The sequence below is a fragment of the Onychostruthus taczanowskii genome, unplaced genomic scaffold (genome assembly GCF_017590055.1).
Source record: "Onychostruthus taczanowskii isolate IOZ18803 unplaced genomic scaffold, ASM1759005v1 scaffold26, whole genome shotgun sequence".
NCBI classification, from domain to species: Eukaryota; Metazoa; Chordata; class Aves; order Passeriformes; family Passeridae; genus Onychostruthus; species Onychostruthus taczanowskii.
Genome location: NW_024499906.1, coordinates 8,537,476 through 8,681,654, shown reverse-complemented (window position 1 = coordinate 8,681,654; position 144,179 = coordinate 8,537,476). Strand labels below are relative to the sequence as shown.

Genomic DNA, 144,179 nt, shown 5'->3' with positions numbered 1-144,179 from the left:
AAAGCCAACCAAGCTAACCAAGTACCAGCGACTTTCCTGCTCTAAGCAGGCAGCTGGACTGGATGAGATGAAGAGGTCCCTTCCAACCAGCATTTCTGTGGGAGGCTGAAAGTGTCACAGAAAAATTCTCCACTTGAGAGTGCTGTGTGTGCTCCCTTCCTGTTCTTTCCTTCTGCGCTCCACATACGTCAAGCAGCAGCTCCCAGAGGTCATACAGGAAGGATTATTTCCTCAGTATGCCTTCCTCTTCCTCATACTCTTTCTTCTGACCTCAGCAGAGCTGCACACATTTGCCTACAGAAAGAATGTGACCTTTTGACAATAGAGCCATCCAGCAATTTGTTCTAGTTTTAAGCTATTTCCCCCCATTATCTCTTGGGTTTTTTCTCAGCCTCTTTGCCACCAATGGAAAGATTTGTTATGCCTGGAATGCGAAATTTTGGTTACCACTCACTTCACTGTAGTGCCCAGTTCAAGAATATGTACCAGAAACTTGGTTTCAGCCAGGAGCATTTCTCTTCAATGGAACTTGACAAACATTTTTTGAGAGTTTTTGAAGCAGAAATGGTAGAGAAAGGTAATTTTGTTAAAAATTATGCCCTGCATCATGGAAAAGCAAGTAAGCTAGGCTAAAGCAATAGCGATGCCATAGGTAAACATATTACCAGTTATGGAGTTCATAATTCAATTCATATTATAGATATGAATTGTGCACATTTATAAATAGGTACATATGCATACATCTCCAATTATAGGGAGATATACATGTTTACATGTGTATATATATATATATATAAATATATATATATATGTACATAAAAATTAAACACAAATATTTGTGCTGATTAATTGATTTCTGAGCATGTTTTGTGGTTACAGAGGAAAAAGGCCGATACTGCATAATAATGCAACATGAAGTAAGCCACTTGATTCTGACTGCCTCACCTGCTCTTTCTACAATAATTGACTAACACAGCATTAATACCTAAATTTAATCTTGACAGCCATACAAATACAGAGCAAATTAACTACCTGACAAGATTTTCTTTTTCCCATTTCAGTGTCTCACCGTGCCACAGAGGCCAGGCAATACAGAATATCCAGTAATCCACCACGCACAAGCTGAAAATTGGCACTTAGAATTAGAATTTACTCAGAGCTGAGATCAGACATCAGTGAAAGATGCAAATTCTTTACTGCCCATTTCCCTTCTAGAAATTCCCAAAATACAATGAACATACTTTAAATTAATTACAAGTCGAATTTAATCAGAAGCAATCTCTCAGAAACAAGAAATGTCTTTAAGAATGGAAGACACTTTTCCAGGTAACAGATCTAGTGACTTTAAAACCATAATCTTGTTATATACATATAAAGTTTTGATGGATATTTTCAGCTAACATTTTTACTGGCCATAAACTATTATTCCCTGCCAGACTGAGACAGCTAGCCTGAGGGGAGAAAAAAATTCAGTCTTAGAAAGTAAGGCACATAAAAAAAAAAAAGTGGGAAAATGTTGTTTTTAAACAGACTAGGATCATTTTTCTAATAGGTTTTAGTGTAAAATATAAAATATATTGTGGTCACTGAGTACATGGTGTGTCAGAAAGCTTGGACTGGTGTCCTTTTGGGATGTCTTGCACAATTTGTTCTTGGTTTTTTTTCCAATAGAGTTCACCAAGGCTTCCCAGAAAAGCAAATTACCTCTGTTAAAAAAATGAGAGGGGGATTTGCTGCTAAGTTTTCTTTTTTTGCTACAGCAAACATCAATGGTATAAGTGGTTATAATGGATGGTCAATTCCATCGAGTTTCATTCACCAGAAAACCCAGAGCACACAGAATCACAGAATAAGCTGGGCTAGAAGAGGCCCTCACACCAGGGGTTGTTGCTAACACCTTTTCTGGTTTTTAGCTATAGGCTTTCCTTGTACCTGACATGGCATCAAGGAGCTGCACACTGTCAGAAATTGGCCTGTCCAGCCACACCCAGCATGAAGTGAAGATATCAGACATCCAGCACTACATGGATTGGGATCCCTTCCTAGCCCTCCCTCACCTCCCTTAACACATAACGTGGGTATTGCTGCACAGCTGCACCATTCTCCTTGTTCAGCTTGCAGTGTCCTTCCCTGAAAGGTGACAGGGAGAAGATGAGCCACCAGCTCCAGTGCAGCCCTGTGCCACTGGTCACTGTACCTCTGTAGCAGCCCCAAGTCTGTGGAAACCTCTTGTGCTCTCTCAGCAGAGGCTAATACATTCATACTGACTGAGCAGAAGCACCAAAATCCACATTCTGGTCTCCAGCCCTTTGTCTTTTTGCTATACTGCACCCTTCTAGGGCATTTTTATGGGAACAAAGAGCACATGGCTTCATCAGTCTTTGAAGGCAGAAGAAGGATGAAACAGGTACATACATAACACACATCTTCTAGGACCTAGACGCTAAGGTTGCTCCCCCTCTCTGCTACCTGCAGAGTTAAGGGGTAGGTGCCTGTGAGAGGCCATGCAGGGTCCTCACAAGGAACAACTGTGTGCTGCTTTCAACATTGTCCCTGCTTTGCCTGGTGAAGTGAGCTTGCTGTGACACAAAAATTACTCTGGACAGAGGCAGACACAAATACCACCCACCTTCAAAGTCAGAGCCCTAACCAGTTAAGAAAACAACTCCAGAGTCCAGTTGTCATCAGCTGCTTATAATTAAGCTGCATTTCTAAAACATTGCCTTTCCCACCCACAGAATGGCTTGAAACACACAAGCTGTCATAAGAAAAGCATAAAGGAAGAGTGGGACATTGATGATCTGTTCTCTCTTGAGAAACCCATGGTACAGAAAATGGGAACAAACCCTCCAGAAATATCAGCTAGGGCTGGATTATGGTCCACAGGCATCCCAAAATCAAATCATTTGTTGACTACTGTTAATTGTTGAAAGGATTTTCCTACACAGAAGCATGATGTCAAAAGGAAACCCTCCCAGGGGAGAGGACCTTCCCTTATTTGAGAGCTTGTGAATTTCTGCAGGCCAGTGACTTCAACGATGTTCACTGGTGAAAACAGTCGGAAGCCAGCAGCGGTTTAGGAACCTTTCAGGAGACAGTTTGATCCCCAAGGGTGTCTGGGTTCCCTCAACAGTAATTTTGACATTTTAGCTGAACATCAGTGTTCTGTGCACACAGTGACACAGACAACCCAGGGCTTAGCTTGACTAGAGGCACCAACAAGAGACTGAAAGGAAGAATATGCAATCAGCTGTCTGGTTACTGATGTAGCCTCTTGATGCATAATCTCCACCCATTTCTCCACTTCATCAGCATGAGACAATGCCCTATTGTATTAGTTCAAAACAGACAGTTCCTCCAAGACAGACATCTCTCTCTTGAAGCACAGGGATCCGCAGTTCTGTGCACAGGCAATTGGTCAAGTTCCCATCTTATCCCATTCCAGTTTTCTTTAGTTCATTTGGCAACAGATCAGCAAGTGAATCCAAACAGTGGTATTTAAACCTCTCAGAACCTCTCATTTCCTAATCTTCTAGATAATTCAATTCTGTGCACATTTTCAGCATTTAACATTGAAACAGATCTTTCCTCCTTCTTGTGCATTTTTAAACATGTTTTCCAATATCCTGAAGAAAGCTGAACTACAAGCCTCAAGTAAGTGTATATTACAATATACTCAAAACAGATTAGAAACAAAATGTTTTCCATATAGCAGCTTCTTCCTTGTGACAGAGGCAAAGGCAGTTGCATGAAAATCTTTTTACAGCACCCACCATCATTTGCCACCTAATGCCACAGTGCCCCAAGGCAAGGCATGTCTTCTACTGCTGGCAGTGAACTACTGGGGCCTCTGTCCTCCACCACACCTTGCAAGCCAGGCAGGCTGACAGAGCCAAAGGACATGTCCCATCAGGACCTGCAGTCAAAAAGGTGCCTATTGGAGGGTCACATTCCATTGCCATGGGCTGCTGAGGGTCTTCTGCACTCCCACATAAAGTGTGCCAGGCATGCCATGGCAGCACCAAAGCTCAGGACACAGGCTGCTGGCTTTGCTCACCTACTTTAAAGTGTCCTTTGACTGTTTTGCAGCAGTTCAGTTATTGTCCCAAATGGCATCAGACTGGATTTGGCTCCTAATTAATATCTATTATCTAGGAGGTGAATTTGCTGGGTCAGAGTATGGCAGCAGTTTTGCTCCTGTCTGCTCCAGAGGGCAGCCCTGAGAGATCTCAAAAGCACCAGCAACTTTGCTGGTCTTCCTTGCATTATTATAATGCAAGCCAGATGTTGCTTGAGGACTCTGCCAGGGTTATGAACTGCGGGAACACCTTATTCTTTGGGCTTAATGAGTAAAACAAGACCAGAGATTACTGCAGAGTATAAAATACTGAGTTTAGGCTTGGGTAACATGACAGTGTGTCCTGGGTTTCCAACAAAGAACTTAGACAACCTAAATGACCTAATCTTTTGCAGTAAACATTGAGGATTTGTTAGAGGTAAGAGCACACAACAAGGAGAAAAAAAATCACTTTGCACCTTACATCACAGCCAGAATGATGTGTGCACAAATTACACCAAGATTCTTATACCTTCTTGTGCAGATGACTCAGAAACATACCTTACAAAATAAGAATAATTTTTCTCTCTTTCCACAGGTCATTATAGAAACAGGCCATACTTGACTTTCGTGGCTGGATTACCTTTGTTAGGGACTAACAAGGCTGGGGGTACTTTGAGGCAGCAGCACTCAAAGATCTGAAGCCAGAGCAGCTGCCTTCTCTTGGGGGGACCTTGTGTGAGTGCCACAATTTTGTCCCTGACTTCCTTTACAAACACTCACCACACCTTGAAACAAGTTGACTTGTATTAGTTCTGTCAGATTTCAGGCTTTGCTTTTTTTGAGGTTAATTTCTCCTTTTCTCTTCCCACTGAATCACAGAATCATAGAATATCCTGAATCATAAGTGACCCACAGGATCACCAAGTCCAACTCCTGGTCCTGTGCAGGACACCTCAAGAATCACATTATATGTCTGAGAGCATTGGCCAAATGCTTCTTGACCTCTCTTGGCTTGGTGCTGTGGTCACTTCCCTGGGGAGCCTGTTCCAGTGCCCAGTCACCCTCTGGGTGAATCACCTTTATTAAATATTCAGCCTAAACCTCCGTGACACAACCTCAGGCCTTTCTCTCTGTTCCTGTCACTGGACACCACAGGGAAGAGATCAGTGCCTGCTCCTCCTCTTCCCCTAACAAGGAGGTTGCAGACTGCAATGAGGTCTCCCCTCAGTCTCCTTCTCTTCAGGCTGAACAGACGAAGTGACCTCAGCCACCCCTTGTGTGACCTCCTCAAGGCCCTTCACTACTTTAGTAGCCTGCAGGTGAGACATGTGGTAGGTAGAGCAACACTCTGGGCAGGGTCTGCTCTGCAGATACACAGCAACCTGCTGATAACCAGGTGCTGCTGGGGAAGGTACAGGGAGCCTGGCAATCACCTATTAGGTGTTTATTAGACAGGTGCTGCTCTGGCCAAGCAGAGGAAGGTTATATTCAAGCTCAAGACAAGCTTATTGAAGCACAAGGCAAGCAGCATACAGTTTAATGCAAAAATTTCAATCAAAGAACAGTTTCCAAGTAAAAATTGCTTCTTTTGTTGTTTTTGTAACTTTTCGTCTCACAGGCATTTGACTGCTGGTCTCCTCTAGAACTAACCACTGAGCTTCATGCTGGATCATGAAGCTGTGAGGCAAGTCACTTAAATGCACTTGTAATTAAGAAAACAGCCAAAATCATCTCTAGCAGAAAATCTCTAGGCTCACCCAAGAGCTGTATTCTGTCCAGAATTGTGATTTACCTGTACCCATAATTGCACAGGGAAGACTTCCAAAGAGCATGTCAGAGGAAGCTACTCTGGCCTAAAATGCACTGTCCAAACTTTCTTCACATACTTTCTGGCAACAGGTAGCCATCTCTGGTAAACCTTCTTATGACATGTCTCAATTTACAGCCTGGCTTTTCTTCCTTTCCAAGTGCCAAGGCTCCAGGTGAACTCCTACATAGGCAAAGAAGACGCTGCCACATTCAAGGAGGACAAAGAGACTTCACCGGCCCTTCACTTTAGCAAGATTTCCAGAGAAGGGGGCAAGACCAAGTTACAGCATTCCTGGTCCTGGTGAGGAGACCACAGCCTGACTACAACCCATGGGAAGCCAGACAAGTGTCTGCTCCCCTTCTGAGAAGAAGCCAGAGTATAAGAACATGAAAATTCCTGGGCCTGGTCATGCCAATCATGCTCCATGTACTGAAGCATGGTTCCACCAGTGACCATTTTGGTCATCTGGGAAGGTTTAGGTTAGATAAAAGGAAAAAGGTTTTCCCTGAAAGGGTGGCCAGGCATTGGAATAGGCTGCCCAAGGAAGTGGCAGAATCGCCATCCTAGAAGCGTTCAAAAGATGTGTGGATGTGGCATTTAGTGCTGTGGTTTACTGGTGAACACAGCCATGCTGTGCTAAAGGTTGGACCTGATGATCTCAGAGGTCTTGTCCAATGTTAATAATTCTATGATTAGCAAAGCCAAGTCCCGCCCTGATCACAACCATGAACATTGTCCAACTGTCCCCTGTCATTGGAGTAGCTGGTCTGCTCCAGACAGGTAAAGGAAATGGAAGAGGCATTAGCAGATAGAGAGAGCGCCTCTTGTTGCACTTCAAACTTTGCTTTAGGTAAGATCCAAACCAACATTTGTTGTGTTGCTCTTTTCCTAGTGGGGAGCAAGACCAGCATTTGCTGGGTCTAGTTTCAAAGCAGCAATCTAGTATCCTTACTGAGACCTATCCTGAACTAAATCCTTCCACATGGTTGATCCTTGATAAGAATCTTGATAAGATCTAAAATTAAATAACACGACCATGCTCCTGCTCTCATCCAAAGTAGCTATGGAGCTTTGCTGGAATGTCTTGTCCCATCTGGCCCTGTAAACACAGCACCAGCACGGGCCATCTTCATCTGCATGGTCACAACCACTAGAAGGAAGGACTTGTGATATAAAGGTAGCAACTCCTACCCTGGCTCAGGGAAGTATCTGGTGATTCCTCAAGCCCTCCAGGAAAAGGGTGGGGAACTGGGCTTGTACAAGTTCAACACTTTTAGGTGTATCACAGTGTGGGAATCCTTTTTTCATGGCACTTAGTGAGTCAGCTCCCTTTTGCAAGCTTATCAGGTTAAATCACTATTTTTTCTGCATCTCAGCAGGATTTGCTCAATATGAAAACAGACTACACAGGGCATTAACTCGTCTGTCCTGGACCTGCTCCAGCAAAATACAGAATTCCCAGCATGTAAGAAAAATTTCCACCAGGAGCATTGCTCTTTGTGAAATGACTATATCAAGTGTGGGTCTCTTGGGGATTTTTGCAGTGAATGTATTTGAGTTCAATAGCAACTTGTTGGCAGTGCATTTTTGCAAGATCAGATCCTTTGGGAAAATATTTCAGGATACATTGAATTTTACAACTCATTCTGCAACTTCCATGAAGGAACAGTTCTTGGTCTATCCTTATGAACTCAAAACTCAGAAGCAAGTTTTCCCTTGGGCAGGTTTGCACAAAAAATAAAAGAAGCACTGAATTTTCCACATAATATTAGAGAATGAAAGCTGTGAGCTCAGGCCCAAGTTCAAGTCACCTCTAGTGTGTTATCACTTAAATTGGCCCCATTGGCCAATGGCACATGCAAAGTCATCTGACGGAATTCTATTTCATAGTGAGATAAAGTTAGATAATAAAAATACATTGTATTTGTCAAATGCTGAAAGTGCACTCATGGACCTTCAATGGCTTGCAGTAACTTGTTATGGCACTGTTGAGTGGGTTTTCAGCCGAGCCTTGAGATTTCTTTGAGATTTTCAAAGCTTTCAGCTGCTTGTAATGAAACAATTCACATACCACAAAAAGAGAAAAACATTTAGACATTCAACCAATAAAGAGGCCCATATGGGCCCATGTACTCATCAGTGCATTTGAAGCTGTGCTGTTTCACAGACTAACAACAATTAGTTAACATTTCAGCACCTTGTATTTGAAGTTTCAATGCATTATTGTTGATTGCATTAACCAAGAAAAACTCTTTTGGGTAATAGTTGCATGTTCTGGTTGTAGGTCCACTTGGGAGCCATCCCCAGTCCCTGACCAGGAAGCGACACCCTGTTGCACCAGAGCTGCTCCAAGCAGCACACAACACGCCGCTTGGATGCAGACAAGCAGCCGTGCTGCCATCCCGGTCACAGCAGGGCTGTCTCCAGCCTCATGTACTGCACTGCTCCCAACAAGGGACAGGAACCCCAAGTCCCATGCCTCGCTGCAGCCTTTGCAACACAACCTTTATTCCAGAAGTGTTTCCCTCTTCAGCCTGCTTTGCAGTGATGTGTGGTCACCCCACAAGCACTGATCTGCTCCTGGTCGTGTCACCACACTGCCATTAAAGTTTTCTCCTCTCAGGCCACAGCACTCGGCCAGCCAAAGCAGGGGTGCTGGCAGTCTGAATAGCACAGGGACCATCTGTGGAGGGAAATGTATGCTGGCAGCATTGGCAGCTACTGTGGGGTGAGCTAGCCGTGCCCAGCTCTACCCTCACAGACAGAGAGGGACAAGGCACCTTGGCCCATGGGTCTCACTGACATCAGATCCCAGGCTCACCTGTGCATCTTTCATCTCTCACACACTTTTTTTCCCCTCTCCAACTTCCAACACAAATGTGGACAAATGTGCCCTGGGCAGCAAGTTTCTGGGAGCTTTCTTTCCTACTCAGATGGTGGAAAGCACGCAAGTTTTGGCACCTTGCCCCATTTTCCCCAAGACAGCCAGACCTCTTGTCTCTTATTGTCTTTCTCCGCCCCCTCCCCAGGCATTTCAAAATAAATAAAGACAGGTGCCAAAGTCTATTTGCTCTTGCTTCCTAATCTTTTTGCATTTATCATAACACAGACCAGTGCTTTATTACATGAGTTGCCTATTTCCTCACATAGGCATCCCATATCTGAACCTCAAACTCACTGCCTAGAAGAACAACTCCATGGCAAAAGCAGAAAAGGTTTCCCTTTGCTATTTCAAATCCATTGAACAAACACCAACAGCTTCACTTGTCCCAAAGGGACCAAATGAATTTAATATTTCTGAGGATAAAAGGCCTTTGTTCAAGCAGTTCTCCTTCCTTCAAGCCCTGAGCCAGTAAAACCTAGCCTGGCCCAAGTACTCTCTAAAGCAGCATAAGAGAAAGATCTTTGGCCAACTAGGAGAAGAAAGAGCTCAGAAAAAAAAAGTTGTCTCCCATTCAGGGGGAAGACCCAGGCTGAAGATCCTCCTTTCAAAAAGATGGGAGTCTCCCACAGATCGAGGTTTACTTCCCAAATATGTACAGCTGCTCTTCAGGATGGCTCTGCATAGCACTTGCTGTGCCTTATTCTGGGCTCTTCTTGTAAGTGTTGCTATTGCACTGGTCAGAAGAGCATCTCTCAGACTCTGTCATTCATTGTGTAATCACTCAACAAGGCCACCAAGACAACCTGCTGGTGTCTGCTGGTAGTGGCACTCCTTTGCAGGTGCCCCAGCCCTGTGCAAGCAGTGCAGTCTCATCTGTAGCCACTGCCACTGCCTTGGCAAATCAGGAATCCCATGGACCCCATACAGATGTCCTTGACCTGGAATTCCCCTGCCCTTTCTCGGGCTACTTCCACTTCATTATCTGTAAGTAGTGTCTCTGGTTAATTCCTTGCTGGAGGAGAAAGAGAATTCCCCACATTTCAATCTGCTTGATCCAAGACCATACCTAGGGGCATCTACTAGGATGTGTGATTAATGTATTTCCAAGAAACAAGGTATCTCCAGGCAGAGAGAGTAGCTCTTCTGTGCTGTGACTACAAGCACCAGAATTTCATGTGTAATATGGAAAAACTCACACTGTCATGTAAGGGACCAATCCTGCCTCTTCCATGGCCTCTTATATCTTCTTCTTTCATGGAATCATAAAATCATTCGGGGTTGGAAAGGATCTTAGAAATAATTAATTCCAACATCCTGCCATGGACAGGGACACACTTTCCATCTGAATAGGTTGCTCAAAACCTTCTTTGCACTGAAGGCCTTCAGTATAAAACACTTGTGGACCCTCACTTCATTGGACCATTTGTCTGATGAGTGTCAGCCTGACCACTAGAACAACTTGCTGCTTCAAGGCTGGGAGCTAGATTGATTTGCCTAAGTACAGGTGAACAAGCCATTGCCAGCCGCCAACAGCATCTGAGGCATTGGCACAGTGACAACCATACCCTACTAAGTGACAGCCAGAGGCCATACCAAGCACCCAAGGATGCCTCAAATGGCACTACATGTTTGGGTTTAGGCAACTGAATCAGGTCCACAGCATGTACAAAGCACACTTCTCACCTTGGGCAAAATTGCCAGCCTTGTACTCAACCAACTACAAGTCCAGTAAACCAAACCAGACATGTCCACATGCTTGGAAAGGAACATTTTGGGGTATACAAGCCATGCCAGTGTGGCAGAAAGAGCTGCATGCCCCAAAGCCTTCATTTGAGGGGACACAGTCTGAAATCTTGTCATGCATAGAGCACCAAAAGCTACAGGGGCAAGATGCTTAGCTTGGAACTGTAGGCTGGTGCAGCAGCCTCCGCTTTGGTTTCTCTCAGTAGTAAGTTTGCTTCAATGGTTGATGCCATTTTAGAATGTTGCCTTATGTTTATTTCTCTTTTTTATCTGTGCAATAAGTTAAAAAATGCCATATGCCTGTTTTTATATTCCTCAGGCTTCATCCCCACACACACACCATACACACGCAGTTTCCAGTTGAGTAAGGAAAGCGACGCATTTATCTGTGGCTCAGCACAGACACTGGTATACCAATGCATACATCCAGTGTGGGTGTAGGAGAGATATAGATGCCATATGGAAATCACATCTGACACATACAGCTTGGGACAAATGGGAGAAAAATCTGTGCCGCTCACGTGCACCATGGAAAGAGCTTTTTCTGAAAATTGTTGTTAGCTTTGGCTTTATAACTCTCTGATACACCAAAGCACAGATGCCAGCTTGTTATCAGAAAGGAGTTGGAGGGAGAGATGGGACTGAGGCACAGAAGGAGAATTGGTCACCCTCAGCTTCCTCCCCTCACCCAGACTTGCAAACAGGCTGGACCCAGCCTTAGGAGGCAGCTGTGCTACGCCCACCCACCGACTGGCAGCTCCACATCGGCATTCCCATGACTGCCAGGAAAGAGCTGGCTGCCATCCTGCCTCCCAGAGCTCCCTCCCTTCAGGGGACAATAAACACTTCACCTTCTAAAAACTGGATTGCCAGATACTTTATACAGCCAAATGATAACTGATAGGCAAAGGAGAGAAATCAAGCACAGCAAGGAGTTTAAGGTGGGTTGAGAAAAAGATAAGTTAGAAATAGGATTTAATTATACAGATGTTATGGTGATTAGGGTCATCCAAGTAGGTAGAGGGATTTGCAAATCCAGGAAGTTTTGCTCTGGCGACAACAATTTCTTCCCCTCCATCTTGCCTCCTAGGCAGCACAGCCCTCAGAGTGCCTAGAGGGAGATGACCTTGGTAGTATCCCTGCTCCTAATGACAAGAGAGGTTGTCCCAGCACTGATGCAACTTGCTTGGATGCTCAGGGCAGGTTCAGCCTCCAGCAGCACTCAGGCAGTCTGAAGGGAGGTTGCTTTTCCAGGGGTGGGGAGTGGGGAGGAGGAAGACGTGATTTATGGAGGAGGCTGGCACCAATCCACCGATCCAGAGGTTTGCAAGTAGAAAGTTCTATCACCCACTCTCTATGCAAAGAGACTCATACCACCATCAGTGAAAGTCTGAACAACGACCCAGGGGCTGGGCTGGTGGAGGGAACATGTTGTTCCCTAGTGTGAAATGAATGTGGAGTTGAAAAAGTTGGGCGTTGGGTGGAGCTGGGGTGGTCATGTTTCCCGGCGGCTGTGGGTGATGCAGGCAGAGCCCTTCCCTCAAGCCCCACAAAACCAAAACTGCAACAACGGGAGCTGAACTGGGCAAATTCATTTGTTTAACCCTTAGAATGCAGCTTCCAACTGGCTGCAGTTGCTCGTAATTGTCTCAGCTGAAGTAAATAATGACAAAAATGACCCAGGTTTTTTCTCCCCAGCACCAAACCTGTTTTTACTACTTACAAAGTGCTTTGGGGAATGGTGGTATCAGTTGTTGGCATTTCCCATACAAACATTTCCCTCAGCAGCCATTATTCTCAGTCAACCCAATCCAACCTGAAATCCTAGCACTAACACAGTTCTAGAGAGGGGACTAATTCTCATCGGTCCAACAGCGATGGAGGAGGAAAAGGTCAGAAGACAGATGCAGGCCAGGTTACTAAAACAGAAGGGACCCAAAAGAGTCTCACAAAACAAGGGCCAAGGAACGTGCCTGTTCTCCTTCTCCTTCAAGCAACTGCACAGCAAGGTACTGACTGTAAAAACAAACACAGCATTACAATGCAGAGGCAGGAAAAACCAAATCCCAATCACACAGAGGGCAGAGAAGAAAAAGATTAATCAACTTATGCCAAACCTAATAATAACATAGTCCTCACCATTAGCCTCCCCAAAAGAGAGGAAAGGAAAACAAAGGCACTGAAACATTAAACACAGGAATTAATGGAAAATATCAGGCAAATGTAAGAATAACAAGGAGTGCAAGACTGCACACTGGCTTCCATTTCCCTTTCCCCTATTATGCATACAGAGACAGAATGAAAAAGCAAGCACCATTCCCAGCCATGCTAATCCTGGAGTTTGTAATTAGGAAAATTATTTGTAAGCCAATTGAACTAAGATCGCTAAATTTTGTTCTTCCAAATGCTCTTGACTTGGTAGAATCATTCTACTGAATGAGGTATGAAGACAATGTGATTGCATTTGAATCCTGATCTGAACTCTTGCAGAGGGACACCTGCATTGTTGGAGATCAGGAGCTCTCAGGGAAAAGCCTGAAGTGGAGCATGTTCGTCCTTGAATGACTTCCTCCAGCCACGCATGAGAACAGGCTTCTGCAAAGCCAGGCTGTCGGGTCTGCTGTGTTTTATCCCACCCAGCACAGTGCCCAGGCTCTGGGCGACATTTTGCCATGTCTTTGGCAGCTGTCCTGACTGAGGGATAGTATCCATTTCACCCAGCTATGAATCTCTACAGAGGAGACATTTCCAGATGAAATTGTCACCCGAGGGATGTTCTTGGCAGACAGTGCAGAGAAACAAGCCTTTCTAAGGTGAGATTCACCTCACCTTCAACAAGGTGTCTAAAGTAAATCAGGTGAGTCAGTCTCAACAAGTGCCAATTGCCCTCCATTGCATATTAAGGGACTGTGGGTGTCTAGTTCAGGTGAAGGTATATAGTTGTACGAGAATAATTTCATCTCTACTTTATTTCCTATGCACATATTCAGGGAATGCATTTATTTATATTTAATTTATTTTCTTGCATAAGAGCAAGAGAATGGAAGTAAGCACATTCTCCTCAAGCAATGAGAACCACAACTCACATTTGCTTTCCCTTCTAGCTCCCAAGCCTCTTTCTATTATGTTTTTTCCAACCTCAACCCTGCCCCCAGCCCCATCATCCTTTTAGTCATGCAGTAATTCCTCCTAAATCATCCCTTTCCCCTTCAATCCTTCTCACTGGCTATCCAGCCCACCCAGCCCAAGTTTCTCCAGCCAGCCCTCTCACTCAGTAAATCCAAAGCTTGTCATTGTTCCTCCTTTGAAAGAGCATTGAGACTGCAAGAGAAGTCCAGTCCCAATGTCCGTGTTCAGACATGGATGTGACAGAGAAACCAGCAGTCAGGCTGGGGGAAAATTCCTGTTCACTCAGTTGCTCCCCTCAGCTGCTCCTGCCATGCAGGAAGGAGCAAAGCTTTTATGGATGTAAGTCACAAAGCCAGTAATTTATAAACGGATGAAAGTTTTGCAAGAACTGGCAGATTTCCACACAGATACTAAGGTACATCCCTGATGCAAGACCACCATCCTGCCAGATTTTGAATCCATGTCACAGTGTGGGGGATGCAAAAATCCTCAGAGAAAATGCCAACAGAGCTTTTAAATACTGATATTTATTTCCCTCACTGTTCCTCTTGGAAATGGATACATCTGGCTGGGTTTTTTTTTCCTTTCTCACATTTCTCCACATCAGTGTAAAACACTTGAGACAGGTGAGGAAATTCTGACATGGTTATGAAGACTGTCTCCAGCAACTTCTGTAAGAGTGAGGCTGTTCCCACTGGCTGTTCCCAACTAATAAAACACAGCATAGCATCATTTACTCACAAACTTCATTCAGCTCTGAAGCTCATATGACTGCTTCTAATACTTTCCATGCCTGCTTTCCAATAGACAAATTCAGCTCTCACAAAGAGATGGACTTTACTGACAACCATGCCAAATCTTACATAAACAAGGTAAAAAAATTTACCCACACCGGATCTTCATGTGGTTTATTCCTGGTCCTGATTCAGTAGATGTAAGTATGCTAAAACACTGAGTCTATAGAGTCCATACCTTAAGGAAGTTCAGCTCAGTACCCACACATGGTGGTTTGTAACATGCCTTTCTCAAAGAAACCACAGCAATGTTCCTAAAACTTGTTCAGAGTTCAAGGATGACCTGTAGAAAAATGCTTTGAAAAGCTAGGGGGATATCCTCATATACTTTTAAGGAGTACTTTTTGAATGTGAGCATGTGAATGGGCTCCCTTGGTTCTGATCCTCACACTCTTGTTCACTTCCTACACCTATAAAATCCTACACTCAGTGTCACATCAGCTATTGTTCTCACATAGAATCATTAAGTTTCTCCAAAGCAAGGTCAGCCCTATCTGCACACTTCTGAACTTACACTAGAAGTTGGGGATTCTGCTTCCACACACAATTTCCTGCAGTATTTCACTCTCACCACCACTGATCTAACCCTGACTTTCCTTGCTGCTCTTTCAACTAAACATGTTTCCCCACCATAGAGTGGGAAAGCAGAAGGTTTCCTTCCATTATACAACAATCTTGTATAATGAAGGCCGAAGGCTGTTACCACACTAATTCCCAGCCCTCTTTTCTTTCCATTAAATCAGGCACGTCATGCAGATTTTCTTCAGAGCACAGGACTTTCAGATCAATCGAGCACTGGCATGAATCTCTTCTGAACACCGTCCACAGGCTGACTTTTGTCACGAAGCCCAGTCTCCACAACCAGCTAAGTCATAGCTGAGGATCCACTAAAAGTGGGCAGGATGGGCGACTGAGGGAGCATGTCAGGCAAGACTTCTCCACGCACACAGAATCATAGACTGGTTCTGCAGGGAGGGGATATTAAAGATTGTCTAGTTCTAAACCCCTGCCATGGGCAGGGACACCTTCCACCAGGTTGCTCAGAGATCCATCTTACCTGGCCTTGAACAGTCTCTGGGATGAAGCACCCACAATTTTCTGGACAATTTGTTCCAGTGTCTTACCACCCTCACAGTAAAGAATTTCCTCCTAATATCTAATCTAAACCTACCCTCTTTCCTGAAACCATTCTCCCTTGATGTGTCACTATGTACCCTTATAAATCATCTCTCCAAACTTGTTTCTTGTAGGCTCCCTTCAGGGACTGGGAGGCCACACTTGGGTCACAGAGTGTAGTTCATAGCAGGGGCCATGTGACGAAGTCTGCGTTGTTACCATGGTCTTTCCAGCTCTCTCAAAGCTGTATGGCATAAATAGAGTTAGAATATTGACGGAGGCTCTTAAATTAGGCTGCCCAGGTGGAAAAAGAAATAAGACATACCATTCAGGAGGGAATGAATAAGGAAAGGCAGAGTGCACCCTGGAACAATGTGAGAAAGAGCTGACAAAGAGGCCCAAAGGTGTAACTCATGATTGAATAGTTGGAAGACATTCGTTTTTGGTTCATGGCATGTGGAATGAGTGCCCAGCAGACAGGATACCCACCAGACCTCTCCTGGGAGCTGGTAATCCCCACCCAACGGCACCAGTCAGGCTCCTGCATCAGTACCACAAACCGTAGAAGGGCACCTTGCCAAGTGTTTTTTTCAGGGTGTCCATATACTTGGCATGGCTACACTCACCAATTTTCAGCAGGCTTCGAGCCTTTCCTCGCATCATCCTCTCAAACCACAGAGCCTGGAATATCTCTACTTTGGCTTATATAATACTCCCAAATTGGCTTTCACATTCTCTGTGAACCACACACAAAACCTTTGCCTTAAAGCAAAACACCCTTCTCGAGCAACAAGGAACCATAACAGGCACTGGGATTACAGGACCGAATTCCCACTGCAGCCCCACGCCACATCATCCCCCGTGTGCAGGGCTTGGAGAGGTGTGTGAGAGGAAGCAGCTTTTCCCCAAACACCTGCTGCTCCCCCAAACTCCCCTGCCTCAACCTCAGCATGCATATAAATTGCTGCAACTGTGTCAGAAGACCAGGAATGCATCACGGAAACCCTGCCCCTGTAACCATAGCTGGATGTAACATTTGCAAGTGTAAAGCGCTTATGTTTGTGCAACAGCATTTCCGTACACTGTGTTCCACCTGGAGCACGGGAAGAGGAGCTCACTGTGACCCTGTTACAGCATCATATTTAGGCACAATCACACTCTGCTGCCGTGAAGGAGGTGAGGGAGGGAGCGGGGAGCTGAAAACTCTCGTTTAGTGCCAGCTGAAGCAGTAAGTGACAAAATTCAGGTTTCCACCCACTTCCTTCTAAATTTGACATTTTGCAGCTATCATTTTCCACAAATCTGAGGAAAATGTACTTTTAGGAATAGCAGCACAACTCTAGTCCATAAAACTCTTAGAATTCATGTCACTTTATTGATAAATGTGCCAAACAGCAATGCAGGCAGTCAAGAGAGAACATCAGTAAGAGTACAGTAAAGGTCAATGCAACAGGACTGCAGGAGGGACAACACAGTGACAGCCATGTCAACAAAAATAGTCTTTGTTCAAGGGTGAATCTGTTATCATTCCAAAAAATATGTGATGAACTCCATTTCAGTAAGGGATGTAAGCAGAGATAAAGAACGCTTTTATTAGCTCGACTGTCTCTTTAGTGCAACTACTACCTGGCACATGGCAAAGCAAAAGGAGGAGAGAACAGACAGCAGACAAGGCTGGGAACTTACCTGCTGTTTATAAATTATGTCATGGATGGTTTTTGGATAGATAAAATCCAGTGCCAGAAAGGCAGGTAGCTAATGAAACTAATGAAAATGCTGCACAGATGGAGTGACCTGCAGTCAGGTGGGGCTTGAGACTAAGACATGCTCCACAGCCCAAGGGTCCTTGGAGAGCTATGAGGAGCTGTCCCCCAGTCTCCCACTGAACTGTGGAACAGCTCAGTGCTCCATGGAAGGAAATAAGGCCCAGGGACTGACCACACAGCAGATCATTAAAGCTGGGGCAGAGGGATGCAGACAACATTTCACTGTTTTAGTTAATCATTCTGTGCAAAGTGCAACAACTAATCAAGAGAAATGGGGAAGAAGCCATCTCAAAGTGTTCAACAACCTGGCAATTGAAGGAACATTCAGGACCCATAAGAAAGCAAAGAAACATATCCAAATCTACTAGATGAAGAGTTGCATATTTCTCCCCCATTATTTTGTCTATCTTTCAAGGGAAAGTTTTCAATCACATCTGTTCCACCAATTTAAGTTAAATTTAAAGAATATTGGAGTCAGGTCAAAACTGCATTTCTTAATTATAAAATTATGCTTCAAAAAACATAATACAAACAAGAAGGCGAAGGGAGAGGAAATGTGCAATCCCAAAGTGCAGCTCCTGGAAACAGACGGAGCTGAAGATGACTTCAAGGAGAAGAATCAGACTCTTCTGCACCTGGGGAGCTCAGCAGAGTAGAGGCATTGTAGCAGTGCCCTACCACTGCTGCTTCATGTGGCAACAAGAGTTTGTGGTCCCTCTGTTCTGCTGCAGCTCCACCTGCAAGGGTGGATGATACTGCCATACACATCTGTCAGGGCTCCATCAGTGCTAACACACCTAATGAAACACTTCCCATTCTTGCCGGAAGCAATTTTCCAAAGGTGTAGATTGGAGTTTTGTCCTCCACTTTGCATTTATCCTGACTCAAATGGAGTAAGGTGTTTTTTAAAGGCAAATATGTTTCCTCAGTTGAAAAAACTCTGACCATAGTCAGAGTTTTGTACAAGCTTATAGATGTTGCCAAACAAAGCCTTACCAAGATCACAAGATTTGTGTAGCAGAACTCAGAATTTGCTGTTTGGCTACATATTACCCTACGTTGCAAGGTCCCAATATATCTGGGGCCTCCAGATGCTCTGAAAATAAAATAGCATACTTAAAATAGCAATATGCTTCAATAAAGTTACCAGTGTTACTAATTATATTGCTGTTCTATCAATACTCCAACTGATTATTTGTATGATTAATTATGAAAATAAAGTAATAATAGGCCAAACTGAACTAAAACTGAATTTTTTAAATGGAGATTCCTTACATCTTTTGCATTTTAAACAGTTTGCTGAACAAATAGATGCTAGTCTGTGAAGAAGCAGCTCATTTGCTAACAAGTCATCAGAAAAGCTGACAAAAGTCAGTACACAGATCATTATTGTATTTGTAATAGTTCCAAAGGACAGTATCTGGATAAGCTGTAAGCCTATCCCTACCATACCTTTTTCTGAAAAATAGAACAAAACTGTCTCATTTGGTAGCTAAAAGTAGGAGCTTTCCAGGGTTTAAAAAATGTAGTATTGACCTAGACAGTCCAAATGTAAGTTAAAGTTAACACTGAGAGGGGCCCAAGGCAAAACCTCGGACCTAAATAACTCCAATTTTAAGGAGTTCTAAGTCTGGTTCATATATACGCTTCACAGAAGAGGGAGGTGCTCTCTGAGCTTCCTTTGTCCTGAGGACTTCCATAGCCCTGCCCATGGTGACATGCAGGTTGCACCTATGTAACAGGCAATCCTCCCCATCGCCTACACCACCAGGATGCTTTCTGGCTTGCTTTTGGCTCTCAGCCACCAGCCCTCAGGCTGGCTCAAGAGCTGTCTGTGTTGTGGAGGCCCCTGAAAAGGACAGTGCTGCTCTCAGGTGTGACCTTACATGGCATGGCATGTCCCCTGTGTCCCCCACCTCTCTGTCACTGCAGAAATGAGCTCCATGATGTGAAGACCTGCTCAGACCTTCCCATCACTTGCAGCCCCAATGGTCACTTCAGCTTCCATCAGTCTCCTGTTTTGGTTGTTGCTGCTGCTTCTTTGGAGGAATGTGGGAGAACACAACAGTCATGTATGAAAACAGAACTCACTTTATGTTACATCAGTAGCCTATCGACATGGAACAGCACAGTAAGCTTTCTTGCTGATAAATAAAAATGATTAGTTTAACTGATGGTTGTATATTCATGATTCTTGATACCCAGCAAACATTCTGGTTGTCAAGCAGGTAATATCTGACACATCTGCCCTGTTGTTTATCTCTCAGGCTATACTAACTCAAGCACCTTAACCTTATCTTCATTCTTGGCCCACCCCTCAAAAGGTCTGACTGATAGTACAGCTATATTTGCATATGTGTATTGTTGGTTGTTTTTTTAATTCCAACAGTACTAGTCTAATTGTGGACTTCTGAAGACTTCTAAAACCCGCAGCTTACACTTAGTACCATTGTTAATTCCAACCATTTCCTACCTGCTAACATAATAAACACATGCTTAGGGTTATATTCAGACTACCTAAAATAGCCTTAACACTCCAGCTTTGGAGCCAAAACTCAGGGAGACAGAAGCAGTTTGGCTTGGTTCCCTGCAGAGCCTTTGGAGACAAATAGTCACAGTGTCCACATTAGGCACTGTATAAGTACGGATTAGAGAACACAGCCCCTATATCTCTGTTGGCTGGACAAAAAGCCGCCTCTGTAGCCCTGCAGAACCAGTGGCTTTTTCAGCTCTCCATTCCCTTGAATTTAGGATTTGTATGTAAGTGCAACTCACGTGAGGCTCTCTAAAAAGCAGACAGGGTACTGCTTGAAGGGTCTCATTCAGAGAGAGTAGAATTTTAGCTAAGTTTGTATCTAGAGTCATTAAAATCTGTCATGTACTTATAAAACCTTTTCAGAGCAATTTGGAGAATTTACTCAAGCTACTGAGTGCCATCTTGCTACATTATTGGCATAGATTCAGAAGTCAAACAGTTCTTATGTGATCATGACAATTTCTGATTAATTAAACTATGTTCTTTACATCCAAAAGTACATGAAACCTTACTCCAACCCCAGCTTTCACAATCAACAAGTACAAAGCTGTGGTTCTTCACTGTTCCACCAAGATTTAATGAACTTCCTTTTGGAACTGTTAAATACAGCAACTGAAATATCAACCTTATAATAAGATTGGTTTATACACTCATTGCTTTAGCAAAAACTGGAAGGAACACAGGCAAAAATAGAGAAGATCTTCAGTGCTGGGTCTCACTCCCAAAACTGATGCAATGCCACATGCTTTGTCCTGGAATCATTCTTTTTCCCAGTTTTCCCCTCAAAATTGCCACAAGGCGTAACATTACCGCAACCTAAACATGGTAAGGAAGAGATAGAGGAGAACACTGACACTTTTGGGTGATGAGTGGACAACCAGTAACATCAGTTCAGAAGCAGCAGGGCTGCAGGGTAAACAGGAATAAAGAAGGTTGTAGAGCTAAGATAGATGGTCCCCACTTCTCCCTGCAGAGGGGAGGCTTTGAAGAGCAGTGCAGGAAGAAGAGCATTGTAATTGGGTGAGATTTTTCATTTCATAAGTAGCAACTCTTATGCTATGTGATGCTTCACTGACCACTTGGCCCTGCCTCTGACATGGGTGATTTCTGCAAGTAGAAAATATACAGGTGTGCACCCCTTTGGCTGAGCTCAGGTCAGGCAGCTGCTCTGCACAAACTCCATACTGCATTAGGACCCTGGGCCCTTGCTTACAGCTTACCCAGATGAGTTCAGATCCCAAGGAAATCAGGGCATCTGAGTAGCATTGGAACCCACACGTGCTGGGAAACTTACCCTCTCAAGAAAAGGGGAGGATGGATTTATTTTTTTAATTCACCTCTTGTTTTCTCCACTACAAACAGTCCTGCTATTCCCTTTCCAAGATTCTATCAAAAGTTCCCATGTCTTGATAGCTGGACAAGATCAAGAGACAGTAATTGAAAGTGTGTAGGAAAATAGGAAGGACAACTGGGAATGAGAGAATTAAAAAAAGCTTGAGCCTGAAGAAAGAGATGGGGAAAGTTCCTCACATTCCTCACGTGACTGACTATGAGAGAGATTGCTGAGGGAAGGGCAATGGACAACCTGACAAAGAGCTGTGTTGTACGTGAGAAGTGGGTAGATTTATACTGTGCAAAACTTTGACATTAGACAAGCTGCCCCAGAAGGAGTTTGGCCCATGGAGCTAATCTGGAGAGATAACCAGGAGCACAAGAGAAGATGGGGAATGGCAAAAGGGAAGAACTCCTCAGCAAAGAGAAACAGATGACAAAATGAGAGTGGTGCAATGCCAGGTGGGAATCATACAATCATAGAATGGTTTGGGTTGGAAGGGACTTCAAAAACAATCTAGTTCCAATCCCTCTGCCATGAACAGGGATACCTTCCATAGACCAGTTCCAGTCAAAACCAACTGGGGAATTTGCATTGGGAGGTCATTAGAGCACCTGCTGAGTGAGGAAGCAGGAATTTGACACAGGAGAACTTACAATGAGGAAAGGAAGGTCATGGAGAGAAAGATTGGAACAAGCAGCCAGATTTGGCACAGGATGAGGCAGAAGGATATGTTGATCCTGTACACTGAAGTAAGCACTGCTTCTGAGCCCTTCTTCAGGAAGTTAAAGGCTGTGCCAGGAAATAGACATAGAAAATTATTATTAAATTAAAAACCCAGAAGGAGCCTTCACACTTGGCCTAATTTGGAAGAGCTGGATTTTGCAGCCTTGGAGTTCTTGTAACATGCTTGGTGCATGTATATGTTTGTACTTTGGAGCACAGGAGGGGTTCAGTCTATTCCATGCCAGAAGCCAAGAGTGCGAAACCAGGGCTTTCCTTCTTCTCAGAAGCTGTGATTTACGGCTTCTGAGTCTTCAGCTGAAAAATTCATTGGCCTGTCTTGTTTGTGCTCCACATTACAGTACCTAATCTCACATCTGATCAGTTGTCAGACAAGGTTCATCAGAGTTGTCTCATCTCCATTACCTGCCCCCATCCCAGTTTTTCAAGCTTACTAATCCACCGGTTTCTTATTTCTGTGGGAGGAGACCTTGCATCACCTCTACAGGACTGGCTTATTTTTACCTACATTGAATTTCACTGTGCTGTGTTTTCCACATATTTTGAACACTGATTTGTCTCTTACTTACTGTTTTTCTTTACTCAGTGAGACTCGGATAATCACTTTACCTTCCTCGGGACATGTCGCCATCATTCATGAGTCACCATTCAACAGAGTCCTTAGCAGGCCACTCCTTGGGGGTGCAGCTCTGGGAGGCCACCAGATAGCCAGGTGCTGCTGAAGTGGCAGGAGAATAGACCTGACAGCAGTACAAAGAGGAGGGCAACAGCACATACAGCCCCAGCTTTCGGTCCTGCTTCACAAGCGAGACCAAGCTTCTTGTACAGCACCCAGTGGTGTGCATACACATCCCAGCCTGAGCAGAGCACTTTCCCTAGGGCTCCAAAAAATTCCACACAGATTAGGAATAGCCAAGAAGACTCATTGTTAACACCAAAAAGGTCATGGCATAAGAGACTTTTCCTCTCTCTTGCCTGTTCTGATGGAAGACCTCTTCTTACCCTTCTTCAAAACCCAGCTCCCCAAGAAAAGACCCCCAGCCATATGTAACAGGATTTCTGATTCTCTTATTTCTCAAACCCCATGCTGCTCCACACGCAGCCTTGGTGCCTAAATGTCTGTTTTCCAGCTCTTCCTACAATTACTTCACAGATGAAGCACTCCCTGCTGACCTCTTTCACAGCCCCTTTCCCTTACTTTCTGAGCCCATCCCTCTCTACATCTTCATCTGAAAACATTAACCCCAGCATTCTCTAAATTCCTCACTGATGTGCTCCAGGGATGGCCATAGAACAGATATCAGAGCCAAACTCGCCATGTTACACAAGACCAAGTTAGCACCTCTGAGCTGATCCTTGCTCAGCCATAACAGCTCCTTTGCTCACCCACATCATTGCTGCACAGGAATTTCTTCTCTATCACTACCTTAGTGTTCCTTAAGTCCATGCAGTCCTAAGAGACTAGGCAGGAGCAGCTGATATCTTCCAGCCACCTCAAAACTAAGACATATGGAGAGAACTGCTGATGAATTTTGAGATGTATTATGTGGCAGGTGCTTTTGGCTCTGGTTATCTGAAATGAGGGGGAAGAGGTGGAAAGGGTTTCAGATGGAGAGTTTTCTAGTGGAGGTTTAAATATGCCTAGCCATGAATCATTCTTGTCTATGCTGACCACAGAGCATCACATCTGTTGTTTTTATGGTCAAGAAAAATAAAAAAAGAAAATGACTAATACCTCCTTATATAGACAAGCCACTTGAGTCAAGCCTAAAGCAGAGTCTGCTAATTGGACAAAACCATGGCTCATAATAGCATTTTAACATTTCTCCTACTTGCTGTTTGTCTTTCGGTTAGTTACTGAAGGGTGTTAACCCAGAAGTGGTCACCATGAGGGTTTGAAGTTACAGTAACACCCCATTAAGCAGTACATGGCAAATTTACTTCACACCTGGCTTGTCAGTGGTAGCATTTCACACTCTGAAGGCTGCCAGCCAAGCCAAACAGCAGCACAGGCATCCATGCAGTGACTGGCAGTTTTACAGCCAGGAAAGCAGGCAACATTGTTCCATCTCTTGAAAAAAGCATTGGGGGTTTGAGGCACAGACTGTGAATTGATCACATTTATATCTGAAGCTCAGATGTGTCTTCTCTGTCAGCGCTCATTGTACAGAAATATGTACACATGTGCTCCACGGTGGGCAAAACCACCCAGTGCATGTGACAGGAACAGCATCCGCATTGTTGGGAGCTCAGCACATGGAATCATATCCCAGCAGGGATAAAAACACATGATAAAAGCACACACAATACTGGAGCCATGGAAATAGATCAAATGTTGGCTTGTAGAAGTGAATCCCACCTTCCTTTGCTGTCACTAAGCTGGAGCCTCTGAGGTTTCAGTTGTGCTCTGGGTGATACTTTTGTGCACTCCAGAGCAATCTTCATGGCTGGCTCCGTAGCTTTCAGTCCTCTTTGCCCTTATTCCCTACTGATATACTTAACAGATTACACCACTGCGGCCTCAAATCTCCTCTAAATAAAAACATAGCAGGGCAAAAAAAATATTTCTTTATTCCTGTAGTTCCCCAGTCTCAGTTCCCAAACATCTTCTGAATTTATGCCAGCTGCTTTACATAGGTGCTATTCATGTTTTTATTTATGTATGAAAATGTATTTAACCTACAGGGTGGGGTTTGCTTCTTGTCCACCAAACAGTGCTGTCTTCAAACATGCAAATTTGATCTGTTTGCAGCATCCAAAATAGAAACATTGCACTAACAGTAATTACATCAGTGTTTAAAAGGATCAGATCCTCATTAAGGCTTTTCCTCAAAGACTTTACAAGCTTAGAGCTTGAATCTAATCTTCAGTGTCAGCTGAAAGGGAAGCCAGGGGAGTTGATAGAGGGGAACAACTATATCTGGCATTGGTTGCTATTGGTGAAAAGAAACAAGAGGTTAGTGCTGCAAATAGTTAAATCCATAAGATCTTTGAGAAACAGCCACATCCTGGAGGCTCTCCTAAGAATCCCTGCTTTCAACAAGACTTTGGTGTACTGTAAAGAAAAAAGCTGAAGTCTTGAGTGCCCTGACTTTCTCACCGTTCCTCTCCCTCCAAAGCAGATGTTGCTGCAGGCAGCCACATTGAGTATGTGGAACATCTTTGGAGAAAAATTTAAAAATTAGAATGTCAAACCAGCCAGATTTACTCTGGCCTGTCTTAATTCAGTTATCCCAGAGCTTCATTCTGTCCTTTTTTTCCTCTCTGTTTCATCTTGCTTGTTTCTTCCCTTCTTCCTGCAATACTGCGCCCCTTACACATCCTGTTTCTAAATAGCCCAAAAAAGTCACAAAAACCCCTGGTGAATTTGCAAAGGTTTTATCATCCATGTTTTACAGATAGAAAAGTGAGGGACAGAAATATTAGGTACCTGACCAAATCCATTCTAAGTGTGTGTGTCAGGGCATGAGCCCAAGCTACAAAACCTGTCCTTATCCATTAATTCACACACAAGGTGTTTCTTGTTTACTGTCCTTGCAACCAGCTTTCTTTTCTTGCCTCCTGTTGAAATCTTCAGTTTCATTACCCCTCTGCTCTTTAATGTTCTTATTTACTTCTTGATCTTTTGCTACTGTCCTCACTTCCATAGGTCTTTACTGGTACCCTAAACATCCCCTTATCAGGGTTGAGTAGATGGTATCAAAGCTTTGCACACCCCAGAAAAGCTTTGCATTTAAAAAGTATGAAAGGCAGCAAGAACTTAATAGACAAAGGTAGATTTATTTCAAACTATAGGGGTGGGTTTAAGATACAACTGATTCTTAGAACCTGGGATTTAATATGGAAGATGAGGTGGAAGAAGTAATCCGATTGATCTAAATCTTAAATATGGCCCAGATCTGTTTGTAAATTAAAAGTAATAATTATGCATTACCTGTAAAAGCATTTGATTTCATTTTAATGGCCTTTGCAAATTGCATTACTAGATCATTTGTGTACAAAAGTAACACACATATTGACTGCAACAAGTACTACAGGACATAAAACTGAGTGGAAATACATCCACACGTTTGACAATGATGAACTTCAAATTTCCGTCACATAAGAATACATTTCCTCTTTTAAAACCCAAGATCTTTCTGTTCTAAATCTTACAGTTTTAAGAACTGTATTAGTACCAGATGAATGATAAAAGAATGCTGGTACACAAATGAATGGATTATAATTATTCATGAGGCAAACTGCAGTCTATAGCCAGAGGAAGCTAGTCTGCTATGAAGTCAGGATCATAACACCACGCTCATGAGCCACCAGTACATGTGATATTACCCATTGTCTCACCTCTGAATACTCCTCAAATAAGAAGGAAGAATCTAAAATATTTTTTCACTGTTGCAATAGTGCTTCTTCTGCATTACATTTCACTTCCATTTATTAAGATGGATTATCCACTTCATGCTAAACCCTGACATCCTTTTAGTCACTAATTAGCTAAATTCCCATCGGACCTGCTGCTACACATTTCTGAGATTTGTGTAATCAGTTAGGCCTGGCCTAATCAGAGTGGTTTCATTGTACAATCAGACCTCAGAGGTACTAAAAGTACATGAACGGATAAGAAAGAAAAAAACAGTGTTACCTCATATTGATTTCAGTGAGTAAATGGGAGGTCTGAATAAAGACTGAGTAAGAGCCAAGGAAATAACCTGATAAAATATTTCTCCTAAGTGTTGGTGGCCCCCTTTTTATTTACTGGAATATCATTTTTATAAGCTGACAATATTATCTGTATTGTGCTAATTTAAGTCCCTCCAACTTTAAGAGAAGCAACAAATAAAAAGATTAAGTATTCTGTACAGAAGACCAAGGATCTTAAATGTCAAAGCAAAAAAACAGAGTGAAGGATTCTGTTGCTCTGTGGTTTTCATAATGGAAAAGGAGGGAAAAAAGAGCAGACTATCAAGACTTCACCCCTCACTCCTTTTTCTCCTTTCTCTAACAGCCCCCTGAGGATCATTCATGGAATCAGAGGATATCATGAGCTGGAAGAAACCCACAAGGATCATTGAAGTCCATCTCCTGGCTCTGCACAAGACCATCCCCAAGAGTCACACTGTGTGCCAGAGAGTATTGTCCAAACACTTCCTGAACCCTTTTAGGGTTGGTGCTGGGACCACTTCTGTGTGGAATCTGTTCCAGTGCCTGACAACTCTCTGGGTGAAAAACCTTTTCCTGAGATCCAACTTGAGCTTCCCTTGACACAATTCCAGACCATTGCTGAAGGCCCTGTCACTGGGCGCCACACAGAAGAGATCGGTGCCTGCACCTCCTCTTCCCTTCACAAGGAAGTTGCAGACTGGGATGAGCTCTCCCCTCACTCTCCTCATCTCCAGGCTGAACAAAGTGACCTCAACTGCTCCTCATACAGCTTCCTCACCATCCTCATTGCCCTTCTTTGGACACTCTCTAATAGCTTAATATCTTACACTGTGGCGCACAAAACAGCGCTCAAGGTGAGGCAGCCCCAGCTCAGAGCACAGCAGGACAATCCCCTCCCTGCCTGGCTGGCCAGGCTGTGCCTGGTGCACCCCAGGACAGGGCTGGCCCTCCTGGCTGCCAGGGCTCTGATGGCTCCTGTTCAGCTCGTCATCAAGCAGGACTGCCAGGTCCCTTTCCTCAGGGCTGCTCTCCAGCCTCTCAATCCCCATTCTTTCTGTGCATCCAGCTGTGCCCATCCTAGATACAGTATCTAGCCATTTTCCTGTTAAAATTGATATGGCTGGTGACTGCCCAGCCCTCTAAATGGTCAGGGTCTCTCTGCAGGGCCTTTCTTTGAGAGAGTCAACAGCTCCTCCCAGTTTATTACCATTAGGATTAGCTGAGCCTTGGGGAGCCAGAGGCAAGCACAGTGTGGATGCTGCATCCAGACCATGTACAAGTTCAACCTCCCACCTTTCTGTGGGATCTGGGGCCAGACCCATATAGGAATTTGCCAGGATCACTGCAGCAGGAGAAGGCAGTGTGTATAGACACTGCTGACTGCTGTACTCAGAGAAAGGTAGAAAATCTGGAGGAGGGGTTAGTGAGGCAGAGAAGAGGTTATGTCTCCAAGAAGATGGGGTCTGGAGGCAGGTAAGAGAAAGGAAGACAAATTATTGAAATGGAAATAATCCAGTTAAACTATTAGTGAATTTAAATAAACTTGTGGTTGTTTCTTTTTTACAACTGAAAGCTATGGAGAGGAAAAAAGAAAACCTGACTGAGAATTGCTGTCCTGCTTTACAGATGTGCCATTATACCTGCTGAGTGAAACCAAAAGTAATAGGACCACCATGTTATTCAAGACTAAAAATTCACCTGCTAAGTGAAACAGATGTCCTGTTCACACAGGCTAGCCAGGGCTCTGGGCCCAGATCCAACCAATAACAGAAATAATAACTTCATTTTTGCTTGTACTTCTTATTTCACTTTTAAATTACAAAATAAACAAAGTTTTACACCTTTAGTTTGGTAATTAATCAGACCCCTTAAAATTAGGCCTTTTAGATTAAAAAAAAAATCTGATCTGATATTTATACCAAAAAATGAAAGCAGTGATATGAAAACAAATAAAGAATCTAGGCAGTGAGACACTATAATCTCAGTAATGCTTAAAGAGAGAATTTTGTCCATGGCAATGAGACCATGCTCCTATCAGAACTAGGATCAAGTACTTTGTTCAAAGCTTTTCTGCTTGTCAAAAAAAAACAAACCAAAAAAACCCAAACAACTCAACAGCAGTAAGGATGAAAGAGGTAGAGAAGTCTCACAGGCCAATAGCTGCTGTCTAAAACAAGCAATGGCTCATCTGGACTTCCATCAGACTCCTGAGGGATGTCTTAGCTCAGGCTGTGGCAGCAAGTGAGTGTTGTACTCAACATAAATATATCCTACAGTCAGAATGAGAAAGAAACTTTTCTGCATGTCAAAACATATTTAGCAACTGAACAGAAACATACAGCTATCATGGTCTACCCTGCATTAACCATGCAGATCCCCTCAGTGAGCATGTGAAGATATTTGAAAGAAGTCAGATTTTGCCTTTCTCTCCTCATGAAGTTTTGCCATCTTACCTTTTCAGCCACAGACATTGAATTTCTTCCCTATTCTGCATTGCTTGGGTGCAGCCACCCTGCCACCCATACATTTGTTCAGCATTCTACTGCTGTGTCCTTCACACAAAACAAGAAACAACAGTAGCTACCTAAGTTTAAAAACCAAACAAAATCCCTTCCTGAACTGTAAAGACACATGTATTACACACATAACACAAACTGTGGTATTTACTAAATGACTGTCCTTCACTTTGTTTATCTTTACATTTTTTACCCATTTCTCCCAACCCTGATGCCAGATTACTTCAATTGCCACATAAACAGTCTCTGCTCTATTATTCAAGATCACACTTTTGTGCCCTTAAGTTGTCAGAGCCTGCTGTGATGCAATAAAATGTTTTCTTTCTGTCACATATTTTGAATAAGGGGCTCCTATATAGGAAGCTGTGAGATAAACTTCTGTCTCCATCATGCTCTTTCTTAAATTATGGGTCTAAGGCTCTGGAACACAAACCCTTCTATATCTGTAGGGTCTTGGTAAGAGGTGAAGGGCAGATGTAATTTAAATATACTTCAACAAGCTATCTCAAAACACCTTCTCCAATTATACATCTCTCCCTTAAGCCCTATAAGTGAAATCTCTTGACAGTAACTGGGTTTTCTCTAGTTGGTTTTTTTTTATTGCTTTTTCTGGAATGAGGATCCTCCACATTCACACCTAACTTCCTAGGTCTGTATCTTTGTAGATGTCTCTCTAATGATTCAGATTTTTTTTTTAAATGAAGCATCATATACAAAGTGTGCTTCTTTATTCTATTCATTCTTTTAATCCTTACACAAACAAAATATTGGTTCCAATTCCCTGGTTGTAATTTCTTGTTGATTGATTCATTGTTCAGCTATAAGCTCAGTGATCAAAATATTTAGAAGGCTTTCAGGAGGTCATCTAGTAGTGCCCAAAGGCAGAATTGACTATACATCAACAGTTCTTGGCAGCTGCTCGTCTAACCGGTTTTTAAAAACCTCCAGTGATGGAGATTTCATCATTTCCCTAGGCAACTTGTGCCAGAGCATAGCTACCCTTATCATTAGAAAGTTTTTCTTCCCAGAAAGTAGGATTGTCTACTGGAAGACATATCAGTCGCTGAGAAATGCTTTGAGATAAAGACTGTGCTGTCATCCAAATCCACCAGGTGCTTACTCAGGCTTAACATTTGGTAGGGAATATGCCATCCTTGAAAGACACAGAAATGTTTTTGAGCCACTCCCAAGACAATAACTGATAGCAACCGATTCAGATTCAATTAGCCATTGGCTCCTCAGTGGCAATAAATATCTCAGTGGCTGCTCCTGGATATCTTCCACACAATGAATAAGAATGAACTGGGAACTACACTTCTCCTAAATATTTAATTCTTAAAGAATANGGGGGGGCGGGAATTGCCTGGATCAAATACTGAAAGCATCCATCTTGTGATGAGATCCAGATGGCATTGTGAAAGATCAGATTAGTCTGGATTAGGCCAAATATATATTCCAAGTAGTTTTGCCAATGAGCAAAAATGAGAAGCTTCCAAGAAGGCCTACTGAGTTTGCAATTTAAACTGGCACTCCCTGCAACATAATCAAACCACTTTAGTGACAGACAGCCTCGTGAATGTGTGCTTATTTCATACACGGCTGTTATAAAGCAAAAAAAAAAAAAAAAAAAAAAAAAAAAGACAGCAGTTATTTAATGACACAAGAGAAAGGGCATTTTCAATGGTGTTATGGCGAGCAGCTCTTATTTACTCTCCACATTTCAAGAAGGAAAATGGAGGCCAGGAGAAACCAATCCATTTTGGCTAGTTCAACTTTCCATGCCTGAGATTCTTGACTTTAAAAAGAAAGAAACAGAGATCAATCTTATTTCTTCATTAATTTTTTTAAGAAAAATATTGAAGCTGTTCTCCTGCTCTATTTAAAAAGCTTTCCATGGTAACCAGATAATGAGAGTTAAAAAAGAAAAAGAAATTTTAAAAAAGCCAAGCAGAAACTCCAAGTTGCAATCACAAACCCTCCATTAAAATTTTATTCTATTCAGTTCCTATCATTCACTTGGTCCCCATCCAAATGATGGCTGAGCCACCTCCTTTTTTTACTTCCATTATCTGGCAAGAATATCTGCAAGTTCTATGCTTGTGTGGAGGCTCAAACACGTGCAGAGGCTATGATGTAAAAGAAAATCCTACAACCCCTAGAATGAACCAGATGGCAGATGAAACACTACAGATGTGAGAGCAGATGAACATTGGAGTGGTTTTCAGTGGTCCCATTGTGGACTTCCAGGGGATGTGTCCATGAATTCACCCCCTCTGACTCAGGCACATAATTGAAGAGCCTCTTCAGCCTTGGTCACCTCATTAGTCAATGGAAGGAGACAAATATTTCCAGTCTACTCAGGCCCTGTGTTGCTCTCAGAGAACCGATTCTTCCACCATTGCAGAAATTTAGAGCATCCAGATTCCTATATTAGATATTTCCTTTAACAGGCAAAAATTAGATAAGGATGTAATCAGAGTTTGCATTTTGGTGGAATGCCAACAGGGCATCTTACCTTGGCAACTTCATGCCTTGTGCAATGTGTGCGGGCCTCTCAGGGGCACGTGAACCTATGAAAGAGCAGGGAGGCCTGTAAGTTTTTCTAAGAAATAACTTCTGAGAAAATTTAGACCCCAGAGTGCAGAAAGGGGTTTTCATCCCTTTTAGATTCTCCATGGCATGGACAACACAGGAATTCTGTCTCCTCTAGACTCAGTTGAAAAAAGGCAGTGCAAGAAACCAGAGTACTCCCTGCGGACACCAGAACCCCATGGCAAGCCCTCCTCCAGTCTGAGGGCATTTCAGACCACTTCCTCTACAGGACAGCTGTAATCACAAAGGCTTGGAGCATCCAGAGGAACTCTGTCTGATTCTTGTCATATAGCTCCCATCTTGGCAGGCCAAATGATCAGTTCATTTCTGTATCTGTGATTAGAACATGTCAACAAGGTAGCTCCTAGAGCAAAACTGAATATACCAAGCTGAATATCTATTTTCTGGCTCTCTTTGTGCACATGGGCATGTTTGCATGTGACTTTCCCTCTGTATTCCTCACCAAGAACCAAGGGCCTAAAAAGCTAAAATCAAGACCAAAAATAATGCATCCCAGGTTTTAAATCAAACCCCTCATTTTCTGGCAGTAGGAACTTAGTCAGTATATTGTTAGTGTTCACACATTGCAGACATGATCATTTAAAAAGGCTTAGGGTTTCTTGCACCCCAGATTCCCTGTCATTTTGCAGCACTGAGGCTTGTGTCCTGGAAAGGCTGTGGCAGCACCCCTAATCCTTTAAACTCAACCCTTCCAGACTACCAACAGCAAGCAGGGTCAATTATGGTTCAGCCTGTGGCTTTACAGTTGCATGTTAGGCTACCTCTTTTTCACTGTCCCCAGCCTGAGGCTGATATTTTCAGCTGCAGCATCTCTGGTGTTTACCTCTCAGAGGGGCTGCCAGAAGGACAGCTGCCCTCCTGCCCTGGGGCAGTGTAGGCTGGGACAAAGCAGGAGATCCACTCCATCCTGCAGCCCTGAAGGAGCTGCCCCTGCCTGGCTGGGGGGCAAACACCTGACTGAGCCAAAGGGCCCTGCTCAGGCTCCTAGGTCTGGGAGCACCTTACCTGGCATCTCCAGCCATTATCCCACAACAGTCACCTCTCCAAAGCATTAAAAGGAGTAGAAACAAGATGTGAATATAGGGAAAGCAGAGTGTCCTCACCTCACCACAGATATATTTGCCCAAAAAATTAAGTCTGTAAGAAGAAAAAAATATTATAAGAATTCTTTAATCTTAGTTTGGGCACAACTAGTAATTAACCTAAGTGTTATATTACCAATACGTACAGTGTCATGAGATTCAGTTTCTCAGTGATGAACAGAACTAGAAATTGTGCTCTGACAGACATATTTAATTTTATTGATTGAAAAATATAGCTAAATGTAATATAACTAATATATGCCTGTTTTCCATGTAACAGCAAAAATTGCCCTAGTACTGCCTGGCAAAAGAAGAAAAAGAAATTACACAAGTTGTCTGTCTCTCTTTTCCCTTCCCACCATGAGGTCATGCAGAGACATGCATTATCCTAATATGGGCCAGTTAATAACTCAATTCAGAAAGAGTAAAAGTGTGCACACTTTCATGTTGTGCCATGATTACTTGCAAATGATAAAAATAAGTCTGATCAGGCAGGAACTTTGGAGGGTTCAAAGCAGACAAAAAAAAGTCATAATTTCCCAAAAGGCTATGTTGAACAATTACCATTAAGTTATTTTCTTAAATTCTTGGTGAAAACCAGCCCAACTGCAGGTCTGAGACCTTGAGGTGGGTCAGAGCTCTATGGTCCCTTATGGGTTAAGATAAATCCAAATTATAAAAGGTACATCCAAAGGGAAGCCAGACAAGTGGGAACTCAAAGATAAATTCATGGGTCTGGTAACTCTCAGCCTCCAGATTCCTCTCCTGCAGATACCAAATCTGTACAAAGCAAAAATCCACTTCAGTATTCCCTTCTCCCTTTGCTTCTCAAAGAAGACAGGTCAGATAAGCTTGTTCCATGTGAGACTGCTTTGCTGTTTGATGTAAGAGGCTTGTTCTGGTACCCCTGAATCAGGGATTCGTATTAAACATTCATTGCCATCGCAATCTTGACTCAACCAAAACTGCAGGGGTAGTTTATCCTTACCGTTGCAATTACAAATAGAGGTGGCTTTATCCTTCTGAAAAGGATCTATCAGCAATGAAAGACAAAAATTCCCAAACCTTTGATGTGTCAGGATCTTTCACCATTCCCTGCTGAGAAGCAGTAGGTTCCTGGCAAAATGATATTCAAGCTAAGATTGGCTTTCAGGTAATATAAAAATTTTTATTCCTCAGTGATCAAACTGTTGTTTTGATTGGCTGGAATTTGTGTGTGTTCCCAAAATAAATGACTGACTGCAGGGGATGGTCTAATGGGTGGAGGCTGGTATCCAGTCACAAAGGCGTATCCATTTTTAAATAAAATTATATACTTGTAATTGCACTTTGGCTCTTATTCACAATGGACCAAACCACAATAATTCTCAATAAGACAGTCAACCATCAACTACTGAGCCCCAAACAACTCAGACTGAGTTTGCCCTGAAGGATTAAGGTCAGGAAATCGCTTCTGCTAAGATGTGATGTTATAAAAATGTTTCAAAATATGAGTATTGGGACATAAGGTCAGCTTTGGGGCAATCTGCCAAGCAGGCCTTGCTTTCAAAGCCTTGCTTCCCACTCACCAAGCCAGGGAGGGTCTCACTGGGTGTAGATGTCACAGTTTATGCAATATCACCCAGCAGAAAACCAAAATGCACGTGTCCCACACTGACTCAGCAGAACGGAGCTACAGGGATGTGGTCCGATGAGGAGGGATCACGCAAAAGCTCAGGTCACTTCTTCCCCTTTCATGGCCTTTCTCCTCCTAGGCAAACAAACAGTCCACAAGCTGGCAGCCACTCAGGATGTTCTGTAGCCCACAGACAGGGCAGCGCAGCAGATTTGGGAGCACCCAGTCACTACTGACCCCAAAGTGCAGCTGTGGATATGGGACCAACAGCCCAGACACCAGAGACCTCTTTCTGAGCTCAGGGAGGCTGATGCATGGGAATCATATCATCCTCCTTCCCTCTTTCTGGGTTACATCTTCCCTCCCCCAAACCCACTGTCCCTCTGCCTTTCCCCTGTACCCTGCTCCCACCAGACCCACATCACGAGAGGCATTTCTTAATCTTTTCTCATAGTTCCACTTCCTGCATCTCCCAACTATGAGCTGCAATGTGTGAACCAACTTTGCACGTTTCTGGTTTGTTATGAATTCATGCTACTCTATTCTTGAACTTGAGCTCAAAACTCAGCTGGTGGGAACAGTTGTCCTCTCTTTTTCCTTTTCAGTACTTGCTGAGGGACTACCCTTCACATCTGACTCACACCTCACAGGCAGACCCAGAAGTTAACCTCACAGGCAGACCCAGGAGCTGACTTCAGTGTCACCCTGCTTTGAGGTTTCCTGCTTTGATACTGCAAAAAAATGAAAAAGAAAAGGCAGAGGGGGGGAAGCCTCTCTTTTTGTAACACCTGGTCACTATCTGCTTGCATTAATAAAAGTTACGCTCCTCTTTCTCTTGAGTTGAAGGTGATCAGGATGCTAAACAAGCATCCAGCCAGACTGAGTGGGGAATGAAGAACTGCAGTTCAGTGTTTGACACACGAGCTGTTGTTGGCATCAGCAGCTCTGCCTGCACACTGCAGGTGTGGGTTGTGCTGACCAGCCCACATTCACAATACTTTGGGATTATCCCTCAGTGGCAGAGGGGCTCTACGGTACAGCACATGGCCCTGGATCTCTGCCACTGTGGTCCCCTACAACAGTATCAGACTCATACAATCACAGAGTATTTCAGCTTGGAAAGGACCCATAAGGATTCAACTTCTTGATCATCCCAGGACTACCTAAAGCTAAACCATATGACTAAAAGCATTTTCTGGATGGTCCTTGAACTCTTGAAAGGTTTGGTGCCATGATGACTTCCCCGGGGAGCCTGCTCCAGTGATTATTATTAATTTTCATACACTTCTTAAACGAAATTTTCTGAAGTAATGAGGACTTGGCTCTAGCCCAAGGTATAATGCTGTGGCACTATGAGAGGGCACCTGTTGCCTACTGGTGTGACAAGAGGTGTGTGGGCACAAGTAAGGACACACAGCCCTCTGAGAGCAGAGTGCCCTCCTGGGAAACAACAGGAGCTGCTCCCAGGACTCTGCTGGGACTGTGTCTTGGACTCAGCTCACTGACAGATTTCAAAAGGGAGCCTAGGAATAAGTCAAGCTGAAGAGTCAATCATGGCTCCAGCGCCCACAATTCTTTCCTGGCCTTTTCTCTTTAACACTATGGACATACCCTGTGGGGTGTGTTCACATGCCACTCCATGGCATGGAGTGCCATGTGAACATACAGCCTTTCTGGGAATATCCACAGTGGCCTGCCTGCAAGGCTTCTCTCACTGGGAAACAGGAGCCAGCAAGCGTGCAGGATCCATTTAAACGAAATGAGCTATGTATGGGTCTGTTTTCTGTCTGTAGCAAATGCAAAGAGGGCCCGTCTAAACCACAATGATAGGGGACTAAGCTGTTTAGATTTCCTCCCATGTGCCAAAAGGTAGGAGCATGCACTCAGTCACTGTGCCCCAGCTGATACTCAATATATTTATTGTGCTACAATATGCTGATCATATGTCTGAGCCTGGAGAAATGATTAACATTTCTGGTTTGATTAAGTGAAGGTCCCTTTTGAAGCTGCAAATGATGCTGCTACAATCTATCAAGCAAATATGTATTTATGAATATTTAAAAATGCTAGTTATGCAAATGTGCACTTAGGGAATTTAAAAATACATGTAATTAATCTCTTTGGGGTTGCTGTGATCTGTTGAGTGAATACATATCCAAGGAGAATAATCAAGTCAATAAGCCAACAATGTCTATTGCAGAAGGATACTCAGTTGTATCTCTCTTCTCCACAGATGATGGTAACACAGTGGTTCTAGAGTAGACTGTCATCTTGTTCTTCAGACATTTCTCTGTTAGATTGCAAAAACTCGGGCTGGCTGTTGAAGCAATCCCTGTCACCGCCACACTTAATCAGGGTGTTAGGACTCATAAAAAAATCATTGCTGCAAAAAAGAAAGAGAGTATGCAGCATCTTTTCTAGATTAAATGTTTGTGTTTACATCCTCCATTCCATCATTCACTTGGTGAATGTCCTCAAACATACTCAAAGTCCTCAAAAATACTCAAGTCTTATTTCTGTAATGTCTGACCCCACAGCACCCCACTCCATGGTGGAATCCTCATCCCCAAGTGCATGCAATTCCCAGGGAGCATGGATTATCTAAAGAAAGAGATCCTGGAAACCAGTCAGGCTGGGATTCACAAAAGCTAGCAAAGAAACAAAGGAAAGAAATGGTGCTTAAAATATATAAGGGTTGTTTTCATTATCCAATACCTCTGCTTCCATGCTTACTCTGTATCTTTGTCCTCTTGCACCCACACTGTATTTCTATTTCTTCACATGTGGGATCTCTTTTGTAGAATTCAACAAGACAATACATCAACACAGTAAAAGCAGGATAGACACAGCCTAAAAGGCTGAATGGATCAGCAGCATGTGTCTCCTGGCCATTTAGCAGTCCCACACTCTAGCTGCCCAGTTGCTCTCTCATGGCTTCCACTAAGCCTATCAGTCTGTCCCTGTGGAGCAAACACATGGCTCTAGGAGCCACACATCATCTCCAGGCTGTACAGGGTAAAGGACCATTGGAGGAAACTGGCATCTTTGAGATTTCTTTCCATTTTCTTAATTTGACTGAAATTAGATAAAGGATTTAAAATTTATTGGGGGATTGGATGAGGAAACAGGCAGCAAAAACATGCATGCAGAATATATTTTCATCAGACTGTTGTATAATTTTCTCAGAAGACAGTATTTTAGAAACTATATTTGTACATAAATCTCTGTGGTTACTTACCTGGTGACTAAGAATCTGGAGATTGTTCTACCTGATTCATCTCCTCTTAAGCTTTCAGATATTCTGGGGTGTGCTTCTTGCTAGAGCTATTTCACTTCTTCTTCCCTTATCCATGTCAACTGGTAATTGGCTTCATTATCTGCTCAAGAGGGTTTCCATCCGAGGTACAAGAGACTGAGGATCAGATCCTCCTCATAACTCATTTTTACAGCATTCAAAAACCAAGATTAAGAAAGCCTCACACCATAATTCTCCACAGATTCACCTTGCTACCAAAGAGAATTTTAACCTGATGGAGGAAGATTTTGACTGTCAGGGTTCCATTCTTTCTGCAGAGAATTCAGTCTGCAGCAGGCCTCCTTTCTTTGGGGGTCACTGGCATCTACTGCTGGCTTGTCCATGAAGCCATCAGCCTCTCCTGCCCACATGCTCTAGCATCTAGGCTCCAACAAAGGCACCCAAGAAACTGTACAACTATTTAATCCTTACACTCAGATGATAACATTGAGCCCCAAATATTGTACACTAACAGCTCTGTAAAAGCAGCACAGCTAATTTTTTATTTATTTTGCATATCAACTGAGGCAAACAGTCAATTTCCATCTCCAGACTTGCCAGAGTAAAAGAGAAAGCATAAAAAACCTTAAGTTTTCAGTGACAAAAGAGAGAATGCAGTACAGGTATTTAAAAATACTTGCTTCAAAATCATGGGAGCTGGGTCCATTTTTTCTGGAAGTGAAAATTATATCAGGATCCTCCAGAAGCTACTGAACAGGCTACAGAGCTGGGATAGAGAGAGTGTAAGGGCAATTTTGACATCTCTGGAGACGTCTACAGTAAATCTGGGCTGCATTGAAGCTCACAGTCCACACAGGCCTGAGTACTCTCCATCACACACATTGTTAACACAAGCACTCTGCACTTAGGGCACCCACCCCTCCCAGGAACAGGGCTGGTCCCAGAGCAGGCTCAGGAAATGTGAGAGCAGCTGGGTACCAGTGCAGTGCAGCAGATGAGAGTGGGCATGGTTACATTCACTTAGAAATCCCTTTCCAAAAGCATGTAAATGCAGCACAGTCTTTCACATAACTGATGGTGAAATCTAGACCTGGGGCCAGGCTTGTGCAAAGAAGTGAAGCTCAGCCTTTAGGGAACAGTGTTGGCTTCACAGATACCTTTATTAGTTACATCTGACATCACGATCATGCTTGTGACCACAGGAACAGCACATGTACCTCTAAACCCTGCCTGGGAATCTGATGGGTGTGAACAGGACCAATGAACTGCAGCATAGTTCAGCAGAACTGACTGAAGTTTAGGAAATGGCAGTCTGCTTCTCATTTCAGTGAGAAAAGGCAAAATCAGGACTATCACGTTCAGCAGTGCACTGATATTTTCATATGCTAAGTTTCAGTAAGAAAACCACATCTCTAGTGGAAATATTGACACAAATAGGAACAGTGGCACTACATACTTTTAGAAAAGCATTTTATTTCTGAGCTTAGGACTTACTGTTTCAAGCAGCCACAACTAGTAGTTCTCATAAGCAAATTGGGTCCAATTATCTGATGTCTAAATTAGAATCCTCTCCCTCCTCAACTCCATTTGCAGCAATTTTTAGCACAAGAGCAATAACAGTTAAACACACTTACCTAATTATAGATAATGATCTTTATAAAGAGCTGCTAGAATATGCTAAGCATCTTAGCATAAACATACTCATTCATTCCTACAGCAAGATTATGGTAAAGCCTAGTGATCGTGGCAAATAGTAGCCCTGTGGAAGCAACCTGCTCAGTACAAGACACCATGTTAGTCAAATGACCTACCTCTTCCCTCCCTTCCATCCCATCAGCTGCGGGTGCTCATTTCCAGCTCAGAAAGGCCTCCGCCCATCCCTCACATCAGCACTTTTGTGGAAAGCATCCTTTGCTGCCTCTGATTTGTGACACTGTCTCTTGCTGCTGCCATGAGGCAGGCCAGCTTGAAGACTCATTTTGTCTCAGACCCCACAATGCTCTCACACTGTTAGATAAAAATAATGACCAAATTCTTCTGCCAGAGCAGATTAAAGTCACCACTTGTCACAAAAGAGCCAGATTTCCTCAGTATGACTGGGACAGTCAACATAATAGAACTCGAGTTCTGTCCAATCCTCCTCCTGCCCTTCCTGATATTGCATCCAAGGAGCTCAGGAGCAAAAGTTGCTGCCTCCCAAAAGGGACTGTGCCACACTTTCTATCCTTCCCTGCTTGACAAGACCAGTTTCATCTCACAGAGGGAAGCTACTGGAAAGACAAGCTCGCCTCCTGTGACCATGAATTCCCATTGGCATGTCTCTGACAAACACCAGTGCTGCTAAGAGAGAACTACTAGGAGCTGAAGCACAGCCCTTGCACAGCAGAAGCAGCTGCCAAGGCCCTGGGGTGGTCCTTTGGCCAGTTTTGGAGGACCCAGATCCTGAGGGACTGTCTGGAGCACACACACTTTTTAATGCCTGAGGACCAGGTCTGCAAGCTCTGGGGAAGCAGCAGGCAGAGCAGCAAGAGCATTTCCTCCCTTGCTGCCAGCAAACCTGAAAAACCACAAACTGTGGGGATGGGTGGGACTGTGGGAGAAACCTCTGCACTGCAGACTGGTCTGGCACCTGCACCTGGCACGAGAGCCTCCTCAGAGAGATTGTACTGTCCAAAAAGTTTCCTCCAGAGTGGTCTGTGCTCTTGCAGTTTTGATAGCACTGGGCTCACTCCCCTGAGATTTTATTCCTGCTTTGTATCCCTGTGAAATAACAAGAGAAGAAACCTAGGGCAGACACTGGTCTGCAGTTCTGTGCTCCTGCCCATCAAATTGCCAGCAGCCACCTCACCATTTTAGGCAATGGCAGTGGCCTGCTGTAGCAAATTTTGCTATTCTGGTCAGAGCAGAAACAAATTCCTTCACAGAACATTGTGAGAAGCATCATATGGGACACATAAAATGTGTCGCCATGAATTGTTGAGGGTCTGTATCTCTTGAGACTACAAATAAGACACTTCTTCTGGGGAAATACACAAGGGATGCACCTTTGCTGCTGTCAGGAACAAAAGAAGATGCAGCAATAAAAGAAAATTAGAAAACGGCCCCATTAAGGCATCAGCTATTTAATGCTGCTAAATTACAAGGTCTAGTCAGAGAACAGCATGGTACTGAAACAAAACTGCTTTGAGAGGCCAAACCCATGCTTGGGAAAAGCAGTAGAGATGAGCTGGTTACAAAAGAAGTGCATCTGGTGAAGGACCTGCTTTTACATGTGGTATACTATCTGTGTGAATATCAGCACATCTGGTGCCAGCGCCTTTGACAAGTTACTGTGCAAAATCTTTCGTAACCTAGAGGTGAGGTTGCAAGACTGCTAAGAACACCATCCCAAACCTCAATATTCTGGGACCAACTCAATCTCAGGGCTTCTGCTTGCAGCCCACAGCTAGACTCTCCCCATGTCTCTGCACTAAACCATCATAAAAAATGTTTTGGGGAAAGTCATACTAATAGTGTGCAGAGCAGATGAGTATGTAGCTGGTGTGCTGGGTTCTGAAGACTTCCTGCCTCTTACCCAGGAAGGGCAGGGTCTGCAGGTGTCATCTGAGGTGAAAAATAAAGTGCAACTCCCAATGACTTTTTCCTAGTTACTGCTTTGGCTTTCAAGGTCTGTGTTAATGAAAGAAACTGAACTGTATTTATATGGAAATACAAATGTCTAGAGAACACATGTGATAGTAGAAAAAAGAAGGACCCTATGATTTTGGGCAGGCAGAGTGCAATTGCAGCTGCATGCACACTAGACCCCACTCTTTGTCTTTAACTGACAAGAAAACAGGCGTTTCCTGCTGGTATGAGCACAGCACTGATCCTTTCCTGCACAGAGATCTATTTGCCCCATTTTACATTTAAGAAACAAAGAAACAGAAAAGGGCTGGTTCATCTGACCTGGAGTCAGGCCTAGGACCCATCTGAACTGGTGAAGGGCTTGCACCATCTGTTCCCAGGATTCAAGGCTTTCTCTTCAAGGGAACACACCAGAAGAATCAATTTTAATAGCATCAGCCAGGAGCTATTCTCCTTCAGTACCTGAAACTACAGATTTTCTGCCAAATGAGCTCTGATAAGTGATGTGAAATACTCCATCAAATACAATCCTGAATAGATGAACTCTTCCACAAAATACTGCCTCTGTATAACTAGGAAATGTGAAGGGCATGTTCTCTTCTGCAAATACAGGCCTCTTGCTTCATAGGTCCAATGGGCATTAATAATCCTAGTGCTGACAATTACTTGCCATAGACCTAATCTGGAACAATAATTCTTGCAACTTCCCTGAATAGTTTCAAATTATTCATTACAAAGCTCATTCCTGACTTTCAGTTGTTAATCTTTTTTTTTCCCCAGCTAATCCTATACTTTTCAGAAAAGATGGTGTGCCTAATTTGTGTTATTACTGCAAGAATTTATTAAAATTGAGCTTTAATGGGATCAAGGCATAGTGGGTCAGGTTCTCACCTCCAAGGCCAGAGCTGTAGAGCACAATAATGTCTGTTTTATTGTGCAAAATCTAAACTAGCAAGATGCTTTGCCAGCATTGGGAATGGGCATGAGGTGCTTTCTTTCTCTTATCCTGCCTTTTTCAAAAGAAAAGAAAACACAGTATGTTCTTCTAACTAACTCAAAGAATAAGGAAGTTGTTCCATAGTGGGACAGATCAATGGACACTATATTTCACCCAGGGACAGATGAGAATTTGGCTTTTTTACAGCACTATCAGTGGAGAGGACTAAATCCTTTTATCTACTTCTAAGCATAGTTTTTCTCTGGTTTAGACAATTAGATTGAATGGATATAAAGGAGCAGAACCCACAGTGATTTGCTGACTGATGATGATATCAAATGCAATAGTTCAGAGCAAGAGCGCGTAGCTGGCTGTGCTGTACTTTCCTGTTACAATGCCCTCAGCATCCTCCAGGCCTCATTCCCTGGCAATGACCTACTCACCCAAGCTCTGGAGATTCCTCAGCCAAGGAGTAAGGAGAAAAGTGACCATTTCCATTGCTACACCAAGTGGGAAAGTTTGCGAGAGGAGAGGAGAGGAGAGGAGAGGAGAGGAGCTGGAACAGCCCTTGAGAACACCTTAACCAGGGCAGTTCCTGTGTGGGCATTGTTTCTGTGATTATATCTCAAGCATGTTGAGAGCCTCCATCTGTTCTTCATGTTCTCAATTTATTTCCTAATTGTCTTGATGTGTAAACCTTATGTATTACCTTAAACGTGAGATGTAGTTTTGTGCCTACTCACAAAGCTTGTTTCCATTAGATATTGCTACCCTCTGAGGCTCTGAGCTTCAGCCACTTTAATCCACTCAGGAGTTGAGCTGCAATTCACAATGAGTTGGAGGTGATGGTAACTGCATAAACATCAGGAAGTGTGTTTTCTTTCCAGCACAAATCACTTCACTTTGCTAGGTCCTTGTCAGCCTCCTTTACAGAGGTGAAAATATTTAGCCTCTTTGGAAATCTACAAACAAAAAGCATGAGATAAGCGTTAAGTATTAGCTGAGGGATTGTAACACTTCAAAGAGACATTGCCACCATGGTGGAATTTCCTCAGCAATAAGGAAGAGACATTGCTTAGAGTAGAGGAAGAAAATATAATTCCCTCTTGTTAACTCACTGAAAGCATAATTGTAAATCAGCCTTGACCAGATGACATGAGAGGAAGAAATGCTGTTTCCAAAGTTGCTTAGAAATCAGTGTCACTAGCATTGACTGCCCCAAACAGCTGTTTTTAAACTGGGGACAGTAAAATTACAGCCCCTGTCATGCACACCAGCAGTGGTAGATAATGTAACTAAACAGCTTCTATTCTGCAAATTAAATGCAAAATTAAATGCAAGTGCTCTCAAAGGGATGGGTTTATATTCATTCAGTGAACAGCCACAGGCAATTGATTACTGAGTGTATACACTAGAAAAATTCCCTTTCTCTGCAAGCAGGTGGTTTCAACTGCAGATCCTGTACTGCTACTAGAAGGTGCACATCCTAAGACCTGTGGTGTTCTGTCCGTTTATGCCAATGGGAAGTCTATCCAATTATAATCAATGTGCTTATCATTGTTCGAGTCTGCAAAACACACACACACACAAACCACGGGCTGGAGGAAATTACCAGCCAGCCATTATAATGATTAAGTAACCGAGCAACCTCTTGATAAGTTCCAAGTAATTTAGTTTTCCCCTGGAGCCACACTGTTGAGTCCATAGAGAGAGCAGTACCAGCAAGACAGTGAGGGTCTGGCAGGGAGCGAAGCCATCGGGCAGCTCTGCTCGTGCATGCAAGCAGAGTTTCTGGAACATTCACCTCCTTAATGATACATCCACTGAGCTCACTTTTTAAAGCTACAATTATGTTACACACTCCTGCCAAAAAAGCACCTGACACATGATGAAATTTTAAAGAATTCAATTTCCTCTCTGACTACAGCACTTGTTCTGCCCCACATTATTTTTCTTGATAACTTCATAGAAAGGCATTCATTTTCTGTAAATAAAGATTTGGGGAGTGAGCACCTGGATGGCAGATTCCAGGTTTGCCAACTTTCTTCTTTTAGAACACTGATTTTCAAGAAACAGGCAACACTCTTCTGAGACAGAGATGCTGACAGACTTCTTTCTATTAAAACTACTTCTTAGTCCAGTCTTGGTGATTAAGAAACCAAGTCTTAAATATGGATTGCAATTTAGCTAGGAGCAACCCTGCAGGAGAGGAGCATGGATAAGAGCTTCCAGAAAAACCTGGCTTAGCATCTGGAAGTATCTACAGTGCTATGTTCCTCTGACACAAACCCATAAAGTACCAGTGCCCAAGTAGCTCTACTCCATATGCACAAAAATAACTGCACAGGACTTACACACAGACCTCTTAGGCAACTTCAAATGTCTCTCACCACACAAAGAAATACCCAAAAGGCTGGAAGGAAAGAAATGGCTATTAAAGCACTGGTGGGACTCCCTGCTCAGCAAAATCTGGTCCTTGGAAGCATCATCTCCAGTATTCAAGTGTACCTTCAGGTGCCAGATGCTTCTGCAACTCTGATCCTAAACAAACTTCAATTGGTGGGGAACGACACCTTCACAAGTGTTGTCCTCATCTTCATCTGTAAAATAATCAGAAGCTGGTCATCCTTCTTTTGAGGGTCAGATTTTCTACTTACAAATAACTCTTAACTTGCAGGAATATAGCAGCATCCCTGTAACTTAGTTCACATTATATGGAACCATAGCAATGAGAGAGCAAAACCTTCTGGTTTTAACCACAGCCCATCAGTTAATGTTGCATAGGTAAACATAGTTCAGAGGCAAATTAAGTTTTAATTAAAGGCGATGAGTGTCACTGTGTCAATTTTCTAAATGGGAGAGAAGCAAACACCAAAATCCTAACCTAATGCAATTTTCCATATTTTTCATGAAAGAAAACATATATATGGCTGTAAAAGTAGAGATGCTCTTTCAAAGAAAGATGAAAGTGGCACTTTTTGTGATGTTATGCTGGCCCACCACCACCATCACTGAAGTCAAAGGCATGGGGAGCCAGCAGCTGATTTCAGTAGAGCAAGGTTAAACCTGTGCTGCCTGCCTTTAAAGACCCAGACCCTGCCCCGGGGGCCCTCCACGTGCAAAGGCTTGGAAAAATCAGGGCCCAAATAGCAGAACTTCAAGCAGGAAGGAAGTAGGTGAAAAAGAGTCTGCAGTCAGTTTTGATGAAAGGGGAACTATCAGTCTGTGGAGAAGCTACTAATAGAAATACTCAGGGAGCAGCCCTGGGTCTGTCTTCTTTAATGTTTTTGCAAGTGACCTTGATATGCAAACCAAGTGTGCTGCTGGTATTTGCTCATAGCATAAAGGAGACAAGCCCAATTTTTCTAGGAGAGGCTTGCAAAGCCAAGAACTGGAGGAGAAGGTGACAGGAGACACTGAAACGGGATGAAATTCAAAGCTACTCAACACAAGATCATATATCTGTGGAGTAATAGTGAGAACTGCCACCATAAGCTGAGAGCTCATTAACTGGAGATGACTGAGGAGAAGAAGCAGAGAGCATTAGTTAATTATAGGATGACTTAAGCTAGCAGGTGATGCAACTGTGAGAAAAAGCAAATGTGATCGCAGGATATGTCAGCCAAGATACTTCCAGAGAAGACAGGTAGTGGTTGCCAGGACATAAAGCAGTGGTACAACAAGGAATGGTAATAACATAAAAATGGCTGTGCTAGCTCAGGCCAAAGCTTCTCCTAGCCCATTACCCTTTCTTCAACTGTGGCCAGAGTAAGAACAGGAAGAATAAGAATAGGACAAGCACATCTAAGACTTCCTTCTGATACTCTCACAGCCTTGAAACATTTTCAGCTAAGGGGATTTCCTTCGTTAATTGTCGTTTGACTGTTAAGCAACCCACAATGGATTTTTCTTCTAAATTACTTTCAATATACCCATGAGCAAGTGTAAATTTCTTGAATCCACTTTGTCCTTCCGCAAGGACTTCCTTACTTTTACTTATCATATGAATAATCACTCCCTTTTTTTAATGTTTTGAGCCCACTTTCAAGTAATTTCATAATGTTTCCCCTAATTCTTCTTCAGGATGTAACACAGAGTAGCCAATCCCCATCAAACTTTTCCCAAATTTTGTAATCTTCTGTCACAAGTTCCCAAGAGACCTCTGTTTCAGACCAAACAAGTCCTATATAGTCGGTCAGTTTGTACCCCTGGTCATTCCTGCTGCCCTGCTCTCATATTAGATAGACCTTTTCCAAGCTAAGGAAAGCAGGACACCTTTCAATGTTGGTTAAGTCACACACTATGTCATGAAGATGTGTCTTCCTTCTGCTCCTAATAGTTCCTATATTTCATGTGGATGGGGATTTTTATTTTGCTTTCTGATGGGTATAAATCTAGTGTTTGTATGTCTGATCCAGTCATCCACGCCCAATAAATATTAGCTTCATCTTGAAGAGGAACTGAAGTACAAAATCAAACTAAGACAATGAGTGACATGAAGAGTCCATTGTATGAGTTGAATTTAAAGGAAAAGTTATGATTCTTCTCTGTACAAAGCACTGAAAGCACCAGGAAAAGAGCAGAGTTATTGAGAATTAATAAGTCTATTAGGACAGTGTAGGGACAAAAATGTAAATTTAGTTTGGATGTAAATGAGGCTTGGATATAGTCAGACTGTTGATTAGAATAAAGCGCAGAGACTCCGAAACAGAGAAAAGAGGGTTAAAAATGAAATTAGTTTCAGGATGGGCCAGAGTCAGTTTGTGAAATGCTGGTTACCTGCAGTACTGGGAGATTCATAACACAGGAAGGCCCCACCTAGGTATGCATTTAATAACAAATGAGGCGCTCCACACCAGCTCCCTCTGCGGCTGTGTTTATCCTTCCCAAGGGCGATGCTGCTTGCTTTCCTTTTAGGACAGATGAAGAGTACAATTCTTTGCACATAGGCACACAGAGATCTACCAAAAGCATTCACAGAGAAGTAAAGGCAGAGAAAGCAAGAAATGCTGTAAAGCTTGCTGCTGGGTTAGGGTTGCAAGCCATTACAAGATGAAGAATTAGCTTGAGCAGATATATGGGAGTAAGAAACCCACATGCATCCTACTGCAGAGGAATGTGGTGGGAGGAGCAGGCTACATAACCCCTAACCATTTCAATAATTCTATACTTATCAAATAGTTAAATCATTTAAGCAATTATTTATGGATTGACTAATCCCCTCATTTATTGTTCCTTGTGTAGACAATCTTGGAGTAACCATTACTGCAAATACTGGAGCTTATAACAGGTCAGATAACAGAAGTGTGTAACTAGGTATCAGAGAGACACACCAAAAAAGTTTATTTGGTTTGGAATAAGGGGCTTTTTGGTAGTTTTTTGGCTTTTTTTTTTCACCACTCTAAGCATTTATAAAATGTCAGACTACCACCACATTAAAGAGAGGGGGGGAAAAAAGAAGACAGAGCTGCCAGAAGTCTTCAGCATCACTGTCTTACTTATCACTGGATTTATAACTAAAACACTAGAAGATACATGCTGGAAAGGTAACTAGCCAAAGGTATTATTGTGTGTGCTGGCATAACACAGACACATTTCAGAGAAGCGTAAAGCAACTTTAAGGCATTTCTCTTGGGAACTCAGAACTGGGAGGATCATTTCCATATGCTCAAAGAGGTCCTGTCTCACAGGCAGGGAAAGTAAGTCTTCTTTAGTAAATTGCCAGTAGAGGTGACAGCACTAATTCAAAAGGGTAAGACTAGTGCAGTGAAACTCTCTTTACCTCAGCTCCCAAACAGCTGCCCGGCTCTTTAATATTGATTGTAATGTTATGTTTTAGTGCCAAAGTCACCCAGCCAAAACCTACCAACCAGAAGGACAAAGACTAGAAGCTGACTACAGGTAGATCTTGTTAAATAATCTTACAACACAAAAATATGAAATACAAAAAAATAATATCAATTTTCCATAAGGTGCATGGAAAAACGCATGTAAAGGTTGTTTAAAATTCTTTTGCCTTTGGTGCATGCAGGTAATGCACAAATCATTATTTTCTCAACAAAATTATACTTTCCCCACCACAGAATCACACAAACGTGGGTCTGATAATCACTCTGTACTTTTTCTTTCAAGGCTAGATGAGGGGTGTATCACAAAGGCAGCTGCAGAGTTGCAGAGGTAAAGATTCCCACCACCCACCTATAAACACCTCCAAAATGCACAGGCATGGAGGTCAGCACAGCACAATGCAACCTCTCTAAAACACAGTCCCAATAAATTAAAATGCTTGAAATCTTGTTTGGACAAAAACAAAGAACAACCAAAAAAACCCTCACGATTTCTGTTCTCTTCCCCCTGGGGTTGTGCCATCTCATCATCAAGAATAACAATAAAATCAATTCGTTACATTCCATTGAAGGCAGTCTCAGGAGAGACATCAAAGAATAAGAGGAAATGAAAGCTGACCAACTTTATCACCTTTGGAGTCAGTCCCAAAGATCTCAAATTAATTTAGATTGGTGGGGCAGTGCATAAAATCTGGCAAGTTCTTTTGCCAGTGCACAGCCTCTATACAAAGCATTGAAGTGCTGTTACCTCTGGGGCTTTTCAGTAAGCCAAACCTTTTTGTGAGTGCTAAGTACTTTTTCCTTTGGCCATTTCAAGTTTATTATCATATACAGGAGGAATATTTTCATGTTTTCCTCTCGAATCCTGCAGGGAGCCATCTGTCTCTCCTGAAAGACCCAGCTGTGACATTTCTGCATGAAAACTCTTCCCCCTCGGGAGGCTGTGGGCCGTCAGCCCTTTCTGCTCCCAGCAGCAGCCCTGAGTAGCCAGCCACCCTGGAACACCATCCCAAGTGGACAACGGTGCCCACGGGAGCTGGGAGCTGCCTGCAGCAAACCTGTCTCTCTGCTCAAGAGAGCAAAGCAATTCCCCAAAGCTGCAAGTCACAGGGAACTTGCCAAGGTTGCTGCAGCACAGAAACTCTCTGGAAAGAGGCTGTGACCAGAGGGGGCTGCTTACATGGGGAGCTTGGATCCCCCCTCCACTGATTACAGTGGGCAGCACAAAACCTGACTCCAGCCTCTCTTCCCTCATCCACAACAGGTCCCAGACGTTCCTCACCCTGCCATTTGTTTTTGTCTCTTTCCTATGAATTTGACTTCAGATGCTTGAGAGCAGCCATCTGAGCACTAGTTTTCCCTCCGGAGTTTCCTTGCCATGCCTTATTGTATTTCATTTTCAAACCAGATCACTATTTCCTTTCCAGCCTTTGTTTTAACACCCAGGCCCTAGACAACCAGACATGAGACTGGCTCTATGCAACTTCTGTCTTATCTCAGGCCAAATTTCACAGCATCTGTGGCACCACATGCCAGAGAGAGAGAGACATTCTGATAGACACCTTCCCTTCCGTCACTTCCTTGGCAAATAGCTGCCTCTTGGAAACACCCAGTTAGTCAGTGGATCCCATTAGCCCCAGTGATTCAAAGCTGTGTAATCTGCAGCTGCAGACAGGCACTGCCTTTTTCCTTTCCACTGCGTGCAACTCACCAAATGGCATGAAGGTATTTAGCATCTCTGACCTGATTTCTTAGCAGCCAGCAATGTGGAACCTAAGACTACAAGTTTGCAGCATCTCCTTTGAAAAGAGATGTGCTTGATACCTTAACACCTCCTGCATGAGCGGTAGAATGCTTTGAACTGTGTGGTTTAGAGAGGCCTCCAGATACCTTGTCACTCCTCACTGTGTGATCAAGCCCCACCACTGAAACCACGGCCCTATGAAAGGACTCTCTTTTCAGCTACTCACCGAAAATCCAGAAAAAAAAAATTTTAATTCCTTTGTTCAGCCTCAGTTCTACATTCAGTAGGAGGTAAAATCTCATTTAAAAATTGTATTTTATGGAATAGTTCCTGATCTTCCAATTTTACTTCTTAACTTGCCACCTGAGGACTCCCACAAGGGAGTCCCACAGTACAAAGTTTACTATATAGGCCAATTTTGAAAGCTCAGTCATGAAAGAAAACTGCTCTAAAGAGCTAAGAAAAGATTAATTTACTGCCATCAGAGATCTATACTCTTCACAACCAGTTTGAAAACCAACACTTTCTTTTGCTAACCCCCCACTGGAGAGCAGCTAATATTTTTGAAGGTTCTCCTTGCCTGTCACTCAGCATGGTGGAAATACATCATGAATAAGCTTCAGCACGAACTGTGAACTCCAAAAAGTGAAATTCTGTCCTAAGTGCATCTATTCATCCACAAGCATTTGAACTTGTACGCAAATAAAAAATAAAATAAAGTTAGGAATTTTTTTTAACTGTCTGACCAGCTGTTCCTGGACCTTAATGTGAGCAGTCATTTGTCCCAGTGTAGCTCCTGATGGATAGATCCACATGATCAAAACCACTTTCAAAAGCAAAGTGTAGTCAGGCTGCTGGCAAGCTTAGAGGACGGGAGGAAAGAGAGACAGAAGGACTTTTCAGCTGCTTTTCCTGGTGGTCAGTTCAGCTGAGTGGCAAAGTACAGCAATAGTCTAAAGCAGAGATGCTGTCACAGGCGCATGCCAGCCTTGCCTGTAAATAAATAAAAGGCATCATTTTCCTCTGCTATGAACCTGGCACTTTTTACCAACACTAAATTGATTTAAAATCTTCCAGAGGAAAAGCCTCAATGTTTAATTTTTCTGGCTAGCCTTAGATTCTTGGCCCTACTCTTATTTTCCATAACATCCAGTTTATTTCTTTTGACGTTTGTTATCCTTCAAAAATGCTATTGTAATTAGATCATGACACTCTACAACTATCTCCAAACTTAAATATTCCCTTTCATTTAAGAGACTTTATGTGTAAATTTCATGAGGTTTTGAACAATGTTATCTTGAAAGTACACTGTGTTCAGAGCCAGGGTGAAAGGAAAATAAACTCACAGAAAATAAAAAGCAATTCAAACTTCTATCCCAAAACTCAAATTAAACTCTTTTGATCCTCCAGAATAACTTACTTGATTTTATTTATTTTTCCATTCTTCTTTGCTTCCTCTGTTCAGATTGGGAGGGAAACTCTGAAATACTGCATGAAAAAAACTCCTTTTTACTGTATTTTCAACTCAGCAAGGACTGGAAAAATAAAGAGAAAGCAGTGTGGCCTGAAAGTAATCTCTGTTCATTCACCTCAGGAAAGTTGTCTGTCTAAGTGCTGTTATGTAATAGATTATCTGAAATATGGATCTGTCTGTTTCAAACTGGTGTGATTCCACAGACTCAACCTAAGGTCACTGGTCCTGCCAAACTCATTGCTCCCCAAATTACTTTTGGGAGCTCACATAGCTCACCATCAAGTAGTTCTCTCTTCTCTTTTTTCCAGAGTGGCTGTGGCTTAAACCAGAAGACTGTTTTCTTTTCCCAGTGAAAACTCATCTGCTGAGGAAACCTCTCCAAAAAGCAAGCAAACTAAATAGCAGTTGGCTTTTAAACACGAAAAGTTCATGCTCAGCCCTTGCTTGTCCCCAAGCGCATGTGACTGCTTCAGAGTTTGGCTGGAACCTCTTTCTAACTGCTGGCTACCAGCCTTGAGGGCCCATTTCCACACAAGCACCCAGGGATGCATCCATACATTCCCCCCCCAATTTTATGTATGGGCCAGCAGCAGGTGCAGGCCTTGGCTTGACAAAACTTCATGACCAATTGCATAAACACACCTTCAAGATGCTGAATACAAGAGCAAATGAATGCCAGGGAAGGAATCTCTGAGCTGCTCTCAAGAAAGCCCAAGTAAAGAAGAAGCGGGGGGCGGGGGGGGGGGGGAACCAAGAAAAAATATTAGAACCAGATCAAATAAAGTTCACACTGCCTTTGTATACTAATGGCACAAAATTTCTGCAAACTAGTGATCCCACCAAAACAGGGTAGTGTTATACAGAGATCCCAAACAGCAAGAAAATGAGTCCCAGAGGTGGTTCCTTTTACCATAAGTCACATTTTGGGGTCCAACCACCCTCAGACTATCTGACCTACCTGATCCTGCTGCTACACAATAGCCCACTATGCTGGATATGACTCAAATTTTATGTTCATGTTGTGGAAATATAATCTCCACCTAAGTTGCTCAAAGTGGTATCTAAATCACACTTGCCTTTTTGGCTTGATTTCCTTGAAGTTTCAGACCACACTCAGGCTTCCAACTCTCCCATCCCCATCTCAACCAACCCATCTAATAACAAAGCATCAAAAGTCAGCATTTCTAGATGCTAAAAGGACACCAGGCATGTTTCTTAACACACTGAGGAGAGAAGAGACTTTTTTTACTGTTGATGTACTCAACATTTAGGAGACCAAACCAAGCTCCTGGAACTTGTAAAACTACAGAGGGTTTGAGGCACTTGGCTGTGGATCAAATGCCAGGCATCTATTAATTTGGCAGTATTTTTCATGTTGATTGGTAATTTCAAAGCAGATGGAAGTAACACACCTTTTTGGCACATTTTATAAGTGAACAGCAGCCTTCTTGATCCTGCCTGTGAATTTGTCCCTCCCATTTCAAAGCCGACTGCCTCTAACATCCAGTCACTGGGGCTCCTTGCCCAGCTGTTCCTCTGAAATTGCTTCTTCTGCCTGCTCTCTGCATTCCCCCAGTCCAACAGGCATGTTCTGGAGAGTAGCCCTGCAATGAAGAGTTAAGGAAAGCCCTGGAGGGCTCACGGGATCCACATGAATGCACGCAATCTCCCCGCAGTGAAACACCTACAGAGTCCCAGTGCTCTCTGCAGTGATCTCCAGCAGCTCTCACACAACAGCCTTGTTTTTAGACACACTACCTAGTGCTTATGCTCATGTTTCTTAAACATGTGGGAAATGTTGATTCAGCCTGTACTTAATGTAAAACTTCTTGGACTATTAAAAAAAAAAATCCTCAAGCATGTCATCTAATCATTAAGAAAACTGTTTGAGGCCATTTTTGGGTGCTTTTCTTTGAGATTCGTGTCATCCCACAAGGCCAGTTGGCTTCAGAAATGAAGGATCAATTCAGGATCTTTAGGATAAAGCTGTAACTGAAATCCACAGGCCTTTTTTCTGAAGGGTTAAAAGGAGTCACCATTAAAAGGTTCTTCTGAAGCTCTCCCCTTTAAAACCTCCTTTTCTTAATCCAGTCTAGTCTCTAGAAGAAAACAATGGAAATATCATGAATACCCTTTTCTGCCAAACAGGTTTGTTTCCTTCCTCTGCTGATATCCAGTACAACTCACAGCATAAATTCACCACCAGAAGGAAAGGCTGTGAATGAGCAGGAGTTCCAGAGGTTTCAGCTCCTCTCACCATTTAGGGCACAGGAGTAATCCTTAAAACATGGTTCTACTCCTCTCAGTTTGAGTGCCCATTAGAGGGAATCTGACCTCCTCTTGTACTTTTCCTCTTCTGACAAAAAACAGTTCATACTGGGAGGAAATTCATCCAGGCTTAATTCCCCCAGTATAAAACTTGATGACATTTTGGGTGTTCTGTGAACAGATCAGAGGGACTGACTGTGCGCTTTGTACAAGTCAACTGAAGTGCAATTCAGGTTTAAAAAAAAAAAAAAGTGTGAAAACAATAGAACTGCAAAGTTCCTGGGAATGAAACTGACCTCTTTCTTCTACTGTTGAGGGAATTAAAGGGGGTGCTCTTTCCAATTAATGATGGTAGTAGAGTCAGTATGTCCCAGGGTCAAAATGCTCCTCCAGTTTCCGCAAGTACAAGATGGAAAGAATTTCATGAGACATTATCAGAAAGAATTCACAGTGAGATAAACACTTACTTCTTCCATTTGTTTTCATTCAGACTTGACTTGTCACTAGTAATTATGACAGAGGATGTGATAAATGTCCGTCCAACATTTGTAAGAACAATATACTTTACCTAAACATGAGAACACACAGGAAAAAAAGACTAATCATAAGCTAATTACTTCTTTCACTAATTTTACTGCCCTGAGTCACTGTTTCTACATGTTGCCTGACTTTTTTTTTCCTTCAGGAGTGAAGCAAAAGGACATTTCAACCTTGTCATGTTTCTTACCTTGAATCTTTTTCTTTTAAGGTTATTTATTTTATTTCTCCTTGACAAGAGTTTGTTGATGTTCCAAAACCTACTTGAATTTTCCAGCCTTCATCAATCTATTTAATGGCTAAGAAGAGGTAAACCACCAAAATGCTGTGTTTTCTTTCACCAAAAATGTCCCTCCAGGGGAGCTACACACTTTTTATGAAGCTGGAAGGAGCTTGAATGACAATTTAGACCTTTAATTTTGATGCTTTACACCTCTTTCACCTGCTACTTTTCCAGGGGGTGGAAGAACTTTTCTGACACAGAGATAAGACCTGTTCTGCTTTCCTTTCATACCTTGGCAATGGGTGAACATTTCAAGCAGATCACCTTCTTACCATTCCTAAAGGAAAAAAATAAATATGATCGTTTCAAAGTCTTGACACTTCCTGCTGCCAGGAGAATAAAAATCACACCAACAGCCCTGGAGAGCAGGTGCCATAGGTAGGTGGTGAGGAAAGTGACACAGGCTCTGTTGGAAGACTACAACTGATGAACCAGATACATTTAGAAAAGTTGACATTTCACTGAGTTGAACATTTCCATCATGAACTGTTGTGGTTCTTTCATCAAAATGCCTGTGCAAAATAGCAAAACTGAACAAACATTTTGGAGTCTTGCAATTACCAAGGGAGTTTTACAGATGTAGCTATTTGTGCTGCTTCTGGATACATTCTGTAGAGCCACGTGGGCTCTCAAACCCACCATCACACTGTGCAGAAATGGATCCATGTATCATGGACATCTGCAGGCTGCTAAATAGGGTTTTTACTTATTATTTCATCTTAAATTACAAAGTCTAGATTCTGGAAATAAATGTGTAACTCCTGTGGTACTGAGTGCTCTCCCATTCTCTTTGGCTTCCTAAAAAGTACAGGATTCTCAGTGCTTTACAGTAGATTTTCAGCAACCTGCTGGATTTACCCCTTGATAAAAATGTGCTGTTTCTTAAGCAGGAAACTCAGGTTTGTCATTTACTTAACATTTGAGAAATGTGAGAAGTTCTGTATATTCCACAAACTCTGGGGAAAAGAAGGAAAAAACCCACCAACTACCAACAAACAAGTGGGGGCAAAATAAACAAATTGCTCTTTAGAAGCTGCACAGTCTAACAGTTACACAGCAATTTGGAGTTATTGTCAACAACCCTATCACCTTGGAGACTGGCTGACGCTGAAGAGAAATATTAGATGGGAAATTAAGGTTAACAAAGGGTTTCCTACTGTTGTTCCTAGTAATATAAGCACTTTACACATCAGTTCTAATTCTGCTGAAATGGGAAAAAGGAAATGGGAGAAGAAAATTTAAACACGGACCACCCATTAAAATTAGAGGTACCCTGTCCTCAATAAACTCACTTTCCCACCAGAACTGCTGCAGCCTTATTTCACCTTGGCTGACTTGTTTGGAGACAATTTTTTGATTGCAATTTCTTTAAAGTTCATTATTTTGCCATTAACCCAAGTTCAGCAGCTGTTTTTCAGCAAGATCTTGCTTCTGTTCAGGTAGAAACATGACATGGCAATGCCCTCAAAGACAGGACAAATTGTTTATCCAAAAGCTAAATGCTGAGAGGAACGTGTGAGCCTGACAAGCAGTGACATTGATGCAGTGCTGTCTCAGCACTGCTCACCCCCGTGCACACCAAATGTTCCAACTGAATATCAACTCCAGACTCTTGCTAACAGCTGTGTTGTGCTTTGCTTTCCAGCAAGACTCTGACGTGAATCCAGTGAAAGACAAAAATTCCCAATTCTCTTACACAGATGCATCAGCAGTAATGAAAATATTTCAAGAGGTCTAGAAATTCATTTCCAGTCAAAGACTGCCTTTTCTGCTGCTTTCCCCAAGTACTGTAATGCTGCCATCTTGCACTGAGAAACTCTCAGGTGTTCATAGATCATACTGCCAAATCCACATTAATATGAGTGGTTATGGCTCCCACATGCTTGGGAAAAAGTTGGTTACATTGAAGTAGAAGCAGCACAGTGTGGCTGCTTAGGGCATCTTTCATCAGCACCCTCAGAAGGAGCAAGCATTTCCTAGGTCAGGATCCTGTCTGAAGATAAAAGCCTCTCACCCTTCTCATTCACATGGAGAGGAACATACCCAGCCTTGGACACTGGACTTCACTGATTACATTTTTCCCCGCTCAGTCAGTCCCAGCCTCTCCTTCTCTTCAAGCCACAGAGCTGACTCTAGCTGTCTTCCCATGCACCTCACTCCTTGCTCAATCCTTCATCCACTTACACTGAATTTCTCAGCCTCAATGTCACTGTTTCTCTCCCCTCTCGCCACCTTGACCTGCTGAGCTCCATATAAACCTGCCCATATTCGATAAGACAGCTTTCTCCTCAATACTGCTGTGGTATCAGGAAAACATCATGCATGGGAGAGCTGCTGTCCATTCTGTTCCCACTTTCAGCAGCTCAAGACACCATCACAGGAGATGATTTCCAGCCCACCACAAACGCAGAAGGTTTGCAGGGATGGAGTCTGCACATGAGGACATTGCCAGGGCTGGAAGATGACCTGTGAGGAAGGTGTCCTCAGGAGATGTGGATTTTAAAAAGGCATGCAAGTTTCTATTGTGCAAATTTGTGCAAAATGCATATTTCACATGTCTTGTAACTTGAATAGATTTGGAGAGATCTTCAGAGTGATAGATAAGAGACATTTTTTTATAGAAAAACAACAATTTCCTACAGTATTCTGAATCTCTCCTAGAAAAGCAGAAAGAAGAATGGAAATGAGAGCATTAAAAAAAACCCAAACATTAGCGTGATAGTAAATTTTAATTTGTTTTTAATTCTACTTTGAACTTCTCTTAGGGGGGAAAAAAAAAAGAAAGAAAGAAAAGGAAAGGAAAAAAAAATAAGCCTTTCTGGCCTCATTCTCTTGTTACATTTACCTTATGGCAGCACACTGCACTGAAAATTTCAGCCTGCCTGGCTGAGCCTTGAGAACGTGAGCAGTAATTAAAAATGTAATATTGAGCTGCCAGGTATCACAAGACTTCAATGATAACCAAAGCTACCAGCTCCACCTACAATCACATTTTTAAAAGAACAGAAATGAGCCAGCCACTTCTAACCTCTTTATGTTAATTATTGCTATGGCTTTATTTTTTTCCCACCTGCCACTCAGCTCCATCTCCTCCCATCCCAGCCTGAGTATAACATGAAAAAGCAGTCAGAGCCTGAGGGCTATGCACAGGGAAGATTTCTCTACATCTGGCCATTTAATGCTACAGCACATTGTACAGTAACATCGTAATATTTTCAAGCAGCTGTGTAATGCTCTATTCTTTCTGAATCAGTCAAGAGTTTCATTATCTAAATCCATGTGAGAACACAGGAAGCTGTGTTTCCCCAACTCCTGAAATATCTGCCTCAGGAAGGAAGGTATATTGTCTTTTTGATGCCCCTGTTTTGCTTGTGAGGTGGTTCTGTGTGCCTGTTTTGCAACAGCACTATGAAAGCAAACTAATTCAAATCTTCTATGGAAATGCCATGTTTGCTAGACACAGTTTGCATCCTTTTAACTCAAGGGTGACTAGATCTTGAGCATATCTCTAACGTTATCAAAATCTCTATGATCTGAGGAGCTCCCAAAGTATGATTGTTGCAGTGTGAGCTGCAGTAGGAAATTAAAAATATGAAAATTATATCCCTGCATTTCAATCACCCCATGTTTTTGTTTTAAGAAAGGGAAATATACTTCCTGAAAATCTTTGGCTAAGCCCAGGACCAAAAAAAAAAAAAAAAAAAAAAAAAAGCAAGCAACCCTGGTTTAATCCTTCTTTTAGTGTGTGAAAAATAATATCTGTGGTAAGAAATTATTTTTATGACCTCTAAAGGTATGAAAGCAGAGCTGAAATCATAATGATTATTCAGACTTCAATCTTCCTTACTCTTTGGCTACACAAATTCTACTGCAGGCACCAGAATTTTGATCTAACTAATAAAATCTAAAGATACAGAAATTCAGCACAGTTAGGAAAGCGACATTAAGCAAGTGCAAGTTGCTGACACGATAAATCTCAACTCACAAGTGTAAATCATCATATTTCTGTGAAGTTCAATTTCTTGGAGTTAAAAGGAGGCTAGTTTTATAAGTCTTCAAAATAGTTTTTGGAAATTATGCTCTTTTTTCTACTCTGCTCTTCCTTCCCTACCAAGAAGCAACACTGTTCAGAGAAGCACTTACACATCCATGTACAACAAGACACCAAGTCCCACTAGAGTCAGCTGGGAACTGCATTTGAATTTACACCACCCTAAACTACCCCTTCGACTGGGTTCAGACCTGGGAAACGCATCAAGAGCCGGGCAAGGGAGGGGATTGTCCCACGCTGCTCTGCACTGGGACAGCCTCACCTCAAGTGCTGGGGGCAGTTTTGGATGCCACAGTAAAAACAAGATATTAAACAGTTAGAGAGAGTCCAAAGGAAGGCTGCAAGGATGGTGAAGGTCCTTGACAGGAAGATGTGTAAGGAGCAGCTGAGGTCACTTGGTGTGTTCAGCCACGAGAATAGGAGACTGAGGGGAGAGCTTATCCCAGTCTGCAACTTCCTTGTGAGAGGAAGAGAAGAGGCAGGCACTGATCTCTTCACCCTCACAACCAGTGACAGGACCTGAGGGAGTGGCCTGAAGTTGTGGCAGGGGAAGTTTAGGTTCAATATCACGAAAAGCTTCTTCACCTAGGGGGTGGCTGGGCACTGGAACAGATCCCCAGGGAAGTGGTCACAGCACCAGCCTGACAGAGTTCAAGAGCATTTGGATGATTCTGTCAGGCATGTGGTGTGACTCTTGGGGATGGTGCTGTGTAGGGCCAGGAGCTGGATTTGATGATCCTTGTGGGTCCCTTCCAACTCAGAGTATTCTGTGATAGAATTAATTACCATGAATGCTGGCAGAAACATGTGAGCTTTGGGAGACTTGTCAGCAACTCTCCTGAGCATCGTTTCAGTCACTAGGGAGTAGCAAGAAGGACAGAAAAGTGACCAAGAAGCCATGAAAAGCAGGTAACTCAGTCCACCAAGGAGACATCTCCCATGACAAATTGGGATGTGGTCAGAAAAAGTCAGTAGTCAGGAAGAATCTTTATACAAGAAAAAGGAGCACTGGGGATCCAGAGCCCTGCTGCAGCCTGCGGTGCAGATTGGTACTTATTCCTCTGGAAAGAACACAAGACAACTGTAAGCAACAGCTTAGCTGAGTGCTCACCAGTAATTCAGGAAATTTTATACTCACCACATCTACCGTTCTCATATTTACTGGTATGGGAGAGCTGGCATGTTCTAGCAAAGCTAGTGGAAAGGAAAAATGCTTGAAAAAGGTGAAAAGAGGAGTTTTCTTCTTGGGCTCATAAATAAAAGTTTTTAGAAAGGCAAGATTTTACTTAAGTTTACAGCATAACTTCTCTCCCTACTACTCAATTAGACTGGATAAACATTTCACAGCAACAAAATAAAGTCTAGAAATTGCCCCAGTGTACTCTGGGTAGTTCGTATCACTAGTTATTATTTCTCTCTCAACTTAAAAAGACAACTTGATTGTTTTTAAAAGTTCACATACCAATCTTTATACAGAGTCAGCATTGGTCTACTGGTTTAAAATAGGGAAGAAAAACCCTGAAATGTTAAATATAGTGCTTTTGGTCCATGTATATGTTCAACTCAGAAATCCCCAACAACAATCTATGGTAAGAAATGAAGAACAAAAACACACAAAAGGCTGCTGAATAAGATAGAACAGTTGTTCAGGACTCCTTAATGTATTCTCCCATGGATATATTTGTACTTTATAATTCAGTTTCTCCACTGTCTAATTATCTACAGACAATTTAGTCTTGGGTGGATTATAATAGGTTCTGCTTCAGTTCAGCCAAGACAGAAGCATAGATGGTTGGTCCAAGGCCAGAAGAAAAGGAGTAGAAGATTGTTGAACTATTTTCAGGGTCACTTATTTTTCTAACCTTCCTACAGTGTGTCCAAACATAAAGTAATCTTACCTTTTTATGTTCAGCACATATCCAGGTCTGAGATAGAAGTTTTTACTTTCCTGCTTAATTCAAGCATCTCTGAGATGTGAATAATTACCAGCTCACCACTTGTGCAGGGTCCAGATATAGCCTGCCTTCCCACTCTCTGTCCTTCTAATACCACTGGTTCTGTCCTTTTTTCAAGATCAGATGCTACAGACAATGCTTTCTACTGACCAACTTATGTACAATTGAGCATAAGAGCTTGGTTTTCACTGCTTTGCTTGAACCTCTTTACTTAGGAGGACTGGAACCTGGGGAAAAATTCTCTTTAAGTGCTTTTGAAAATGACAAGTCTACGCTCCACAGTTCAAGCAGTGTGATACTGCTTGTGCCTGGGAATATACTAAAAGAGGAATAAACTGAATGCTAGGAGACCTCCATTATTACAGTGCATTAATACCACAGACTTTAACTTCTCTGTAATTCTTACATGCAGCTTCCTGTAATGTTATAAAGTCCCTATTGTCTTGAACAGAACAGAGACTGGTACTTTCCTCCTTTTTATAACATACTTGACATTTATAATACCATCAAAAGCTTTGAGGTTTTCTGACAGAAGCTCTCAAAGCCTTGCTTCCTGTTCTGATCTACAGGCACATATAAAAGTCACAGCAGAGCAATATGTGCAGCAGCAAGCTCTCAGTTTCAAAAGTGTCCCTGTGCTTTAGGGTTGTATTTTTTTCACTTTGCCTCTCCTAACATTGCACTATTGGCTGATACTCTATTTGAAAATCAGAGTCAAACTTGCTTCTCTTTGGGCAAAGGTAAATTTTCAAAGTATTATCTGCCAGACATCAACACACACTTCAAAGAAGATTTTTGGAGACCCTGTATAACCTTTCCATTGCCTGGTTTGCTTTTTCCATCACCTCTTCACCAGAGCTAAAATCTGCTTTAGGGTGTTGATGTGGCAATCAGCATTCTACTTTGTGAGCTGGAAGAGACCCAGGCGGTGCAAGTTCTCACTCTAAACACAAAGGCTCTCCCTGATCCCTCAATCTTTCTGCCAAACCACGGGAAGAGTCTACCTGATTCACGTACACAACACAAGTCCAACTTCAGTGGTTTACTCCAGACTTGGAGCCCCTGGCTGGCAAGAACATCCTGCTGCGTAGGTGTTCAGGGTGACATGAGCTTTAGCTCCTGCCAGCAGAGACACGCCTGGATCCTCCCACAGAGAGCACCCAAGCTGTTCACAAACAACTATCCTGGAGAGCAAATGTTCCATTCCCTCTACAGGTTTCTCGACATTTTTGAATTTCCTATTGTTCCCAGAGAAGTAACTCCTGGATTATAGCCCTGCTTGGTGGAGCACCTTTCCCTAGAGCTAGGAATATGCTGATTGTGTGAATAATAGAAGGACCTTGGCAATAACTTCCACCGGATAATATCCATTTCCTCCCACTAAACAGCTCCATTTCCATCAAAAAATATCCTCAGAAGGATATTTTTCATTTAGATAGTTGTGCTGTCTCCAAGATCAACCAGTCAGACAGGTCTATAGGTTTAATCCTTTCTCTAAATTAATTTTTTTAGCTGGATACATCCTTATAACCCAAAGGCACAACTAAAAAGCCAATATCCTCAACATCATTAAATCCTTTGCAAAGGATTTAAATTCAAGACAATAAACTAATGTAGTCAGTGGGCTAACATAAGCTAGGTTGATTTTTGCTATCTAGCTTCTTGCACAGACTCTGCCAAATTTATTTGGACTGTTTACATTGTAGATGGCCCCTTAATTACATCTACAAAAATCAAGCAGCACATCTTGGTCCACACCCTTTTTTTACAGCAAACAGCAATGCCTTTCAATGCCTCTGAGTGACTGTTCTGCAATTAAGCCTGCTTTGCAGGAGTCTCTGGGCTGCAAACAGCTAAGGACACTCAACTCATTCCAGTTCATCTGCACGTCCTAAGGCAACCACCAAGCAAACATAGGTCCCTGGATGTCTTTTTTCCATTAACTATTTCAGAGTCATGAAGAGTGTAGCAGCAGAGTACATCACATCTGGTGGTTTGAGAAGTATTTCAGAGAAGAAATTAGTATGCTGTGATCCTGTTCCCAAAGGGAGACTGTAGTCAGAGGTTGAAGAAAGGGAACTACTCCCAGTTCACAGAAGCGGAAAGCTCACATTGCAAGTGGCAAACCTGATGTGCCAGTGAAGCACCAAGGGTACTGACCATGGGCTCAGAGATCATTAAAATCCACAAACTGCAATTTAAGAATCACCAGCTTAGGCTTTAATAATACAGACCATTTATATATGGCTTAAACTTTTTTGTCTAAACTTTTCATTCTTATGGATCTGCAGACAAACAAGAACTTTTTTCACAATCACTGCTCACATCTTAAAGACAGGTTTCCAAGCTTCCCACCCAGCATTTTCAGGTTACCAAAGGAAGAAAACCTCTAAGACTACAAATGTTTTTTGAGTAGGATAATAAAGACAGTCCAAATCTTTATATTCCTGATTCATTTGTAGCATAACTTCTGTGTGACTACATTCAGAACATTAGTGCTGTGCTAGGCAAGGTAGTAGGCAAGCTAAAGACAGACATGCATCAGAACTTGAAAAACCCTCAGCACTCAAGGGTGAAAGAAAATTGCAAAAAAGGAAGAGCATGGGGAAATTGTAATGTCAAATTAGTACCCTAGGATAATGGATAAATAAATAGGTCAACCCCTTTCTATCAGTCTGACACTGACCCTAGTAAAATATCAACACAACTGACAAAAGGATTGAGAACTATGTAGAACTATACATAGATAATGATAATCAACATATTTATGGAAAATAACTCCTATCAAGTAAATTTATGTCCTATCATGATTTTTATAGCAGTAACAGGGGTGGTAGAACAGCTTAAACACATATAAAGGATTTTGACGGGCAACAACGTTTGCACTGGAAAGACAGAAGATGAAGAAATCAGTAAAGTGTGTGTTAAGTTTAATCAAAACTGTATTGTCAAAATGTCAGTTGCTATTGGCAATGACCATCAAGCAACAGTCTTAAGGGATGCTTCACAGGCAGAGAATCCCCTCAGGCACCCATGGCTCTGACCAATCATGGGTCATGATTTGATAGCAGACTTACAGTGATGCACTTTGGCCAAAACATGAATGCAAACTTTGGATCTTTGAACAGATCTGTACTAAATCCATCATGGGAGTCATAGGACTAAAGCTGCTTCAGTGCACTCACTTCTGATGTCAAGGGGAACACCGGAAATCAGACAGGACCCTATAGAATGGCCAAGGGGTTTTAAAGATGTGCCTTATGAAGATTACAACTCACCACTCCATTTTGTCCTCAAAAAGATAAAGAAAAAAAACTTTAGCAAGGAGCAGAGAATCATCTACACTATCAAAAATACAAGGACAAGATTCACAGGCTGAAGGCAGAGGCAGCTGATGCAGCACCTTCAGAAGGGTTGGTTACTTCGGACTCCCTTCATAGCCCACACACAAAAAAAGGTTCTTGCAGGATGCAGTTTCTCTATCTGAGAAACCTGGTCTAGTGGAAGGTATCCCTGCCCATGTCAGAGGGGTGGAACCTGATGATCTTTAAGGTCCTTTCCAACTTAAATCATTCCATAATTTGGTGATTCCATGATTCACCAAGCAGACCCTTACTTTAGCACAACAGCAGTTTACATCCAGACTTACTCCAAGTGGTGAAGGGTCACCAGTTTGTTGACATAGTTTTAAAAACTTAGCAAAGTTAATTGATACTGTTTATTGATCCCCTGTGAAGCAGTGACAATCTTCCTCAAACCAGAGGGACGGGAGTAACTGCAGAAATATATCCAAAAAGACCATTTAAATTGTTTTGCTCAATAACTAGATGTAAGGTATTGCCAGTAGTTCTTCTTGGTTTGTCCATGCTCCAGGCAAAAATGAAGATTTTTTTAAGAAGATACCTACAAACGCTAGCCTAGCATCTCTAATAAAAATGTTCACACCTGCTGCTTGTTTTTGTGCTCTTCAGGTTCCGCCTTGGTGAGAAGCAGAGGCCAAAGAAAAGGCAGGACTTACCTGGGCCACTTCTCATCTTGTGCTGCAACTTTGTGGGAGGGAATGCTTGCTCTTGCTATTGTAAATTAGGGAGAGTAATTCCCTCATCTCTGTCTGGGGTGGAGCTGCCCCTGAATTGCACACCTTTGGTTTCTGAAATGCAGCCAAGGGCTATTACAGTCCTATATGTGACCAAGAAGCAGACAATCAGCTTAACTTGTCCATGCTAGTTTGGTTCTGGTATTCTCACTGTCCTGGCAGCCCTAGGAAGAAAGATAATAGAGCAATGGGTAAAGAAATACAAAGAGGCATGGCTATTTTCAGACTATCAAGTGAAATCTGTTCTCCAGTCCAGCAGAAAACTCAGATTTGTTGGGTCACTGTTAAACCAAATAAGAACAGCTGCCTAGCAAGAACCCTATCCACTGACAAATTATCAAGCTGACATATGGAGAGAGGATAGTGTTACTAAGAAAAGTTGCTTAGAGGATGTCTGGTCACTTTCTATAGCGCCAGGTGACAAAACAAAACCAAAAAAAAGGATGCAAGATGAGGAAATTTTTAGGCACTTTTTAAACCCTGTGTTTGCTTTGAGTCCAAAACTTGAAATTAGCTTAAGCTCCTGTTGTGTTTACCAGCCCACCCAGTTCTTCAAAAGTATCAGGGTATGGCCAAAAGGCTTCTCCAGTTTTCCTGTGCATGGTATTTGTACATACAGATCTCCATTTTATGGTGTGCACAAAGGTGAGAAGGAAGCTCTAGCCTAAGTAAACAGCCTCCATAGGAACAACGTTTAGGCATTCCTATGTAATTTCATCTGAAGAACTCAAAATATTTATAAACTGCCATTAACTAACCTCCCAACATTTCCTGTGAAATATGGAGGTAGCCTTATAGGTTTGGGGACATGGTATAGAAGCTCTGGAGTAATTGTTTTTTTGTTTTTCGTTTTTTTTTTTAATTTTACAAGCCCATTCAGTTAGAAGTGAGATGGCTGGAAGCTAAACAAATCCTAAAGCTGGGACCTTCAAACTGGAACACATTTCTGGATTTAGCAGCTTAAATTTTCCAACAAATGCAGTTTTATGGCATGAAGTCTCCAAAGCTGAACATCTCAGACTTAAAGACATCAGGCTTAACTTATGCTTAAAGGTCCCTCAGCACCTGATAGTCTTCGCAGCTGCTGAGTTTTATTGCTAGAACCAGACAGTTCAAACTGGGGACATCAGCCAGTTTAATAAAAGCACAGCAAAACATCTCAACTGTGACCTATTTCAAGTATCGTGTGTTATGGGCATGCTCATGCCTTATCACAGAGCCATGAAAGCCAAAGTCTGGGCAGGATGCTGGACTGGAAACAGCAGCTTGCTACACCTGGTTGAGGAGCACTTGTCCATTACAAGGAGAAGCCCAGCTCTCTGACAGTGAAATCCACCGTTACACCAAGCACAGGCTCAGAAAATTCTAACAACACGGCACAGACCAAAACCAAAGGAAAGTAATGGCACAAGGAAAAAGTCTCAACCTTCTCCTCCAAACAGACTGTTTTTCTTCAAAATTATTATGAGGAGCTAAGAGCAAATTTGAGCATCAGACTATGGTACAGACAGTCTTACTTTGCACAGATCCATCCATGTCTAAAAGTAAAGGGCCTCCTAGAAATCTTTCTATAATACAAATAAGGCACATGTTGGTTTCTGCTAGTTTCAGGCCTAAACTGCGGAGCAGAGCTACCAGAGGGTGGGAAAGCGGCTAGAGAGGATATGTCAGTTGTCATGAACTCTCTCAAATAAATGGGAATGTGGTGGCTAGCATCATAAATGCAGCTAGACCTCTCAGACCAGAACTCAAAAAAGAAGCATTGGGGACTTTACATGTCAGGAGTAAGTCAGACATGCCTCACCGCATTTGTTGGAAAATTTAAGGTGATAAATCCACAGCCATGTTCCAGTTTTAAGATTTTGTCTTCAGCATTTGCTTCGTTGCAGCCAGGTCGCTCTTAACTGAAATGGGTTGGCAACAGGATAAAAAGATAAAATTATTCCAAATTTTCTAGACCAGAAGCACTGTTTTTAGTTCTATAAATCAAATGGACCTGGCTTTGCAGAGAAAAAAAATTGAACTGACATAGAAGAAATAATATTTAAAGCATGATCCTTCAGGGCTTTCAGAAAAGTGAAAGCTCTCTTGCTTGGCCAGTGCCCACCATCACTTGGGTTCACAGGCACAGTCAGTGGTGTAGGTCTCTACACCTGCCTTTTAGGTACTAATGCCTGGGTTCCCTACGTCCTTCTTTGGAGGGAGTGCTGGCCTAGCACAGCTCCATCTCTTAGCCATAGCTGCTAACTCCGTAATCTCCAAGACCTCTTTTCTGGCATGTCATGTTTTGGCTGAATCAGCTCCCTGAGCTGGTTCCTGAGCAGCATCCCTGCATGGTCAGCAAAAAGGTCAGGACAAGCAGACAGAGTCTCTGAGGCTCTGCAGTCACCAGTGTGTGGAGCCACAGATGATGCTGGATTTGGCTGGAGCTGAAAGGTGTATCCCAGCTGTTTGTTTTTACAGGTGACTGCTGGTGAGCAGATAAGTAACAGCCTCATCCCAAAACTCAGCACTTGGCTAGATGAATCCCATTTCCAGTTTCCCTAAAGAAAACCAGCCTTGAAAACAGGTCTTTAAGGTGTACATGCACCTATCATTTTCTTGAGACTGTCTACCTACACATCACAAATTCATCTGCTTCACCTCAAACCGGTGAGTAAATAGGTGATAGATATAGGAGCTGATATAGCAAGCAAAGATATTTAGCAAAAACTGAGAACAGATTTGATGTCTTGGAAACTAAACCCAGGGTATACCCCTGCTTGTAACCCTAGGGATTCAGGAAACATTTTGTCTTTTGAAGACTGCTTTCGGTTCTGAAAAACCCCCATTCCCATTGCCATCTGCCTTGTTTCAATTCCACTGGTTCCAAGTCTGCACTGACAACATCTCTACCTGACATCAGACTCCCTCAGTGACTGAAAATGTGCTCAGATATATGGTCCACACCTGATCAGCTACACAAATTCCATTAATGACTTCTCAAGGACCTGTTTCCCAGCAGTCTGGTGGCCAAATTCTCTCCATATGTAGTCCAGACAATTCATTTTACACAAGACTGTAAATACACTCCATGCTATGACACAGATATTCATTTATCTATGAATACCTTCTCCCCTCCAAGTTCATTGCTTTAGCTTACTTTATCAGCTTTGGCAGAAAGACCACACACTGTCACATTACACAAAGAAGAAGGCTGAGAAGCTGCTTTACCTGGATGTGTGACTGAGATGACGCTCTCCCAGCAATTCTGGCTGGCTCTCTGCACTATAGCGACTCTCAGACCAGGTACATCTTGCCCAGCCACTGGTTCAAATGACTGATAACTCTGTTTCTCTGTTCTGCACTGACCAGCAACGGAGTCTGTCCTTTGCCACTTCTTTCTCCACCTGGCCTTCACCTCTCCCAATATCCTTTCGTTTACCCTCCTTCCTTTCTGCAACTCATGTCCTTTTGGTTTTCCTTCTCCTTAGCTTCTTTCTTCCTAAACCCATCAAAATCAAATATGAAAGCCTTGCATCGTAACACTGATTGCCACCACGCTATTCCATCCATGTATTTGTTTCCCATCCATGTATTTGTTTCCCATCCATGTATTTGTTTCCCCTTTCGCCAGCCTGTTTCCCTTTTCACAACAAAGACCAGAGACTGCAAAGCAGAAATTACTTCCTGGAGAAGGTTTTTCCAACACTCAGGCAGGTGGAACCCCATTCTGCCATGTACAGTGGCAGATAATCAGGAGTATAAAACTCTTCAAAGAGTGGAGAACCATAGGAATGTAATAAAAACAGGTACCCAGAAGCCCATCCCTCACTGATTTCCATCATCTTTCAAAGAGAATGTTTATATCTATGCTCCACAACACTGGATTTCTTTTGGACTGTGTCATATTACAAGGAAGTTGATTATTTCTCCACACAAACTTAGGAACTAAGATGTGCCTTATTCAAATGTATAGATAGATGTGTTTCAGAGTTTTCTATAAGCTAAAAGAGCATGAAGGAATAGATTTTTTTTTTTAATTTAAATTCACTGATCAGAGTGATCAGTGAATTTTTCACTTTTCTCTTGCCTTGGAAAAAAGTCAAAATAAGTCATTAAATAAGTTCGTATTGTTATATCAGAATCCTTTCTCAAGTGACAAATAAGCAAATAGTTTTCAAATATGGTTAGATATATTTTGACCTTAAAAGAAATCACACTCAGGAATTTTTTTAATGCTACCGCTGTAAAAAACACAACAGTCCCCGAGGGAACTGGATCATCTTTTCAACAGATAGAGAACACCCCTAGTAAACACAGATGCTGTTTAAGTATGGTTTTCAGTGCCACTGAAGTTAGAGGTTGCTCTTGCAGCTGCTGAGTACAATTTATTATGTCTGCACAACTAAAGCCTCTAAGCACTTGAACACGCAGAATCGGAGATCATCCTCCCTACATCTTCCCTTTTATGAGTATTTTCCAACTGGGCAAACCAAACCCTTAAAAAAAACCCATAAAACCAGTGCCACTGTGAGCCCCACATGCAGCCATCAGCAGGGAGGGCTCGGGGCTCTCCATGGGCAGCTCACAGGTGCTTGTGAAGTGACGTACCTAAAGCAGCCTTTGGAGCTGGGGGCAGCCATGGCTTTGGCAAAGGGAAAGGCAAGCCTTGGCTGGCCCTGGCTCATGCTCCCCCCTTGCACCGTGGGTAGGAGTCACATTCCAGCAATTAGCACGGCAGCCCCAGGAACGCAGAGCGTGCAGGGCTGGCTGGCTGAGACCCTGCTCCGGCAGATCTGCCAGCTGGATTTCATCCCCTTGGCTGCCAGAACCAGCTTTGTATCATCAATCAGTTAACTAATGCGCAGAAGGCAACTGTGATGTCGGTATGCAATTGCCTCTTAAATGATGGAATTATGAGACCTTCCTCAGTCAAATTATGAGGATGCACAGTAAGGGTGAATAAGGTCAGCTGTGTTCTGGGTTCCCTTTACCCTGCCAAAGGTAAAAGAAGTCGTAACTTCTCCACAAAGCTGTAGTAACTGAGTAAATACCAGCAGATCATTGCACATGAGGGGGAAAAAAGCAAATAAAAATCAATTTAAAAAAAATAGTTAATACACATCAACTCCAAATTAACTTTGCTCAGAGGGATTAGGCTCACATGTTTCACTTTGCATTTGCAATAGCCTGAGAGTATCTGCGCAGCTTCTGGAGTGGGTGGCAGAGAACTTCCTGAAGTTCTCATAATGACCTCAACACATCTTAACATTGCTAATGGCTAATGCAGTCAAAATAGGGTTCAGGACAAACTAGGGAAATTTTAGGAGAGATATAGAAGCTTTCAGAACCAGTCATACAAAACTATTGCTTACAACAAACCGTCAGTTGCAAGCTTCTTCAGAAATAGGAGGAGTATTTTCATCCTGTTTGGAAAGTGCTCAACACCTTGCGAACACTGCTAATCAAAGCACACATATGAAGAGCTGCTAAGTAACAGCTGATGCCAATACAAACAGGAAGGAACTCTGGATGCCCAGATGCTGACATTGCAACCATGATTTGGGTGTCCCTAAACCACTGCCAAACCTATCACCAAGGAGCAGGTGGGGGAGAAAAGACAGGGAAGAGAGAATGGATCTGCTTGACAATAAAGTCTAACAGTGCTTTATAAAATGCATGGTCCTCTGTTATTCAATTTGAAATACATTAAAAAGTCCAGATTTCAGTCAGTTGAGGTACCAAACATTAAGTTAATTTAAACACCTACCAGTTTGCATTAACGGAGGTTTAGGTATCTCCCTTTTCTTTTAAAAGTGGAAATTTAGAGAAAATAACCACTCAGTCTTGAAGAGGAACATACAGAGGTGACAGCTTTCTTAAAAATTCTTTTTGAATGTTTTGAGAACAGTCAGCATTGATCAGACTTCACATTTCAAAGCTTCACAGAGGAAGCAGCTTCGGACACAGATCTAAGGAAAGAAAGCTACGTTTGCAATGCATATGGTAGTCCATTAGCATTATATTTTCAACACTGTGATTTCCTGCATGTTGACTGGTGAGCTACAGTATAAACTCACTCTCACACAGTATTTATAGCTCCTGGCATTCAAGACTCAGCTGCAATGTCTACTCAGCGTCTCTTCACATGAAGTCCTATAATGGGCTGGTTTAGCTTGGGGCAGGGTAAGACTTACCTTTCCTTCATCTTTAGGTCAGCACTTCTTAATCGCTTGCCAAGAGCTAACAAGCCAGCTGTCATTCTGTTAACATCCAAAGGAAAGAGCTGAAACTACACATCTGGCAAGAAAATGCTGTTCTATCCTCCACTGCATCATTAAGACCTTTAAGAAGCAGTAAAACTGCACATTTCACACACATTTCTCTTCTGGCTGACTTTGGCTGTCAGCACAGAAGCCCCTGCTACTGACACACCACTGCTTCTAGACCAGTACTGCTAGGCTCACTGTCCAGCATCACTGCTGAGTATCTCTGAAAGGCTTTCAAATGCCCACATTTGAAAGGACTTTAACTCCTTACTGGCCAAAAAAAAAAAAAAAAAAAAAAAAAGTAGTGCTTTAGTCATGGGTGTGGGAGGGAGGATGGATCTGTAACAGTCTTATCCCTGCCCTTAGCACAGCCTCCATAGAGCTACTAGGGAACAGCTGCTTGGGATGAAGAGATTTTGTTTCTCCCTTCCTCTTGACAAGTATCTGTGCATTTTTTTCTGCCCTAAAAGTTTAAAAATCTAACCAGATTTTTAACACATTTTTAACGCATTTGTTACATCACAGCGTATTATGTTGAGAGCATAATCTCAGTTGATGCTTCCTGGTGAGAGGTATCAAGCAAGACACCCAACACGATGTCCAGGAGCATTGACAGAGAATTGGAAAGGGACTCATAGAGGTTTGAAACGTCCTCACAGAAGGGTGTCAGGCATCTGTTTCTGGCTGTACTTATTCCCATTCTGGCTGTACTTATTCCCAGCATAATCAAGACTCTGAAGACAACCCTTGTAAGGCTCACTTACAACAGTGTCCAGTCAGTAACACTGGCCAGCAGCAGATGCAGAGGAGAAAACAGCAAAAGGGACAGGCCACAGACTGAGTAATCCCTTCCCTGGTACATGCCCCAAGCTTCCAGCACTGGCCATTTAGAGACTTCCTGAGCTAAAGGCCACATCCGGACCATTGTATTTAGTAGCCACTGATGGACGTATCTTCTATTAATTTGTACAATCTTTTTTTTTAATCCGTTTACACTTTTGGCCTCCACCACATCCCATGGCAATGAGTTCCAAATTTTAATAATATAGTGTGTGAAGAAGTACTTCCTCTTGTTTTAAACCTGCTGCCTGATCATTTCATTGGGTACCTCCAATTGTGTCATAAGAAATACTGATTAATCACTTCCTATTCACCTTCCCACAGCAATCAGTTTTACAAACACCTATCACCTCACTCAACTATACCCACCCTCACTCATCCTTTCTGCTATTTAATCTCTGCTACGGACTCTGCCAGTTCCATTTTTTCTATTATTAGAAATAATTATTTCTATTATTTTATTAATATTATTTCTATTTCTCTACTATTATTCCCCTGTGGGTTTTTTTGTCCACAGTTAAATTTAAGCTGAGGCTCGCAAGAAATCCTTTCAATGACTCAAAGATTCTTCTCATAGTGGTAACACCTCATCCACAGTTCATTATGTATCCAAGTGCCAGACTCACTTTTCCCTTCTCCCTGTGCATTATTCCACATTTATCAACAATCATATCTGCTGGTTTATCAGCTACTCACAAAATATGCTGAAAACTCTTGCAGAGACCAGCATCATCATTTTTTTAACTTAATATACCTGGACCTATTCAAGAAACAGGACCCCAGCAGCTGGAGTCCAGCATATTCAATATAATTAGTCACTACTATCCCTATCTGCCTGGCATTCTTAGTCACCAGCAGGTTCTTGCCATACCGGGACCATGGAGATGGAGACAGTCAGCAGGTCAAGCAACCTGTAGGAAAGAGTGCTATACTTCTTATTGTATGTTGAAAATAAACTTTCAGACAGATATGCTTACACCAGAAGGGTTTGCCCACGGCAGAACAAGATGTGGAAACCTTAATTCAGAAAGCCCTCTTGTGAAAGCCTCGCCTTGCAGACCAGCAAGGGTCAGTGAGCGGGTTACAGAACACTCAGGCTGGGTGAGACAGGGCCAGCAGTGGAACAGATGCATGGCTCCAAGACAAGCCCCCTTCCTGGGGACTCCCCTGCCATCTCCAGGCTATTTTCAATTTAGAAGCCCCCCAGCAGGAGAGCCACAGGCTGACAAAACTTTCCACCTCAAAGGGCTCCTGGAGTCTTCTAAGAATGGATGAAGGCTCCTGGGAATGAACTTTGGCTTCAGGGGTCATTTGGACATTAAATAGAGAGATCTGTTTTAAGGGCTGAGAAAGGAGGAGGAAAAGAACTTCCTTAGCAGAGCTCAGCCATCACTGTGGGGAATGGAAAGAAGGACACAGAGTCTTGCCTAGTCCAGCTTCTCTTAGGGGGTGAATTAAAAAAACCCAACCAAACAGGAACACTTCTCTCAACTGCTAGAAATTGTGGCGGGGGGGACTGGGGGGAGAAGGAGGAAGAAAGGGAGGAGCAGGAAGTGGTAACTTGTTTGGACTCCTGAAATGAAACTCCAGTACTCATAGGGTTTCACAGCTCACCACTTGTTTTCACCTGGTCAAAAAAACTGAAGCAACAACTCAGGTCAGGATTTTGTGCTGTCTGTGGTTGCTCTTGGACGCAACTTCAAAATCCAACAAAAAGAAAGCTCTTTTATTTGCAACATTAGCCCTTTCACTAGAGAAAATCCAGTCGTCTTCGGTCTTTAAAGCAACCACTTAACAAGCTTTCTCATCCCAGAATCTCTCATCTCTCCCCCCTCTTTCCAATGCATATACACTTTTATAATGGGCTTTTCCATGAACTCTGCTGACTTTACTGAAGTTGATTGAATATTTCAGGAACAATTTAGACATTCCTGCCAAACATAGTTCCCTGGAAACCCAGCAAGACCCTTGTGGAAGGTCTGGGCTGTTGCCTGCTCAGGTAGTGTCACTCTAGGGTACTGAGAAGGAAACATAACCATAGAATCATTTAGGTTGGAAAAGAGCTTTAAGATCATCCAGCCCAACCAATAACTCAGCACTGCCAAGTCCACCACTAAACCATGTCCCTAAGTGACTCATCTACACGGCTTTTTAAATTCCTCCAGGGATGGTGACTCAACCACTTCCCTGGACAGCCTGTTCCAATGCTTGACAACCTTATGGTGAAGAAATTTTTCCTAATATCCAAACTAAATCTCCCCTGGGGCAACTTGAGGCCATTTCCTCTTTGTTCTTGTTACTTATGAGAAGAGACCAACACTCAACTCATCTTTCTTGGAAAAGCCCCTTCATTTAAGGATGGCATGAGCACTGAAGATGAGCAGACAGGAAGGATGTAAAATGTAGAGGTTCCAAGTTATGAATGAGCTCTTTGTCTGATTCTTCCCTCCATTGCCCTATTATATCCATCAGAAGCTTCCTGCAATGCTCTTCCAGTTATACTGCACAAAGCCCTCACCCCACAAGACATTTACTTGCAAAAAATACATGCAAAGTTTCTGCATGCCCCAGGGTCCAACAGCAAGTAGGAGAACATAAAGTAAGATGGGGCGATGTCCCTGCCTCCTCATTTTAGATATAATTTTGGCACATGCCAGAACATTACCCCAAGCAAAACATAATCGGGTAATGAACAGGGATTTGCACGCAATTCCAGCAATGGGCATGACCACAGGCACTGATCACTGCAAGTTATTCCCTCCAAGGATCTTCACAAATCCCATCTTTGCACACCAGCTGCACAATAAATGGCTGCAAGACCTAATGTCATTTGTAGTTTTAACTGGATTATCAACTTAGGTGACATAGTAGTTAACATTTCTACACAAAAACATGTTTATTACAATGATGTAGAACTGACTCAGAGCACAAAGATGCTTTGAGGTTTTCCTGCTTGATCAGCAGATTCAAATCCCTCGTTGCCAGATTGGCATAAATTGCTAGCCAGTCCCTTTCCAAGAGGCAATCTTTGACTATCTCTCCTAACAATAGTAACCAGTCATGTACCAATTAGATGTGCATCCTTTCCAAAAACAGTGTCATGAACACCCAAATAGAGTATCTTTGGATCTTACAACCCTCTCATTCCAGAAGTCAGGCTTTTGAAAATGTCAGAGAATATATCCTCAGCTTCCCCTAATATGCAAAAACCCTCCAAAATGTACACTGAAGGAAAAAGGGTGAAGCTAAAATAATGATGGAACTGCAAGGTACAAGCAGAAATTATTTTTCAGCTATCTTTAAATATTTCTATTTTTACATGCAATTAGTTCTTTCATGTTCTTTAGGTCTACCTCTGCTCATTTTAAAATCAAACTGCCAGGAATTTTTTTTTGCTAGCAGTTCACTTAGAGCCTGCTCTCTGCCACCCCTTCCCTCCCCACCTGCAGGCAAGCAGGGATCTGGGCCTCACAAGACAACTGTGGCGTGGGTGTTATTGGCTGTCTGTTTTGGCAGCCTCTCATCCTTTCTTCCAGTTCTGTTTTGAAACACAATCTAAATTTAAAAAAAGTAAAATTGAAAAAAAAAAAATTAGACATTCCTGCTCTCCCTACTCACTCACATCAGCAGCGCTCTCCATCACCACAGCCTGAAGCATGGCTGCAAAAGGAGCAGCACCAGGAAGGCTGGCAAATGTTCAGCAAGGAAAAAACTTACTCTGAGAAAAGATACAGCCTTCTGGAGGGGCAGAGGCAAAAACCAGGGGAAAGAGGACCACGAGAACTTGGGCTCGCTCTCTTCCATACTTAATAGCATTAGGTTCTAACATGTAATTTGGACTAAAAGACTAATTCTTTCCTGTGGTTTGATGGATGTTAACATCCCCTTTTTTTATTATTCTATAATAATATATTACATAACATTCTGATACACTAATTACCAGCTCATGTCATAGCAATTTTATTAAGAGCTTATACTTACAAACACCCATTCTGAAACGATTTCAGGACTTTTTTGCCATTTTCTCTGAACTACACTTGTTGAAGCACTGGCAGCACGGTCTGACGCCGCTCCGTGCACCTTCCTACACAACGCTGGCTTGTGAGCCCTGGGAGTCAGGCATGGATTCTTCTTGCGTTTAGTCTTAAAGACTTGTAAACAAGTTACTTTTAGCACACTAGGTTGTGATTAAACACTGGTAACACAGCCCTATTAGGTTCCTGTACCTGCTACAGTTCCAAATCCAGAAGCAAGGCTAAGAGACAAAAATTCCTTTTTACCAAGTAATGGAAAATTTGTTAACTATTCTGCAGTTAGTGTTTGCTCATTAATATGTTATCATCTCACCAGGCAAGACTTGGTACCATGAGGTATTTTTCTGTATAAAATTGCTAATGCCATCAGGATTGTCCAAATGGGATCATCGTCATTAAAAAGATTACACGGTGAGGAAAGTGATTACGACAACATCTCAGCAGAAGGATTACTAATCACAAGTAGAATCCTGGTACAAATCTCATTCTCTGTATACAAGAAAGGACACAAAATCTTTTTAACATAATTTATATACATTTATGGCTTTATACAACAAACTGTCAGGGATTGTTCTCATGTGTCTGTAGAAGTACATCAGGCACTTTTTCTGAAAATATCCACGTATGAATTTTAATTTTGCAATGTGACTAAGTCAGAGCAGTGAAGCGTTGAAGAGCTGTCACACCACTCGCAAATAGAACTAGCAGTATGTACATGCCAATCTCTCAGATATTGCTGGTTTGTGGAACACCTTCAAAAAAGAGGCCAGTTTTCATGTTGAATAATTTGCTTTTTGCTTGCATAAACCATGCTGCATCTTACATTATGATTACCAAAATAATAATAATAATAGTAATAATGAGAATACCTTATTTAAAATCAGTCATAAATTAAGAATCCTAGCAATTTCATAATGAAAATAGGAATTTCAAATCAGTAAAAAAATAAAAAAGTACTAACATATATCCAGTGGTTTAACAAGTGCAAATTTTATACTGTTTTATAATTGGTCCAATTTTAACTTCTCAGGGATGCTCTGTTGACCTAAGCCAATAATAAGCAATATGATTTTTGCTTATAAGTGTAGGCAAACTGTCAGTTTATCAAAGCAGAGCTTTCCAATTAATGCATCTACTACCTAAACATATATCATATAGCTATATTATGGAAACAATACATCTTTATATTTAAAATATCTCAACAGCTCTATAATACAATAAACTTTTAATAACAGTACAAACCAGAGAAAAGTCAAAAACAAGGCTGCATAGGTAAGATCATCTGCACAATTCACAAACCAATCATTTACAACAATTCTGACAAACTAAGTTACTCCAGAAACTTGGTACTTCTACTGAAAAAGGATTTATAACTAGAGGTCACATAATGTTTGTTTTCAAGGCAGACAACATGCTCCTTCACAGTATTCCAGAATTACAATTGCAAAACATTAGAATGGCACCACAAAAAAAAAAAAAAAAAAAAAAAAAAAAAAAAAAAAAAAAAAAACCACACCCAGAACCAAAAAACCCCAAACAAATGAACAAAAAAACCCCTCAAAATGAAAACCCAAACCCCAAAAAATGCCAAATAGACCACACAGCCCAAATCTCTGATTACCTACAACCGTTTTCTCACAATAATTAAAAGGGCTTTCTACAGACTGTTGTAATTAAGGTAAGGCTACATTTATGTTATTCATAGGTGTAAAAGGAAAGGAATAAAATAGCTGTTTACAGGAAGTTATACAGTAGCAGTAAATAATAAACAGGAGGTATACTGTTAAATGTAGCATGTTCAGCTGCATCCCCACGGAGCATAGAATTGATTACTGCTTTCTTTACATGCAGAGGTGGATTTTATGACAACTTTGGCCTATGTGTACCAGTGCCTATTTGGGAGCCAACATTTTTGCAAATGCAGCAGACAGAATGATCTTCAGAAACCCCTGTATGAGCCCTCCACTTGCCCCACTGCCAAGATTTACTACCATGTTTCAGAGACTAGGTATTTGATGGTGAAGATGCTACTGGAGATATTTGCCTGTAAAAGCAGGTGGCTTCACTGAGGCTTTGGCACTAAGAACATTTGATTTTGATCAAAACAAGTTCAAAGACCAATTTCACGCTGGGGAAGATCCTGTATCACATCACCCTCTGGAACTGCCTGACACCATAAAAACATATCTAAAAAAGTAAGACCAGCTGTAATTAGTAGTGATTTAAGTCCAACAGGGAGCTAAATGCTAGCACATCAATAAATACATTGTAGAGCCTCAGGAAAGTCCTAACAGAATCATTAAATATATGGCTTGTTTACTAAACTTCATTTACTTGGCACATCCTGTTTTCTTCTCCGCCATACACCATCACTACAGGGAAGATGAGTTTCAACAAGGACATTTTCTGGTTGTGAGCTATTTACACAAAAGAAAAATCAGTGTAAAAATATTTGTATCTCCCCTTCTTCATAACAGCCAGCCCTAGCAAAAAAAAACCTGTTAATTCTGTCAGCGCATAAAAAAAACTCCAAGGATTTCTGTAACACAAATATTGTGTGGCAACCAGCGAAAAGACAGGTGAGGCCTCTTATTCACACATCCATGAAAACTGCATCATGCAATGACAAAAAATCAGAAATCACTTATTTTAAGACCTAGTCCTCAGACAGCTGTCAGTGTGCTTACTCCAGCAAGACCAGGTTTTTCCACAGAAACAAAATCTCTGTTATTAATGCTCTCCCCTGTCTTAAACCTCATGCATTTGTATAACTTTGCCACTTACTTCATCTTTCTTTTTGAAAAAAAAGTAATGTTTTGTCCTGCAATAAAATCCAAGTTTTAGCCTCCCACTCAAAAGTAGCATTTTTGCCTCTTCAAATCTACTGCTTTACAACAGAAATACTGATGAACCCTAAAATTAGTGCTAATTAAGACAAATGACAATTTTGTCCTTAATTTTGCTGCAATTACAAATTTTCCGCAAAAGGTCCTGCTCTTGAGTGCACAAACATTATGAGACCTCCACGAAATAAATATAAATGTGAAGCATTGTACAAGCATCTTAACAATGAATACTTAACACTTCGTGGTAGTTAAAATGGTAATAGAAGCAGATGACATTTCTAAAAATGCATATATAAAACTGATTAAATATTTCTAAACATAAAGTTGTCTATATTTATACATCACACAACAAAAAAAGGGACAGAAATGTTTTGTATTCAAGATCCTTATCAAGCTTTTCTGTTATTAGCACTCCCAAGTGCTACGGAAATTTATAAAAACATGTACTTAATCCAGTTAAAATACTGTACAAAATGAAGAGGTTATGAATGCTGCCAGATCTCAGATTTATTTTTTTTTAAAGTTGCCTATGTAACAAAAGTAGACTTTAATTATAAGAAAAATAACTTGGAAAGTATTCCAAAAATTATCTTAAGCCCAACAATAAAGTGATTAATCTGACAATGAAATCCAGATATAGTCTTGCATAAATTTACACAAATACAGGTAAATTATCAAATGGCATTTAACCTACTGGTTGCTTTGAATAGTCAGTGAGTTTAGTAGGATCATATTTAACAGGCTATTCCCATATGAAATGTGTGGCAATTTTGAGTAAAATAAAGCAGTTCATACTGCTGCAAGGCAAGTCCACAGTTATCTCAATTCATCAAAACACAGGTAACATCAATGAAGGTTAAACTTACTTAGGGCATGAGATCATCACAGTATTCTTACAAAAGTTTATAAACTTTTCTTAGACTGAAACAGATAGTCTTAAAAAACAATTCTTCTTCTACAGATCATACTGTACAAAACCGAAAGCACAACATGATGTAAGTAAGAGTCTTTGCTGTGATTATATGGTGTAGTGAATTTGGCACTTCAGAGTAACGAAATTTCCAATGGCACAGTTCTTATCTACAGCAGCACATAACCTGCAAACCTTGGGCAAACATCCTGTACAGGAAAATACTCTCTCTGCTGCCAACTCCGACGAAAGGAAGGCAAAAGAAAAAAACCAAAAAAACAAAAAACCCCCAAAAAGTTAGTGCATGCGCACAGCTTTGTCAAGAAAATTAAAAAGTAAGGTGAAGGACATCTTTGTACTGCTTTTCTCAGTTCCTGCTGTCAGACAAGTCTGGAGAATTTAATCATAGCCTAGGAAGAAAGAAAAAACAACAAAAAGAACAAATTAATATTCACAACAGATGAATAAATCTATTAAAATATGCTCAAGCTAGTTTAAAGATATTTAAATGTGGGAAAAAAATTACTCATTACTGGCGAGTAACCAGCAATTTTTTTGTTTAGAACATCGATGACAAAACATTTAGCGCTCCACATGAAGTAAGCGAAGTCGGTACTTGACAGTCCTAATGCACCAGTGCAAACCTGATTCTCAAACTAACAAAGGACTGGAAAGTGACTGACTGTTACTGAGGGAGTTCACATGCCAACACAGAAGAACTCCCAGATTTTAAGCATCTTGACATTTCTTTCTTTTCCCTTTAGAAGTTTTGCAGATTTATTATAAAATGCACAGCTTACCTCCTACTACATCCTAGCCTGACACCCAACTGTGTGTGGTTGTCTTTACGCTGTGCTGAAAACTTTGGTTAGGCAATACACTGTCAAAGTTAAAATCTAATGTTTCTCCATCCATAAGGTCATTACGGATAATGGACTCCATGTCACAGTCCAACCGTTCAATTAACATGTCATCTAAGTCACTGGGAAGCTTCTCCTGGTGGAGGGAAACAATTCCCACCCTCCCGTAGCCATTGCAACTGTTAACAGGGGCATATGGATTCATGGCATTCATCTGCATCGGGTGACTCATAGGCACTTGTAACGAAGTCTTCACTGTCGACAGGCGATTTAGCCCTGATGTGTGTGACATGGTGTTCACTGTGTGTGACAAGGCACGGCCATTGACTGCAGGCGCTGGCTGGTTGTGTCCCTGGTGAGGGCGGGCGTTGGGGTTCATCATTTTGTTGTGGGGTGGCTGGCTGCTGTAGTTCGGCACCACCGAGTTGGCGACCATCAGCACGCTTTGGCCCAGCGCCCTGCCACCACCCTGGGAAACGCCAGCATCCACCGATGCCAGGATATCGTTGTGCGGCGGAGAGTCGGAAGTCAGTAACTCCTTCAGAAGTCCCGCAGGACAGTTGTATTGGCTCATCGATCCATAGCTTGATTTACTGTCTTGGAGAGTCTGCATAGGAATCTGGGACAAAGAGCTCATGCTAGCTTGAGCGTAAGTGAATTTCCTGTAGTCAGGATTTGGTGAACCTATACTTGTGGTTGAGGATGCGAACGAGTAACCTGGTGTTTGCTGCATCAGGGTGGCAGATGAAGACTGGGTTGACACAGTCATTGATGTATTAGGTGATAAGAGATTGAGATTATCCAAAAGGTTTTCCATGTTCTCAGAATTACTCATCTCTGAAAGGCTTGGTAGAGTAGAAGTCATTTTGGTGGTTGATGATGGGTATACCATGGAGTGCACATCCCCATCTCCAAGGTCATCTTGCTCTGGCAAAATAGGAGAAAGTCTTCCACTAATTGTGCTAGCATTTGAGCTCGTTCTAGGTCGAAATGTACTCCAGTTATCAAAGTCATCATTACTGTGAGAGCTGGGACTTGCAGGCCACTTTGAGAACTGTGATCCAGGGCTGTCACCATTTCCCTCTTGACCAGACTGAAGGGCTGCTTTTTTCTTGGCAGCTCTGCCTCTGCTTTTGGCAAACTTGCTGTTGTTATCCATGGACGCTGCTCGCCTCCTAGGAGATTTGCCACTCTTCCCTCCTTCAGGATTGAGCATCCACCAGGAACTCTTCCCTGTTCCTTCATTCTGCACTCTGATGAACTTGCTGTGCAAAGACAGGTTGTGACGGATTGAATTCTGAAAAACAGAATAGCGTGTAAGAAATGGAGAAGACATGCATCTTTTATGGCATACTAACACCTGCTTTTGTAAGCATACTCTCATTTTGTTAGAAAACACAGAAGTAATCATTAAATAAGAAAACATGCCAGCCTGGAAACCTCTTTTATCTAAGCTCATCGCTCTGAACTGGCTGAAACAAGCTTGCAAAGAGTCGCCATGTCAATGTGTCTGTTATCTGCCTTCATCGCATCTGACATTATAAAAAGCTCAATAAAACTGCAGGAAGCATTCTGAAATAAAAATTCCACATAGAGGAGAAAAAAATAAGCCAGAAGATCAAGAAGTGAGTCATCTAATGAGTGAATCTGACTGTATTTATGGATTTTTTTAATTATTATTTTATGCAACATTCAGGAATGTTAGATCCTGTCCTATGGTCCTTATAATGGATTCTCATCCTGCACATCCCGAAACCCTACACACACACACGACAGACAAATTGTCACTATTTCCACTGAGCATTAGTGAGGCTTATAGTGCTTGTTATATATATGTTATATGAGAAAATACATCTAGAAAACCAGTTGAGGATTAAGTTCTAATTTTTATAAGTACATCACAAACATCATAAATTGCCTAAGAAATCATAGAAGATAAAGGCATGTAAAGAACATAGACAAGCTTGTAATGAAACCCTCAGTCTAAAACCATCTTTCTCTTTCAAAATCAACACTTTAATATGCAAAATTGACTCTTCAAATACCTGAAGGCACCAAATATCTTGTGCCAAGAATGGCCAGAGGTACTGGAGCTTTTTCTGACCTCTTCAGCCATGAGTAATGTTTCATGTTTTGTTCTAAAATACAGACAAATAAAAAAAAATCCAAAATGGAAGGCCACAGGCTGACCTGTTAACAAGAGACTAATCTTTGCACTACCAAGCTGTAAAAAAAAACTTATTTTGCTCATATAATTTTCTGCTGAGCACATGTAAAAAACATTGTAAACAGAAAAGTTTTCCTGCATCTTGACACAAAAGGCCACAAGTTCAAAGAGTGCTGAAATAGACAGCCATAGATGTTAATAGAAGGGTGAGACAGTACCATGGTCTATGCTAGGACTGCAATTCATGCAGAACAAGGAGGAGGGAACCACAAAACAACACATGAAGTAAATGTGTAAAACCAGAAATTAGACCTCAATGGCAGAGGAATCAGTAATTCACTACCTGCCTTCCATTCACAGTGATTTTCATCAACTTGTCTAAAGATCTTAAGTAGGCATTCCAGGAACAAACAGTCATCTCATGGCTTAAACCAGAGACAACAGGCTCAAATTCCCTGCAAGAGCCACAATATGTTTTGGACCATGGAAAGCCAAACAGACAAAGCAGGACTGGCCATCTACAGAACTCAACAGAAGTGGTTACTCTGGGATCAGAGAGGAGACTTTCAGGAGATGAGGGCAGCAAGGAGGTGTTACAGTCCTGCAACACCTTACAGGTGCTACTGACTTGAGACTGTGCCCCCAGAAGCACAGCTTCACCCCAAACAGGGGCACCAGACACTCCCTAACACCAGAAGATGGCAGAGCATGGCCTCAAGGCACTGACTGTTCAACCAGCACAGCGCAGAGACAAGCCATGTGCCCAAACTCAGAAGCCTTTCCAACCTCTCCTCCAAAGAGCCATCTTTACAAGTTATCCCAGTTAAACCGCCACCATCAAAAATTTCCCATCCCTGGCAGTATTCAAGGCCAGGCTGGATGGGGCTTGAAGCCAGCTGGTCTAGTTTAAGGTAACCCTGCCCGTGGCAGGAGGGATTGGAACTAGATGGTCTTTAAGGTCTCTTTCAGTCCAAAGCATTCTACCACTCTATAATGACTCTATGATTTGAGTGTTTCCTTACTCAATTTCAAAAGGAAGCCATTCTCCTAGAAACTGTAAAGTAGGACTGTACCTCTCCACTTCTGGTAATTTTACAATCAAAATACTATCTTTAATCTAGCAACAGAGTGCTAGAGAAAGCCTTGGAATTTTATTTGCACCAGGTGCAGCTAACACATAGGGAGGGTAAGCCTGGAAATCCATCTTTGGACTTGCCCACAGCCCCAGGGGCTGGCCGGGAAGCCTTGTGAGGCCGGCCTGGCGCAGCCCGTTGTTTTCACTCAAGGGCCACAGACGAACCTGCGGCTGACTCAAGTCCAGCTCTACAAATGTCGCAAGAAAGTTGCTCTGTGCGGCTGTTGATTAAAAAACCTCCTGCGCCAGTTCATTTTTTTTTACTGTATTTTGTAAACATACCCCGTTGGCTCAGGATCAGTGTTTACCATCAAAATAGTCATACCAAACACACAAAACGTCGGTCAGGGAAAACACCGTGATGAGGCTCAGCTCCCTCTTCTCCGCTACACAAGTGTTAAATATTTAAGAAATCACTGCTATTCCTTAGTCATCAAAAATGTTATAATCTGGTATTATTGTACTGAGGACATTTGAGGTCGCTCTTTGAGTAACAGAGCTGTCTCCTAACTCTGCCAGCAATGAAAAAAAAAATTTTCCTAACAGGAAAAGGTTTGTGGCCCAGAGCTTGTTACATAAATTCCTGTTTTTCACGCAGCCAGCAGGACATTAAAGAAGCTATGATTTACTAACTTGGAAAAAGTGTTGAAGAGGTAAATCTTGTGAAAATATGCACTGCTGTTAATGATGTTGTGTCTACAAATCCCTGCCAGATGCAAACATTACCTGATAAAAAAGTATAGTTTCAGCAGTGGATCTTGGCAGCTGGAGGAATGGCGCAGCTGTTAGTGGCTGGGGCGTGCGGCAGCACCACCAGCCCCAGCACGCTGCGGAGATGCCTTCAGCCATGGGTTTCACCTGGACTTTGAAGCAAAGCCTCCCAAAACCTGGCCTGGATAACTCCAAAAGCAAGCATCTGCATTTTGAAGCAGGTCTTGCACAGCAGCAGTTCACGCCAAATCGCACTGAGCGTAACTGCTCTGGAATTTTATCAAAATCTGGGTCAGGATGGCAGCAGGGCTGCTGCCACCTGTGGAGAGCTTCCTGGGATTGAGTTTTTGCCTCTGAGATAAAGTGAACTTACTTCAGCATTCAGACCAGGAACTGTGGATATGCTTATTGCTACTTTCTGATTAAAGACTCAAAATATGCAAAACCAGTATCAGCTACGTGCAATGTGAAGAACACATCCCAGCTAATAAAACTCATGAAGCCAAGATAATTATTCCTTTGAATCTACATATTTATATAATTCAGCTGTACTTCTGACATTTCCAACAGCACTACCAATATCCAATACTGCATTTAAACCCAAGATATAAATAGCAAAACACGCAACTTAAGTTAAACTTGACTAACAGCTGAGAAAAATTATATCCTTATCCCAACTGAAGTTCAGGCATTTAATTATTTTTTTTTAGTAAATTGGGTTGATGCTTCACTAAACACCTGAAAACTCAGTTGCTCTGTTAAACTTGACAACATTGTACTTACTGAAGTGAGACCATACAGTGACACTTGGCCGTCTTTCTTCCACTCCAACCCTGGAGCACCAAAAGCAGAGAGAAGCAGAGCTCCTCTTTAACCCAACTGCAAACCTCTCCAAGCAGGACCTAGCCGTGAATTCATTATTATCTCGGGCACTGCAAGACCCAAATTTGTAAAAGCACCTACAAGTGCTCATGGTCTCTCCCACCCTCATACTTTCATCCATGGGCACAGACAGCTCTCATCCCACCAGAGTGCCATGAGACCACCAAAAGGGAGAGCGAGGAATGGATGTGAGAGTCAGTACACCTTACAAAAACAAGTGTATTTGCTATCAAGGTGCATGCTGACCAGCACTGCAATAAGGCATGCCATGGCATCTCAGGGAGATGTAACAAGTAACTTGTAACAAAGGTAGGAAGGAGCTGGCCTCTGGAAGAAGATTCAGTCATAACAAACTGGGAGGCCACAGGAGCAGCACTACTTTTATAATACACAGGTCTAGGATTTCCATTAAAATTAATAGTCTAATGACTGCCCACTAATTTTTCATTCAGATGACATCCCAGGAGTCCACTGCTTTCTACAGCTCCTCCAAGGGCATGGCCTACACAAGTTGCCAGCTTGTTCTACCATCACCTGTGGTAGCACATCCTGTTAATGACAGCTTACAGCAGGTTTCTGAGCCAGCACAATCTCCTTGTGGTGACAATACCAAAGCAGAAGTTTTGCAGCAGAGAAGTGGAAACTCCATCCCCGCAGGATTTCCATATGCTCTTACAGAAGACCTTCAACCTGTCTCTCTTGGTCTTTGTATAGGGACTCTACAGCAGGCTCAGATGTTCACATCACCCTCCTCCTGGAGCCTCAGTGGCAAGTGCCACTCTAAGAAGAAGTCATTCACACTCCTAGGAAAGTGTGCAGAGGCCAGGAAGTTCTCCAGCACACTTGCTCACAGCTCATTCAGCATTGACAGCCAGGCAGCAGCAGGGGCTAACCATGGCAAGTGGCATCTATCCAAGGCTAAGTTAGATCATGCCTGGCAAAACAGGCAGGTTCGCCTGCAATAGCTACACCGCCTGCACCCGTTTTGCTGTGGTTTCCAACCATGCTGCCAGGTTTGTGGCACTTGGATGGAGAGCCCAAGGAGGAAAGAAAACATTGGTAACTCCAGACCTACCAGAATTTCCTTTGGTACAACAGTCTGGTGTAAGGCAATCCTGTTTGTCTTACCTAATAACTATGAAATACAAAAAATTCAGATGCCAATGCTGCACATGGAGCCTGGATTTGCCTCAGAGCTAGTGCTGGACAGTCATAAGCACTTGGTCTACAGACAGCACAGATTTTCTGACACTACAATGTTCACCAACACAACCACACTGCACTGTCAGAGGCCTCAAACGCTAATGAAACAGCTAATTTTGCCAGCCAGTTGTGGTATTTTTTTATTACAGCTCAGAAACCTTCTCTGCTGTCCAATAGGAGCATGGACAGAAAGCATGTCACCTAGCCTCAGGTCAAAGATTCATATTTAGAAGATGCTGGAAACTTGCCACCTGCAGCTGCATGAAGGTGGAAGGGCAGGATTTCCTTCCAAACAGGTCATGCTTTTTTGGGTCCTTTGTTCTCGGGGAGGTGCTTTTGTTTGACTTCATTTTTTCTCCTGCACTGTTAAACAGTTAAGAAGTATCAGCTGGAAAAAGTGAAGAACTACTTCTCTCTTCCATGGGGAACCTTGCATTGTTTCTCTGTGCTTTCCATTACATGTGGTGGCATAGTGAGAGTGTTTCCCAGACCACTACCTATGAAACACCACCTCCAAACATGGAGACACTTCCATAAACTGTTCCATGTGGTAAGATTTCAGCAATACATCCCCTTTTCCATGAATGACTGTACAAGGGATGTACAAGAACAGGAAGGAGTGTATGTTATTGCTATATGGTTGCTATACATGTCTCCTAAACACAAAGGGGCTTCCTGTGGCCATATATCAGCGGCATTAATCTAAGTCCTGCACATTCTGCATTCAAACTCACATATTTATACTACCCTGTGAGTCCTTCTCATAGCTGTCAAAGACTAAAAAACTTTGAACACTGAAGTTTCTTGGTCATCCTCCAGGTTGCATCCTGCTGCCACCGGGGACTGGAGGGGATTTCTCAACCACTGGAGTGCTCTTCTCTGGATCATGGTAACATGCAGGAACAGAAAATGCATACCCAGGTTCAGACATCAATGTTTAAGACTTGGCTGTCCATGCCTACATGTCAGAGTGGGCAACTCTGTTGACATGTATTTGAGTATTTCCTAATACACCCTATATCCTCTTCCTCATCCTAGGTAGACTCCTTGAAAGCACTTTACCATAATGGAAGTTTGGACATTTCTAATGAGATAACACTGCCTGCTCTCCCTACACGGGCATTTAGGAAGAATGAAAGCAAAAACCACAAGCAAGGCTCACAGTATGTCAAGTTTGCACACAGGGCAAGCACAAACCTGGATACTGTTCCACACATGATGACCCCAACCAAAACTTTTAATCACTCTTATGTTTTCTGTACCTCCAAGAGAGAGATGGGGCCACAGCCAGGTTAACCATCACCTAACATCAGTGTCGATACTGTGTTTTGTAACTACATTTATTTCTGTGAGCACAATACAGGCATGATGTATCATCAACACATACAGACCAAATATATAGACATTTGCTAGGATTTCAAAGCCAAGGAAACTACGTGACACTGGCCAGGAAAAAAAAAAAGGACAGAAAATGCACAGGAAAAAGTGAGATTTTTAAATTGAGTCAGTTTAATGCACCCTCATCCCTCTGCTAAAATCATCTGGGGAACCAAGACAGCCAACAGGTTTATCTAAAACCTATCCATTTTCAAAGGTGAAAGAAAGGCAACAATAAGAAAGCACCAGTGTCATTAAAACAAAAAAATGCAAATAGCCATCAGGATAAATGATGGCTTCATTTATCAACTTCATTTATCACAGCATTAAAAGTTGTGAAGTGTAGAAAAATAAGCATCAGGTAAAAAAATTCAAAGATAGCAGGGATAACTATTTTTGGTGATCCAAACAAATTCTAATACTGCCTTTACAAAACTGATGCTGCAAGTTTTCTATTCCAATAGATAGAAAACAAGTGTTTGACAAATATAAGGGTTCCATATTAGTAAATAAACATTTCTGTTTTCCACAAATATGAAACATATATATGGATATATACAGCTCATGATGAAGCGAGTTCACCAGTTACACAGGAGGCGAACAAGGAGACCTCACTGAAGAGGAATGTTTCAAAGTCAAAATACCCTTCAGACTAGGGCTTCTTCTCTGCTCTCCTTAAGCCTCTCAGACCTCTGGCCTTTACAAGCAGCTTGTGCAATTACGTCAGTAACACAAAACCAGCAAAGTAGGAGGACTTGTGAATAACCTGAGAGACCAGGCGCTATCACAGAAATGCTGGTAAAGGACTCAATAAAACATCAGAAGTCAGGGAAATAATCAGCCTTTCAAAGCAGTCCCACAAAATATTGCCATTGCACATAGAAAATAATTTGTTCAGGAAAGGTGAGGGAACACTTGCATTATGCGCCAATGCCAGACCAAATGAATGACTGCACAGTCGAGGTGAGCACCGTGCACCACTGCTAAAGTGTGCCCATCAAAGGGGTTAAAAGCATTGGAATCACCTGTAGTCCACCAAGCCCTGAGGAAGGCTGCTGTGATTCGTGGCAGGCACATAGCCCTTTTACAATAATTCACTGTGGGCTCTAATGCAGTGACCAGGCATGCAACTCTGCAGGGACACAGGCATCACACAGCCATAACGGTCTGAGAAAAGCTGTCCTCAAATGCAGAGTAAAAGCAGGTTATTGCAAGGAAAACAGGAATCACAATTATAGGCAAAGTTCACTAAACGGGAGAAAAAAAAAGTAAGTAATAAAGTAGCAGTTCATCCATATAATGCCAGAATGACTAACAGCTCAAAATTTTATTATCCAGCTATAGTAAAGAGAGACTAAGCGGTGTTTATTTTTTTTTTCAGCCAGTGGGAATAATTACGATCAGTAGGACAAAAAATGTTAATCACTCGTTTCCTGTTTAACTGACAGCCTGCTTCACCTCTGCCACTCTCCACTGTTACACCCAATTCATCACAAAGACTACAGCACTGTTTATAGAAATCTTTCCCCCCAGCTCTTTTTCCTTCTAAAACTAAACTGCCTTTTATTGACATTTATTAGCTCTAATGAAGAGGTACAAAAGTGTATACATGCTAAATATATCAATGCTAATTAGACTAGCAGATCATCTTAAAAGGAACACTGGAAATATGTTCTTACCAATTAGAAGCAATAAGGTCAGAAGTAGGCCACGGTCTTAAATGCAAATTACAGAGGTGAAAACATGCTGTAGTAGAAAATAGGGTTGATTTTTTGCATTGGCCTTTGAGAGCACACAGAGAACTTCCAAGAAAAAAAGCACAATCAAAAACCCCAGATAGCTTTAACAGGTTAAGTGAAACAACTGTAAAGATCCCTGCCTGAGAAGCCACTTAAGTTTTACAGACTAAAATCTCCTGCATTATTAAAGCAGATCTCTGCCACTTGTCTAGGTAAGGCACAAGCAAAACTAGACCTGTATGTTTGGTTTCAGCTGGATACTTGGCTAGGGAGCCACAGATCTTCATTTTCATGAATTAAGGCTATTTGCTTCCACAAAACCACAGATAACCTAAAAGGCTGGAATGATTGTCAAGACCTGATGGATTTACAAGCAAACAGTTGAAAATGAGTTAAAACTGAGGCAGGTAAAGCAAAGCAGGATGTACTGGAGACATGGGCTAAGTTCACGACACTTGCCCCATCCACTGTGTTGCCTATGGGCAAGCCATGCCTGGAGAAGCTCGAGGGCTGTCCATATTTCTTATCTTGAGAAGCAACATACCAAAGGGGATGTACAGATCCAACAGTATAAAAAGTTCTGTTGACTGAGCCTTCGTGTAGAATACAAAAAATTAAATATATCTCCTTACTACACCTGTATTAGCATAGCAAAGGCAGTTTTTTCATTTAGCAAGCAAAGGACTACAGGACTCACATTCTGTGGTCATGGATGTCACTGAATATCAGATTTTCAGAAACAAAGAGTCAATGAAAGCAGCAAGCTTCCTCTGCAGCAGGGTTAGCTGTGCCCCACAGGAAATCCTTGGCTTGAGGAAGCTGCAAGGCTTGTGAAAAGAAGGGCAAAACCTTTTATTTACAGGCTGAACGATATCTTAGGCTACATCTCACTATGCATTTGATCTTTATTTTCACTATAACAAGTGGAAGGATATACTAGCAAAATTTTATACAGTCCCCCAAACTACTAAAAGAAAACTAAAACAAAGTTAAGCGGAATTTTTTGTTTGGTTTAGGTCATCTTTAGAAACTATTTAGTTAATCTAATGGTTAAGATGCTGAAAGTTTCGTATTTGTAAGGGGATAGTGTCAGTGTAAAAATAACAACCACACCATGAATTTCACCTAGTGTTGTACATATGTGATGTTGATGTAGTAAACAAGAGAAACTGAGGAAAGAAGAAAGTGGTATTGCTCTTTCTCTAAGTTTCTTTTGCATCTGAACGCAGTCCAGTATATAGTCATTGTTTTACTATTTATATTTCCTCTAGCCAATTTACCCTTTATCTTATACACGAAAAGAAAATAAAATATAATTTTCCTGTTAACAAAGCAGTAGCAGAAAATAATTTATTTCTTACATTTTTATTAAAATAGCTTAATTAGGATGATATTTAAGTTCTCTCTAAACTCCTGCATATCTGCAAATATGTAAATTTATACATTCAATATTTCTTCATTTCTCTTTGTGTTTTTATACCCCAAATTCACAAGAACAATTATATATTTTCAATTACTCCTCTCTGTACATCCCAAAGAGACACCACATAAACTAGGCATTATGTTTCTCCCCACCTTCTTAGAACGCAGTTTGCCTTGGTACTTATTTTCCCCCACCACAGAAGCAGGTCAGACCACCAGCACACTCTCTTCAGGAGAAACTTTTCCAACTCAAGTTTGCTCCCACAGCCTAGCAGATTTTATGTAACACAATTTACTACCCCAAAGCCAGCAAAAAACCCTCATCTTTGGCTATAATCCAGCGTGCACTGCCCCTCTCCACTGTCTGGGCACTTGCAGCCACCCTCTTTCAAAAGGTGAGGTTGATACTTCAAAGGGATTTTAGTGATTTCCTTGGGACTCAGAGGACTCCTGCTGGGTGGCTGCACTGTTCATGCCAGTGACTTCCTCTCAGATGCTGCTCTCCGTGATGTTCTTCAGGCCACAGTTCAAGAATCACTGGCACTCATCACTGGGTTTTAGGACATCTGCTCAGTATTATAAAGCCAGAGTCGTCCAATCTTGCAAAACATGTAGCACCAACTCTGAACAGCTACCCCCAGACCAGCTCAAAATTTTCAGTGGGCTATGGGAAGCAGAGCAGTATTTCTCAGAAAAAGATGGGCACTCAGAGGAGGGAAATCTAAAGGCCAGTTTCTTCCCTCACACCCATTTTGGAAGCATTCCTAGTCCCTCAGTACTGTAGGCTGTGCTCTGTACTTAAGAGACCCTTATTAAATCAAAGAACTATTTACAATCTACATACTGGCAAGGCCACATTCCCATAGAATGTCATCTGGCAACAGTGACTTAAATCATCAGCTCTGTATTTATTTGCTTTCCTCCTTCACAAACAAGAAAAGTAAAAAGGACAAGAAAAAGCCATGTTTTGAATGACAAGAAAGGAATTAACAGAGTAAAGCCCGAGAGCTCTGATGCACCAGCACTCATTACTATACCCAAACATCCTTTTTTTTAAGCAGTAAAATATTACAATGAGGTCAATGAAAAGGAAGACTAGCAACACCACTGTGGCTTGAGATCTTTTACGTACACACCGGCTGCTAGAGGTGCAGGACCTCACTGGACACAAAATAAGACCGCTTCTAGAGTGGGACACTTGCAAAAACAATCTGTGTTAGACATTTTGGATGCTAGATTTCTCCTACCAACTAGGTCTAATAAATTACCCCTCACTGCTATTTCTTTCCATTTGATATACACAAGGAAACCTTACCACAGCTGCTCAGAGATCAGACCTCATTCAGTCTCCCATTCCCATGGACAGAGCCTGACACAGGGAAGCTCTGGGCACAAGGTGCCTTTTACCAGATGGAACAGGAGGTGTCCCAGGGAGGACACTGTATCACTCTTAGCAGTTCAGAAAAGAAAACATTGTTTTTGAAAAGCCTCCCCTCCTCTATGGTAATCCCTCAAACCCAAAAATCTCTTATCAACTTCCAGATTAGGCTTCCTCCTCCTAGAGGTCACAGTGTTCATGTGGTGCAAGACTCACCATCACCGCCCCAATCCCCCTCAAAGAGAAGCCCAGTGTAACTGGGCCGCCCGATCCTGCCAGCCTCAATATTCAGATTTAAGGACTGCAACAGTCAGATTCCCAATCACAAAGCCTGCCAGGGGCCTCCCATCCTTTTGCCCAAAGATGAAGAAAGCAGTAGAGCTTCCCTCCAGCTTTCCCCAGATATGCACTGAAGCATATTAAGGCAAAAGCACAGCTGACACTGGGAGCTAAAGCACCGTAAATCAATTCAAAGGGGTGCAAGAAAGAAGTTTTAAGTTACTCTAGAGGGACTCGCTCAGTATTTGTCTCCTGACAGCTTTTGCTTCTTTCAAGTACTGCAGTTTAGTTCTGCCTCTTGCAAACAGTCAGAGAAGCAGCTGTTCAGCTCCAAAGATGTGCAAACTCTTTAACTGAGCTGGTCAGAATGGGGCACTATTTGAAATAAATAAATAAATAAATAAATAAAATTTGCAGGACATTAACTTACATCTGATTAAAAATAGCAGGAATGTCAGCAGTAGGAGCTGTCATTTGTAATAGCTATCAGGACACAGGAAGTTATTTACTCTGTGGGTCACAAAAAGCTCTCTTTAAAAACAAGGATGAAACAAGAAAAAAAGAAAGCATGTTTACTGAAGCCTGTTTTCTGATATTAGCCAGCCAACTTTGTTTATGAAATGTTATAATAATTTGTCATTGATATTTGGGTTTATGTCCACAGATCTGTTAAACTGCTGGCCACTGCAGGAAACACTGAAGCCCTTGCTGCTTGTACTTAATTTTTGAGTTCTTTTCAGTTTTGAAGATATTGCAGGGAATTTTTGCACATTTCCATTTGGTTTTAAAAATAAATTAAGGTCTTCCCCCAGAAAGTCAGGTGTTTTCAAGTATTTTGTTTGTTAATTATTCATGTAATCATAAATTATGCTGAGCATTTGGCAGGCTGTGCCTTTCTCTGTTAAAACATTTGTTTTTACTTTTTCAGTTATTGTTTAGATCCTGGTCATAACATGCTCCAGGTTGTTTTGAACAGCAAAGAGGAAATAAGCAATATTTTAACTTATATCACACTGCAACAACATTAAATGCCTACGCAGCAATATGCTGCCTATTCAGTATTTTCCACTTTCTTCCTGTCCGCTGCTGGCTTACAACAGCAAGATAATTCACAATTTTACAGTTTTGCATCCCGTAAAAACACAGGCTCGCAAGCATGCTCCGAACAGAACACAAAAAGGAGCAAGAAATAGGACGTCAAAAAAAAAAAAAAAAGGCAAAAGAAAAATAAGAGGGGCAGAAGATAAAGTAAACATATTTGCTGAAGGCTGGTTTTGAAATCATAGGAAAGCCAACAAAGCTCTTCTGAAGTCAGCTCACATGCACGCAGGCATTGCAGGTGACACAGTTGGACGAGGCAGAGCCCCAGCAAGGCACTGTTTGCCTACATTCACCCTGACACCACGGCAGAGAGTTAGGAAAGAGACTTTGAACTACGTGCCATCGCTGCTGCTCAGCAGGAACACGGCCTGCGGTGGATGCGATTACTAAAGCCATCGTGACCCCTAGAAAATGCCCTATGGGTTAGAAAAAAGAGAGGCAGCATTCCAAACACCACACAGTTCACACAAAACAGTCTGTGACAGAGTAGAAATAACAGAACTACATATCAAAAACTTCTCAAGGATTTTTTTCCATAGGTTAAGTTGAACATTGTATTTCAAGCATTCAGTTATCATGGAGAGGGACTTCCACCTCTCCTCTGTTAGCCAACTCTTAAGAATTTGTCATTTACCTCAGAAGGAGAGGGAGATCAAGAAAACAAGATCATTTCTTCCAAGACTGGCTTTGTATGAAATACTTCGAAATTCAGTTTTGAAGCAATGAGTGAAGGATCTGGACCTAGTACCCTGAAGATACCTACATTCCAATTGCAATTTTAAGTAAGTTTAGTAGCTCTTAGACACTCTTTTTAACAAAATTCTCAAGGCATCAGAGAAGTTTAGGACCTACCACTTTAAAACACAATCCTCAAATAATGGCAACTGGCAAAGCAGCCATGGGGCTTAATCCTCTTTTTCCTCCTCTGTCAATTATTCAAGGACCCCACATTCACTCATCCACTGCTGTCTACTTCCTTCAATGCCAAGCATTTCTGGGGCATCTGATAAGGAAGGGCAGCATTATCTTGCTCAAAGTTTTCGTAACAACAGCAGCTATCCCACACACACACGTGTATATATTCAACAAATTTGGCTGATTTTCCAAAGAGAGTAGCAGGTAATTTTGACAGGAAAAAGTACAACTCTGTGTTCCACAGCTCTTTAAAAAAAATAAGTAATATTTTAAAGCCTGTGATTGGTACAAATCCCCTGGCTGCAGTGATTTCTGTGCAGTGTAGTTGGCTAACAAATACCACAGAAACCCATTAAAAGCAGATTTAAAGGCCTTTTTACCTTAAGAAAGAACTTGCCAGAGAGCAGCAGTGACAAGGCACTTGCTTCCTGGCACAGCTAAAGGCACACCACAACTTTTGCATCAGCTTGTTTAATTCTTCTACACTGCCACAGAGGCTGCCCACAACTCAAATAGCCCTAACCACGTGGATTTCTATTTTTTTTTAATTAAAATATATTGACAAACTCACATCCTTTCTATGTAGCTGTTCTCAGCTTGTAGCCCATATACTCATAGGGGCTCCAAAATACTTGTAAAATCCCTCATAAGGCAGCCAGGGGAGGTAGTCGCAGTCAAATGTTCTCTGTCTGTTTGCACTGGGCTTTCCTGTAATCCTGGCTTAAACACACGTGCACCACAGGAAGAAAACAGACAATTTTAAGTTGCTGACTCTAGAAAAAAGAGCAAGAACCATCTAAGATTAAACCTGGCCCCCAGACTTCGTCAAAAGGCTGACTTAAAGGATAAGGCCAAAGAAGATTAACTCAAGTACGATGTCAAAGTACACTCAAACAGCAACAGCTTCTTGACAAACACTGAGGGGTTGTAAAAACCAAAACATTTAAGAGAAGGATTCACAACTCTGCAGTCTGTGCCTCAAGGAAAGAAAGTTCTCCCAGTAGTCCAAGTTCTGGCACCTGGTAAACTCCAGCAAATGGTTCTGGTTGTACTGATGCAGCACAACTCATTGAGTCCATAACCAGAGATGCAGACAACTCAGATGACTTCAGAGTACAAAAATCTTCTGAGGGACACACTGTCCAATGCAGAAGGTGGCACTGCCATTCTTCCCTGCACTATGGGACCAGCCAGCTTTCCTTTCATCGGACAGCAATCAGGGAGACATGCAGTAGCAAAGAAGTGCACAGTTCATCCATCAGCAATGTTAGCAAGGCACAGGGAAAGAGAAAGATGCTTTGGCTGCCTCCTCTCACTCCTGCTATGAGGAACAAAAGGCTTTTGGAATCACTTCTATAAAAAACCTATCAGCTTTTCACACTGAGGGACCAAACAAAAACAGGTCACAGGTCAAGAAGATCTACCCGTCTGTGGCTGTCTTCCCAAGAGAGTGAAAAGACATGATGAAAATAGTCCCCACTAACACTGTCAACAGAGAAGACCAGGGCTTTAAAGACCATGGCTTGTATTGTACAGCAGCAGTTTCATCACAGCTGCTTGACAAGCCACAGCAGATACCAGCCACTCCTGGTGCGAAGGAGTATTGGCTGCCAAACCTGGAAATGCTTCCCTGAGCACTCTGGGTCATCCAGCTCCTCTGAGGCAGTCATAGGCTTACAGGGTGATAGGAGCACCTGCCTCTGATAGGGGGTCTGCCCCTCAAGTTAAGCTGTTTCGGCTTCAGGTGAAATGAGGAACTTGCAACCTCAGCAGTTGTTTGAAAATAGGAAAGCTGCAGCTTCCAACAGATGACCAGGGAGTAGCCCATGAGAGCTTCAGCCCAACACAATCCCAATTCCCAAGCACCACCCACTAAGAAACTCAGCCAATTCAAGGACAGTTTCCCCATACAGAAGATACTGCTCCACACCTCAGAGGCCACCCCCTGAATCTGCACTACTGGACTCTGTCTCACCACTGACCAAAATTTTCCTCCTCTTTCTCCTCCTGCCCACACGAAATTTAGCTTATTCCTACTGGAATGATGACATCCCCAGCATGAAGACTGAACACTGGCACTTTCCTCAGTGAAAGAACAAATTTCCCCACACCAAAAAGCTACCAGTAAACAGGTTTCAATGACTCAATATACAAACCAAACTTACCCAACTCAAGTCAACAGAAACTTAACATTTCTCTACCTTCGACACACATTTTTCTATTGATGGCATTAAAGTACTAAAATTAACACTGCTAGTTAGAAAAGGCTCCAGGGAGGCCTCATTGAAGCCTTTCAGTACTTAAAGGCTTTTAAAAAGAGGTGGAGAGTGACATTTCACTCAAGCAGATAGTGGTAAAATAAGGGGGAAAAGTTTTAAACTAAGAGGAGACATTTAGATTAGATGTTAGGAAGAAATTCTTCAGATTGAATGGTGCCCTGGGCAACCTGATCTAGTGAGAAGCATTACTCCTGATGGCAGGGGTGGCTGGAACTATAGGATCATTAAGGTCCCTGCCAACCATTCTATGATAGCTCTTCCATACGAAGATCTTCTCTGCTTTGGTGCTATTTTTCCTTTGTCTACATCATGTTTCAATCTTCTTGTTTCCTTTTTTTTTTTTTTCCTGAAGATTAGCTTATTACCCATTCTACAAGCCCCAAGGTAAGAGAAAAGGCAGTAAATCCAATACAAAGAGTACCTGTGAAGATTAAAGACCATAATGACAATGGGAAGTTACACACACAGAGGAGACTGACACCCTCACTGGTGTTTTGGTTTCCCTCTCAGATGCAGCTCACCACGATGAGACACAAAAACCTGTGAGACAAAGTAAGCTGCCCTCCCTTATATACAGCACCATTACAAACAGGCATTCCCATCAGCCTAGTGCCTGCTTGAGGCTGGAAAGCTGGAAGGGGAAGAGGAGGGAGACAAAGGTGCGTGGCACCTTCGTTTGAGGTTCGGAAAACCCCACTTTTCTCTCGGGCAGAGAAGGAAGCAAAGAGCAAGCGCCATCCCTCAGCCATGGCAGCACGCACGCACATGCACACGCATTTCCTGCGGCTTCACGAAAACAATGCAGTGTGGGGAGCCTGGCTCTCATACGAAGCACACACCAGCTATATATAAAATAAGGAAAGCAGCTGCTTCAAAAGCTCAGTCACGCTTTTATCAACAGGGCTTTAATTAGTACCCATCTGCTTCCTGTTTTATACTACAGAACTGACTTTCACCTGTTTCAGCAAAACACCTCTTCCCCCAAATGGAAGTGCGCACACACACAAGAACATACACAAAAAGTTCACAAACACCTTATGCTTAACTAGTTAACATCTAAAATCCTTGTTCTGACTGTGTGGGCTATATAATTGATTTTTTTAAAAAAAATTAGGCTTTGTCAGACCTATCAGATTTCACAGTCAACACCTTCAAATCACACACCTTATATGTTCCACCATTTATTTTAACTCACTGGCACCTGAGGACCCAAAGAACTCTGGAGCCCTGTTGTATTGGCACTGCACTACAGAGAGGCTGCCCAGAGGGCTCGCAGTGGAAGTGTGGGCTTTTCCTGAGGTCCGTCACACACATGAAAGGCTTTAAATAAACAATGGCAGGGCTGATAGTTTGAATCCATTCTTAACTCACCCCATTGTTTGAAGAGAAGAAACAACACGTAGAAGAAAAATATTACTGAGGGAGGAAATAGCTTCACCTTTGAATTTCCTGACATTTTTCCTCCCACGCTTTTCCCGTTCACTCGTCAATTATTTATTTATTTTGCAGGGAGAAGACAAGTGAAAGTTAAGTACACCAGCACAGCTACGTGCGGTCAGACCTACCCACCTCTCCTGCACAAAGGAGCTACAAGCATTTGAAAGCTCGCCAGGAGCAAGGTATCCAGAGAGCAAAACAAGAGGAAGCAAAGCACTAGGAGAATTAATTTCTTGCCAGTGACTGAGCAAGGAGCACCACTTGCCTGCTCCTAGGCACAGGAAGAGGGGCAAGTGGCAAAAGGAGCAGTATTCATAAGGTCTCTATGTGAATTTTTTTTGTTATGCAAAGCCTTCTCAAACTCAAAGTTGCTCATCACAGAAAAGTGCTTTTCTTAGCACACCTTTAGCATCAGCCACCACCTACAATGCTTATTTTGCCAAAATAAAGCTGGTAATCACACGACTCATGCTCCAGTTTTGGAGTGGGAGGAGATCATTCTCTCTTTACAGTTAGAAGCCTCATCTGCAACAGATCTCCCAGATGCACAAAGCTTGCTTAACTCAATTAGAGTTTTCTTCCACAGCATCTTGGAGCTGCTTCCAGTTTTTGCATCTCTCTGTCAGCAGGGTTCATGAGATTCACCAAAGACTGAAAAGTAAGAAAAAAAGTAATTCCAGTAAACAGAATTACAGCTGTTACCCCTTTGATGCAGTTACTCGTGGTGGTAGCAAGAGCAACCAGCCTACAACATCCTCCCGTGCCCCCTATATCATCACCCAAGGGGAGATCACAGTGCTGGCAACTCCAGAAGGGACAAAGACTAGCACCAAACACTTGACTGTACAATTCAGTATTCATGCGAGCCTACAAGAAAGATGGGGAGAGATTGTTTACAAGCCTATGTAGTGACAGGACAAAGGGGAACAGCTTCAAATTGACTAAAAGTAGGTTTAGATTAGGTACTAGGAAGAAATTCTTTACTGTGAGGGTGGTGTGGCACTGGAACAGGTTGACTTAGAGAAGCTGTAGAAGCCTCATCCCTGGCAGTGCTCAAGGCCAGGTTGGATGGGGCTCTGAGCAACTTGGTCTTGTGGAAAGTGTCCCTAACCACGGCAGGGGCTTTGGAACTAGATGATCTTTATGGTCCCTTCCAACCCAAACCATTCCAAGATTCTGAATGGATACCCTAAGAAACATATTTGTAGCATACTGCCATTTGTTATTGACACAGCACACCAAAGTACCATTTCTCTCTGCAAACACAAAGAGATTTGTGCAGCATCACACAAATCTGATCAAGAATAAGAGCTGCCATTCAAAAGTAAAGATCAAACTTTGTTTTTAAACCTCCAACTTCTAGAAGTTGTCAGCAACTCTTCTGCTATCTCACTGTCTAGGAAAAGCAGGATTTTGTACACACGCTAAGGGAGGTATTAGTGAAGGGAATGAGTCCTGTTGCTAGACGAAAAAAATCAAATGCAAACACACAGGCATCCAGGCACAATGAATGCTCTGAGCATGTGAAATAGGTGAGAAGGGATGGAGCCAAATGAGCATCAAATGTGAGAACTCCAAATATTTCTCAGAAAAGTAAAGGTGGCTCACTTCTAACTCAAACGCTTCATAGACAGAAAAAATAAACACACTAATTTCTTGGGTTGTGTTTTGTTTTGTTGTTTAATTAACAGACTTTATGAACTGATAAACCTGAATAATCAATTTTTTCCTTAAAAAAGGAAAAAAATTCTTAACCTTGTGTTTTCACCTGGAAGATTACACCACCACTTAGATATTTTTCCATGGTATCTCAAGCAACATATTACAAAACTTCATCCAGGACTGAAACAACAGATTGTCTCAAGAGCAAATGACAAAATATTTGTACCAGAAATCCTGGCAACGTTGCTTGCAGATGGGTTTCTGAAAAATGGGGTTCCAAGAATAAGTCACCCATGGTTCCAAAAATAAGAGTTAAATTCAAACAAAAACTGGATGTTCACTTTGCAGGGTACTGCAGGCCCTCTCCAGGGTCCCACCCTTGCCACACACAAGAAGAACACTTGTTAACCACAAGCCTCTGAAGTGTGAACTTCAGCTAAACACACGAGGCTGGGGAAATGCAACCAAGGCCAACGTCCTGGATGCATAACCCAGAAATTACACGGTCAGCCACCCCACTGCCAATGGACTTTGACCTGAGTATCGGGACAGCCCCGGAATCCATGACCACCATCCGTGGGGGTCTGAGCCGCAGCAGGAGGGGGATCATTCTATCATGCAGGGCCAGGAAGATCTCTGCCTGCAGCTGGAATGTAGGCACGCCGGTCGGGTCTCTCAGCCTGCCAAGGCACAGCTCAGACGTGACCGTCCCCGAAGCGCCCGGGGAGCCCGTGTGTGCGGAGGCACGGAGACGCGTCATGCTTCAGCGGGGGGCACCGGAGCATGACCACACCGCAGCAGAAACAGATGTCTGAGACTGCTCCCATAAACAGGGATGGGGAAACTTGAAACCTGCGCGTTATTGCTCCACCTCGCCTTTTATACGAGGAATCAAAAGCAAAGTTCACTGGACGGTAGTGACCTTTTTTAAGTGATTCCTGGGCTTTGGGACACACTGCTTTCACACTGCTTTTTTGGTTTTGATAATCTTGTTCAGCTAGACATCCATGTTTACTGTATTTTTCTGTTGTTTTTTATGGTCAATACATACTGATCTGACAGGGACTCCCAATATATTCTGCACTAAGAGGAAGAAAACAGATCCTTATTTGAAAGACATGTTTAGTCAATATATTTCTGATCCCTGAAATCAAAGGCCTTCAACAAACTTTTCACCACAGCTTGTCTTCCTTAGCAAAGATGAACTTCATACAGATAACTACTGTTCATAAAGGCTATGCAAAACTAGTGGTGTTTGGCAGGAGACAGGCACACATTAACATTTCTACCCTGAAAAGAAAAAGCTAATATAATTTTTTTGAAATTCAGCACCCATCTGAGACCAAACTTTTCCGTTAAGATGACTAAATAACTGGTTTGAAGTGATTTGCATAAAAGGCTTTAAAAAAATGTAATATGGATATGGGGGAAGGAGAAGTGAAACAAGAATGGGATAATGACACTTCATGATAACAGAGAGCATTACAGTCTGGTGCATATAAGAAAACAGTGTCCTTCCTTTCTTCCCTTCCACATGTCTCTCTATATATGAAATTAACAAAACTTTCTTTAAGCATAAAAATCAGGGCTTAAACTTAAAGCTCAGTGGTACACAATAGTCCAAAGGAATATGATAAGGGGAATAAAAACAAACTCAAACTCAGAACCTCATAACATCAGCAGATGCAGTACACATATATATTTTTGGTTTCAACAATTAACAAACTGAAGTTTGTTAATTCTTTGACATAGCATAAACTTCTAAATTACAATCTTGAGCTTTCCAGAAAAATCAAAACTGCTGGTGTTACCAGAGCAGCCATGTAGAGTATACACAATTCTCAACATATAATTAGTTCCAATTACAATTACACAAATTTGGCAATTACACCAAAACTTGTTTGTTTTTTGGGGTTCAGAAAGTAAGTCACCAAGCTGATGACTTTAGAAATTCATCCACTTTCCAGCATTTAACTGGCTCTCCATCATCTTCATCTTACTTCAGCCAAGTATGTTTACTTGTGTTGGACAGTCATGCACCATTTTTGTTGCTTCAACACATTTAAGACTTGTTTAAGCCACAGTGCAAACGTATCTTAAAAAAACACACACACAAGAGGGCTTGAATTAATGCTCATCCAATATATATTTGTTTTGAGGAGGCCAAATTACGAGGCATCTAGGCATTGCAATAAGAATAAAAAAGAATAAGAACAAGCACATTTCTCAGAAATTCCAGCTTTTTAAAAATACTAAGTATATTAAAACTAGAATTTCAGAGCCATCAGTGTAACAGTAATCTCAGTGATAAAACACTACTAATCGTCAGTTCAGTTATTCCATTTTGGAAAGCACCCCATAAAAAATGGCTCAGATACTCAAAGCCAGCATTTAACTGTTGCTGTGTCCCTATGACTGCTAATGTATCCCAAAGTTTGATTTAGCGCTAGCAAAAATCAAGCACAGCTGTGATGAGACAACTTTCTGCATCCAATTATAAAGATAATCTTATTTTTAAATGGATTCATTTAACTTCAGTGTCATTTACTTCTGTACTATCTCAATCGTGGCAAGAACATGCTTCTGCTTTAGGCCACAGACAGATGTCACATTATAAGAATGAAAAGTGATTTTCTGTATTAATGCCTCAAGACCTCTCACGTTTTTCTATGTAGTGATGTTACCTATACAACATCTCAAAAGGGAGAAAAAACATGTTCTAGAAACTTTATAACAGCAGTCACTGGACTTACAGGCACCGAATCTTGCCCACTGGTGGCTGCTTTGTATTACAAACACAACCACAAACAGGACAAGGGTAACACCAGTGGTGCCCAGATTAGGCTGGTAATGTCACCAAAACCAACAGGACCACACCAACCCACCAGCAACTACATCACTTCTCCCTGCCTCCAACCCAACCACAAGCAGCTTCTTGCCACCACAAGCACAAGAATGATTTGGGCAGTGTACTGCCCAAAAACCAGGGATGGAGTACACTGGAGGAGAAACATGGGGAGTTGCGCCAAAATTCTCAGTAACCAAACTTGTTCCAGTTTATTTTCTGTGGGCTTCATCTGGATGATCCTTCTCAATAACCCTGCCTAAATTGATGCAGAACAGCTTTGCAAAAAAACCCGTATCACCCCACAACTGTTACCCCCACACACAAACCAAGCCCAGGCTATTTAAGAGTTCAGACCTCTTCACCTAACAAAGCTCAGCTTACAAGACTACTTAAGATTTTTCTGTTGTCTCTTTTTATATGTTTTCACTTAAGTACTTAAACCTGACTGAACCCTTTGGAGCATGGGGCTCCCTGTACAAGGAAGCTGTAAATCCAAGTTCACCTACAGAACAAATCAGATCTCAACATCATAGACCCACCATAATTTTCTCGTGTTGTGGATTATCCTGTCAACCCAGAGACTGCATCCCATTCTAGCAGGCCCTCTGCAGAGGAGGAAAACCAGCAGCCTCTCAGTCAGGATGCTACAATCTGCCATAGCAGAATACAGGAACAGACAACCAGTGATATGGGAGAAGTATAACACTGAATCAGTAAGGGAACACCCGTCTCCAAGGGAGCAGCTTGAGCACATAAGCAGCCTAGCCCATCACCAAGGTCTTTAAAACACTACAAAGAGCTGAAATAGGCTTTTGAATGAGAAAAATGAAGCAGTTTTGTAGAAGGTTTCTCTCCAACAGGAGACCACTGGAATAGGTTTTGTACAGATGCATCAAGTAGGCAATGGAAACAGATACTGCAGGCACACTAGAGGCTGGTGTTAACATCACAGGAGTGAGCAGAAGTGGAAGGGAAAACAACAGTAGGTTTAATGAGGCCCTGAAAGTGAATATGTGCCATTCAGATCAGGTGTAACAGGGGAGGGTGGAGGAGGGGTTAGGAAGGATGCAGCATGGCCCAGTTAGGGATATGGGATGTTAACTCTGCAACCACACTGTGAGTGGATACAAGCATGGTGTTTTTCTCATGGTTTGAGGCAAAGTTCAAACATAAAGCAGCTTCTTACTTGTCAAGAGTGATCTCCAATTTGTTTGAAATGTGCTTCATATCCTTTAGCAAAATAGAAAGCAGTCGTCTGCTTTCATAACAGCACCTCACCAGGTCTCCAGTAATATCTCCACTTTTCCCTAGGGGATCACTATTTCTGTGTTGTAAGAAGAGAAACACCTTTACTGAGATGGTGGTCAAGAAGTGGCAAAAGTTGCTCAGACAGGCTGTGGAGCCTCCACCCTTGGAGATATTTAGAACTCAGCTGGATCTGGTCCTGACCACAGCCTTAGCAGATTCAGCTGTGGGCAAGGGCATAAATCAAACAATCTCCAAGAGGTACCTTCCTGCACCCATTACACTTTAATTCTGTGCTGTCTCTCTTAGCCTGTTTCCACTGCTGGTCATCTTATACAGCCTGGAGGCCCTACACTGCCACAGGAGGGATGGCCATTTCCACCGTCTTAAACATCACTTTGATCCACACTGCCTTTCTACTCTCTTTTGACAACTTGGTCCACAGCAATTCCAAAAGAACTGCACTCTCTGTATTTTACAAAAAGCATAAAATATTTTCAAATATTAAATGGAAGATTACAAGCAGCCTCATGTTCCCAAGCCACCTTGGACACTGACTCATCACTGCTGGAGCTTTCCAAAACCATGTCACTGCTGCTATCCAATGTGCTCTATCCATCCCTTGAAAGCAAGCTGGCCCAGCACAACTTTGTATACACTGCTCTGGAGCAGTGGAGATTTTGGTGAGACAGTGGAATTTCCCTGTAGAATATAGTATAGAAATAATGAATTTCTCTCTAGAGAACAGGATGGATTGAAGAACAGATCGGTTAAGGATATATTCTCTGCTTTGGAAAACAAAGTTCTGAAGCAGTCACTGTGAACTGTATTTCAGCTACTGTATGTTTAAATCACCCTTAACTTGCCCAGAGCATGCATCTGAGGAGCTCTGCTCCAACCAGCAGCAAGCCTCTCCTCACTCCCTTTGTGCCCCAGGGACATCCATCAGCTGTAAGGCTACTCTGAAAGCATCTGCGGTGTCCAACTCTTCCAGCTTCAACCTGCAAGGATGGTGTTGGGTGACAATGTTCATGGTACTCTGGAGCTGCAGGGCAGCTTTATGGTTAGAGGCTCTCATTCTGGCAAAAAAAAAAAAAAAAAGACTGCAGAGGAACGAATACACAGGTCGAAGAGATAATTAAGTCATTGACAAAGCAACTAGTGCTTTGAGTAAGGGAAGGTCACCTTAAACTGTATCAAAGATTGCAAGTATTAATTTTCTTGATATCTATACTTTTAAACTTCTATTGGCCTGTGAAATTCTCTCTCCTGCAGAAATTACACGGGCAGAATAAACACAATTATTACAAAGTAATATCCATCAATGAAGACAGCTAAGCAGTTTCCTTGAAATTAATTTGCATTAAGCATTCCAAAAGCATTTCTTTTACTGAAGAAAATGTTCAGTATAAATTGTAATTCATTTTCAGCTCATTACCTCCTGATGCATCCAAATGCCATCGACAAATAAAGACACGAGAAGAAATATCATCCCTCTCTTCTCTCATTTATCATTATGGAAGTTTGGTACAAAGTCTGTCCTTGCAGAAAAAAAAAAAAAAAAGATGGGGAGAAGAAAAAAGGAAGGGGAATCAAACTCCAAAAACTGCAGCAATCCCCCAGAACATAATACAATTTTTAATGAAAGGCATACAAATAGCTGTCCTAGTGGACAGCTTTCACAAGGGACTAATGTATTAATTTATTCTTACAACAAAGCATAGAAGAGAATAAAAAATCAGCAGTGAAATGAATCTATATATCATTTTGATGAACCACAGCTAAGACTGTGCAGTATTGCTGCAGATTTCTGAACTAAAATTCCAAGCATGTACACAAAAATCAGACTATTTTGATTTTTTGCCAAACAGGCTACCTTCCAAGAATAAAAGTCTGGGAAAAAATGCTAGTACAGTGACAGAACAACATCCTTACTTCTCACTCCCAAAAAAGAGACAATATGAAGACAAAATGAAAAGGTTGACAACTACTTGGTGGATCTTAAAGCTCAAGTATTCCAGGAACCAAGGTGTGAGAATAAGTGATGTCATCTGGAGAAAGGGGATGAAAAGATGAAAAAAGTGCCTAAAAAAGCACCAGGATTTTCCTCAGTGTTTATCAGTGGCAAATACTAGAAGTAGTCAAATTTATTGGTAAAGGCGTTTTTCTTTTAATTACTCAGGGAGAAACAGTACTGATAAACTTTAAACCATTGTTTTGTTGCCAAGCATTTTTTTTTCTTGTGGGGAGGGTCTGATAAATTTACTTCTCCCGTATTGTTTATTCCCCATGGTCAATGCAGAGACATCTTTAATATGCAAACTATGTAGGTTCCACCAACCTACACTAAACATTTTAAAGTGTAATCAAATTAACACGGTCTCAAGCATATCAAGTCCATAAATTTTGAATCTGCTATAAAGCAAGAGGCACTTAATGCAAGTTTCTGTTTGTAAGGAACCGGGCAGTACTCGATGGTGTAAACACGGCCACCTGTCTCTCTCTAGAGCCTTCACGTACCGCGTGAGAGCCAGTGTGAACATTTGTTCGCCTAAAACGCTCGGCATATGGTTGAGCTGACAATTTAATAATATCTTGATAAGGATGCTGCCAGATTTTTGGCGGGAGATAAGCATGTTTTATCATTAAATATTTGTACTGCAGTAGCACCCGGAGACCTTGAGCAGAAAGGGCCTCATTGTGCCAGGAGCAGAGGGTAACTGAGTCAGTGACCCACAGAGCTGACAATCCAGGACAACCAGGCTACAAAAAGAGACTGAGCAGAGTATGTGCCAGATGCACTACACAAGTCTTCCTCCCAAATTCAACTACACCTACCTGCTAAGGCTTCTCCTACAAGTCATAATTGATCTTCCTCAAATTGCGAAGACCTACTCTGCAGCAACTTCCCACCTTGCTGGGAAACCACAGTGATATTCACGGGGGAGAGGACTTGTTTATTTCCAAAAACCAGGATTCTAAGGCAAAATCCAAGTTGCATTAGTTTTCTGGACATCACGGCTTAAGGCTTCATTAACAGCACCACACATTGAAGTTTTGCTCCCCACATAGTTTCCTTTGAAGAGCTGCATGTAAATATTGCTCTCCCATTGCAGATCATTCCATGTGCAAAATTTACAGCTTACTCTTACGCATGATCCAGCTAAAATCCCTCTTCCTACCTACAATTCCATGACTGCTTTTTTTTTGTTGTTTTCAGAATATCTTCTATCCTTAACAACCAAGTGAACAGTGAACAGAGGAAACAGATTATGCACAAAATCAGGTCTTGAGGTACCTTCACTCCATTCACACTACTAAAGCTGAGACAGTTACACAGACTTTACCAAAAGAAGTTTCCCCAGGGTGCACATTAAACCTAGTGGCAACCCCATAAAAACAGAGAAAAATCCCCTGTATGCCACAGCTGTCTAAATCTTATCCTTCAACCAATATTTCCTACGCAGTTACTTCCTATAATAAATGGGCTTTATTAAACCATGTAAGTGCTGGGAGAATCAAAATAAGTATGACCCATGGTACAGAGAAAATGAGAGAAATAGAAGTTTGTTTTTAAAAATAAACTGTATATATAGAAACCAAGCAATAAGACTACAATGGAAGACCTCATTGCAAGCAGAAATGTCTCATGTCTGAGTCACCTTAATCTTTGGACAATGGCACAACACATTTGCTTCAGCTTCAAAACCACCTCATGAAAAGAACTGCTGCAGAAATAGGATTTGAGCACATAGGTGCATCTCCCTTTGCAGCTGCACCATTATTTGTGTTTTGGCCATTTTGCATGGTTCTGGCTTTACAAACATAGAGACGTCATACATAAATTAACAACAGAAATGCTTCTTTATAAATGTTTCATTTTATAGGTAGGTATAATACATATACATATTCGTATATTTATAATCCTTACATGTTAAGATGAGGCAGCTCTCATGTAAACGTAATATAAGATGAGGCAGTCTTACGTTGCACAACAGCTGGTAACACCTCCCTTTCCACAGCTCCACTCCCAAAGGAATAAGCAGAGGCAGGCTCACATAACTTACTTTCATCCAAGGCTCATACCAACACACAAATTCTTGAATACTTTTGCCTGGCATGTGTTTTCAATTGCTTTTTGTGTATCACATTTGCCCCGACTTCATATTTAACCAGAGGTTTAACTTAAATAACCCCTAGTGTTTTGATGTGCCTTTACAAGCCCCATTCACAGCTGACAGTGAATTCTGTCCTTACTGCTATTTGCAGACATGTCTGAACATGCCAGGCAGACTCACTCTGCCTTCTTACTTCTAGGACTTGGGGTAGTATGCAAAAGACAACATTTCCCAGGAGGACCACAATGATTTTAGTGAAAGTTTTTCTAAAAGACTTACTATAGCCTTACTACGTTTTTCTACGGCAGTCAATGGGATTCATGTTTTTATTTAATAACTTTTTTTGTTTCTGCCTCCTACCAAGAAATATGACCAAAAACTTCAACAGCAAGTACCTTCTTGATGACGGTTCTCAGCTTGCAAAACTTAACAAGTATTTTATGCACACAAGTAACAGTAATACTACATCATATTTTAGGAGCCTGATGTGACAGCAACAGCATGATTTCTTTTAAATTTAACATGACAAATTAAAAAAAAATTAAAATGCAGTATTTATGAAGACATATGAGCAACTTAAAAATTCAGTGTTCCAGTTATCAATCTACTTTAAGTCACAGGTACATGCTTTCAACAAAATAAATTCAAAACCCTTGCTTGAGCTGGATGGATACATGCCTTCTTGCACTTCAACTAGAATAGAACCCAGGCAAAAAAGACTGGAGCAGAAGGATCTTAGGCCTTATTCCCAAAAGGCCACTTTTATATTCTGAAATTCACTTTTAAAACACCATTTGACTGTGGCTGGGTAATGAAAGGAGCCTGCAGGCAGTGCTAAGCACATATCAATTGGTTTTAATCCTGACATTAGGTCTGACAGGTCAATTCTCCCCTCTTCTTGCCAGCTACATCTCGTGGATCCCCTGTCATGGGGTACTGCTGCTTCCTCCCAGTCCATCCTCCTTCCCCAGAGGGTAAGAACGCACGGCTTTCCCTGGACAGATAGCAATACCAAGGGGGGAGAAATCCTTTTACAACTGGAGCTCCTCCCCACTCCTTCCTCCCTGCCTTCACTATCATTGTGCTGTAAAACAAACTGGAAGGGAGATGTCGGGATAACAATCACAGGAAGAGAGTTTGTGACAGCCTGGCCGCAGAGTTATGGTGCCCCGAGACGGGAGGGCAAAGGTTCATGCAGGAAACGATGCCGAGACCAGGACCCTGCCCCAGCTGGCAACAGGCCTCTCAGGGCTAGGTTTGGGAGAAGGAAATGTATTTTGCTCTTTACCATTTTGAAGTGCCACTGTACAGTACAGGCTGCAGGATGTTTGCATTTACAGAAGATCTCAAGGATTTGCACTTAGGGAAGCCCGCTGTGCATGGCTCTGCACTGCAGCACGCTCCGCAGCATCTGAGCACCATGCAAGGAATTCAAGCATCTCTCTCACTCGGGCTGGGAAAAATTTCAGCACCTCCTCCCAGAGAAGGACTCTCTGGATCCCAAGATGCCTTCCAACAGCGGCAACAATTAGTCTATTAAAGAAAACCATTTGCCAAACTAAAACACAGACTTGCAGCTTCCAAGGGACTCAGGTGCATTTGAGAGCTGCTGCAGCTTCCTGACTACAACAGAAATCACGCACTAAGGAACTAAAACATGTCTTTGAAAAATAAATACGTTTATTTTAGATGATTCAGAGTACTGTGTGCTCCAAGTTAAAAAACTCCCTGTGAAAGGAGTTCAGATTACACTAAACCAAGTTATACTCCCTTCCTTCTCGTGGCTCCCCCCTCACCTTCTGCTGGAGTAGAAACAACATCACATGCTGCACTGCAGGTCTGGGACAGGATAGATGTTCATAAACACTCAGTCATGTGTCTATCCTGTTTTCCATGTTTGTAACTTCATGCCATTTATTTATGTTTTGAAATTCCAATATAAACATAAGTTTAAGATCCACTAAAAGCTGCCCGTTCTGGCAATAGCAGATTTTCTAATCTGTTTACCTAGATATACGTACTGAATAAAAATAAAACTTTCACTTATGTTTCTCTACCCCATTTCAGTCAAAATTCCCATTTGGCCATTCACAGCAGAAACACTAGGCTTTGGCTGTGCATATTCTCATACAGCTTCCCTTATATTTCACAGCCCCACTAGTGTGTTACTGCAGCCAGTGACTCCAGGGCTGTTTTTTGAACTCAGCCTCCCCACATAAATGCCTCTTTTAGAAGCTCTAGCCTGGCACCAGTTTCATGCTGATGCATGTGATAGAGGCCAAAGTCTCAAAGCTATAAAACCCGGCAAGTTCAATCACCCACGGGAGCATGAGGCACAGCATTCTGCCCACACACTGCTGTAGAAAAAAGCATACCCAGACATCCTGATCCGATTAGCAATTCTGGCACCAAATCCTTACCCAGACAAAATACGTGTGACTGATACTTGCCTAGGACCAGCTCAAGGTTTCTCAACAGCGTAGGCAAAACTGAATCTGGTGGCATTACCAGATTCATAAGTGGGAAGCAGAGAACAGCCCCAAAAAGTTGTTTCCCACTCCCTGCAGCATGACCTCCTCCATCCATCTACCTCATACACACTCCCACGGCAGCGCACCCATCCTCTTTCTTCTCAAACTCAGACTCAACTAACCAGATCCATCCAAGCCTCATTCCTTCTACAAAAGCTATTAATCCTCCACTTTGTTGTGCTGCAGTCCTTAATCGTGGTCAGGCAAATTTCAGGCTGCTGCAAAAGGGAAGAACGCAGGTAGGGGGTTTCTTTGCCTTGGGGAAAGGAGGCAGTGGAATGGGGCAAAAGGACACAGGCTGAGAGCCAGGCTTTCTTCTTTCACCACAGTCCTACAAGGCTAGAGTGATGACTGATGCTGCTGAAGGGGCTTCCCTCCCACAAAAATGTGACTGCTCCTCCCAGCGTAGCAGAGAGCTGTGAAGGGGGAGTAAAATAAGCTATCTGGGCATCAGTCCTCACAGCTTCTGGTCCAAGCAGCACTGCCAGCTTCACACACACCATAACATTCCCCAACACCCTCACATGATGTGTACAAGGCCTGGAGCTCAAGGACGCAGGGAGGTGTCTTCGCCCCAGCTCCGCAGAAACCATCCTGAGAAGGTCTGTTCCCCATAGGTGTAAAGAAAAAGCCACTAGATGCCATGCAGAATGCCTTTCTGGGAGCAGCTATTTTGTAATAGAGGGAACTGTAACACGGAAGAATAAACCATTTTAAAATCTAAAAGACAAAAGGGATGGGACCCAGTTGTACAAACCAATAGAGATTAAGAAAAACTGTGTGTGCAGGTAATGCACTTGAAAAAAAGCACTGTTTCTGTCTCTCAGAAACAAAAAAGACTCAAAACCACACCTAAATACTTCCGACAATGCAACAGCTTAAAACTTCTTTGCTGCCTTCTCTGATTTTTCCATGGTTATTACCTTGGGACACAGGGGCTTCTTGGTCAGATACTTAGTGCTAGGTTCACAAAGGCAGCAATGGCTCAAAGAAATGAGATGACCAGAGCCCCAAAGGCAGTAAGGATCACACCATGGTTTCTGACATGCTATGGAATGGGTTTTCTCTGCACTGTGAGCTTACTATCATTTTTTAAATGAAATAACATGCTTCCTAGAAAGACCCCTGCTATTAAATATTTGGGATAACTACCACAAATAGGTTCTAGCAGAATACTTCTCACAGAAGTTTCTTAGTGTCTATGTATGTAGAGCAAATTTAGAAGTCATCCAATTATAAGTACTTGCTCTTCAAGGAAAAACTTAAAATTTTTCTCAGAAATTTAGAATAAAATATAGCATATATCCAGCTGGAGTTTTTCAACAAAAATTCTCATAGTGGGCAAATGATGAGGGAGGCACACATACTTGAGCTTAATACAAATCCAGCTTGATAAATTGATGGAAATATGGGGTTAGTAGGATTTAATTCATTCTTAGCCTTAAACCAGTCTTTGATAGTAAGTGTGAAGTTAATAACACTAAATAACTGTAGTAGAAAGATGCTTGGCACGTGCAGAGTTAATCACCTGTACATTCCTGGTTTATGATTACAAAGATGCTCATTATCCAGCATTGTGCATCTAAGGGGACATGCAACCACTCTGTTTCTTTACTAACCTGGATGTAAGTACCTAGAATTTAGTCCTGCAACTCCCACTTTTATTTCATCACCTTTTCTCCCATGTGCAGCTGCATCTTTTCTATTTCATGAATAATTATTTGCCTGAGTCTTTTTAAGTTTAAAGGAAAGCATGAAGCAGAAAACTCTCAGCTGGAGACCAGGCTTGCCTAGAAAAAGGCTTGTGTTAACTAAAAGCTAATGCAGTGCTATCACTGGACCAAGTAATAACAGCAGAGAAAATACATAGTACTTTGACAACACAAAAAACTCACTTTAAAAAGCTACCTTGTAACTCCCAAGGAACAGCTACTTCTACCTTTTTGTTCATAGACACACAAAGGTAATTTCTACTTCAAATTATCAGGCAGCTCTTCCTACTGACACAGTCACATGGCCCCAGTACAATCCTATGTCTAAACCTGCTTCCCATCTCTCCACAGGAGCTCCAGGGCCATTCACATGTTAAGCCTGCTCTGGGAGAAGTGCTCTGGTTCTGTAAACAACATAGTCAAAGTCTGTTCAAAACCTGTGCCTTCCAGTTTTCCTTTGAACACAAGTTCAGGCCAGATTGAAAACAAAAACAAAACAAAAACCAGCATTAAAGGAACATACCCATATCCATAAATAAGGGGTTCATAATATAAATTTACCCTTGGGACTTACATTGTCTATTGTCTTTTAACTTCTATTTTTTGCACAACATCTTTACCTACTGCTACTTTTCAGATTATATATGTCCATATTTTAGCCCAGAATCTTGTGTTTCCTCTGCATCTTGGAAGAGCTGTGCAGACCCGTGAGAGCTGACAAGCCTACAGAAAACCAGGTACAATTTTGAATCCTTGAATGATTTAAGGAGAACTACAATAGTTGAATAATTTAGTTTTTTCTAAATGCAAATATGCAAATATTTATGAAGATGTAGCTTAACACACAGACAGCAAGTTATGAAGCTTAGTCTAATTTACTTGTTAACAAAACTGCATGTTCACCATCAGGTTTTTTTTCCCAGAAGGTCTATGCCTTCAGCCATCATACATTCTTTGCACACCCTGAAGCTTCAGCACAGCTGGAGAAATTCCTGGGCTCCTACAATGAACTGCTTGTAAGCCCGATTTTGCCGTTTCCAAGGAGCCTGAAGCCATGAGGCTCTCTCTACTAAGTTTTAAACCATGTGCTTTCTTATATCCTGATTATGACAACACATTAAGTAACACACACTCCCTAAAGGTGATCTAAAAACAAAACACACCAAGAAAAATTTGCTATGCAAACAGTTTTTAGAAACAGTTTTTGTGATCCCTTGCTCAAATCACTCTGCACAGCTAAGTCAGCAACCTGCACTGGCGTAAAGAAACCAATTATTCCAACTCTTATCAAGTATCAGATTTTGAAAAGATGCAATATTGCAAGACAGAAATGCCACAACACTGGTGTACTTTCTGAGCAACCAGGGAGAGAAGAGACAAAACAATAAAATACGTGTTGAATAGAGGAGCAGGCTTCAAGAAGACAATGATCAGTAGTTCCCTTAGCAAAAAGAGGTGGGTATACGCATCTAAAGGGCAGTTTAAGAGTGGATCATGCTAACTTCTTTGGGAGCATAAATAGCAAAAAACTAGCTCTCATATGTATAGGAAGAGTCATGGAATCTTGACTTAGTATTTCTAGTTAAATATGTACTGAGTATCTGGCAACAAAAAGATTACATATACTATACAAAAGATTAACTCAACAGCAAACCTCAGGATAAGCTTAACTCTGAGGCTATCTTCTCCATCTTCCTCATACACAAGCAATGCAAAGTCTTATGCACCCCACAGAAAATCAAGAGGCCAAGATGTTCAGCAGTTTGATTCTTGCAAGTAACTTCTGCATGTGTTAAATGTGGAGGGGCACATCTGCATCACACTCCATTTGTCACCCTCTGACAAAAATCAAGTCAACACGAGCGTCTATCAGCTGCATAGCTGATAGATAAGAGCTATGCAGCTCAGGAACATTTAGCCAGATTTCAGATTAAACCACATCACCAGCACAAATCAACCTACAGAATCACCAGTGACCTCCACTCTCAGGAGCACGAGACCGCTGCTGCTGGAGGAAAGAGCAATGAAATACTGTCAGAGCTCCTGCGTGTGGAAGGAGCTGCAGCACTCACCTGCAAGCAGGTCTGGTCCCTCTCCCCGTGTGGGGAGTTGAGGCCATCTGAACACCAATGCCCAGAGAGCAGGGTACTGCCTACGCTCTTATTCTTGAAGACTGTCAAAGCAGACATGATTTTCTGACCTAGCTTCCTGCTTCTCTGATTTACTCTGTACATCTGTGGGTTTGAGCAGACTAGAGACATCCAGCCATGGGCTGCCTCCTGTGCTGCTTATCAAACAGCAAGAGACCATTGTGCTTAAATAGCTACATGGGAGAAGTCTTACCTCATCCACTAAAGAGGATCTCAGTATTCCCTTCCCAGTCATCTTTCAACACCTAGCTATCCTACATGGCTCTGAATTTCACACATGCCCTCATTTATCAGTAAATGCAATAAAGAGACTCTTACTGAAAAAGTGAAGTACAAGATGATGCCACACATCATAGTAAAAGGAGCATTGTAGGGGTTGGCTTGGCCAATCAAACACCCAAATTCTGGTTGTTTTATTCCCAGGCCATACACAAGCATCGAAGCTGATGGGATAGATGCTTTTACAAATGCAAAGAATGAAAGCCAGGGCTTACCATCCAAAAATGAACTCAAGCATTTCTCAAGCTATGCACAAGTGCAAGGTTAAAGCCACTCAACTGATGGCAAAATAGAGTTACCTCTAAGGTGTGATGAAAGCGGCGACTTGGCTTCAGCACCACAAGATTGTTTACAAGAAGGGAAATGAAGCTCAACTTCTACAGGTGAAGCTACAGAGGAATTCAAGGCAGCCAGAAAGTAATTATTCAGCTGGAGTTTGTCCAGGACACTGCTTCACTAAAAGATTGTGTCAGGGGGCTATGCAGTGACCACCAGCACCGTCTATTGTCATTAATGCTGCTTCCCACAGAACCCAGGTTCTCCTTGGAAAGCTCCCATTTCTGGATTGAACAAGCCCAGCCCTTGTCAGTTTGGGAACAACGTAGGACAAGGAGGAAGGGTGAGAAGTACAACCATTAGTGTCACTTTCAAGAGCAGTAAATTTTACATGGATTAAAGGGATGAAATCTTTATATATAGCAAAAAGGATAATTATAATGAAGGCATCTGTCTAGCTGGCACCACCTACAGCAAGACCTGCAAGCAGTAATTGTACAATAACAACCTGATGTTTAGTGTGAGGTTTAGGACATTCTGCCAGAAAACCTAAAGTATCCAGGTTGTAAAACAGTGTAATAAGTAGGTAATCCCCATCCTGGCGTCCAAGTTACTGCCCTAACCTGTTCCTTATGATTATAAAATGTCTCGGTGTCAGCAGGTTCACTGTGAGTCAGAGCTGAAATAATAAATGGCTTATTCTCTATCCTGATGGAGGAAATACATCATGGCTCATTGTGGCTCACTAACTGAGGCATTTTTTTTTCAAACAGGAAAATGTAAAAATAACCAACTCATTCTGCCTTATTGCACTTATTTTTGATTAACAAGGCCCTTATTACAATCAAATCAGAAAAGAAAAAACAGCGTGTTTTCAATATGGCCTGCAAAAACAGTACCTTAGGAAAAAAATACTGATGAAAAACACTGCACAAACAGCTGAAGAACACAAAATTTGTGACAAATAGTCTCTTTGCCAAAGTGATTCCAACACTTGACTCCTGTAAACAACAGGTTGCCTGAGCTGAGGTTAAGGTCTAGGCCGTAGCCTTGAGGCACTTCTGCTCCCAAAAAGCTGTCTTTAGTCAGGTCCCTGTGTTCACAACTCGATGACAACTCAAGTGGTGTGTGTTTGCACACTCAGGACCTCTAGCTGTGAACTCCAGAAGAAAGGTTCCATCTCTTGCTTTGCACATTGCTGGCAAGCAAACAGTGCCCTACTTCTGTCACGTCTGCCCCAACACTACACATAAACCACACAAAATGTTCCCCTTGAAAGCTCTTAAGAGACCAATAAAACCCCCACAACTCAAAAAAACTCATCCTTTACTTAGCACAGATATATATAACAGAAGGAGCATTGTAAGCAAGGCACAGTCAACCCTCCACACTTTTTGCAAACTGAAAGAACAGTAACAAGTGGAAGAAAATAAGCATCATTATTTTATGGACTTAGACAAAAAGTACGGATATATTAAGATGATTATTTCAAGCTCCAATTTGGAGCACACATATTTTTATACACACAGAGAGTGGCCTAAATACGTAGAATACTTAAAATAACAGAATAATATATAAAACCCAGAACAATACAGAAAAATGTGTAAGCAAATGTTTCAATTTTTAGTAACATCCATTCTCAAAAAAAAGAAATCAAAGTAGGTAAAACAGTAGAAAATACAAATAGGGAGCATTTTCAGAAATTAAGGGAAGAAAAAAGTGAGTGAATATCACAAAGACAGGCCCAGTTGTTTTCAGAGAAGTATCTGTCCAAAAGGACTGCAAGTTCTGACTCCGCATATTTGAAAGACACACTAATTGACATTAGACTTACAAAGAACACAAAATTCTTTGAATTAAAATAACATGCACTAAGAAAATAAAATTTCTCCAACATTTTATTGTAGGGAAAAAAACTATCCTCACATTTTTCTGTACTGTATGTAGAATAAAAAATTATAAATTAATAAATTAACAAATGTTAATTCCCAGAGTACTACTGCTAGTAAACTGGTAATCAATGACTAAGTTATTTATGACCAATACCATACCAAAAATGCAGATTAAAGTACAAAATTAAGGTTAGATTGGTGTCCCTTGGCTGAAAGTTTTTTAAACACACAGTTTAAATGTACAAATGAACTATTTCCATTCCTTGCATATCCTTTCTGCAGCTTCTTGTGCACACTTTGGTAACTCAATTTTACTATGACCTTTAAAACATCAACATCCTGTGGGCAGTAGCAGTGGCCAGGACGTAGCAGAGCAGGCATTTTCACCCTGCGCACGTTCTGCCACGCCAGAGCCTGCCTGCGAGACACTGCAGCGCTGGGTTCCACCCCACGCTGTTTTCTAGCTGAAAACCCCGAATAATTTGAGTTCTGTTCTGGTGCTATCCATCAGCCCTAATTCTTGGCAGCTACTTAAAAGGGCGAATGATCTCGCAATGGAGTAATGGGACTTTGAGTCATGGTCCCAGCTCCAGGTTCCACCAGCAGCCCCACACGGCTCCAGGCCCGTGCTCCTCCTCAGCTGCCCCACCAAGCCGGAACCCCTCTCTCTTCCTGGGCCCGTCTCTAGTCTCTAGGCTTCGCAGGATTTTGTGACAGCTTCTGATACATTCAAGGTTGTGCCTGCCCCTTGCACCCTCTCCTCTCCACTGCCCTCGACAGAAATGCGTGCCAAAATAAGTGAAAATATTGGCATGTGGATACACTGAAGCTATGCAAGCACAAATAAGCATGTCATGCTTTCCTGCAGATTAACCCACACCATCACCTCCCCTACCACATATCCCACAGCTTCCCATGGGCATAACCTTAATCCCACAATCTGCACCCCCTCTACAGCTTCACTACTTTCACTCCTTTATCTTGAGAAGCCCCCAAATACTGCAAACCCCGACTGAAAGGCCTCCAAACTTCACAGTATCCTTCAGCTCTCCTAAACAACTCTCCTTGGAGCATCCACCAGGTCCATAAAAGAGCTTGGGCTGGCCAGCAAGCTGCTACCCACCAGGAAGAAAACAGCAATCCCAAGCATGATTACTTAACTCTTGAACTGAACCTTTTTTTTAAATGATGTTTTATGACATCCATAATAATGAATATTCCAGTGATGAGCACAGAAGCTGGACTCATTACTGCCTTGTGACTCATTAAGGGTTTTTTCTAAAATGAGCAAAGTTTCCATATTTTTTGGGCCACATCTCACAGTAGAGCTACACTGCAAGGAAGTGTTACAAATCAAAACAATTTTGATGACAACACTACAAAGAACAAAACACTCAATGACAAGAAATTGGGATTTTTATATATCCCCCAGATACATTTACAATTTTTAATCCCTTTCACCCTTTGGACTTCAATCCTTTAAAATGCAGGAAGAATGGTTCATTTTAAGCTTCTGGACTTTTTTCTTTTAATTTCATTTCCGTCTTGGCTTGTGATGTGAACAGATCTGTTCAGTGACATTATACAGCACTGCTTCAGAAAGCAAAATCTGCTCTTTTCTATCCTACATCAGTAAGAGAGGAAAAACTTCCTCCTTCTGACGCAAAGATCACAGAAAAGAATGTATTTGTCTAAAGACAAGATTTGCAGACAGTTGTCATACCTTGTACAGAACAACAAAGTTGGACAAAGTACACAAGGTTGATATTACACAAGCTCTTCCTTGAACTCTTTTTATTAATTTTTTGAATGGGTATATTTCTTTCCTAACATAAAACTCATAGCACATTATCTTCCTTATTAATTGCAGCTTCTTTTTGACAGTCATTTAATTCTGTATCTTTTTCTTTTATTCTCATCTGCATTTACAATGTTAATGAAGAGTTCATGCTTCCAGGTAAAGATTGTTTTTTCTGAACTGATTGGAAACCTCATAAGGTCTTACGGTTGCAGTTTTTCTCCATAACAAACCCTTCCATTACGTTGGAGATTACATACCTTAAAGATATTCCTTTTCTTTGTGACACATATTGTCTTCTCTTTAGAAAGTAAAACTTTCCTAACTAAGCCTCAATGACAGAAAGCAGGATTTTAGAGCGAAAAAAACCAGAAAAACACAACTCATGGCACTCGCGATTTAACTCACATTTCAAAGTCTTTCTCATTTCCTCTCTTGCCTTCTCTTACAAATCCACAACCAAAACAATTTGTTTGGTTTGATTTTCAAAACTCTACTGTTTCCAAAGATAAGAAAATTTCTCTGCAACCCACTGAGGTTACCAGCCATGTTACAGCTTTTGTTCCTACATGAAGACCATGCAACCTTTGCAGACTTTCCAGAAAGCACAGAATAACTCACAGTTCAGATATGCCGTACACCCGTCCTGGGAGGGGGCAAGCCCAAGACTGATGGATGTCGTGGTCATCTCTGTCTCAAAGAACGCAGCTCATCATATGCAAGCCCGACACATCACACTGCTGTGCACCCCTGGTCTTTTCCAAAAGGGAAAAGGGTGACAATTCTCTTGGACTGCATATGCATGAAAGTTATGCCATTCATCTGAAAAAAGATACCTCTGCTGTGTGTAAATTGTGTAGTTGTGCTCAGTATTTAGGAGACCAGAGTTAAGACCTCCCAGCGCTGGCAAGCAGGGAGTTAGGTGCAGATTAAACCCCATGTGCATCTGTCACCTTTCTACCTCCTTGGAGGAGCAGACTGTTACTATCACAAGTGAAACCTGTGATTTCTCTACAGACTAGAAAATACTTGCTTTTTTTACCCCTTCTTACAGAACCTTTTCTCCAGTCCTTTAGTGGCCATTGTGGTATGGGCAAGAAGATACTCAGATCTTGGTTTCCAAATCAGTTTGCCAAACTATAGCCTATACAGAAAAAAACCCCAGAGGTTCCTGAACTCTCAGTGTCTGGAAAACATGGCAAACTGGGTTAGTCCCCTGTGGAGTCAAAATGCAAAGTTCTTCACATGAGGTGGAAACAACATGGTCCAAGATAACCATCTTTAGTTCCATGCACTTGGAGCTACAGGCCTGAATTTGACGAGGTTATTTTGTCAACACTTGAAGCTGTCCCTTGGCCTCTTCCCTAAACTAATGGTGTCTCATAATTTGAGTCTAAAAAGACCTCTACAGAAGGTCACAAGGGCTGCCTTCTTTCTCAGTAATTGCTGTGCCTGATGGAGCTCCTCCTTGAGAACATTTTGAAGAGGAACCTATTCCCCTCCACCAACTACCAATCCCACACAGACCAGCCTTCTAAGCTAAAAGCACACTACGTAACCCTCTTCACATCTATCTTCTTTCCCTTCTACTGCTACTCCTTTCCCTGCAACACCAACAGGTACTTTGAATGATAAAAATCAACAAACAGATAGGAGCTACCAGGCTTGAATAAAGGCTCCTCTGAGGTAGGAAGGAACCTGCAGGAAACCTCACATATTGTTCAGAAGAGGACTGTGCTGTCCATACCAGCTAATCAGCAAGGGAAGCTTTGCTGCTGCAGAGGAGCTTCGGAACCTTACTGGACTCTCCCACAACTGGTTTTCATCAGCAGTTACACACCTGACCTTTAGGTTACCAGTATGAGATGAAGTTATACCTTATACAGTAAGCAAGACGTATTTTTCTTACTGGTGTTCCCTATGTGAACATTAATACATGATTTACATGGCAGAGGAAGACAGGTGTTAATGAGGAGAGGGAACATTCAGTAGATGTATTCTTTGCTACTCTACTTCTATTCCTCATGAAATAAAACTTAGTGTAAGTGGTACTCAAGCAAATCAGCAGCATTAGCAATAAACGTGGTCAGAAGTTTCTGACTATAAAAGCATTCCAGCCTCTGGGTTTTTTCCTTAAATTTGGAAGGTTTAGTATTTCAGTATAATTCAGACCATGTTAAAGACATTTCTAGGAGAAGGCACATATCCTACAGCAAAGCTCATTTAACAGTCACTTACCAGAAACAAACTTAAACTTTATTGGTAATTTCAACTTCTGCTCTGCATGATTCATTTATCCCTGGGATAAGCCTGAGCAAGGGATTCCCCCAGCGAAAGACAGACTAATCAAATTATTTCAAGTCAGTCAGGTATTCACTTTATGCCATCCGGCCCCAATGGCAAAATTGCTTGCAATACCAGATCTCCCAACGTTACAATTAAAAATACTTTCACACTGGTTTAATCAGAGCCAAAAGACAAAGCTCTTACAGTCAGAAAGACATAAATGTTACCACTGTCTCCTTCTCACTCATAATCTTTCACGCTGCGCTGGGAAGTGGCTTCTACAGGGATACATGAAGGTATTTTCCAGCCTGAACAATTCTGTGTTTCTATGACACACCCTCATTTCAGACACACACTAGACAGAACACGAAATTACCCTCACGCACAAAGCAGCACTGCTACACTGCATCCCAGTGGCTGGCATAGAGAGGACAGATCTTTGCAAGAAAGATCCCAGTACTGAGCAACAAACCTGAAAAGACTTGAGGTTCTCCACCCCTCTTTCTAGGGGAGTTGTACGCCACGCATCCATCAGGTGCTGGTACTTCCACATGTCATGCCTAGATAAAGATGTCTAACCTCGTAAGCAATTTTTGGTGTCAGTTATTTTCACCGTCTCACCCTGGATGATAACTTGATAATTAAGAGGTTTGCTGCACATTCATTGCAGGTTACCAAAGGACAGGCTGCAGCACCTGCATGGCACAGCATGGCAGCTAGCTGGCAATGGAAAGTACAGGAAATACCAGCTCTTGTCCAAGGAGTAGACAGGAAATATGGGGAAAAGATAAGCAATTATTCCAATAACTATGCAGGTTTTTCTTTTTCTCTGCTCCTACCAACCTCTCTAAACTCCAACAGCTTTCATCCCTCTCACTCAGAAGAGCCATTCAGGCTCCTGCACTGCTGCCCCTGCTCTACACCTGCCAATGATGTTCTTGCTCTCATCATCTTTGAAAATGGAACTATTTCATCTCAACCATATAGTTTTTGATGTTGACAGCTTTTATTTCACACAGGAAGAACTTCCTGCACACTTGAAAGTTTGCCAGCCTTTTTCCCATGGCTCTAAAAAAGGCACTGCCTCCTTTAAGAGCATCATCATGCCACCACCACCACTGCTATTCCATATGTTCTCAAATCCAATGCAGAGGGCAGTCATATGCTCCTGTTTATACATCCCATAATACAAGGCTGCTATTTATCAATAAATGCCTTGAGGTGCAGAGCAAAACCCAAGCTAATAAAAATCTGCTGGGATTATCTGCTGGTGTTTCACATCAGCAACACAGTGGCCAGGGAAAACTGAAGGGGAATTAAGATGTGGCAGAGAGCATACAAAGAGTAAAAAGCAAAAGAAAGGGGAAGCTGCAGGTATTTGAAGAACTAGGGATTAAAGATGAAGAAAGGCAACAGAAGTAGAGGCCCAACTTTTTTCTTTTTCTTTTCCTTTTTTATTTTAAACTTGAATCCAAGGCATTAAAGAACGCCTTAAATACACACGGGCAAACAGATATTCACTATGTTTTGCTCAATAAATAACTATCCATTGGAACCCATGCCTGCAGGATAACTGCTGGAAAAATGACTTACAGTGATTAAAAAAGGATTAAATGGGTTTTATAAGCAACAGTATCTGTTGTTAAACATGCTAAAATAAAATTACAAGAGTTAATAATCTGTTTGCTCCAGGGCATAAACTAATCCTCATCTAAGGGTAGCAGAGATCTGCTTGCATGTCAGCTCGATATCTGGTGCAACAACTCCTCTCCATTGGCAAGCAGTCCTTGCTTTTGATTCCTGGCATTTAAAAATCATCTTTCTTGCCTGAAAAAGAGAGTATGCTATTGCTCAAGCCTTCAACTGACCTCACATAATCAAGTGGAGTTTACCAGACATCATTCCCTTGAGAAGCGGGGGTGAAATGCTTGAAAAGGGAAGAAAACAGTTTAATTGCTCCACATTTCAATATTCTGCTCTCAGTTTCTTTAAATACAGTTGTCAGGGCACTAATACCAAGCACATGAGTTGAAACTGATGGAAAAAGCTTTGAGACATGAACAAAGCACGCAATCTATTAGTACTTTTCAGTTCAAATGGTTCATCAGCCAAATCATTTTATGAGAAAGTAAGATCTTTGGGACAGCCAGCAAAGGGAAAATTTTTAACATATTAGAACAGAAGAATTTACTCTGCCTGGTAATAGTTAAAGCATTATCTAATATCACAGCCTGGTTCTCAAAGATGGAATAGGGTTGACAAACTCCTCAATATATGATCCCAGCCCTCTCCAAACACAAACCCATGAACCTTATTAACAGATTGGCTAATCTCCCAAATAATTGCTTCTGGACAAAACACAGCACAGAACACAGTGAGACACCCAATGTGGTTATGAACTTTTAGTTTCAAGCACCGGTTTGCACATTCTCACAGGTAGGACAGCTGCATGCTGGAGACACTCCTCCCCTGGCTCGGGACAGCTCCTAGAGGAAGAAATCTTGAATGTGAGCCACACAGAACTCATTCCACAAGCGACCTTTCCTTCCAAACTCTCAGGCTAAACACCACCACCCCCCCCCCCCCCCCCCCCCAGTTCTACTGCTCTACAGATTTTGTATTATTCTCTTTTATTTTTAGAGGGGTGCAAAGTCTAGCTGGTCCAGTTTGGCAATCCAAATGCTCAACATCTGAACTGTGTTTTCAGAAAAGGACTTTGCCATGGTCCACATCAACTCACTAGCAATTCAGATCATGTCCAGAGTGTTTCTGCAAAGTTTAGTAGTGACCACCCAACAGATCAGTATCAGTGCTGGAGCCCTATGTTAAACTCATAGCAAAAGCAAGAAATATAAAATGCCTGGTAGGGAAAAACCAAAACAAAACACAAATCAAAAAAAAAAAAATCCAAACAAATCCTTTTAAAAAAGAAACAAAACAAGAAAAACCTCTGAAACAAATTAGTTTTACAGAGAATACAAACACACTGTTTCAAACCACTGTATGTATATATTGCCTCTCCTCCCCTACTGCTGAAACAGCAAAGCATGCATGGCAGATGGCATGATTCATCTGAAAATTACTCTAGCAGCACTCTATTAGCCTCTAAGGAGTAAACTAGGATAAAAATATTCTGAATGTTAACTAAAAGTAGGCAGTTGTCATGAGGAGTCGTCAGGTCAGTCTACTTGCTTAGCTTGCAGAATTTTCCTCTCAATCAGCAAGAAGCACTACACATGAAGATAACATCACTTACTTGTTCTACCTACAAGGAATTATTGCAGAAGGGAAGCAACTGGGACACAAAAAGGTTTATTTTCCCACATCTAAGTAAAAATGTACCAGTCAGGCCAAGAGCAACAGGACATCACGTTAAAAATGGCCTCAGCCATTTCAGGCGAGATGGGAGAGATTCGGTTTCTTAGAGACTGCACATCTTAGCTAGGAGAACAACTTTCTATGTGCCCAGTAGCTGAAAATGAAAATCTGCTCCGTGGAAAACACAGAAGGGACCTCAGGAAGTCTGTCCTTGCCCCAAGGTATCAGTAATTACGCCCATCAGCCCACATGGCACACAGAGTAACTTGCCAGGGAATGACAAAATGAATGCCTGCATCACATTTAGTGTTAGAGCAGCCTTACCAAGCAGCCTGACCCAAAAATGCAGTAAAAGCCATGAGTCCCCCTGCTTCACACAAAAGACAGGAGTCAGCAGTGCTGCATGTCTTATTCCAGAGAAATTTAAAAGTATAGGAAGCAAGGAATTGGGTTGCCAGATGTAGCAATGCTGAGCACTTGCTCAGTGACCTCTTGCACTAGCACAGGATGCCTCCAACTGAAACACCATCACCCATTTGAAAATAAGAAACAAAACACACTCTTAGGTGGTTCAGATTTTGCTGACAGTAAAAACTCACTACAGTGCAGCCCACTGCCCCGGGACCAAGCAGTCTAATTGCCTGGGCTCTAGGCCCCAAGCTAAAAATCTCCTTCCCAAATAAACAGTGCACAAGAACTGATTTATTTTTCTGCTCCATCAACAATAATCCTCAGTCAACAGAAGCTGAGTATTTGGCGTGCATTATATATGCAGGTTAACCAGGTGAAGCCCGTAATGCAGTTGTCCTCATCTTTGGGGAGAAGGTGGTGAAACTGTGCTTAATGTAGTATCTTCAAAAAGGCATTTTCTACATATGTACACGCTACCACGTCAGTCTCGTTGCATAACCAGGTTGTGCAATCATTGCAAATTCATTTACATCTTCTGTTCCAGCGCTCCAGAAGTGGGAAGGAGTGATCACTGTCAAGGGAAAATGTTGATTTTGCAGGAGTGGTCTCCTTGGCCACAGGAGGATGGTCTGAAGAGAGGCCAAAGGCAGTGGGGAGGGCACCAGGACTCCATCCCTAATGCCTCTACTGCTCACCCACAGCAGAGATTTGGAACAAAGTTTTAGTTAGAAACCTCAAAGCAAAGAATGACTTCATAGCATCAGGAGATGACTAGCGTTGGCTTGGGCTGCAAGCAGAGAAGATTATGGTTTCTCCTTTTAATGCTTATGACTATGTCATTGCCACAGAACTGTAAAGAAGAAATAGGCAAGAGTGCACTATCAGGTTTTCATAGACTGTACAAACTGGATTATTCAAGAGTGACTCAAGTTCCTAACAAGCATGGAGAAGCCTGTATTAAGATAGCATCTCTTGATTTTTCCCAAAATCAATTGCAACAGGCTGCACTTTAAAATACTGCTTTAAACTCCCGTCCTCGTTTGTATTTCAAGGCAGCGTTTAGTGGATTTACTACATTTGTGCAAAAGGAGGACACAAAACACAAACAGTACTGGGGACCAGACATTAGATCAGCATTAGAACCCCACCAGCCAGAATCTACACTCACACAATGTCAGGAGAGATGCTCCTGCCACAAAGGTAAACCCTCAGCCATAAAAACCTGACACCATAGTTTTACTCAGAGGCTGCATATACTGATCAAGGAAAAAGGAGAACAAGGCAATAAAATTAATCCCCCAATTTAAGCCAAAAGAGAAAGTTCCTGGTTCAGCCCTCTCCATCCATCTCTAGGTTTCCAAGCATTTAAACACTGAACTGCCTTCCAGGTCTGCCTTAATATTATCCCAATGATGGCACGGCCAAGATACCAAAAAACTATGAAAAATTAAAGCTGCTAATTAAAGTTAAACATGCAGCCACACTCTGGGTTTTCACATCCAAAAAAAAAAAAAAAAAAAAAAAAAAAAAAAAAAAAAAGTTGGGGATTTTTTGTTCTCTTTCTCCACTACAGATTTCTAGATATTCATCAAAATCTAAATATATCTAGCTAGACAGAAGTGTGTAGAGCATTTTTATTTATGTACCACAATTTGGTCAGATCACACACAAGGCTGCATCCTCATCCTGAATTTCAAATAGCTTCTGGTTTGAGCTGCAGATCCATCGAAGAAGCAGGAGTGAAGCAGGAGGACAAGCACAGCAGCAACTGCAAATATCTAAGCCTGACCTGATTCTGGTAACTTAACCTTCCTTAGCACCACATCATTTAAAAATATCAGTACTAGTAATAATCAATCTAAAAAAAATTAGTAGCAATAATATTAATCTAATCAATAAGCATTATTTACCTCAAAACAACATCTCACAGATTCATAAAATGGTTTGGGCTGGAAGGGATCTTAAATATAATCAATAACGCCACCACCACAGGCAGGGACACTTTCCACTAGACCAGGCTGCTCAAAGTCCCTGGCCTTGAACACTTCCAGGGATAGGGCACTCACACCTTCTGTTGGCAAACTGTGCCAGTGCCTCACCATCCTCACAGTAAAAATATTCTTCCCAGTATCTGATCTAAATGTATTCTCTTTCAGTCTAAATCTTCCAAGTTAGCCCAAGCATTGCTTCCCTCAACTGAACCTCCAGAGACACTGAAAGATCTTAGCGAGGAGCCAAGGCAGCAGCAAGGTATGCTCTAGAGAGGCCAAGGGATGTACCTTAACTGATCTAAGTAGTGAGAAATCGACTCAGTGAATCACTACAAATTCTCTGGTAACTGCAATGAGGAAAGAGGATTACTTTCCCTGACCTCCTCTACACACCTGAGTAGTAAGCAGCAGAATACCCACAAAAGGGCCCCACAGACGGAAGCATTTTGGCAGGACTGCGCCGGTGGGCTCTGCTCATGCTGCCAGGTCACGGCTGGAACACTCCCTGAGATCTGCACAGCAGCACCCTGGCAGCACTGGGGCAGAAGCCAGGGTCCAGGCTCCCCCAGCCAGCCTTGCACTCACACCTCCCCCCACCGGTACTCATGGCCAGGGGCACTGGGAGCAGCCCTCAGCCCCACAGCGCTCGGATGCTGGAGCCTGGCAGGGCGGTCCTGCAGGGGAACGGTGCCAAGGGGCGAGGAAAGAGAGGGTCCAACCAAACAGCTATGAATTACAACTGCTTACTGCACTTTCCCACGTGTATACAACAACACATATAATCTCTCTCTTGCCCCAGAGCATCACCAGCATGCCTTCGGAGAGCCAGGTTTCCTGGGAAAAGGGGTTGGGGGCTGGCAAATAATTACATTTAATCTGAAGGTTCAGATTTGAGGAGCATATTTTTGGAAAGAGAAATCAACACGTTTAACAGTGCGCAGGAGCACAGAGCACAAAATCCTTTCACATCCTGACAGGGTAGAACTGCGGAGGCCTGCTATGAAGCATGTCTGAATAACAGCATCTTCATTTTTTGAATATCTAATTAGGCATTTCTATATATTGCAAAGCACTGCTATAAGATATAATTTAGTTGGCAAACACTAAAGATCTCAGTCTGTAAGTATGCTTTTGGCAATCAAAAGTCAAATCTGGATACATATCCAAGATATGTATGGCACCGGTACCTTTTTTTTTTAATTCTAACAATTACAATCAAATTAGCAGATTAACTTATATCAGTTTTAAGCAAATTCGAGCTACAAGCAAATGAGCCTACACCACCACCACCACAACAGTGTATTTTTGGATTGTTAGTATCCTTACTCCCATTAGCGACTTCACATATATTTAACACATATTAAAGGGCAGTAAAAATCTAAGAAGGCTACGGATGCCAGAACTTAGCACTGACTTAGAACTCACATATGCCAAAAAAACATTTGCAACTGTGCTAATTCCCACTGTGGGAACTGAAAGGCAGATTCATATAACACAATGGGCAACAAATCCATTCCTTTAATTTCAGTCGCCAAATTTTAATTAATTTCCATCCAGGCAAACACCAAGCATTTCTGCTGATCTTGCAGGATGTAAGCTCATTTGCACAATAAATGCGGTTTAACAAGTCACCACATTTATAGCAAGTTGCTTCAGTCTTATCTAACTGCACAGTTTGAAAAGTCAGTGATGGGTAAGTGAAACCCCACCCACGTCACAGTTTCTGGAGCTAAGCACAAGAAAACTGAAGAAGTTGCTACCTTGCCATTGCAAGTGAGACTGCCAACAGTATATTGACAGTTAAGAGTCCACATTCTGAATTATGTGTATGCCCCTTATTCAGGAAGGGAAAAAAACATGCACTTCACACATCTGAGTTTCTCCTACAAAAATTAATGGCCATACTCCAATGCTCCAGAGCTCCCCCTCAAAAAAAAAATAAAAAACAAGAGTGCAAAGACCTTCTCTGCTGTATAAATTTGAACAGGTCACATATAAACAAATCCTGGGAGGCACAAAGCACTGCAGCACTAAAGCAGCCTTATGCACTTTCAACTTTCTCCAGAACCACTGTTTCCATGGACAGCACAAAGGCTGCTCACATGCATCACTCCTACAAGTATGCACACCACTCATTTCATTAAAAAAAAGGCTTTAATTTCCTGATTTCTGTGTGTAATGAAAATTTCATTCTGGTAGCAACTAAATTAAAGGAGGGGCATTTCTAACATTTTCTAAGAGGGACACCAACATGCAAGAAGCAGAGCCCAGCCCATTTCATCATTTTACATCCTGGTACAGAAGCACCATGGAGGCCTGGCACTAAGTGGTCCCTGAGAAAGAGACAGCAAAAAAATTAAGATGCTATGAATTCTCACATATTACAGAGGACAGCTAGAAGATATAATTTAGTCAGCAAATATTATGGTTAAGGGCACCTCTGCTTGCAAGCACTTTTCTGGTAATCAGTCCAAACTTAAATCTGAATATGTACTATTTCAGAGACATATTCAGAGACAACTCAAGAGAATGTGCCAGGCCCCAGAAGCTACACCCCATGGACCTACAGAACAATAGCCCTGACAAAGCTAAAAAGGAGTCCCACATGCTCACACTAACATGAGCCTACAATGGACACACCACTAAAGCACCCGGAGAAACATGGGCTACGTGGAAATGCAATCACAGCCATCCCAGGCATGCTCTCTAGAATCAGCAACAGAACCGAACACACTTCCAACCGCATGTATTCTCAGAACTCCCAAAAACTAGGTTTCTAAGACTAGAGCAAGGGAAGACATATACCTCTTTAAGTTTCATTAACTCTAGAATAAGATGTATGTTCAAACAGAACTAGAACATAATTGATACTGTGCAGTGATGCAAGATGCCTTCAACAGCTCATTAAATTGTCTGAGCAAACTGAGTGCTGCCTTCCACTCTTCCAGCAATTCCTAATCTCTGTCTGTTGCAGAAGCTGTCAGAGTCCCAGGAGGTTTTGAGTGACTACATTTTTAAAGACAGATCCACTTCTGGTCCCATCTACCACAAACCGAAGCATTGCTAAGCCTTCACCATTCATTACAGAAGTGCTTCAAAACTTAACAAGTGCCTCTTCAGGCATCATTTTAAGCAATCTAGTAAAGACCAGGGACCACTATCAAAATCTAGAACAAGCATGAGGCTTAATGAAGATCTTAGAAGACAATAACCAGTCCTGTAAAAGCACCTTAATTCTTTTTATTCCTCCTCTGTCAGGAATGGAGACCTACCAAGAAACCTCATGATGCTGCACTGCTTACTTAGGACATCTGCATATCACAAACGACAGTGCAGGAATGATGCACCTTTGTTTGATAAACACACATGATTAATGCTTACTAATTATATTTAGAAATAATACTTAAATGTGAATAGCACTTATCTTTACAGATCAATTCAACTCATGCTGAAGCTCTCTACAGAGCAGCAGAGACTCTGTTCTTCAAAATGTGACTCCTTCCAATGCACTTAATTTCTGAAGCACAACCTATCATCACCAAGAGCAGTGTTTTCCCAATATTTAAAACCCATTTCAGCAACCAGACTGACAAAGAAAATGCTACAAAATTCATTAAAATATTAGTATGCACTACCATATGTTTAACTATAACTATCTGCAGCCAGCATCAGTGAATTTGAAGTTTCTTTCTCACAAGAGTTGACAATGAAGTAAATATATCCACATTTTACATATTTCTGAAAGAGGAAAACAATAAACTACATTTCAGGTTATCTTTACTATATCTCAGTTTATTACTCATTACTTAAGGTTTTAAAATAATTTCCATCAGAAATCCTTGTTTCATATATGAACTTCTTCCCAAAACAGAAGGGGCTGAGAATTGAATTTCTGTAGCCACAGCCCTACATATTTCACAAATCTGTGGCTGCAAAATATATCTGCATTTTTATTCCAGAAGCCAAGCACTTATTTTACAAAATGATTCACCAGTTGAGTAAACAGAGACATGCATATTTAGGCAGCATCAGGCTTTGGAAACCGAAAAGATATGAGCAGACATCTCAGGACTACACAATTTCTGGTGCCTTACTGAAAAACCCAACCACCAAAAGTATTGCCTATTTTATTGAAAAGAAATAAGGAAAAAGAGAAAAAGAAAACAACCTCACATACCTCACCTAAAAATCTTTTATCTCCTTGCACCACACTGCTTCCCCCTTTCCATCACAAGCAGCAAAGGCTCCAGTTCCCCAAACAAACAACTTCACCAACTACTTGTAAAACCATGTGATACAAAAATAATGATAATAAGGAAGCAGCTGAGCATGTCATAAAAAATACAGTGGCAGAGAGCTGTCACGTTGTCTTTGTATTTAAGTTCTTTAAAGGCACTTAAGGAAAATTTAGTTCATTATGTCACTATACAAAGCCACTCACACATTTCATTCCGATGTTTAGTCTTACCTATAATCATACGAGTAACTGAACAGATATCACAGCAAACAGAAAACAGGCAAAGAAAATAAAGAGAAAATTAAAGTATTATTCAAGGCCCTGATGGGAAGCTCAAAAGCACTGACACAGCTCAGCCATGACTTATTCAGACACAGGTGAGGAGAGTACCTTGCACCTGCAAAAATTAAGTTGAACTTTCACACCTGAAACTAAGCAAAATGCAAGCTGGTGACTGACAGACAACATAGGCTGCTACAAGAGGCATTTTGGTGGCAGTGAGCAGGTATGCAAGACACCAAATAGTTTTCTGTCAACAGGGTGGGCTGAGGCCAGGTGTTACAGCAGAGCAGACTCAACTGCAGCTGCCAGCTCTTGAGGCTATTTGCCACATGTATAGCACTGACCTTGACAGAATCCACAAACAGAAAGCCAAACATACACACCTCTACCTGCATATGCTTGTGTGTGCTGCATGAATGTATAATACAACACATGATGCTTGGGGGGGCCACAGACCACGTGGGGAAGCATCTTAAGGGACAGAGGTAAATGCCCACAGGTATGTGACCAGTATTGAGGGAATACATAGCCTGAGTTAAAGGCAATCTTCAATTGTGATTTTCCCACGGGAAAAAAAAAATCGTAAGAAAAACCTCACAAAAATTATCGTTAAGGTCCCTTCCAATCCAAACTATTCCATGACTCTATGATTCTCATTTCAATTTCAATAAATCATCTGAATGTCCACAATTTAAACTGTTTGCTGATCTATGTTCAAAAGCTTTGAAAAAAATTCAGTGAAAATTATTCTTGATTTTTCAGTCTTTCTAATATTTTTTACTACCTGTGATTTTCAAACCAAATACAACAGAACTAGAACAACCCAGAACTCATTTTGCATGGAAACCAATTCACTACAGAACAGTGCTGACCATAGAGAGCTCCTGTGATAAGGCCACCCAAAGCACCTGTCCCATACCTGTTTTGTCCTCAGGCTTTCAGGCTTACAACCATTCATCCCTCTGCAGTCAGATATCTATTCTCATACTTTCAACAAGGGCAGCAAATGAATTTAGGTGAACAAGCTCCCCCGGGACTAGAAGTCAAGGAGGTGTATGTGACCGTGGGATCTTAACACTTGCCACCAAGAAAAATCAACAACACATCCACCCCCAGATAAGTGACACCAAAATTCCATGTTTCCCGTTCAGAAACATTACAGGGTTTTATTTGAACTCATTTTCAAAAGACTGAAAGGATGAGACCATTCAAGGAAGTTTAACTGTGACAGCACCTTTACAATAAATCTCAACATTTGCCATAAAGCAATGACATCATGAAATATGCACATCACAGAGATGTTTTATATTTTATATATGATGATTAGCCAAAAAGCTATCATACTGTGAAAAAAAAAAAATAGTTATCTACAGCTGCAGTGGAGTTCTTGCCTCTTCTGTTTTAAGCCTTGTGTCTCCCACTATCACAGGTAAGGCAAGACGTTGCTTTTACTTAACTACTACACTAGAGAAAAGTCTCCTTCTTCCATGTAACTTTCACAATTTCCTTCTTATCTCTGCAGCAGATCTTGTTCTTGCTTCGGCTTTCTCTGAGCAACACAGGTCACTATCAGCACTCATTCACAACCAACAATGCAGCAAGTCTGGCAGAGCACATCCCAAGTGCTTCATTCAAGGCAGCCACCCCATGGGGGTCATGGAGACTTTGCTCCCTTCGATTTCAACAGGGGATTTGTTTAAAAAGCAGAGTTTGCAACAAGAAAATCTGGAATAAACTACTGTGCATGTATAACTGAGAACAATTTATCAGCTTTAATAATTTTATGTTACTGATAATTTTATGTTAATACTTTTGGCTTATACCCCCTTATTTAAAAAGGCATTTTTACTTTAATGTTTTTATTCAGAAGAGCTTGGATGCTGTCTTGAGCTGCTACCAGATAGTGTTGACACCTCTGAACTTTTTTCAATGAAAAATGAAAAAGAAGCTCGACATCATGTATTAAATCAGGGCAGTACATATTCACAAGCACTAGAGCAGTCAGCCCTCAACTTCTGCCTGAGAAACACCACCTTGCCACTACGCAGAAAGTGCAAATCCTTTTTCAGTACTTGTGTGTTTCATATATTTTGTGAAGAATTTGAAAGGCGCCTTACTGCACTCGCAAACATGCAAACCCCAACAAGACAAAGCATCTCGAAGTTTTACTTAACGGGGGAAAAAAAAATATCCCCCCATTTCCCAGCCTGCGTCAGCAATGCACAGTGTACTCCCAGCCCTAAGTCAGTGCCAGGCTCTGAGGCGAACCCGCGCTCCCTCTGTCAGCAGAAAAGTCAGTGGCTAATCTGTGCTCATCTCTGCAGCGATGCTCCTCCTCTGCAGGGCCCTCGGCTGACTCAGGCTTCGCTCCCAGCCCTACGCCTACAGCAGGTCCCCAGACCACGGGCAAACCAACGGCTCCCAAACCGGAAAAAAAATAAAAGTAATCCTCACTCACGCTGAGCCGCGGAGAATTGGTGACAAACAAGGCAAACGAGCCGCACGCCTCAGCCGGGCCAGTTACAGCGTTGACACCCAGCGGCTGCTGGTAACTCAACCTGAAAGCGTGCTTAAGAAACTCTGCACTTCCCTGGCTTGAGCGGTAAAACCTGCAAGCATGCAACTTTCAGGGCAGCCTGGCAGTTATGCAGCCAAAGGGATGGGAGCAACACGTGTCCGATGCATAACACGGTGATGGTTTAATTATGGAAGGGGAGTCCATGTGTATTTACCCACCGGCAGTGGCAGGCTATGTACTGCACTCTACCAGAGAGTACTGCAGCCAAAAATCCTACCAGCAGCAGCTCTCCAGGTCACAGCAGAGGTATGTGGGCATAGGATGTGCTCAGTCTGTTCGAGGGAGGTGTGCGAGACCTTCCTTGCTGAAGCACCACGGGACAAGCAGCAGTGAAACGGGAAGCACCGAGTAAGTTACACAGCTATCAGTGTTTCTTACTTGCTTGCCTGAACTTGGGAGCCATTTGATTTTATTTTGGTTTGTTTGGCTTTTAGTTCTCTTCTACTCATTCTGAAAAGGCACTTAAGGAGACAAAAATACCACTGGAAAAAAGCACCACTTTCAAGTGACAAGTTACCTTATTTAAAAGCTGTCAGCTATCAATCACTTCACTCCTATTAAAGTTTTCATGACAGATGTCTTCAGACAATTATCCTTTAAATTTTTTAGTCAAACACATCAACAGAAACTAACCAACTACTTTCAAAAACCCTAAAAACTTTCAGCTAAAAATGAGTTACTGCTTGCCTCTAAAAAAATAGAAATTTACAAAAAGCCGATGTAACAAACATTCCTAGCAGCGCAATGGGAAATAGACAAATGCAGGATTTGAGTTCACACTTTTTTCAAAAAAAGAGATAGAGAATACAGATACTAGAAAGCGAAGCAGAGAGTTTGACTGGCCCTAACTGGAACTAAGTCCCGAACACAGCAGAGTGCGCTGATGCCTTGCTAGGTGCTCGCACCTCACGCATTTTCTGCCATCATTTAATCCCTCGCAGGGCGGAGGAGGCTCTGCCTGTACGCAGACGGCACAAGCTCGTTCTGACAATGCTGTCACGAAACAGTGTCACAAAACTCGGCGCTGCCTCCGCCGCGCACAGGGACACGGATGGGTGACACTTTCTCGACGGAGACCTCGGAGAGAGGGGATTCACTGGCAGCAGCGCTAAACCTTTATCACCCACGGGGATGCAAAGCTGGAGGGTACTATGAGCCTGCTGCTGCCACCGGGGCCGCACAGCCCCAAGCGCAGCCTGGCGCGCCCGCAGCTGCCTGGGGGGCAGCCGGTGCCCGCGGGTCCCCCGGGACCTGGCGAGCGGGTGCCCCGGACATCCCACCGCGGGGCTCCGGGCAGCACCGGCTGCGGCTCCGGCCGGCGAGGGGCTGAGCACAAATCCCGGCCGCCAACAGGTTGTTCCCACCGTTCCGCTCAGACGGCAGGGATAGCGCTGTGGGAGAGAGGGAAGGAGGGAGCTCCGTCCCACCACGTAATACAAGAAAGGCGCTCCCGCAACTCGAGTTTAACAAAGCCATCAGGTCAAATACTGCGGCTTACTCATTAAACACACGGTATTTCTGCAACCCTTGTTCTGCCTCCACTCTTTCCCCATACCTGTTCGCCTCTGTCCCCGCTCCACTGCCCGACGGCAAAGCCCTGCAGCGCCAGGGCGGAGGGCGGCACGGACCGGCCGCGCTCCGGGGCCGGGCAGCGCCGGGGCCGCGGCGGAGCTCCCGCGGCACCCCCGGCACACGGGTGCTCACCCCGGGCCGCGCCGGCAGCCCCCGGGCAGCAGGAGGCGGCGCCGCTCCTGCCGGCTTTGCCCGGGGACGGCGCCGTGACACCGCGTGAACTTTTGCTTTCGGCGGGGCAGGGCTGGGGGAGGCGGAGAGCGGGGGGGCGGCCCCGGTCCCTCCAGCGCCCCAGCGGCGGGAGAGCTGGAACGCATTTCTCCCTTAAGAGTTCTCTCTTTGGAAAGGTGAAAAAAAAGTAGAAATGCGAGGTCAAACTGAAAGCGCGGAGCCGGAGCACTGCAGGCTGCGCAGCGGGCATCATGCAGCCGCGGAGGGCGGCGTGCCCAGCCGCCTGCAGCGCCGCGGCTGTGCCCCGGGCCGGCGGAGCCTCCCGGGACCCCCTCCGACGGCGCGTCCCCCCACCACCCGCCTCTTACCTTCCAGCCGGCCGAGCTGTTGCTATCGCCCTTATCCTTGAAGTAGGGGACGCTCTTGACCATCCACTCGTAGATCTGGGAGAGGGTGAGCCGCTTCTCGGGGGAGCTCTCGATGGCCTTGGTGATGAGGTCTGCGTAGGACAGGTTGCCCCACGCGTTGCGCCGCGACGAGCTGCTCTTGCGGGGCTGCCCGGGCATGGGGCCCGGTGACAGACCGGCCACGGGCGGCGGCACCGGCGGCACCGGCGGCGGTCCCGGCGGGTGGAGGCGGCAGCCGGCCTCGGGCGCCGGGAAGTCCCCGCAGCGGCAAGCGGCAGCCTCCGGGGGGGCGGCGGCGGGGGGCAGCGGCGCGAAGTCCTCGCTCTCCTCTAGCAGGCTGAGGTTGCTGATGAAGTCGGCGCTCAGCGCTCCCGAGGCGGCGGCCCCGGCCCCGGCCCCGGCCGCGGCTCCGGCCGCCCCATCGGGCTGCCCGCCGCACGACGGCGCCGGGCTGGAAGTGGCCGAGCTGGGAGGGTTAAACTCCGGCCGCGGCAGAGGCCAGGTGCAGGAGCGGGGCCGCGGCAGCGGCTCGAAGTCGGGGTCGATGTCCACCAGTTGCGGTGCTTCGGCCATGGCGGGGCCGAGGCGGGAGCGCGGCGGGAGCGGGGCGGCTTGGGCTCAGCGCCGCCGCCCCATGCAGGCTCCGGGCGCGGATCGGCGCGGCACCGACGGCGCGACCGTAAACTCTCCTGGCCCCGCCGCCCTAGACCTCCGGCCTGACCTCCCGGCCCCGCCGCCCTAAACCCTGCCCCTGCCCGGCTCCCGGATCCCTGCCCTCCGCGGCAACTGCAGCAGCAGCGACCCGGCCGCCCGGCGCGCACCGACTGGAGCGACCGCCCCGCGCGGGCCCGCCTCCAGCCTCCCTCCTCCCCCTCCTCCCGGCGGGGAGGGACGGCCCTCGCCGCGCCAATGGCAGCGCCGCGCCGCCGCCCGCCTCCCGCCGCGGGGCTGCTTTGGCAGGAGGGTGCCGGTGCCCCCCGTGCTGCTTCTGGGTGGTTTTTGTTTCCCGGCGGCGCAGCGGGGAGAGAGGGGGCGAGCGGGCAGGCGGCGGTGCCCCCCGCGGCCGGGGCTGCCCAAAGGCAGTAAGTGCTCGCACGGCGAGCCGCGGGGGGTGGCCACGGAAAATTCCCCCGCGAGTGTTTCTACCTCAGTCGCTGCCGGCGGAGTCATGCCTTCCGCATCGACGGGCCCGATGCGTGTCGCCGCTGGGGATGAGCGGGGACCTGCGAGCATCCCTCGGCTGCAGCGGGGCGGCAGCGGGAGCGGCGAGGCGTCTCCCCGCTCCCACCGGCATCCCGGCAGCGCCGGCTCCGTGCGGAGCGCTGCTGCCGCCCCGCTGCCCGCCCCGCGGGGGCCCTGGCAGCACCGCATGCCGGACCGGGGGTGCGACAGCTGCCCTGCCTCCCTCCCCCCCTCCCTCCTTCCCTGGCCGGCTCCTCGCCAAAAAGTGTCTGCACCTCCCGAAGTGATAAATCTCCCCTTCGGCTGAGCATGTTTTCATTCCGTGAGCTGGTGTTTTATTCCGTGAGGAGGCACGGAGCACGGGATAATTTCTTCCTAAGTCAACTATTGAACAGACTTTATATTTTTCCCGGCAAACTCCAGGGCTACTTAGTTCATTAAAGTTGGTATTCTTCCCTTTCAATTGAGGCAGCAGTCACAGGACACATCGCCTCTGCCTCCCCTGCCCATCAACGTATGAAGATATATATAGATATATACATGTTCGACTTAACACAGAAGTGTTATTCTGTTTAAACTTAAAAATAAGACATTTGCCTAAGCCAGGGAAATAATCCCAAGGATGAGACATGACTCAACACCTTGTTCAAACTGGCAAATAGTACATTTTAGAAAATCTGTTTTGTTTTCAGTAGGAGGAGTGCTTTTAAAAAACATACTTCAGACATGGCTTCATAAGTCACAAAATTCACAACCAGCCATGGCATTTGACGTTGCATGTCAATGAACCACCAGAGCTGGGTAACTGTCAAAGCTGAGCCAGAAAACCTGTTACCCTTCCCTCCTCTCTCCATCAAGGCAGAAAGTGTTAATGTTATTTAAATGCAGTTCATTGTTCCTATAAAAATATTTTCTGAAAATGAGTAACAATAATGAAGGGGAGAGAATTCAAGACTGGATTTAGGCCACAGTATGTAATTTAGTGGCAGATCATACATCTAGATACTCATGCTGTCTATTATGAAAATGCTTTTTAAGATACGCGGTGACACCTAACTATACAGTTTGTGCAAAATATACGTAAGTGCATAGTAACTGATCACATTTTAAAGCACTGGTTTTGTCATGTTTATTTTACCAAATGCCAAAGGTGATTATATCTTGTTATAGGTTGGCTGCTCATCAGATTTAGGAGTTGCTTTGCCTTTAAGTCATTTATATGTTTTGTAAATCCTTTAAAGGATTCAACCCATAAATTTCTATTGTTTAGCCCACGGATTTTAGAAAACACCTTTTTTTCAGGCTTTTTTTTTTTCAGTTTAAGAAAAAAAAAAAGAAAATCAAAGAAAGCAATGTAGTCCCAGTTCAACCTAATAACTTGCATGCCACGTTTCAGCTTGGAACAGCTTTATGTGGCAGTGTTACACAACTCGGCTGCAGTAGTTGCCCTGCAATAAGGGAGAGCACCCTGCCTTGGAGAAGCAGAGGTTATATAATGGTGAGAAGCAGCCAGGGACGCGCAGCGAATGGATGTGTTTAAATGGGAGCCAAACAAAAGAAGTGCTTGAGAACACAGAAACATTTTCTTTTTCTTTCCTTGGTGTCTGAAAAAAAATAAAAGGGGGGTCTAAGAGCCAGATTGGCACCCATCCTGCTAAAGGAAGTGGATTTATTACCCAGGCTTTCTTCTAAGGAGTTTTTTTTTTTAGTCTTGCAGTCCTTGCTCTTCTATTTTGTCCAAAGTAGGGAGGCTATTCCCTGAACTCTATTGGTATATGCAGATGTTGAAAAAAAAAAAATCTTCTCTTTGTCAGACGCTAACTGTGAAAACCGGGAGGAAGGCTACTGTTGGGGAATTTTAGGAAGCCCTGGTGCATTTGTAGTTCAGCCCAGGTCATTCTGCAGGATAGAGGTTGCATTCTCCTTTCTTGGCCCTACACGACATTTCTGTCGCTCCCCTCATCTTCTCGGCAGGGCTCTGCCACCTTTGTGCCCCATGTCACTGATGTTCTTGCAGCTCAAAAGTCAGCAGTGAATACAGGTAGTGCAGACAGCAGTTTGCAATGAGATGTGAGGGACATGCAGGTGGAGAAGATAATACCAGAACCTTCCAAATGCTGCATTTGCTCAGCAAGTGGGGCCCTGTGACTCACAACGCAACAGGCAGAGCTGAGCTGCAGAGATTTTGGCTATTGCATGCCAACAGCTGGGACCAGGTCTGCTGAGGGTTGGAGGAAGGATGAAGGCCAATGAAACGATGCTGTGCACTTTCCTGGGATGAGTAATCCTGGTAGTTTGCTCTGACTTTGGCAGAACCACCCAGGTGAGTGAGTTCTTCTGTAGGGCCCCAGTCCACACACTGTGATCTGCCACTTTTCTTTTTAGAATTTCTTCTCTCTGTCAAGAATTTGGGGATTGAATCAACAGATTTTAGAGTCAAAGTAACACATGCCATGCACAATAAAAGTGTCTAACCCTGTCTGCACTGATCTAGTGCACTCCGACGCTGCTGACCGCCCTTAGGCAATGTCATGTGAACAAACCCACCCATTCAGCTGCTGAGGGGAGCTTCCTGCTCCTCAAACAGCTCAGCACAGTGATGGCTCAGTACAAGAAATTTTACTGCATCTACAAATGACAGCATTAGGTTTATCTTATCTCCCACAATGCTGAAATGCTGATGGATGCACCACAATTCATTTTCTACTCCCACCCTCCTCCTCCTACACTCCACCTTTTCATTTCTCTACTCCTACTCCTGCTCCCATTTTCTACTCCTCTACAATACAATAGCTCCTATCAACCTGAGCATCAGCTTGTATTTTTTTTTTCAAATTTAAGACCTGAAGATTGCCTTTTATCATCATTGAAATAAAGCAGAGCCTTCTATTCATATTCTGGGTTTGAAGCAGCCAAAATAAAGGATCTGTGCTGTCTTTTTACTACTGTCTGTATAATTCACGTTCTGAGGTTTTGATCAAATTCAGCAGGAGATTACATGAAGTTGAAAGCACTCGTACTCTATGTACAGCTCTTTTTTTCTACACGTATGTGCATAGTGAGAGAGTACAAATGTTTTTACAGCATAAAAATCAACAATGAAATACCCAGTTGTGTCTGGTATCATCAGAGCTGGGAGAAATCCTATTTTTTGAGGAAGTGTGAGGAAGTTCAGCGCCCCCAGTTTCCTCCCCTGAACCTCAGAGGGGACATGATTTGCAGTGCATGTTTCTGAGCAGCCTAAGGTACTGGAAGGCTGGCACGGCACCTCAGTCACCTCCCCTCCCAGCCCGGGGTAGCAGAGGGCTGCCCCACACAGAAGGGTTTGGACACGTCCTGGCTGAACAAGGCATTTACACTGCCCTGTCAAGGGAGTTCAAAGGGTCTGGTGCTCTCCCAACCCATCTGAGGCTTCTTCCAGAGCCGCTGGAGAAAGGCAGTCCCTCTTGCATGGCATTTCAGAGCAGGAGCTTTACTGCTGTGAGTTACTTCCTGGGGCTGCGCATCTTTCCCCACCGACCGCACAAACCACAGATGGAATTTGAAGATCTGCTGATCCCTCACCACGTCTTGGGGAGCCCATTCCCTTTACACCTGCCCTTTGCCTCCCGCCTCAGACAGCAGCACCCACAGGCAGGTCAGGGTCTGTCTGGCCTAGGGAGAGGTGGGTGTCACATTTAGGGTCACTCCATGGTCAGTGGAGAGAAATATGTTCTTCCCATGGGTGACTCACCACCCCAGATGGTGGAGCTGATTGAACATTGAGGTGCCAGGCTCTTACTCCAGGTGGCTCACAGTCACTTTCGGCCAGCGGACTTTAGACCATCCCACTGTAGCAAATCCCACTCATCCCACTTTATAGTGCATGGAAAATACACAGTCTTTGACCCCTCTGCCATTGCATCAACAGTGAGAAAAAGGCTGTGCACATGAAGGCTTACAGGCTAACAAGGTGCTGCAGAGAGGTGGCAAAACAAAGGCAAAATGGCTTGTCCTGCTTTGCAGGGGGGAAAGCTGCCCACTGGGATTTCACACGATGTGCAGAGGACCTCACAGAGGATGCATAGGCAGGGACAAACATTGGTCCCGGTCCTTAAAATAAAAAAAAATCATGTCACCACAGAGGTGTCAGGATTCTTGCTGATGGGGGGGTTTGAAGTTATCTTGGTTTAGGTCCATCTCCTTTTACACATGGGGAAAAAACCTGAATGCTCCCATAGAGGCAGCAAGGCCCTTCTGGGTTTATATCCATGTCTGGAACTGGGGCCATGTGCTGACTGCACTGCTTGCCCACTTCACTGGACATATTTCAGAGCTGAGAACTGACAGATCTTCACACAATGTGGTGCAACTCCAGCCTCCAGAATGCCTTCAGGCAGCCCACCCCTTCTTTTCAGAGGAGATGGGGAGCTGTGGCTGGTGATGGCAGAGCTGCCCAAGCAGCCAAACACCTCTCTCTTCATCTCCCCACAGAGTGCTGCAGGGAGCTGGGCTGCTGTGACCAGGGTTTACACAGCCATGGCCACATCCTCCTGCTCCTTCTTCTCCTCACCCTCCTTCTTCTCCTCCTCCTCTTCCTCTTCTTCACCAACAGCAACTGACAGTGGCTCTTCAAACCAGACAGCCACAAGACACAGACAACTCCTTTCTCCTCCCCCAATTTCTCTGTAGCAGCTTTGGTGGCAGAGAGTGGCCAGAGGGCTTGCCAGGCACTGCTGCCAGGAGGAGGGGTAAAAAGGACTTGTCAAGTGGGACAAAGGTGGGGTTGTGCTTCCCAGGCTAGGAGATGGAGCTGCTGGGTGTTGGGCTACCAAAATCTAAAGGCTGCTGACATTGGACCACTCTGGCTTAAAAGAAGTGCCGCAATAAGTATTTACTGTGTGTTTTTGAACAGTTTCCTTTGTTGTTGTTCATACCTCATTTGTTCTCAATATTTGCAAAAATGTAAACAATAAAGATTTGAGGGCAAGGTTTCATGGAACCTTTTCTAAGTGGCAATTTCATAAGGAATCAGAATTTAATTTTAAATTCTCTCATGACAGCGCTTATGCCAGAAGTACTTGCATGTTTTTCCAATCAAAGAAAAGAAATAACAAGACAACTTTACTGGTTGGTGCAATTAATGTAGCTCAAATTCCTTCTAGGCATGATTCTTAATATTTGGACAAAAGCATATTCACTGAATGAGCTCAGATGAGGCATAAGTTACTGGGAACCAGAGTCTGCTGTCACAGTTTGTAAACAGAAGCTAAACAGAAGAAAATATTTCACACAAGCTCTTCTCTCAACTCACAATCCAGGCACCAGACCTCCTATTTAAACATATATCCTCTGGCACCCACATACGCACCCCCATAAGTGAAAGACTGAAGTGCAGCATGACCAAGGAACGATCCTTGCTGGGATCAATACAAAAAATACCAAAGGTAGTGTCTGCATAGCGGTATCTGTCCCAATGTGTCATGTGCAATCACTGGCTGTGATGTAAAAACAGAAGGCAAGAGTTTATCAGGTTTCAGATTCAGCTGAATCACCCGGCCCACCCCTATGCAAAGGCCAATGTGCCTGGAAGTAAACACAGTTCAAGTGCTCTGTGTGTTTTCCAGGGTGTTGAGTTTCTGTTTTGTCGTAAATATGATCTATTACAATATTCTCCAATGTTCTACTGTCAATGTTTCACCATTTTCAGGTGTGTTTCTCATTCCTTGTTTTCCTCTATATATTGCTGAAGGAAAGACCAACTGGCTGTGCATGATAACTTCTGTATATTAAATAATTTTATTGTGTTTGAGCAACAAACTAAAAACAGGACACTTGGCAGTTGCGATATAATTCAGTGGTTTCTTTTCAGCCTCTAGGAAGGAAAATTCGTGGCATGGTACAATGCAACGCTTGACAACTATTTCATCTTCTTTTCCTTGGAAAACTGATAGCTACCTGTTATCAACAAGAAAAATAATTCACAGGCAGAATCAGCATGAAGGCATAATAAAGGCTTACTTTTAAAAGCAAATATTTTTTTCCATTGTTGAATTCATGCTTGAAAAGTGTATTTACTTATGGATAAAACTGTATTTCCATACAAAGAGGTGATTATGTATATGCTACACAAATACATATGCATGATAACATTATATGCATTTTATGCTAGATTTATATAGATGCAAACTTGCTTAGACAATAATAGGAAGACAGTATTTTGACACTTATGCATATGTTCCTATGCTGCTGCTGATTAGCACATCAGAGAAAGCAAATTTTGGGCAGGACACTCAGGGGGTAAGGTCTGTAGTGGGCAAATCCTGTCCATAGGGTAAATGCCCATATCCCATGGACGGCATTCCAAGCAGCTTCACGCTTCCAACTCTCCATAAAACAGGTGTAAAAATGCGTACTCATTGCAACCCTGGTGGTTAACTGTGTGAGTGCTTTGAGATCTGCTGCTGCAAACGCAACCCTTGCTTGTGCCTGGCCTGTGAGGGAGGAGAACATACTGATGAAACCGAAACCAGCATGGTCCCAGCAGCAGGTTCTGCCTAGAGGCAGAGGCACACCACGCACCGGCCTGCAAACAGATAAGAGCAGCAGCCAGTAGTTTCAATTTTACAGGTACATCTGCCAGGCCCCAAAGAGTGAACCTCAAATACTACCAGATAAGTTCCTGCCACAAGATCAATAACGGGAAGGCACATGCTGGGCAGCAGTTTGGTGGCTTCTCTTTTTATCCCTAAAGCAGACGGGGATCTCCAATGAGATTTAGATGGGGGATTGAGACAGAGAAAGGCATGGGGTGCAAAGGAGAAAATGGTGGGGCTATTCGGATCCATCCACCCACACACACCAGAAATGCTGCTCCAGCTGCACAGAACTCTGCAGTGGCTCCCTGAGAGCCACCCACTTTCACTCTTCGCTCCCATTGTGGCTGTGAACCTTGCTGGCTGATGAAGCATCTTGCAACAAAAAATCCATCCAAAATCTCAAAAAAAAAAACCC

The 144,179-nt window shown here is 42.7% G+C and overlaps 1 protein-coding gene across 1 annotated transcript; it reads right to left on the bottom strand.

The window, feature by feature from the left end:
• Positions 1–76,112: 76,112 nt before the first annotated feature.
• FOXO1 (forkhead box O1) lies at positions 76,113–137,145 on the bottom strand. Its single transcript, XM_041407313.1, has 3 exons — positions 135,966–137,145; positions 80,156–81,512; positions 76,113–79,765 (listed from the first exon to the last, which is right to left on the bottom strand). The coding sequence occupies exons 1-2, from the start codon at positions 136,575–136,577 to the stop codon at positions 80,169–80,171; spliced, it is 1,956 nt and encodes a 651-aa protein (XP_041263247.1). The 5' UTR covers positions 136,578–137,145; the 3' UTR covers positions 76,113–79,765; positions 80,156–80,168.
• Positions 137,146–144,179: the final 7,034 nt, after the last annotated feature.

Coding starts and splice junctions, on each gene's coding strand:
- FOXO1 (XM_041407313.1), bottom strand. CDS start 136,577: ATGGCCGAAGCACCGCAACTGGTGGACATCGACCCCGACTTCGAGCCG. Junction 81,513..135,965: donor ACAGCTCGGCCGGCTGGAAG/GTAAGAGGCGGG, acceptor TCTGTTTTTCAG/AATTCAATCCGTCACAACCT.